We start from the raw sequence: 132,286 nt of genomic DNA, 5'->3' as shown, positions 1-132,286 counted from the left end.
CACGGTGGACGCACAGGTGAGTTTTTATATTATTCAGATGAGTTATTTTATGAGAATTGCATTGAAAGCTCATAACCTGCACCTTAGGTGTTAGTGCTTATATTATTATTCACCACACCGCACGCTTGTCTTGGATCCAAGTAGGTGGATGTCGTACAGACCATGTGAGGGTTCCGACATGCTAGTCGTATAGATCACTAGATGTGATTCCGACTAGTGGGTGACCTTAGTTATGCGCGCTGATGATTGATGAGAGAAGCACTAGAGCATATTTATACACCTTTCATCGTACAGACTACTATACGTAGTTCCGAGTGATGTGCAGTGTAGTGCCGTACAGGTCACAGTTGGTGACTCCGGCAGGGCCGTATAGGTCACTGTGGTGACTCCGGCTGAGTGGGATGTTGAGCTTTAGAATCAGCCGTACAGGACCATTGTAGGGTCTCCGGTTGATTTATTATTTCACCTGATTGATATTGATGCATTTCTGACTATATTTGCCATGGTGTGGCATATTATTTCTGAGATGTTATGTTGATGGATATGAGCTGAGTTTTGATGATATGTCTATATATATGTTTATATATTATTTTTCTGGGAAAGTATACAGGTTTTACGGTGAGGGGTTAGAAATGTTTTAAATGAAATGTTTTTGGAAAATCTTTGATTTTACTGACCCACTCATCTTTGTTTTGCTCCCCTCCAGGTTCTAGTTAGCGGTTGGTGGCTCTCGAGGTCTTTTTCGGCATTCTGACAGACGCGCTACATGTAGGACTCACCTACGGGTGATGTATTTTATTTTGGTCCTACTTGACTGCACTTAAACCTATGCTCTGAATTTATGTGTTTACCTTATAACTCATCCTTTTATTCTAGTAGGTGGTTCTACTAGAGATTGGTTTGAATTCCTTTATGTTTTGTTATATCTTGCTTCCGTGTCACACTTATGGTTACGTCACGCTCACGTGACGGCCAACACGCCTTGATCCTCTGGGTCGGGGTGTGTCAGTTTGGTATCAGAGCCTAGGTTGAAGTCCTGTATAATTGTTAATGCTTTAATGATCTGTTGATGTTTTCTGTCAGAATTATGCCGCCTCGTAGAGAGCGTAGGGAGTCCCGCCGTACTCCTGAACCTAATTTCCCATATATCACTCAGTTAGGGGAAGCAATGGCCCAGGCTTTTCAGAATGCAATCCGTCCTCCTCCCCCATCTCAGAGGACACCCCTGGAGACCATGTACAATTTGAAACTGGATCGTTTTATGGGTAATGAAGGTCACGAGGGGGCAGAGAAATGGCTAGATCATATTGAAAAGACATTTCAGGTAATGCAAAGTCAGGGGAACTTTCCGGCTGATAGGTGGGTTGAGACCACTACTTGGTTTTTGGGTCGAGAGCCGGCAGGTTGGTGGAGGAATCAGACGCAGTTTATGTCCCCAACTATGGCATCTGATTGGGAAGTATTTAAAGATAATTTCAAGAAAAGATTTGTCCCCCCAGAGTATATTGATCGCAAGAAACAGGAATTTACTCGATTGAAACAGAAGAATATGACAGCTCATGAGTACTACAGAAAGTTTAATAATTTGTCTCGTTTTGACCCTGATACAGCTGGTAATCAGGGAGAGATGCTTCGACGTTTCAAGTTGGGATCTAAGAAAAAGTGGCGGACTTTTGCCAGTGCACTTCCTTGCGCCGATTATCATGAGTTTTTCGAGATTTTGGTTAGGATGGAGGACTCTGATAATCTTCCCAGTGAGAGTGAGGATGACGAGGACAAGAATGACGGTCAGAAGAATGATGATAAAAGTAAGGGTATCTCTATTCCGGGACCTCGCAAGACGTAAAATTTTAAGAAGAGTGGAGCCAGTTCGAGTTCTTCTAGTGGAGGATATAGTATTACTGGCCCGATGAGAGGTGGTGGTAGATTTTCTGGTGGGCCTAGATTTCAGAGGCAGAGGGATTCTGGTGGTGCTAGTGGTTCTGGCGCTCTGTGGTGCCGCCGTTGTAATTTTCGTCATCATGATGAGTGTAGGAGAGGTAGTGGTGCTTGTTTTACTTGTGGGCAAATGGGACATCGGGCTTCTCAGTGTCCCCAGGGTCAGCTGAGACCGCAGCAGACCACTATACCACCTCCATCGCCGATTCAGCAGAGCTTTGGACCGGGCAGTTATGGCCAGTCGGGTCGTGGTGGTGCCTACCACTACCAGGGGGATGCTGCTCCGTATGCTTCCGGACCTTATCAGTATCCCCAGGAGCCTTATTCTCAGACAGGGTATTCAAAAGACTTTGGGGGTTATTCTTCTTATTCATCCATGCCAGTTGGTGGATCTCAGTGGCATCAGGGAGGTCAGCCCCGTCAGGGGGAAGTTGCTACTGGTGGTGCAGGATCATCTAGGCAGCCTAGTCAGTTAAGCCAGGGACGTACTCCCCAGGGGCGAGGTAATCAAGGCAGTAGAGGTCGTGGTGGACGACAGCAAGCTCAGGGGCGTATTAATCACATCTCACTGCAAGAGGCTCAGAACCATCCGGACTTGATCATGGGTACGTTAAATGTTCTTGGTCGTTTTGCTAAGGTTTTGATTGATTGTGGTGCTACGCACTCTGTGATTTCTCATACGTTCGCTCAAATGACTCAACCTCACCCTTCACCTCTAGGATTTGATTTAGAGTTTGCCATGCCTAGAGGAGATAAATGTTATGTTGATAGTGTGTATCTTGGGTGTCCAGTGATAGTAGAGGGCATAGTTATGCCAGCTGATCTTATTCCATTAGATATTGTGGATTTTGATGTGATTCTATGGGCTGATTGGTTGCATTATAATCGTGCCCATATTGATTGTTATGGGAAATCAGTTACTTTTTATCGCCCTGGACTACCCGAGGTTACTTTTGTGGGCGAAAGAAGTGGGGTGAGGCATGGCGTTATTTCTGCCATAAGAGCAAGGAAATTATTATCGAATGGTTGCCAAGGATATTTAGCACATGTGGTGTTAAATGATGTTGTTTCTCCTATTATAGAAGAAGTTGGTGTGGTCAGACATTATCCTGATGTATTTCCTGATGATTTGTTGGGGCTGCCGCCAGACAGAGAGGTGGAATTCTCTATTGATTTGCTTCCAGGTACTGACCCTATATCTCTAACTCCTTATAGAATGGCTCCTGCTGAGTTGAGAGAATTGAAAATTCAGTTGCAAGAATTACTTGATAAGGGTTTCATTCAGCCTAGTTCGTCACCTTGGGGAGCTCCAGTATTATTTGTGAGGAAGAAAGATGGAACTCTGAGATTATGCATTGACTATAGGCAATTGAATCGGGTAACGATTAAAAACCGTTATCCATTGCCTCGCATCGACGATTTGTTTGATCAGCTAAAAGGTGCGTGTGTATTTTCTAAGATTGATTTGAGATCCGGTTATTATCAGTTGAAGATTAAAGAGGAAGATGTACCTAAGATGGCTTTCCGAACCCGTTACGGACATTATGAATTTTTGGTTATGTCGTTTGGGTTGACTAATGCACCTGCATCTTTTATGAGGTTGATGAATGAGGTATATCCGACATTTGAACTTGGTATTAAAGAAATTGAGGGAGCATCAGTTGTATGCTAAGTTCAGTAAATGTCAATTTTGGTTGACTGAAGTGGCATTTTTGGGGCATGTTGTATCGGCTCAAGGAATCCAAGTTGATCCTCAAAAGATAGCAGCAGTGGAGAATTGGGAGCAACCTCGAACCGTCACTGAGGTACGAAGTTTTTTTGGTTTAGCAGGTTATTATCGACGGTTTGTTCAGGATTTCTCTATGATTGCTTTGCCGTTAACAAAGTTGACCAGGAAGGATGTTAAATTCGAGTGGGATGAGAATTGTGAGCGGAGTTTCCAGCAATTGAAATATTGCCTCACTCATGCTCCAGTATTGGTACTTCCTGACGATAGCGGTAATTTTGAGATTTATAGTGATGTTTCCTTGAATGGTTTGGGATGTGTTTTGATGCAACATAATAGAGTGATTGCTTATGCTTCTCGACAGTTGAAAAATCATGAAAGGAACTATCCCACTCACGATCTTGAGTTAGCAGCCATTGTCTTTGCTTTGAAGATTTGGAGGCATTATTTATATGGTGAGAAGTGTAAGATCTTCACTGATCACAAGAGTCTTCAGTATATGTTTACTCAGCATGATCTTAATCTTCGTCAGCGAAGGTGGATGGAATTGTTAAGTGATTATGACTGTACTATTGAGTATCATCCGGGTCGTGCTAATGTGGTAGCTGATGCACTGAGTAGGAAACCTCAAGGTAGACTCAATGCCTTATATGCTAGCCGTGTTCCTCTTCTTGCTGAACTGAGGGCAACTGGAGTAAAGTTGGAGTTGGAAGATCGAAGTGGAGCCTTTCTTGCTAGTTTTCAAGTCAGGCCAGTTTTGGTTGATCGTATACTCGAAGCTCAGATGGTGGATGAGGAAATTCAAGAAATGGTTCAGTTAAGAAGTGAAGGGAAAAAGAAAGACCTCAGGATTCGGGAATCAGATGGTATGCTTCTGCAGGAAAATAGAATGTATGTTCCGAATAATGAGGAATTAAATAAGGAAATATTGGATGAAGCGCATTGTTCAGCTTATGCGATGCACCCGGGAGGCACTAAGATGTATCATACCATTCGACCATTTTATTATTGGCCGGGTATGAAAATGGAAATTGCTAAGTATGTGAGTAGATGTATTATTTGCCAGCAAGTTAAAGCAGAAAGGAAGAAGCCTTTTGGACGAATGCAGCCACTTCCCGTTCCCCAGTGGAAATGGGAAAATATAACCATGGACTTCGTGTATAAACTTCCTCGTACACGAAACGGATTTGATGGTATTTGGGTGATTGTGGATCGACTTACCAAGTCAGCGCATTTCATTCCAGTGAGGGAGAAGTATCCTCTGAATAAATTGGCTAGGTTGTTCATTACGAAGATTATGAAGTATCATGGAGTTCCAGTGAATATTATTTCTGATCGAGACCCAAGATTTACTTCTAAATTTTGGGTAGCTTTTCAGGAAGCTCTTGGTACGCAATTGCTTTACAGCACTGCTTATCATCCTCAAACTGATGGGCAATCAGAGAGGACGATTCAGACGTTGGAGGATATGTTGAGATCTTCAGTGTTACAATTTGGTGATTCCTGGCATGATCGTCTGGACTTGATGGAATTTGCCTACAATAATAGTTTTCACTCGAGCATTGGTATGTCACCATTTGAGGCGCTTTATGGTACGGCGTGTCGTACACCATTGTGTTGGTCTGAGGTTGGTGAAAGAGTGTTAGAAGGCCCAGAGATTATGGATGAGACTACTCAAAATATTCAGGTGATTAAGTCTAACCTGAAAGCAGCCTAAGATCGACAGAAGAGTTTAGCAGATCGACATGCCACTGATCGAGTGTATAATGTGGGCGATTGGGTGTTTTTGAAATTGTCACCTTGGAGAGGTGTGGTACGATTTGGAAAAAAAGGGAAGCTAAGTCCGAGATACATTGGACCCTATGTGATCACTGAAAGAGTTGGTGAAGTTGCCTACCGGTAGGAGTTGCCCCCGGAGTTATCTAAGGTCCATAATGTGTTCCACGTCTCTATGCTTTGACATTATATTTTTTATCATTCTCATGTGATCCCTCCTCAACCGCTAGAGATTAATCCGAATTTGACATATGATGAGGAACCAGTCACTATTTTGGATTGGAAAGATAAGGTTCTAAGGAACAAGACGGTGAGTTTGGTGAAGGTGTTGTGGAGGAACCATTCCGTAGAAGAAGCTACATGGGAGACAGAAGATCAAATGAGAGAGATGTACCCAAGATTATTCTATGGGTATTAAGTGGTTTATTCAGTTATGGGAATTTTGTGGACGAAATTCTATAAGGAGGGGAGATTGTCACAGCCCGTCCTGAGATTTTCTTATTCAGGACGTGAAATGATGGAATTGCCCTTAACAGGCATTAAGGTACGTGGGTGTGTGACATTATTTGGTCTAATCTTAGAAATGTTTTGGAAGAAAATAAATAAGATAAGTTGGCTTATTAATTTGGTTCTTGTTAAATTGGTTAGGGATTTGGAAAAATGGATGGTGTGGATTGAATGTGGGCATCTAAACCTTCACACTCTCCCTTTCTCTATCCCGTAGCCCTCTCTCTCTCCTCCACCTCGACGCACCCTCTCTCTCACACCCATATTGTACGGCCTCAGCCAAAATCCCCCAAAACTCAGTGGATCGAGGTAACCAAGGTAAGAATCTTCATCCTTGAGATGTTTTGAGTTGATTGGTACTGGTTTTAGGACGTAGAACCTTCGATTTCACGTGAATCCGAAACCCCCATTTTTTGTCACTGTTCATGCACACGTGAAATGTTGTGTTCCAGGGAATTCTAAGCTTATAGTGAGCCTAGTGAGGTCCCAAGGAAGCTCGGAGTGCTTCGTTTGAAGGATTTGGACGTCGGGATCACAAGGGTTAAGTTTGGCCGGTTTTGTTTGAATTTTTCCGGTGACATTTAGTTGTTTTTGAAGCTTAAAAGTAGTGTATCGTGATTCTACATGTTTGGGGCTTCATTTTGGTATAAAATACGAAGAAAATGGTTGAGAAACGAAGGAGAACGAGACGTTCAAAGTTTGACCGGAAATCGGCCGCCGGAAAGTTCAGTCCGGCGAGCCCGAGGTTGAAGATGGTGCGCGTGGGGGCGCGTGTCCCCGTGCCTGTCCTGGCGCGTGGGGGCGCGTGCGGCCTCCAAAAATTTTTCTAAAAATTACTCGACGTCCGTGACGTCGAGTAGGTCGATGTGGTATATTCATATACCCAAATTGAGCATCGTATGAGAAGTTATTTCGAATTGTTGGTTATGTGTTTAAATTAACGTTTTTATAGTTGTTTCGCATATAGGTGACACTTATCCAGAGGACGAGCGCATCCAGGGACGTCACGGGGGTTACGACCCATCGACTTATCAGTGAGTGGGCAGTTTTGTTTTCGTATTACCTATATACAACTGTTTTTCCCAGAAAATGCGTTTATATGAAAATTATGATTTAAATTACCATGCATGCAAATGTTGAGATATTTAGTTTGATAATGGATGCATATATATGTTAATTGACACGGTGGACGCACAGGTGAGTTTTTATATTATTCAGATGAGTTATTTTATGAGAATTGCATTGAAAGCTCATAACCTGCACCTTAGGTGTTAGTGCTTATATTATTATTCACCACACCGCACGCTCGTCTTGGATCCAAGTAGGTGGATGTCGTACAGACCATGTGAGGGTTCCGACATGCTAGTCGTATAGATCACTAGATGTGATTCCGACTAGTGGGTGACCTTAGTTATGCGCGCTGATGATTGATGAGAGAAGCACTAGAGCGTATTTATACACCTTTCATCGTACAGACTACTATACGTACTTCCAAGTGTTGTGCAGTGTAGTGCCGTACAGGTCACAGTTGGTGACTACGGCAGGGCCGTATAGGTCACTGTGGTGACTCCGGCTGAGTGGGATGTTGAGCTTTAGAATCAGCCGTACAGGACCATTGTAGGGTCTCCGGTTGATTTATTATTTCACCTGATTGATATTGATGCATTTCTGACTATATTTGCCATGGTGTGGCATATTATTTTTGAGATGTTATGTTGATGGATATGAGCTGAGTTTTGATGATATGTCTATTTATATGTTTATATATTATTTTTCTAGGAAAGTATACAGGTTTTACGGTGAGGGGTTAGAAATATTTTAAATGAAATGTTTTTGGAAAATCTTTGATTTTACTGACCCACTCATCTTTGTTTTGCTCCCCTCCAGGTTCTAGTTAGCAGTTGGTGGCTCTTGAGGTCTTTTTCGGCATTCTGACAGACGCTCTACATGTAGGACTCACCTGCGGGTGATGTATTTTATTTTGGTCCTACTTGTCTGCACTTAAACCTATGCTCTGAATTTATGTGTTTACCTTATAACTCATCCTTTTATTCTAGTAGGTGGTTCTACTAGAGATTGGTTTGAATTCCTTTATGTTTTGTTATATCTTGCTTCTGTGTCGCACTTCTGGTTACGTCACGCTCACGTGACGGCCAGCACGCCTTGATCCTCTAGGTCGGGGTGTGTCACAATGGGGGTGGAGAAAATTTTCACCCTAAGCAACACGAGTGGTATTATATAATAAGTAGTGAGAAATTCTATTTTTTAATTTGTTAATTTTTTGAACATAAATATTTTATTATTTATTTAGTAACACGTCCTGAGAAGGGGTAGAGGTTGAGCTACCCACACTTTGTATCTACTGCCCTGAATAATCTAATAAAATATAAGGGAGATTTCTTGAGAAACGTAGTAGGTGTCTGCATTAAAAAATGTGGGTTGGGGTTCCATCTCTTTTCGCATGTCGTTTACGTTATCATGAAAAGGGTAGAGTAGTGGAAGGATTGGGACCATTGCAAGATTTTATTTTAATTAAAAACTATACAAGCTTGGCAATTTGGTCAAACTAAATATGCTGGAATATTTATATGTGAATAGACTATTTAAAGAGAAAAGCAAGATATGGAAATGATTATTATAATAATTGTAACTGTTTAATCAAATTTCAACGATCCGGATTCATTGATTAATGGGCTCAGTTTTGATAGATCCGGAGAGGATTCGATTCCTAATTCAATCATGCAATAAAGGTTAAAAATTAAAATGTTATTTTTCCACCTACTTTTATTCTTCGTTCCGCTCCAAGCTTGTCTCAAAAATTAATGCACCAGTGGAGAAATAATTTCAGAGCACTCAGTGCCAGGCTTTGCACTAGACCTGGCAATTTTTTACACGATCCGTTAACACGACACGTAAACAACACGAAAATAACGGATTTCGGGTCAACACGATAACTAATCGGGTCATTATTGGGTCACATCATAAGAACCTATTAATAACGGGTCCTTAACATGTTTACACGAATGTGACACACAGGTAATCCTTTTGACATGTTAAGAAAAAAGTTATGTGATGACCTTAATTTTTTAAACTACTATAAAATACAATAGTCATAGTGTATGTGTATATATTGTATATTAAATATGTATTATTCTATCATTCTATATAAATCTAAAAATTTAAGTTATTGTTGTGACATATGTTCTAATACATATTGTGATTGTGTAAATCTTAAGTAGAGATAGATTAGGAATCCTTTGGAATCTAGAAGATCTTTCCTAATAGACTTTGTATTACTTGGAGAGCAAGTTTCTCTCCTCCTTATTACTATAAAAATAAATAAAAAATAAAAGGCACAAGGACTGGGGAATTAACACACAATTCCTCAAGCCAATTCTCCACCCTCTTTCTCTCTATGACACACCCCTCAGTTAAATATAGACAACAACACGTTATCAACACACTCCTCCACTGCGTTAAGGAATCTAACGTGGTTATTCTTCAAACAGGGGAGTATTATGTTTCAATTATTCTTAATTGATTAAATTTTGGTTTTCTTGAATTCATATACTTTTATTGATTCAATTTATTTTTCTTATGTTGAACGTGATACAAGCTTTGGAGATGGAAAGCCGAAATTGAAGAAATAATTTTCTACATCAAACTAGTTCATCAATATAATCACATAATCAGGTTCTTCCAAAACAACGGTGACACACCCCGATCCTAGAATCTAGGCGTGCTGGCCGTCACCTGAGTGTGACATAACCAAAAGTGCGACGGGGAAGCAATAGGTAAGAGAATTACGAAGAAATAAAAACCAAATACTAGCAATAATATCCAACTAGCATGCTAGAGTGAATTTAAGTGTGAAACACACATATTCAGAGCATAAGTACTAGGTGCAGTCAAGTAGGACCATAACTAAATTACAACACCCGAATATAAGTCCTACATTTATGTAGTCTGTCAGTACGCCATGGAAATCCTCGTGGGCCACTAACGCTGCTAACTAGAACCTGGAGGGGCGCAAAACAAAATTGAGTGGGTCAATAAAACAAAGTTTTTCGAAAACGTTTCAAATAATAACATTTCTGACCCCTCGCTATAAAACCTGTATACTTTCCCAGAAAATAACATAATATGCATATAATCTTCATATATCTCAAATCACAATTCTTTATCAAAAATCAGAAGGTATGCCATGCAATAAATGTCAACAACAGAATAAGAATGCAACATTATAACAGGTGAAATAAGGAATCAATCGGAAACCCTGCAGTTGGTCCTGTACGGTTAATTCTAAAGCTCATTATCCAATCCAACCGGAGTCACCGCAGTGACTTGTATGACGCTACTCTGCACATAAATCAGAACTACCTAAAGTAGTCTGTACGATAAGAAAGGTGTAAGAATACGTTCTAGTGCTTCTCTCATCAACAGATGTATAATAATCTAAAATCACCTACAGTCGGAACCACTCTATGGTCTGTACGACATGTCGGAACCCTCTCATGGTCCAAGGTGAGCGTGTGGTGCAAGGTGAATAATATAAGCACTAACACCAGGGGTGCAGGTTATGAGCTCTCAATACAATTCACATCATCAATAAACCATATGAATAACATAAAACTCACCTGATACTCACATGTGCGTCCACAGCACCAATTCACATATATATGCATCAATTACTAATTCATATAATTCATAATATGCATGCATGGCATTTTAAAAACATACTTTCATTTAAATTCAATTTCTGGGAAATTCGGTAGTATATAGGTAATAACTGAAAATAACTGCCCACTCACTGGTAAGTCGAAGGGTCGTAACCCTCGTGACGTCCTTGAATGCGCTCGTCCTTGGGATAGGTATCACCTATATGCAAAACAACTATAAAAACGTTAATTAAAGCACATAACCGACAATTCGTAATAACTTCTCATACGATGCTCAATTTGGGTATATGAATATACCACAGTGACCTACTCGACGTCACGGACGTCGAGGTATTTTTAAAATAATTTTTGGACTTGCCACGCGCCAGGATAGGCACGGGTCCACGCGGCCCCCACGCGCATCATCCCCTACCTCCAGTTGCCGGAAAAACTCACCGGCGCTGGAAACTGGGCTCGTGAGTTCCTAAAAACAAAACCGTGAAGGCATGATCAGGGCCCAAAGCGGACAATATCGTGCTACGGTGGTGGAGCGGGCCCGGGAAGTGATCCCCCTCGGGCCGGGATGTGACAACGGTTTTTATCTCAATATTTATGCAGCCCTGATAACATGAACATTCACCATAATGCATGACCAAACTTTACGTTTTTCGAATTTTAGATTCTACATGCATTATATCCATAATTGTGGAATTATGTGAATTGATATTGCATGAAATTATATATAGATCAGTATTAAATTATATATGCATATAATTGAATCTGAAAAAAAAAATACACAAAAACAAAAAATAAACAAAAATTAGGGTTTTAAACCTAGACGAGCCACGGCTTTAAGCCGCTTAACCCTGAGCAACCAAGCCACTATCCTTCCAGGCTAGCAGCCTGAGCCCTGGACCTAAGCTAACCAGCGAGCCAAGCCACGGAGCCATAATGGCTACTGCACCCAGAACCCACCTTGGCACGTGACGTCAACAAATACCCGTATCTCTGACATACCCTGCCTCCGAGATATGTACAAAGCCTAATATCAATACTCAAATTACTTTACAATTTTTGTATACTTTATGGCTGCATCTAACCTCCTCGTTCGACTGCCTACGTACCCTCATTTGGGATCAAGCCATTCGTAGTTCGTCTCTCACAAAATCAGACATGTATCACACTAAGTTTAAGCAGAAAAACATAGCATTCCTTGAACATTTATTAGAACCTGACCAACATAAAATTTCTAGACTCAGGGCTACATAGCAAACCCCCATGAAGAATCACGATTTCTCTTCCATCCAACAAATAAATCATTATGTCTCAACATGATATAGCAATTCACAACATATATCATATTAAAGAACTGACGAAGCACAAACCGTTCTCTAGCTACATTAGTTAACTAATTTGATCAAAATACTAACAATCATTTCCATATCTTCTGAATTCATACTTTATTAAATCATAATCGAATCGTAGAAAATCCTGAACAAGTCACCCAGACGTCCAACATCTTTTCTGACTCAATTCACAAGATTCTTGAAACCATGGTCACAATATATATAAAATTAAGGCTAGAGTAATACAATTAGGCCACGCCTACTTCTCCAAATAATGAGATTTAGACCACTCCACGAAATCCCACAACCTTGGGTTCCTGACCACTCAACGGAACCAAACTAAATATGATCGCCTATCAAATGTACCAAGTACAACTAATCATCATCACCTCTAGAATGCATATGGTCCCCCATCGCGGATATGCCAAGTAGGACCATCCATGTACCACTACTACATGGTGTAATCTCATCATCACACATTATACATAATTATACAATACACGTTATCGATTCCACATATTAACCAGCATCTAGTCATATGAAGCACAACACAAGGAATTCCCTTAATTACTATTTCTACTAAAAATCTAATAGAGTACCTAACTCATCTCCTAACTTCCATCTCCATCTCATGCTAGGTAGTAATGCTAAGTTCAAATAGGTATTCAATTGGCAATCATATCCAAAATATTATCAAACAATTTTTAAATCCCATAATTGTCATAACATTCATCATAATTATCAATCACATTATTAAAAAGATAGTTAAACACATATATATCACAACCTTCATCAATGCACAAGCCAAATCCTATTTAATAAGCATAGGATGGCTAAATATATATAAATCACATTTCAATAGAAATCAAATTTATAAGACCAATTCATATTCACAATTGATACCAATATAAGAAATTAAGATAATAAACATATCTCATATATTCAAGTCACTATCTAACCAACATAGGTCCACTGGTCATGCGCCGTCGCATGAGCCGCCGCAGGTGGCGGTCGGCCGCCCCGACTCACCGGAAAAATTCAATTATTTTTAAAAATTATCAAAAATTACAGAAATGAAGATTTCAAGGATTAGAGCAAACTTTATACATGTGGCTAAATCCAATTTGGCCAGGAAGGCCCTCAAATTGGCTTGCACCTGTCGAAACCCTAAAGTGGGTGTTCTTAAATTCGGCTCCCTTGGTGTTCCAACTCCCCAACCACCAATTGGGTCTTGTTCCTGGGTCCAAGGGAAGTTGATTAAGGGTGATGGTTAATGGTGATACTCACCGGAATGACGAATCGCCGTCGAGAACCCCTAGTTCTCTGGTGGAGTTCTACCCGAATTAGACCTTAAAAACCCTTGATTTTTGGTGGAGATGGAAGGAGGAAGGTAGCTGAGTAGGTTGCAAGTGATGAATGGGTGCAAAACGCCTGGAAAATGAAGGATTTTGGCCTGAAATTGGCCGGGTCAAAACCGTTTTTTTTTTTTGTGGGTGCATGGGTTGACAAATGGGGGGGGGGGATCCTTTCCCTCCTTTTCTTTTCTTCTCTAGCCACTCCCGTGGCTTTTTTTTTTTTTTAAGCAACACAACTTCAAACGTCTGTAACTATACCACTATAATCCGGTCTCGCAAACGGCTTTCGCCTATGCGTTCGTGACTTCGAGACCTATTTGAAAACGTTACTTGTGACCTCGAAAGGTCAACGAGTAAATAATAATTTTCCAAACTTCGCTCTTCGTCACTAGTTTAATTGAAATCTAATTCCAAATAAATTAATATAAATTCTCGAAAAATAATATAATCTCAATAATACAAATACGTAGATTATAACAATGAAATCCAAGAATTGGATTTCACACCTTCCATGGTGTCACCACCACCAAACTAACTCAAGCATGGCCTGCAGTCATGCCCAGCCATCGTGGCTGCCTTCCTGACGACTTGAAGTCGTCCCCATCTTGGTTTTTGGCCGAGATTCACATGAACCCAAACTCGAAAAGTTGTCTATGTCCTCACACACAGCCGCCAACAACAATGGCACTGGGTTTTCTTCCCCAGCATGCGCTGGGGTGTTCTTAAATTGACCCAAATCCCTTATGGGCTTTGCTTGTTACCGCCCATAACAAAATAAATTTTTGTTTTTGTTTTTGGGCCTGCAACTCCGCCTGTGTAAGTTTATCTTACATTGCCGGTCCCAAGCCCGGGTAAAGGAGGAAGGGGAGGGCGTCAGGTAGTCGACAGCAGGCACTCCTTGGTTACGTCGAATCCTTATGAAAATGAATCCAGAACGAAATCACGCTAAAGCTAGGGCGTCACCCGTAAGTGGCGTGCTGTGTGGCCCGAGCACAGTGATAAGTGAGTAAGGGGGCCATAGAAACTTCTTTTCGAACGACTCCACTCAAAGTTGTTTGGGAGCATATGCTCCTATCAACTTTACACAGGACACACAAAAGAAGTACTTTGATCCTATTGGACGGGGGAGGGTGAAGAAGCTAGGACAGAAAGGTAGAGTTCAAGAGAGTAGAATGCGTTTAGGAATGTGGAATATAGGAACCTTAACGGGAAAATCTATGGAAGTAGTGGAAGTTATAGTGAGGAGAAGGATAAATATTATGTGCCTACAAGAAACTAAGTGGGTTGGTCTTAAGGCAAAGGATCTAGAAAACTCAGGGTTTAAACTTTGGTATTCAAGCACAAATAGAACGAGAAACGGTGTTGGCATCATCGTGGACAAGACCTTGACACAAGATGTTGTAGGTGTCAAAAGGGTAGGAGATAGAATCATGGCAATCAAGATTGTAATAGGACAAGAACTCATCAATGTGATTAGTGCGTACGCACCTCAAGTAGGGTTGGATACGAGTTCGAAGGAGAAATTTTAGGAAGACCTTGGAAACTTGGTGCAAGGAATTGCCCAGACGGAGAAGTTATTTATAGGAGGAGATTTAAATGGACACGTGGGTAGGGAGACAGGCAACTATGGAGGTTTTCATGGTGGCCATGGTTTTGGGGAGAGAAACGAGGATGGGGAAGCTATCTTGGATTTTGCAATGGCATATGATCTCTTCTTAGCCAACACCTTCTTTAAGAAGATTGAAGAACATGTGATCACCTACAAGAGTGGGTCGTCAAAAACACAAATAGATTTTCTTCTAATAAGGAAAGGGGATCATATAACTTGTAATGATTGCAAAATTATACCGGGAGAGAGCTTGGCTAATCAACATCGCTTGTTGGTGATGGATGTACATATCAAAAGAGTGAGAAAAAAGAACAAGACTTGGAAGTGCCCAAAGACTAGATGGTGGAATCTAAAAGGAGAAAAACAAGCCATTTTCAAAGAGAAAGTAATCACCCAATGTGTGTGGGATAGAGAGGGGGAAGTTAGCCAAAGGTGGGATTCCATGGCTAGACACGTCAAAGTATAACTAGACACTTCCTCTGGTCTAGGAAAGGTGACGATATCACATAAACCAGTTGCAAATGTGCTTGCAAAGATAAATGTACGAAAGACCTTCGTCCTCGAAAGCAGGAACGCCATTACTGTGGCCAACCCTCATACATTGGCGGCTAACCAATCAATCTGTCCTACACTAGAAGCATGGCAGATTACTCGATTCGAGGATTAACTTCCCTAAAATTCAAGAAACATGGCATGAACAAATCCGCCCCTCGATCGTTGTCTCAATCCTTTCCACCTCATGAGATTAAATCTGGATTACTCTCAAGACCTGAAGTTTTTGGTCTAGTATACTAGTTTGGATAAGATATGGAATAGGAATGAGATTATCATAGATGATGTTCATTTATATGGTAACTACTGACATAAATGAAATGCGACGATAATGAACCGCATTCTGTTGATTAGTGTTGACATAGAACTGATTGGTCAACTAAAAGAATCAATCTATTACAAATGAGATGAATGAAATATCGCGAATGATGCCTTGTGGCCCAAGGTTTCTCTCATACGCCATGTGATTGATTCAGCATTACAAACATGGTTGTAGTATCTCTGGATTCTGATACAAAACCTACATGGAGTTTCTAAATGACTTACATGTATTGATTCAAATAGTTCTAGACCATAAGAACAACTTCTTAGTTCTAATGAGTCATTCACTTTGTGGATGCAAAACTATCTGAGCGGATATGGTATACCCATCTAAGTGAATATTTGATCAGTTAGGGATATATACCCTTGCATGTACAAAATCTAAAATTGCTAGAGTTAAGAATATTGACTCACACCTAAAGTCGGACTTTAAGATGAATGATCTTAGGAAAACTCGACATTACCTCAATATGAAGTTTCGAGCTAGTTCTGATGGTATTCTGGTCCACCACTCGAACTAGACCCACAAGGTGTTACGTCTGAGTATACCTTGATCATCTGTACGCTAGATGCAAATGAGACCTTTACAGAGGATATGGAGCATAAGGTTCTATATTGAAATGTGAAGCAACCATATCTAAGTTCAATTGGCATTTGTTATACTTAGCTCAATACACTAGATCGGACATCATATGTACTGATAATCTTTTGGCATAAAACAGAACTGCTCCTACACACTACCACCAAATTGATGTTAAAGAGGTTTTTCCATTACTAGGGATTTGGGCTTATCTATCCTTATGCATCTCAGAATAGATCAAACCTCCTTGATCTTCAGAATGATGCCTACCTTATAGGATTCACTGAATCAAACTATCTATCTGACCGCACAAAGTACGTTCCAGAATGGGTTGTCTTTACCATTAAGAAACACCGCAATATCTTAGAGGTCAACCAGATAGACCTTTGTTGCGAAACCTTTAAATCGTTTCAAGACTCACTGTACCTCATCACATGAAAGATATAGTCGAGAACTCTAGTGAAGCATATTCAAGCTCTCTGCGAGTTTCATCCATCGTTAAGTCTTAATAACAATCCATGAAGACAACGCCGTATGTATCGACCAGATCATGATACATCTATCAAGTCAATGTCAAGCATATTGTGTCTACATTAGCATGAGCATCAGAAGATTGAAGTCAAGCAATCTAATCCCAAACAACCTTGTCGACCTCTACACGACGTCACTGCAGAAATCTACCTTCCAGAAGCTTGTCCGAGGAATTGGTATTTGTAACTTTCTCATTTGTGATGCTTATAGTTTTGTTTGGAAGTTCTGTCAAACTCAAGGGGAGTATCCAAAAGTATACTCACTTAACCTTAATGTACTCTTTTACCCTATGATTAGGAGAATTTTTCCCGTTGGGTTTTTGCTACCTAACTAGGTTTTGACGAGGCACCCATCCTGGGTTGGCCATACCCTTGTGTACGTCCTACTTGCATCCTGAAAACGTATAGTTTTGATTTAATGCAACTTCTCACTTTTCTCCTTTAGCTATGGGCTTTTGTCCCACCTTGGCTTTTGCCATAGCAAGGTTTTGTGAGTTTTACCACCCATGCATTCTTCCATTTATTTTGAGACTAGCATTTACTACTTGTGCCAACTAGACAAAACGACTTCATCAACTGCTTCTACATTTGCCTGAAGATCTAATGCACCATCTACTTGAGTATTTGCACACTCAAGGGGGAGTGTTGTGACATATGTTCTAATATATATTGTGATTGTGTAAATCCTAAGTAGAGATAGATTAGGAATCCTTCAGGATCTAGAAGATCTTTCCTAATAGACTTTGTATTACTTGAAGAGCAAGTTTCTCTCCTCCTTATTACTATAAATAAAGGCACAAGGACTGGGGAATTAACACATAATTCCGCAAGCCTATTCTCCACTCTCTTTCTCTCTATGTCACACCCCTTAGTTAAATATAGGCCACAATAGTTTTATTTATTTATTATTTTATAAGTATACTATAGGCAAAGAGTGGGATTAAAAAATTATAAAGCACATTAAAATAAAAATGTCAAGTAATTTAAAAATATCAAACACATAAAAATTATGATAATTAATTTACAAGTGCTAAAAATGTGAAAAAAATTATGCAAACGTTCGTGATTGCATCCTACGCATAGAGGATAAGTACATTGTCGTTTGAACTTTTAAAACCATACAAACCCTCAAGAATAGTGTTTTTAAGGGAGTTCAAAATAAGTAAAATTCATAATCATTGATGTACAAGTCTGAAAAAAATTTGAAAGCATATATAAACGCTCTTGATTGCATCCTCTATGCTTAGATGACGGTTACATGATCATTTAGACTTTTTAAACCCTCCAAATCTTGAGTGCAAACTTAATACAATTGATAATAATTATTGTAGGAGCATGAAAACTGTAAGAAAAATATACAATCACTCGTAATAACAAGCTTTATAACTTTCGTGACTGGGTCAACTCCGAAATTCGACACCATAATCCATAAACCTTAGATTGTTGATCCCGAAATTCAACACCATAATCAATAAACCTTAGATTTAAATTTAACCATCGATTGTCCAATACACTTTATTCTACTCAACGAATTTAATTTTTCAGATTTTCAATATTCATTGATTTAAAATATATTTTCTTTAATGGGTAACGAGTCGGGTCATATTACTAATAATATTAACGGGTCAATTTCGGGCCGGGTCGTATTACCCGTTTTGTAACATCCCACATCGACCAATGGAGAGGGGGTGATGTGCCTTATATGTACATGCCCATCTCCTATAGCATGAGACCTTTTGGAAACTCATTGGCTTCAGGTTCCATCGAAACTCCGAAGTTAAGCGAGTTCGGGCAAGAGCAATCCCAAGATAGGTGACCCCCTAGAAAGTTTTCGTGTGAGTTCCTATAAACAAAACCGTGAGGGCGTGGCCGAGGCCCAAAGCGGACAATATCGTGCTACAGCAGAGTTGAGACTAGGATGTGACAGAATAGTATCAGAGCCACTCTGCCATGGGGTGCGAGTGTGCCGACGAGGACGTCAGGCCCTTAAGGGGGGTGGATTGTAACATCCCACATCAACCAACAGAGAGGGGGTGATGTGCCTTATATGTACATGCCCATCTCCTATAGCATAAGGCCTTTTGAGAACTCATTGGATTCAGGTTCCATCGGAACTCCGAAGTTAAGCGAGTTCGAGCGAGAGCAATCCCATGATGGGTGACCTCCTGGGAAGTTTTCATGTAAGTTCCCAAAAACAAAATTGTGAGGGCGTGGCCGGGGCCCAAAGTGGACAATATCATGCTACAGCGGAGTCGAGACTTAGATGTGACACATTTACTTTAACAGGTGTTACACGACATGACCCGTTAAGATTTCAGATATGTCACAAAAATGACACGAACACGGAAAACATGACACGAATGCCATGTCTACTTTGCACCATTTTTTTCTACTGTTCAAACTCGATACCTTTTGTAGAAGATTACCCTTCCTCGATTCTTCTTCCACACTTGTGTATAGAAATATCAGCACCTATAGATGTGCAGCAAGTCCACATTACATATCAATTCATGCTGATATCCATAGTCGAAACATCCAACCAAAACAAAAACATTAAATTTGAACCGGAGAGTGACCAGAGAAAGCAGAGAAGAAGCAAACTCTAGTTGCTTGGTTTTTGGGTTCGTCTTCAAGATTTTTATGAGAATTAATTTACAGCAAATGTAGAAAATAGTGTGGAATCGGCAAGCTCAGTCGCACTGGGATTTTATCAGGTGAGTTAGGGTTTAAGGAAAGATAAATCGTTCGTGAACAGAGGGCTATCTTTTAAGGTCTTTATTGGTCATTTTACAAATGAGCAAACTTGTAATTAAAATTTTCATTAAAAAGTGAGTGGGGAGATAAGTCAATGGATGGGAATAACAACACTCTAAAGTAATTGTTAACGTTTTTTTTTCCATAAAAGTGTTTTTAGAGCCAATGCTTTAGTAAAAATACAAGTCACTCATGAAATAACACTTTTAAGTGCATTTTGAAAGAAACACCAGTTATGTATTTTGTAAAACCCCTCCCCAAAATTATTTTGTAATTTTACATTTCCCCTAAAATTTTATGTAATTTTTCATTTTGGTCCCATTATCTTATACCCAATCTGGATCCACTGTTAGGATTCTCTCAATTTTTCATCCTCTCACAGACTGCCACGTGGTAGTCTCTTAACTCCCTCTATCTTCTTCTCTCTTTCCCCTCCCCCAATTCAACACTTTTAGCTCTCTCTCTATCTCTCTTAGCTCAGTACTTTTTCTCCTTCACACTCTCTCCCCAATCGAACTTGCACACCAGACACCCCTACACCCAAGAAGGTCCACCAAAGACAACTCCACCACACACACCACCGTGGAAGCACTTTCTCTCTCTCTCCCTCCCTCTCTTCATCTCTGTGGAACCCTAGCGAATCCCGTGGTGTTCGAGCAAAAACCTGGCCACCATTCGACTTTTTCAAGGTATAAATTATCTTACTCTTTGTCGTACCTTCCTTTTTGTAGTTATATCGGAGGTTAATGGGTTATTTTGCCGTTGACCAAAGCACATAAGGCTCCGGCCTCCTTCCTCGGCGAGGAACAAAACCAGGCCTTTGGGCCTAAACCAAAAGCTCATCCTTAAGGCAGCCCAAATCCAAACCCTTATTAGATTAGGCATTTGGGTCGTATAGGACCTGGGCCTTAGGCCTGTTAACCCCTTAAAGCCTAAACCCAACAACCCTTTTTATTTGTATTTATTTATTTTAAAAACCCAAAGGCACTTGGGCCAGGCTTTCAAGCCCAAGCCCTTTGACCCTTACACCTTGGACCCTAGGCCCTTGGGCCAATCCACTTAGGCCTCCGGCCCAATAGCCTCAAGCCCAAAAATTGTTGACTAGCCCATACCTGACCCGTTGACTTTGACTTTGGCCCGTTAAGTTTGACTTTGATCGGTCAACAGTCAACGGTCAACGTTGACTTTTGTTGATTTTTTTAGGGTTTTGTCCAGGACCCCTCCTAAGCTAATTTCGACGTCCTTGACCCGTTTTTTGACGTCCGTTTTCCCAAATTCAGTTGTTTGAGTTTAGTTTTGTTAATTGTACCCTTTATGTGCTGAGGTGTAATTATTAACGGTGTTTCCGTCCCACCTATTTCGTACTGCTCTTCAACAACAGAGTATCTGTTAGTGGACCCCTTCTAAAATGCATGTTTTAATTGTAGAAATGCATACATAAAAAGCATGATTTAATGATTACGTTTTATGAGATATTATGCTTACTGTGAATATTTTGAAATATCATATTTTATCAAACTGATGTTCTTGGTAGTATATAAGATGGATGCCTATATACTGTTTACAAACATGCTTTTACACACTTCTTTGTTGTATATATGATGGATGACTATATGCTATGAAGATGTTTTGAAATATATGTACCTATGTTTGGAAAGACTATATTCAATCTTTTTTTGCGTATCTAGTGGTCACTGTTCTGCCTACGGGCGATGATACTTATATTGGCTTCGGCCGGGCGTAGGTTGGTGCCTGTTTGGCAAATGATACTTATATTGGCTTTGGCCGGGCGTAAGTTGGTGCCTGTTTGGTAAATGAAGTGTTCTGAAGGAAGTGTTCTAAATGAAGAGTTCTGTATGCCTTCGGACGATACTGATACCACTAGTTAGCACACTATATACGATATATGTTTTATGAAAGGTTTTATGGCATGCTAGGGTTTTTGGAAGAACCAATTACATATTATACTATTGATTTTCCATAAAACTTTGGGGGTTAGTATGTTATTGAATAATTGTTTCCATATTATATATATCATCTTGGTCCACTCATGTTTGTTTTGCGCCCCCTCAGGACATAGGGACGAGGATTACAACCTGCGCTACGAGGCTTTTCCCTACTAGTGATATCGTGCCATCATCTCTGTTTTGACATCATTGTAATATCACCTTCCGTTGTACTCTGAATTAGAATATGCTCTGAACATGTCATGCACTACCACTATTTTCACACAGAAATGAGTAGTCACATCTTATTATTTTGCTACCATTTGTATGCTTGTTTCCCATGTTCTCATCATTTGCATTCATAAATGGCTTGCGTCACCTTCAGGTGTCGGCCAGCACATGGCCATCCCGATGTCCCTCGAACATCGGGATTGGAACATGTCATATTTCTTGCAGAAAGTATTTCAAATACTTTTGGAATCCAAAAATGTTTTCATCAAAAACGTTTTCAGTTATTTGAAAAGTACTTCTAAATGAGAATTGATGTTGATTGAAGGGTTAAAAATTAGAGAGAGATATTTTATTGTTACCAATTTATCACGTGACAAATGTTTATAGGATGAATGACACCACTAAAATGTATTTTAGTTGTAAGAGAACATCAATCGATATTAGAGGCCAACCGTACATAACCTGAGAAAATAACCACACATAAAAAATGATCCCATATCACACGAAAACTCCGAAGATACTCCAACTTGGAGTTGCATAAATCTGTCAAAGTCTTTCCAAAAATAAAAAATAAAAAATCTGTCAAAGTTGAGTGAATGAGCCTCAAATCGTTCAACGTCCCTGATCATCAACAACTTGGAAAACTTATATTATGACACAAATCTTTCAAGGTCGAGTGAATGAGTCCCAAAACCTCCCAAGGCTAAAGGTCGCAATTAGAAAGGGAGAAAATTCAAACAAAGAAGGCCCCCAAAACGCACTATTAACGAAAGCCTAAGACAGCCTAAACGGAAACTTCGATTACAAGCAAAGGCTACGAGCGCTAGGCACCTTTCTTAAAATCAATGAAGCCCAAGCAAAGAAAGATCGAGTACAAAACCCGTCGGCCTCCTAAGGCTCTGATGCAGCCTGAGCAACCCTCACCGTCCCTCCCTCGTACACAATTTGTTTGGAACCATCACATTGCGAAAACTTACAACTCTCGCGAGTCTCTAAGCATCGAAGGTGTGCATCCAAGCATCTGATCAAAAGGATCAAAAGATGAGCCAAGTACACTCACTAAAATGTTGGCTAATAATGTCAAATGTCAACCATGGCTCTGTTTGGTGAGCTGGTTTGGATATGTTGTGACCAATTAAAATAGACTTGAGTTTAGTCTTTTGTTTGTTGTGTCAAAATGTGAGAAGATAGGATTGGACATAATGAGTTATGAATCCACAATAGAGTGAGTTATGTAACATATACTTATACATGGATTACAAGTCATGTCTTACATGTCTCTACCAAGTGCCAATCTAATTCTATCCTTAATGCCTGATCTTATCCAGCCCACCAAACAGGCCCTCAATCGTCAAAAACTTCAGTACTTATGCCGCATGGAAGAGAAGTGAAGGGAAAGAACCTCTGGACCTGTTAAGGCATTAATGTACATTTTGCTTTCGATATACTTACCTCTCCTAATTAGAAGCCTTTGCACTATCTACCTTTGAAGTGAGGATCTAACGTAGCCATCAGAGAATGTAGGCTAGCACCACACTAGCTAGTACCACTTTCAGGTCAACCAAACATTGCCCTTAATTGATTCGTTGAATTTCGAGAATTAACAATCTTGCACTTCCATGTTTTCATTGAAAAAAAATGAGTATTAAGCTTAAAGAACTGGTTAAATAGTTCTTCCACATTTTATACCGTCAACTTAAAGGCCTGTTTGTGATTCTAGTTTTTAGTATTCATTATGCTAGAGATAGTAGAAAGTATATATATATGTAAATGTGATCTTTATGGTATAAGATTGATTTTATCCGTGGCTAAATTTATAAAATTTAGAGCAAATGAGGTAACCATTCAAAACGGAGATGACAATAAACAGAGGCAGCGTTGGAGGCGTGCAAAAGGTGTACAGGCACATGGCCCAAATTGCTGAGGGGTCCCCAAGATTTCATCCTCCTATATATGTAAGCTACGATATGTATATTACATCTGTAAGAAAGTTAGAGAGTTTATATGAATAGTATTCTCCTTCCAACAAAAGAGCAAGAAAAGAGAAAAAATAAGGGAACGTAGGGTGGGCAAGGCCAACGAACAAGAGGGAAAGTAGATAAGGATGTGGTGAGGTCGGCGTCAATTAACCTAAACCAGACACGGTGTGAGCAGTTTTGAGAGGCTCCAAAACAACCCACTTTTATCGAACCCACAACATAAGTTTGCAACCCTAATCCCCATGACGTGTGAGCTCCTATATCTCCCCACTCCCATTTATACATACTGACCCTTATATACACATCCCATTATTAATTGTTTCTCCACGTATATATACACTTCAAACACATTGCAGTACGTACGAAAAAACTCATAATATTCTGAACTTCTTCTTCAACGTCATTTCTCTCTTCTTGTACTGGAAACCATGGAAGGCGAAAATATGAGAGCATTCGACATGGGCGCACTAAGAACAGGTCTCCCACAAAAGTAAGAACACAATCAGTTTTTTCTTTCTAGATTTTCCATTTTGATTTCGCATTTCAATTTTTTCGGTTTCTTGAGGGAACATTTTTATCGATTATATATAATCTGGTACGCGTGTGTACAGATCAATTATGTATTATTGTCGAATGCAATGCACCAAATGTACACTGACTTGGTTAATTGAATGCAATATGCACATGTGTGTTTCTCAGCAGGAGAGGGTTGTCAAGGTACTACTCAGGGAAATCAAGATCATTTACGTGCATGGCCGATGTACGAAGCGTAGAAGATCTGAAGAAACCGGAAAATCCCGATGCGAAAAAGAGGAAGAAACATTCGGAGAGGAAGAACTTTCCTGTTCCAGCCTACCCTCCTTATCCATGTCGAAGAGTTTCTAGCACCACCCAATGTACTGCACCCTGCGTTGGCGTGTGAATAATATAAATCAACTGGAGACGAACATGGAAAAGCACTTAACATTCTTTTCTGCAATAATTTGCTGCTTTCCAAAATCTTAAGAGGCGCCTTTTTCGAATCCCGGTCTAAGGATTCGTGTGGTTTTTGGAGGATCTAGCTACTGGAGAACCAGGAATGAAGAGCTAGCTTTCCCTTTCTCCCATATTGTGTATAACTTTAAACATATACATGTATTAGATCCTATATTTCTTACTCAATTTCGGTTTTTGTTTTTGATACAGAAAACAGACTTGTGTAATTGTATCTGTACTAAAATTTGGTTTCGCGTAATATACTTGTGATGAAATCAAATAATTTCAAAAAAACTAAAAGAAAAACTAATAAAAAGACTTCGAAACTTTAAATATTAACTAAAAGTATTTTAATAACTTCATTTAATGATAAGAACAGAAAATGCCCAAAATGTTATAAAGAAATGGGCTTTGAGTGGCATGCCAAAAAATTCACATTTGAATTTCTCTTTTTCCGCTTAAACGAATGAACAAAGGAGAATTCTAGCTACCTTCTCATCTTGCTTTCCTCTTTATCATACAACATGCCGGTTCTTCTATGATCTTACGGTTCATTCATTCATTTATTACGTGTGTGTATTACTAAAATATAAACTTGTCGTGTCTAACCGTGTTATAACGCATACATCAATATCATCACCTGACCAAGTTAGTTCCTTAAAACGCTCAAGTAGAAGATGTTGCTGCTTTAACAATGAGTTGTACAAGGCTGTAACACATAAACCTTGTATGCAACAAGAGTGAACGCTCTAAACCACTTTGAGCAACAAATCCTTGCCACTTGCGCATATAACTGTAGCAAATAAAGGCTCGTTTTGAAGTAATTGTAAGAGGTATTAGGAAAATATCATTTCATTTCTTAAGTGAAATACGATTACAGTTTGATTATATATAGACAAGTCATTTACACACTTGTAATGACAGCTCACCTTTTCTAACCAAAGCTTAACAGGCTCAGTAACAAACTTAAGAAACTCTTTAAGTATTATCCTTTCAGATACATTTACAATATTAGCCTTACTAAGAGCATAATCACTTCTGACGAAAAGCACATGAGAAGCACTTTTCCATAAACACACTTAGAAATTTACTTTTTAAGTGATTTTACGAAAAAATACCTTCCATTCCGTTTCCGTGTGCTTCACTTCAAGCGATTTTACCAAAAAACATACCTAACAACATGTTTTTCTCACCAGAAGCACTTCCACGCTACGATATAACATTTTTCCGCTTTCCGCAACTCAATCCTAAATATTTTCCAAATCCATGGTGGAAACTAAATTCATGATGGAATGAAAAGGAAGTTTGAAACTCACGGTCACTTGTTTAGTTATTTCAGGTACATTTTCGAGGTTATGGTTTTCTCTTCAAGTTACACTGCTAAAATTCTGTCTACTAAGTTAGGAAGACGACGACACATTACACCTTCAACCAAAAAAAAAAAAGAAAAAAAAAAGAGGGAAGCATAGACCGCTTAATTTGTACCGGCTCCACCTAACAAACAACAACTGAGCCAACCTCCCAAAAAAGAATGAGTGCTTCTCACTAATGGTACAAAATTAGAACTGAACTGAGGCCTCCACGTTATCCACGGAATAACTATTGCAACTTTATCTTCTTGTCCGTGACCGAATCCCAATTATCAAATATGACAAGGTCATCGTCGTCATCAACCAGTTCCAATTTCTCGGGATTTCTTGTACTACTGCCAGCAACACTCGACAATTCTGGATTCGCGGACTCAGAAACCTCAGACAGTTTTCTTTTCTTTCCAGGAGTAGTTTCAATGTCATCAGTCTTTTCAGGCTCCATAGATGATGATGCACTTGATGAACTTCCAGCATTTGCAGTAGACTTCTTGTCATCCTGTGCCACTGCAGGAGCTTGAGTCCACCCAGATAGAACCATTCCATCGGGTTCTTTCTCTTCATCAAATTCCTCTCTGCACAAAATTAAACTTGCTAAATTATCACGTAGATTTAGATTACATGGTATAAAAGAAAAAATAACATCACCCGACCCCTATAAAAAAGAATGGCAACTAGAATCAGAAAATGCTTCATGCAACCTCAATAGCTTACTCGGTTAGGTTTGGTAACATGGCTTCTGTTTGCTTACTATCTTACAAAAAAAATTCAACTTAAACAGCTAAGTGAAGCTTCATTTCTATAAACCATAACAAGAAAAGTAGCTATTCCAAATGCTCATGTCTTGAAGTCATCCATCATGTTGTAAAACATTAGATCTTAAGAAGCAATTTAATGATGCATAGGAAGCTTGCAGATCAACTGGATAAAGAACCTGTGTTTAATATTGATCTTGCACGACAGTTCTTGCAGAAAATCCTCAATTGTCAGCATGGTCCCACTGGTAACTGGTGTAGGAAGCTCAGACAGCACCTGCAATTTTATGTAAAATATTTTAAAAGAATCACACATACAAGACACATGTATCAGGTGAACTTACATTAGCAAGTCTTCCCGAAACACAGGAAAAGAATTCATACCTTATCAAGGTTTGCTGCATAATTTGCTACCATGTCTTCGTCCAAGTCATCACCAACTTCATAAAGAAGGGCTGAACCATGCATAATGAGTGGCAAGCCCATCCCGAGCGTGGCTCTAACAATCTTTTCAACTACATCCCGCAACTTTGTACGGTGAGTATTGATCTCAAGTGATAGTGGTGTCTGCTTACAATCATATTGCATTAGTGCACATCACAATTCTTATTTAACTGTCAGCTAAAAGATCCCACAAAGATGGAATTTTAGAAAGAGCAATCAGTGTACCTCTGAACAGACATAGCAAGACTTGTTAGGCTCAAATGGATCCACTGGCATGAGCAACATTTTTCTTGCTGGATGTTCTAGACAATATGTCATCCTACATAGGCATTCAGATCAGGGTAGAATCAGACCACACGAAAAAAGAAAAAATAAACAAAATAAACAAAAAACTAAAAACAAAAAAACTCAGTGTAGAACAAACCAGTGGCAAAAAGAGTAAAGCCAATTTTGTAATACAGACTTGCTGAATTACCATCATCACTGATATATTGTTCAGATTTCAATTTCCCTAATTGTTAAACTGGTATGACTTCAATCAAACAAAAGGAAATTGAAAATGACTTAAAAGTAGGACCCTTCTGATTACCCCTATGTGCAAGCCAACCAGTACAAAAATTCCTGTTTTCTTCCCATCAGAAACAGTCAAGAATCTCTTTTTTATATGATCCTGGCTCTAGCCTCCGATGCACATTAACTAATTAAAAGTGCATTTCTGAGTGTGAGTAATGTATGTGTACCGATGCATAGCACAAGTGTGTTTGTGTGCAGATACAATCAGTCGATAAAAGATAATAATAAAATCCAAAAGCAGAACATTTTCTCTTCATTTTGAAATACTAAAATTCAGAATAGCAAAATGGAACATTTTTTAGAAGTTAAAGGAAGAGAAACGGAGAACAAACGAAACACTTTTTTTTATTACAAAGTCAATTGCACAAACCTATAGTTCTTTGTATCATTTTGCAGCACCTTGATTGCCTCAATGACAATCAACCCAGCAATAATAGCATTCGTTGTCGCAACAGCATGTACAATATTACCAGCAATCCCTTTAGCTTCAAAAAGGCTATGCAACGGGATTCCAAAAGAAGCAGCCCGTATATTTGCAGCAGCAGTAACAAACTCCACAGCTAGCTGATCATCTTTATCAAAGGTGAGATTTCCAATTTCCTGCCACCAGTACCCCAACCCCACAAAGACAATAACGACAAATGAAAACTTAGAAAGAGTTCTCAGAACAAAATAAAGTTATGAGTTCAGTCCAGACATAAGGAAAATAAATGATCGTGCAATGACTTTCCTTAATACAAGAGTTCAAACTAACCTTCTGCCTTTTCATGAAAAATAGTTTCAAAGCCTCAAGAAAGACTCTGGAATTTTCCATAAGGCTCCATATATCCTGTGGATTCTTCATTCCTAGAGATGCCATGGCAGATACTGAATATACTTCATTGGCTGCACCATTCTTTTCCACACTTCCATTCTGTTGACCGAGCTCATTGAGCATGACATCCCTAATATACATAGGCTTTGGTCTATTGCGGTTCTTCCATGTCTCCTCATTAGACAAAGCTTGCTCAATATTATAACCAAATACATGATCATATATTCTCCTTCCATACTGCTCAATGTCTTCATCATCTCTATGTTCAAATACATCTTCAGCCTGTTTTGATGAGCTAGCACCATCACTAGAACGCACATTCAAATCATTTGCCTGATTCTTGTCCCCAAACAACTTTGCAAAAAGAAGTTCCTTTGCCCATACGATACAGTGAACAAACTGCAAATACAGATTATACGGTCAAAGCCTAGACCCAAGGAGCGGGTGGTTATCTTGAACAATGATGTTTTTATCCTTTTAATGAGTTGGAGGAAAATGATCATCGTCCAATCCAACTAATAGTTTGTTCCAAGCAAACTATCAAACCATATAATCTTAGTTATCTCTTGTTTAACCGTCAATAACATTTTTATGGCAGAAACGTCATCCACAAACCAGAAAGCTTATACCAAATTCATGTAAATAGAATTGTAGCAGCAGTGGTACTAGTAATATGGAAAAAAGAAAACTAATCTATTAACTATTAACGGTTTCCACAGTTTCTTGGTTCCCCATGGATTCCTTTGTGTTCTATTACTTGTGTTGTTTTCCCTTCCAAATTATTCAATTCTCCATGGTAGAATTAGAGAGCTTTAATTTATGGGATATAAGTAAACAACTATCAATAAAAAATTCTGAATTACTAATACAAGTGACATAGAGGTCGCACTTGGTGCGATGGCAAGTGCCTTCGCCCATGAGCGGTAGGTCTCGGGTTCGAGACTTGGGAGCAGCCTCTCCATAAATGGGGGTAAGGCTAGCCGACATTCACCTCTCCCAGACCCTGCGTAAAGCGGGAGCCTTGTGCACTGGGTACGACCTTTACTAATACAAGTGACACACAGTTATTCTGAGCCGACAAAACAAAAAACAAAAACAAAAAAAAACAAAAAAAAAAACAAAACAAAAAAGAAAAAAAAACAAAACTATCCATCAACAATACCTTTGATGGAGTACTGGTAATGGTACAGACAGGATAAGTTTTAGGAGCAGGTTTTGGTTGACACTCATAGCACTCTGTTCTTCCCTTCACATGTACAGTCACCTGATTTCAAAAAATTCAACAAATAAGTAAAAAGGGAAGGAAAGAATCTTCACACAGAACCATCTGCAATGAAGCATTTTGTAAAACAAATAAAAGAACAATTGAAATAATCAAAATGATGCAGAAGTTTGAATATGTTGGTCATATGAGCTGGGTTATTTCCACCAAAGAAACTATAAAGTGAAAGTACATGGTACAAGAAACATCTCTCCAAATCTACATCTAACCACAATAAAAAAAAGGATACTTGAAACTATTTAACATTATGCAGGAATCACATAATGGAAGACGAAAATTCATATAGCTGACCTCGTATGATTGGAACAAAGGTAATGACGATAAGATGATAAGATGATGATGATTAATGTAGCATTTCTATAACACAAACTATCATAGACAAACACATAATGTAGAATATTATAGGATCCTTAGCTCATCTAGTTATCCAATAAAGCACGGAAAAGCTTAGACAAAGATAAGATAGTTCACTGCATGAACTCAGCTAAAGACATTCCATTTGGAAATCCTTTCTGCAACTGCTATAGGGCATTATCCAGATCAAAAACCACTACAAAAGAAGCAAAGAAATTATATTTCCAGACCTAAACATCTTTGACATATGAAATTGGCATTGCAATTCATCAAACCAGTTACAATTCTACAATGCTCAAGTGATCTCAGATCAAATATATTCACACACACAACATACAAGGAACCAGAAGCATAATGGGCAGGCAAAATTTTACTAGATACAACAAATTGACAGACCAAGTTCAATTAAAAAATTTTGTTTCTTGTCAGACAATTCTAAAGCAATAGGTCACCTGTCCAAGGAACCCAGTCGTCCCACTTTCAATCAAGGGAACATCAGCTCCCAAGCATAGGCGATTCACATGTCGCCTTGCATCTAAGTTGTCAAGTCCATTCAAAACCACATTAAATTGCTTAAAGAAGTCCACATTGAAGTCAGAATCCTTAACATTTGCATGGTATGAAGTTATGCTTATCTCAGGCCTAAATTTTAAGACAGCTTCCCGAGCAACCTGTTAAAATATCGATGAAAATACCATACACAGCACACCAATTCAAATTAGAAAGTATATGATATAGTAAATATACTTACTTTGGCTTTGGATTGGCCAACATGTGATTGTCGGAAGAGGAATTGTCTGTTGAGGTTACTCACTTCTATAGTGTCCATGTCGATCTGCAATTTAAGATAACCAACTGCAAAATGAATAATTACCCAAAGAAACAAAGTAAACTGGCTCATTCTTGTATATACACGGAACCTGGAAAAAATAATGTTTATTTATATCAATCTGGAGACCATGAATTGAAAATTAATATAGGGATCTATTCAAAGTAGTGGTAAATATATAGTTCATCTGTTTTCTAAATTAGATATCATATACCACATCAATATTGCTAAAATATATAGTATTGCTATCTTTCTGCTTATTAAACTTTTACACAAATGATAGTAGTTCCACCGCATAGCATATGAAGCAATAAGAAATGGACAGCAATGAAGGTACAAACTAAAGAATTAACCAGGTAACACTGAAGAAAAATTAATACTTATGTGTGGGTTGAAGCACTTCAGTATTCACCCTGACTAACACTAGTCAGCTACAATACCTTACCATAAGTTCAAAATATTTCACTTATTGCTAAAACGAGCAATCCAAGACACACCCTAAGGTCCAAGCCTTAAGTAACAAGTCGCCACCAATTTGACTCCTGAAAACCTTAGAATAATTCTCTGCCAATTTGATTAGGCAGAACCTAGATTCTTCTAAGAACATCTTAATCTTATATTCCTGCGTCAATAATCACAAGCATCAAACAGCAACGACTATGATCATGAAAGAAGTACCAATACTGATTCATCATTTCATCGCTTTTCACTCTAAATTGACACATGATTACCTGTACAGAGAAGTCAAATTTTTTTAAGAAAAATGAACTAAATTTGGTAATAAAAGAACTCTTTTCCCTAAATAAAACCCTAAAACCAACACATAAACTTCAATCAACAAGCGTAAGATGGGGAACACATAATGAAAACCCTAGAACACAAAACCCTAGTAAACCACCATAAAATAAGAAAGTAGCAGAAACCCATCCCTTAAAATTAACAACAAAAGAGAGAGAGAGAGAGAGAGAGAGAGAGAGAGAGGCGCACAATATGAATATCTTGGAAGCCAGAGAGAGCGAGAGTCTTGAGAAGCTCGCAGCCGATACCACCTGCCCCAACCATGAGCACTTTCGCGCCCTGCAAAAAAAAAATTCAGAAATATTTTTCAAAATTAAACCCAAAAAAACCCCAAAACCCACTCAGAATTCGAGCAGGGAGAGACTTTCACAGTTGGGGTTAAAGATTTTCAACGGAAATTTTGACAGTTGGGTGTTGCAGCAGTACCTTAACAGCGGCCAAGTGTTTCCGGGAAGCCATGAGAGTTGCAGAAGAAGAAGAAGCTAGGGGTAGAAAGGGGAGGACCGCAACAGTGGATTGGACTTAATAGCAGAGCAAGCAAGCAATTTGTGAAATACCAGAGAGGGAGAGATAGGTGGGTAGGCTTAAGAGTTTAGACGGGTTTGTGGAGAATCGAACAGGGGACGTGGGGGGATCTTGGACTGTTGGGTTGCGGTCGTGAAAGGACGGCTGCTGAGGGTTGAGGGCGCCAAAAAAACAGCTAAAAAGTGGAAATTTCACAGCCAAAAAAACCTCCCTTTTTTACTGTTCCGTCGTTTGTGCGAGAGGCCTCTCTCTCTTCCTTTCCTCCTTAATATTGGGGTTTTGAGGGTTTTGACTCTTTTTGGCCTACTTTGCTATGTCTTGGGGTAAATGGATAAGCATTTTCCTTATGCTACAAATATGAGAATGCAAATCAGTCGATCCGGGAAGACGTTGCTTTGCTTGAGTGTTGTGTGTGCGTTACTCATGACTTGATCACGAGAAATGAGATAATAGTGCAATAAATGTGGAATAAGATTCGTGCACAATTTGTCGAGCAGTTTCAAAGCACATTCTAGACTAAGCAATCTTTATCAAATAGGTACAAACATTTACATAAAGAGTTAAAATCTTAGCAAGAAGCCCGTACAAAGCGGAAGCAAATTTATCAAAGTGGCAATTATCTTGCCTACGAGGTAATAACATTTTATTATTAATAATTTAATTAACATGTTACTATTATAATTTATTATGTTATTTCGCAATTATTTTTTTAGTAACTACAACCACAAATGTGATACAATCTTTGTGGATGCAAATTTCTTCCTCCTCGATCTTGGACGATTTTGCACCTACAAAACAATTAACACCTTAGGTTAAGGCCAAGAGCCTCACGCGCCCACGATGAATGGGGGGGGCTTTGGCCGAAGAACCTCCGATGCCAAAGTTAGAATTTAGAGAGAAAGAGTGTTTAGAGAATTTTGAGATTTTTGCCAAAGTGTTGGAATTAGCTTTTTGGTGAGAATGGGAGTATATTTATAGGGATAGGAGGTGGCTAGGGTTTTTAGGTTTAATTTAGGTTTAATTAGCCAATTTATTTGGCTATTAAACATAAGATGAATGTTTTGGTGGTTTTTGAATTTATTGGGTAATAAAAAGGAAGAAATGGTGAAAAAGGTAGAAAAAAGTGATGGATTAGGTTTTGAAATGGGGATAGCCGGCCATGTGGTGTTTTAGGGTTGAATTGGATGTATTTTGTAGTTATTTGGATATAATGGATGGTTTAATTGACAATTAATGGGTTAATTAGGCAATAAACCCATTAATTAGCCAATTAACATAATTTAAAAGGAATGTGTTTGGGAATTACCTTGTAGAAAGGATTTGATAAGATGGACTTTGAATTGTTACCTATTTTGGGCACTTCTGTCTTGGTTGAAAGAGGGTTGCCCGCTACTTGCGCGTAGGAACCTCGTTGTACTGCAAGGGTATTTTTGTCATTTTTGTCCAAAAATCCACGTGTCGCCCTGTGAATATTTTTGGCTCCACAAATGCCCCCACACCTGTTGGGCTGCTCGCAGAAAAGGGCAGCAGGTGTAGAGATCTTTTTGCTTTAGGAAACTTAGGACTGCTTCCTATTTTGATGTAGATTCTCTCTTTAATAGGAAATTAGATCCTTCTAGGAAAGGGAAATAAATTTCTCTCAAAGCCTATTTAAATCCACCTTAAGTGGGTTATTAAATCAACTTTGGAGAGCGATTTATTCTACCCTACAAGAGAGAGATAGCTTAGAGGATATTTGTTCCCCCTCATCTAGCAATCTTCTACATCTTGCCCGTGCAAAGGACCGTCTTTCGTTGATTTCTTCGTCTTCTTCGTGGATAGTGCTACCGCGGGGCAGCCGTCGGGGTGGTGCGGCACGTCGGCTGGCATGGGCCAAGAGTCGACTCGGCATGGGCCGATGAGGTATTGTGGCAGGGACCACTGCTTTAAGCTGCTCGACTTGGCTAGAACCAAGGGCAACTTGTGTGGCTGGGACCTCGGATTGTGGCACTGGGGCGCAGTGTTAGGCAAGTCACATGGCTCATGTCTTTTTAGGCTTTTGGACATGACTCGAGCTAGGCTGGTGATTGAGAGAAATGAAGAGGTTGCGAACCTCATGAACTGCTGGAATGTTGGGTTGAACTTCCCTGCTAGGTACCACGAATGATGTTGGCTACTTTAACTCTTTTCGTCAGGAGAAACGTGGGCTGTTCCCAAAAGATGAGGGGAATAGGATCAAAGCGGATGCACTGGCTCGTCCAATCACTGTTGTGGATCCTGCTGCAAGTGAAGGTGGGAAAATGGATCTTCTCTGCTTGCTCAAGAGATGCCGGCTGAGAAAAAACCAAAGACTTCTTTCGCTGCTCATGAGGGTCCGCTTGCTACCAAGAGGTATGTGATTGACATGACTTATTCCAATGGGAAGAAATGTAAGGCTGCTAGATCTGAGCATGTGGCGTCTTCCATGTTGAGAATGGCTAATACAATTGTGGATAAGATTACTCAGCGTAAAGGTTTTATCATGCCCCCAGTGCCGAAGTCTGTACCAGGACGTTCTTTGGGAGCCAAGTCTGGTTCACCTTTGTAGAGACTTGCTATTATGAAGAGTGGTAAGGTGGACTCTGCTGCTAAAGTGGCGTCAAAGCCTGCTCCCTTTGCTGCTGAGATTGATTCGCCTCAGATTCAAGATCTTAAGCTTGCAATTTCTGAGCTTCGTTTCGCTACTTATGCTAAGAAGAGAGTGGATGAGCTGCAGCGCGTCCGTGTTAGTCTGCTTAAGAAGAATGAGCAACTGAAAGGTGAGAAGGATGGGCTTGAGGTTTTAAGACCTTCTCTATTTCTCCGGAAGACTTGCTTGCTTTTACTTTTAAGGCTTCCATTGGTAAAGTAGTTGGAGAAGTTAGTGCCCAGACTGGGGCAGCCAGGGGTGAAGCGTCGGATGATGCCGCTGCTAAGAGCGTTACGGCTGTTGAAGGTGTGGCGACCGAGTAGTCGTGGGATGTCCAAACTGCTGTAGTGTAGTATTTTAGGTAGCCTTTAGGATTTTCTTTGTTTTTCCTTGTAGCTTTTGTTTTGCTTGAACTCCTTCGGCCTTTGCTAGTTGTTTATAAACATGTTTTCCTTCGTTTTTCTTCAACTTCACTTCTTTTGTTCATGCCCTAACCTTTAGACTTGATAGACCAATGGCAGGCATGCTACTTTTTTATAAGCAGACAAACTCGCGTAGCCTATGCAGCCGTAGGTGTTGGTGTAGAACTTTGCAAAGTTGTTAGCCATAGGGTTGGCAGCCGGATGCCTTACTTACAGAAGCAGACAAGTCCGCGTAACCACTAGGCTGTTAACCTTGACTTTCTTCAATTCCGTAGGTTGCGTAGCAAGTATCACAGCACTTTAGGACTTGGTGTAGGTTGTTCCGCGCTTGGCAGAGGTGAAGCTTATCGACTACGTAGCATGTCGGCAGTGGATAAAACTTCGTATATGCGCGCTAGCTTGTTTAACCTTTCACAAGAATGTGCGGTTGTATAAGTCTAGTGCGGCTTCACTGCTCGAAGGGCAAGCCGTAGGCAGTCTTCCGGAATCCGTAGGCTACCTTAGTGCACTCGGTAGCAGCTTTAGGATTCCAGGGCAGCCGTCCATCGGATGTACTGCGTAATGTGCCCTCTCCGTCTCTAGGGCCCGGTTCCCCAAGGATTAGGCCAAGAGACCCAAAATCCTTCAGTTAGCTAAGCCTTGAAAAAGACCATTGCGGCTACTTCTAGAAATCCCGGCGCAAGCCATCGTGCATCTAGTTATACTATGGCAGCCAGGCTCATCCACATCTGGATATTCGGAGTGTAAAGTTTATCCTCCTGTCTTGGAGAGCTAACCCATATGGGTGTCGGAGAATTGGTTTACCCTCTCGCACTGGAGAGCATGGTTGGTCCCTCGGGAGGCGCAATTCCTGCGATGAGTCCCTAAGAAAGGCGCAGTCTTCTTTTGAAGTGCATGAGTGATTAGTTGTTGTAAGCATGCAGCCAAGCCAAGTTGTGATTACTTCTAAATTCCTCATTGAAAAACGAGTGAAACGAACGAGAACTTTAGCTGTAAGGTAGGAACTGCATAACAACTGGATAGTCCTCAGCTTGTGAGGTGGTGCCCGTCGAGCTTATTGAGTCTTCGGGTTTTGATGTAGCGGGAGGTCACACATGGTACTTCTTCATATTGTAGGCCATCCATTTCTTTTCAATCTTTTTGCCGCTTCATAGTGGTGAGGGTGTAATTACTCTTGCCCCTACTCTGCTGATCTTGTACGGACCTTCCCAGATGGGATCCATCTTTTTGGAGCCTTCTCTGCCGGCAGTGATGAAGGCTTTTCTGCGTCGTCAACATGCAAATGCCAGAAGTCTCCATCGGGTGGAGTAGGCGCAGCTAGAGTGTGCTCGGCTACTTCTGAGGCATCGTTGGGCCGCTCTGTTGCGTCACCTAGGCTCGGCGTGAAGACGCAGTAGGGAGCTGTGGAGATGGGGCCATGTCATACGCAACAGGAGATGCTCAACTGCCGGTATTGGGCCACTCTAGAGTTGAATCATTGAGCAAGGGTCGGCTAGGGCCGTGTGATGCGCAGCAAGAAATGGTACTCAACTGCCGGTACATGTTGCTCCTATGTAGAATCTTTTAGGGTGACTAGGACAAAACTTGCTTTCGAGTGTGTCCTTCCAGTGTTACGTTCGTTAGAAAACTTTACATCCGCCAGGGTCTACGCCTTTATCGTCGCGCGTCTGGATTGGGCAGAATAGTACGTCATTAGGATGATTGCATGCGTTTGAAAGTAAAACTTGTGCTTCTGGGTTGCAACAACTATCGCCAAAGTTAGCTTTTGAATTTTTAATAACATCGAGGAGAGCTTTTGAACTGTAGAATACAGGTAACTGTGGAATACAGGTAGTCGGGCCCCCATCTCTTCTCGCATGATGGTAGAGCTTATTGCTACTTTAGATACCGTCAAACATGTGAATAAGTCCTCCGCTGCTTCTAGAGAGGTGATGTCGGGTACTTCTTCAAGTCCTTGAATGTGCATTGGCGAGCCTCATCCCAAAGTGCATACTTCTCTGCCAAAGCAAAAGAGTCTGCCAGAGTTAGATCTTCTTTCATGATCAATTTTCCAAATAGCAGGTGGTCTGCTGAAAGTCCTTTTTGGAAGGCTGCTCTAGCTATCGAGTCGTTGCATCCGACTATTTTTGCCTTCTCTACTTTGAACCTCCTCACATAGTCGCGAAGTGACTCCTTTGGGTTCTTCTTGACGTTGAACAAATGATCAGATTTCTTTTTGATCGAGCGATAGGATGAATATTCTTTGGTGAAAACCAAAGAAAGTTCGTAGAAATTCCGGATGGATTGTGGCGGCAGGGTGTAGAACCAATCTTGCGCCTCGCCTTGTAGAGTGGTGGCGAATATCTTGCACATAAGCTCATCGTTGTTTCGATAAAGGATCATTGCGCTTCGGTAGCGCTTTAAGTGTCTCTCCGGGTCTTCATCCCCTTTGAAAGATGTGAAATGTGGCATGCTGAACTCTCGTGGAGGCTCTGCCTGCTCGATCTCGTCCGTGAATGGTGACCTGTTTATGTTGGTCATGTTCCGTCGTAGTGCCTCGTCGGTGACCTCGTTGCGTTGGAAATCATGCAATCGCTTAGTCAAGAGTCTCTCTACTTCTTCCTGAATTTGCCTTTGTTGGGGTAGCGGAGCTCTCGGCTGCCCCCAGCCATGACTTGCTGGTCTAGGCTGCTCTTCCATGTGTTTGGCTCGTCTACGCCGCAGATGCAGTGCATGTGGTGCGTTCCTAGCAGGCGAGCGAGTTCTTCTCTCCGTCCGTCGTGCTGCCTACTCTGATGTGAGGTGGATGATGCTCCTTGTGGGCTTAGCCGCAAATGAACACTTTGTCCGGAAGGTTGCTCATGTTGACTATCGGAGTGTGACCCCAACCGTGAATGTATGCTCATCCGTGGGCCTAGTCGAGAGTACACGCTCCTCCGCGCGCTAAGACGGGAGTATACGCTATCTCGGGGGCCCAATCGGGAATGTACACTGCCTGATCGTTCGGCTCGTGGCTGGTCGAATGGCTGCTTGCTGGGACGCTGCTGGAAAGGTTCGTCTGCCCTTATCCTACTTCGGGATACCTCGTCCGGGGCACGTTGGATCCCGATGCCTTGCAAAAGTTGATTCACCAAAGTTGTCTGTTGTGCAAGGGCGCTCGTCAACTCTATGACTTGTCGAGACAAGTGTTGTTCGCCATTTGGATTGGAAGAGCTTGGAAGGAATGCGCCTCCTTGGGCAGTGGAAATGTGGTAGACTCCGGGCGCGAGATTTGAATTGGGAAATGTCAAATCCGCGAAAAAATATGGTGAGAATGCCCCCGACTCGATGGTAGGTCCGGATGGTTGAGATAGTCTTGGGTCGACTTGGGCTGCTTGGAAAGCCACTGGAGCATGATGGGCCGTGAGAGTGAGCTGCTCGTCGGGAGCAGGCTGGGTCACGAGAGCAGGCTGCTCGGCAGAAGCAGGTTGGGCCGTGAGAGTGGGCTGCTCGACGGAAGCAGGCTGGACCACGGGAATGAGATGCTCGTCGGGAGCAGGCTGGGTCACGAGAGCAGGCTGCTTGGCAGGAGCATGCTGGGCCACAGGAGTGGGCTGCTCGACGGAAGCAGGCTGGGCCACGGGAGTGGGCTGCTCGTCGGGAGCAGGCTGGGTCACGAGAGCAGGCTGCTTGGCAGGAGCAGGCTGGGCCACGGGAGTGGGCTGCTTGACGGAAGCAGGCTGGGTCACGAGAGCAGGCTGCTTGGCAGGAGCAGGCTGGGCTACGGGAGTGGGCTGCTCGACGGAAGCAGGCTACTCAACGCGCGGTGCATGTGAATGCGAGGCTTGGGCTTGGGTCCATGTAAACTTGGATGGCACGGCTTGGGTCGTGGTCTTGGTACCGTGAGCCTTGGATGGCTCGGCTCGGGCCGTGGTGAAAGCTCCATGGACCTCGCCACGAATGGCTATCGAAGTAGCCACCGCGGTAGTTCCCATGGTGGCCGTGGTGAAGGCACCATGGACCTCGCCGTGGGTGGCTACCGAGGTAGCCACCGCGGTGGTTCCCATGGTGGAAACTCGTGGTGGTGATGCTGCTCCCCTTATTGTCGCATTTTACCTCACGGATCTTCGCACTCCCATTTCTTGAACACTAGAATTTTCACTTATGGAATTTTCTAAATTTCTAGCCATTATATTTTGCTTATACGTTTTATCAAAGAACCTTTGCAAATAAAAAATTCTAATAATAAGAACGTATGAAAAATATTCAAGTGGACTAGAAAATAAAGAAAAAACCTTTTTTGTGCGAGAGTCTTCTACGAGTATGGATTTCAACTCTCAATGAAAGCACCAATTTGTGGATGCAAATTTCTTCCTCCTCGATCTTGGATGATTTTGCACCTACAAAACAATTAACACCTTAGGTTAAGGCCAAGAGCCTCACGCGCCCACGATGAATGGGGGGGGCTTTGGCCGAAGAACCTCCGATGCCAAAGTTAGAATTTAGAGAGAAAGAGTGTTTAGAGAATTTTGGGATTTTTGCCAAAGTGTTGGAATTAGCTTTTTGGTGAGAATGGGAGTATATTTATAGGGATAGGAGGTGGCTAGGGTTTTTAGGTTTAATTTAGGTTTAATTAGCCAATTTATTTGGCTATTAAACATAAGATGAATGTTTTGGTGGTTTTTGAATTTATTGGGTAATAAAAAGGAAGAAATGGTGAAAAAGGTAGAAAAAAGTGATGGATTAGGTTTTGAAATGGGGATAGCCGGCCATGTGGTGTTTTAGGGTTGAATTGGATGTATTTTGTAGTTATTTGGATATAATGGATGGTTTAATTGACAATTAATGGGTTAATTAGGCAATAAACCCATTAATTAGCCAATTAACATAATTTAAAAGGAATGTGTTTGGGAATTACCTTGTAGAAAGGATTTGATGAGATGGACTTTGAATTGTTACCTATTTTGGGCACTTCTGTCTTGGTTGAAAGAGGGTTGCTCGCTACTTGCGCGTAGGAACCTCGTTGTACTGCAAGGGTATTTTTGTCATTTTTGTCCAAAAATCCACGTGTCGCCCTGTGAATATTTTTGGCTCCACAATCTTTATAACAACAACAAACCATTCACACAACACGAATGTTAGAACATTGTAAAGCGTACTCCAAAATACAAAATTATGTCATATGTTGGATGCCTAGCACTATGCATCGGATACCCTAGGTTGTAGGCTACTGAGAATAATATTGTTTTAATATCGTTTTAGGTTGTAATGCTATGTTTTGTTTTGTATTTGAAATTAAATATGAACTTTGTAAGTATTTTCAAAGAACAAACTTATAAAATTCATATTTAATTGTTCGAGTTAAAAATGGAATTAAATTATTGGAGTTAAACTTAAACATGGAATTTTAGTTTTAAAAATTAAAAATATATATTTCTAAAAATAAAAATTCAAAATCCATACAACATGATAGGACTAAGCATGTGGAGGTTGACTGGTTCTTCATTAAGGAAAAGTTGGTAGGGAAAGTAATTGAAGTTCCCCCAATCGGGACCAAGGACCAAGTGGCAGACATATTCACTAAGGCCAGCTCTAGTGAAAAATTATCTAGACAAGTTGGGCATGTGTGACATATATGTACCAACATAAGGGGGAGTGTTGACTTCGTATAGATTTCCTTTTATTCCGGGATTCCTATAATCTTGGGTTTCCTAATTTAGGAGATATTGTTTGTAATTATTATTTCCCTATTAGGGTTGTACATGATTATATATACCTCAGAATGAGAAAAATACACACAACATTCAAAACATTATCTTCTCTTACTAGATTTGGAAGGTAAAACGTTTGGGCGTTTAATGGGACTTTCCCCAATCACCAACTCAGTTTTGTGAATAATTGCTGATGACTCAAACAATTCCAAAATAATTTTGTGATATTTTTCTCAAGTTCTGGTTATGATCTTTTGCTAGGATTTAAAGCCGTTTTAGTCTCTTTTTTTTTTTTCCCCCAATACTTTGACATAAACTCGCAAATAAAAATGACTAGCACTCAAAGAAACTTTGCAATGAACAACAAAGTGAAATCTTTCATGAATCATTCACATGTATTTGTGACCATATAAATTATCCGATTGCATCATTTCTTTCAACTATTTTCCTATTTCAATTCTATAACTTCGTGGATAAAAGTCTAAAGATTGGCGTCAAATATTTAAAGCGTAAATAAACACACAGTGCAAAATACGTCTAAAAATATTTTAGTTGTTTATGTCCCAGAATTCAAGAAATTGAATTAACTCAATTTCATTTTCTAAAATAAACATTTAACTCTTAGATTTAGATTTTTATATTTTTAACAAAATCTAGCAGTTAAAAAATAACATTACATTTGGATGAAGAAAATAAACTTGAAATTTTGACAAAAGCCAGAACTTATAAATTGATTCATACCAATTCTCTTGTTTGGATTCATAAACATAGAAATTTAGAAAGAAAACTTGGAATTTGGGACCTTTAATTCCCAAGTTTAAATTCTATGTAAGTATGTGTCATTTCTAAATTTCTACGAATGAGAATTAAAAAATAACAAATTTCGTATTAAAATTCCATTGTTTTTATAGGTTAGCCAAATAAAAAAATTCATAAATTATAAAAAATAAATTTCATCATTTCAATTTCTCTTATTTTACAATTCTCTAGTAATTTTAAATTTATTCGTCCAAACATAGCTTAATCAGGATATTTCGAGCAACCAAGAACGTCTAGGAGAGGAGAGTAATAAGAGTAGAGCCTATGTACCTTGGTGTGTACTGTACGGTACCTATTCCCATTCCCATTTGCTCACTTTCCTTAACACAAAGTCGGATTTTGATTACAACCCATTCCTACATACATTCAATGCATGCTAGATTTTGATCACAGCAACCATCTGCTCTGCTTTTCTTTCCCAGAAGAAGTCTCAGAGGTAAAGTTTCAGCTCTTTTACTTTCCTTTTCTTTCAGTGTTTTCCTTTTAGCATTTTGCATTTAGTGCTTGCTCTTTTTCCTTAAAAATAGAAAACAATTGTGACCCAGCTACTGTTTTTAAGCGTGTTTCTACCACCAAGGTCATTTTTTTTCGTTGGGTTTTCATTTCAAAGAGACATCTTCCTTTAGTAATGGATTAATTTTGATATATTTTTATTTATTTTATATTTGTCTGAAATTTGTAACATTTAGAGCAAGTTGAAGATGCATGGTAGCTTTCTGCAAGTTCCAGATTCTGGGTTGTACCAAAATTGGCTCCAAATTGATGGGTTTTTGAAATTTGAATTTGTCTCTTTTGTTAATATTCTGTGTTTGCCCATAAAAATTGCATTTGTAGAATGTTGGTTTTATCACATTGTATGTGTAATTTTATTTGGGTGTCTATCAATTTTATTTGGGCAAATTTTTCTGTAGTTTATCAAATTGTATGTGTTTGGTACCATCCAGCTGCTTTTACATGTTTGAATAACACTGGAAGTTATGTTAGTAGTATATGATCGAGTCGATTGTGTGTTATTTAATATTAAGTGCTGGAGGAGTGGTGATATCACAAGGTTGTTTTGCAGCCTCTATGGATCATCATCAAATTTTCATTGATATAGAGGATGACATTCCAAAAAATAGTACAGTAGTAGCACTGCCTGTTATTGCCCTTAGTTCGGATGATGAAGATGAGGGAAATAGGAAAAAGCCACTTCATTTGTATCAGAAGGATGTGCTGGAGCTGGAGCCTCCTCCCCACGGTCATCAACAGGTCGTGGATATGGATGATGAAAATCGTAACAATGCTACAGAAACAGTGCCACCTGTTGTTGTCCTGGGTTCTGATGATGAAGATGATGGAAGTAAGAGGCTAGTTCTACATCAGAAGGTTGTACTGGAGCCTGTTGGAAGATTTCTGAAGAAGAACTTGCCAGTATGTTCTTCCCCTGCATTTGAAATACTATAGTAGCTTGCCTAAAATTATAACGATTGACTGGTATGAGTAGCACAATTGGTTTCATTACCGTTGGTCTGATGAGGGCCAATTTAGAATGTGACACATTGTTGGATTATCACTAAAGTGAAAAGAATTTAGTAGCATAAGTCAAAACCTACCAACTCAAGAGACACCAAGTTTGGCTTGCATTTGAACTACATACTATATCAAATTAGAAAGACATCTAACTTGCCAAAGTATTTGGAACAAGTGACTATCTTACTCAATAATTGAAACTTAATTTTGTCCATGTACTATTTGTTTTCATTTGAAGTTTTACGTTCTCCACTCATTGTTCAAAAATGTGTTTCGTGTTATCCTATATGTGTGTATTGATTGGCATGGCCATCATATTCCTTTTCAGGAGTATGTAACGGGCAAAGATCAGAGTAATGAGTTCGAAACTCTGCTTGGAGGATTCGACATTTGGATAGATAAAGATGTAGATGTTGGTGCAGCAGACGATATGGTGATTGGTGTTTAGAACTCATTATTCAAATTGTTTTCTTTTTTAAGTGCATATTGGTTTTCATGGCCATCATCTTCTGTTTCAGGATTGTTTAGTGAGCACAGACCAGAGTGAAGAGTTGGAAACTCAACTTGGAAAGAACTGTCTGGGGATGGATAAAGATGCAAATGTTGGTACAGCAAACAATGCGGTATTGGTCTAGAACCCATTATTCAGATTGTTTTCCCTGTTATCCATTTTGGTTCTAATGGTCATCATATTCTTTTTCAGGATTGTTTAGAGAGAGAAGAGTTGAAAACTCCACCTGGAAAAGTTGATATTTGGACAGATAAAGATGTATATATTGGTTTAGAAGACAATATGGTGATTGACCAATTCATTTTTCAAATCATTTTCATTGTTATCGTGTATCCATATTGACTGGCATGATCATCATATTCTGTTTCAGGATTGTTCAGAGAGTAGAGATGAGAGAGAAAAGGTGAGAACTCCACCTGGAAAAGTGGATGTTTGGATAGATAAAGATGTATACATTGGGTCAGAAGACAATATGGTGATTGACCTGTAACTCATTTTTCAAATCATTTTCACTGTTATCGTGTGTATGCTTATGACTGGCAATGGCATGATGAATATATTTTACTGGCTCAGGATTGTGAAGTGAGCATAGGTCAGACAGAAGATTTGGGAACTTTGCCTGGACAAATCAAGATTGGAATAACCGAAGATGTAGTAGAAGATATGGTGATTGGTCTACAACTTATTGTACCATTTCCTAGTTATCCTAATATGCATATGGATTGGCTTGTTCATCATATTTTAATTTTACTCGTTTCAGGAGTATGTGTTGAGCACTCGGACAGAAAAGTTGGAAACTCTGCCCGGCGAAATTGATACTGGGATAGACAAAGATATAAATGCTGGTGTAGCATTCCATATGGTGATTGGAAACGGGAATCAAAGAGCATGTGAGAAAGAGGAGTGGAATGGTCAAATTAATTACAGAGAGACTAGAGAAAATATGGAGTGGATAGCTGCAAGAACAGAGGTAGGAGTTCTGGCTGATAACATGGATTCTGGGACAGACAAATGTGAGCATGTTAATGAAGAACATGATTGTGATAAGGTGGTTGGGGAAGGTAATCATGACACTTTCCAGTTTAAAGAACAATATCAGAAAAACGATATAGAGGAAGGTGATCTAGCAGACATATGGAAGGAAATGACAGTGGCAATAGAATGTTCCAAGGTATCTGCATTCGATAGCTTTGAGCATACAAAAAAAATGATCATTGATTTTGCACCAAACTTTCCATCTTTGTAGTCTCTGGTTTTTTCCAAATTATATTAAATATGTGTTGCCTGCTTCTCCTAGGATTTTGCTGTTGATCCTTTAGCTGATGAAACATCAGGTGAATGTGGGGAAGAATGTGATCACATTTGCATCCTGAAGGATGATCTTGGGTTAGTTTGCCGTATCTGTGGAGTTGTCCAACAAGGAATTGAAACCATGTTTGAGTTCCAATATAGCAAGGTACTCGTTCTTTTTTCTTGTTTTCTGCAAGTTATTCCATTAGATAAGGTTTAATATGATGGGGTGGTGCTATTGACACCCATTTTTACCTCTCACACTCCCCTCTCAATTTCCAGCCATTGAATCAAATCATTTAAAGAAGATCAATGATAAAACTTAACAAGGGTGTGTGCGAGGTAAAAAGTGGTGTTTGAATAGCACTACCATATGTCTTCTCAAAAAATAAAAAAATATCACTACCGTATGAATGAACTTGTGAATTAGTCATGGGAGGTCATTATAATAGTTCCTGAAATTAGATGCTGGATATATTTGGAAAACTCCGAAGTCTTGAGTAGGGAGAAATAAGCCATTCTACCTGTTAGTGTGAAGGTATATGTACTCTGTACTGGACTATTTTATGCAGCTATTTGTTTAAACATGAGTTTAATCATTAAAATATCCTTCATCCTTGTTTCTCTATTAACAGGCTAAAAGGACCAGACGAACTTACATGTGTGAGTCACGGAATGCTAACTATACCGAGTCAGCTCAGAATTTCTCAGTTGGACTGAAATCTACTAGGGACAATCTAATGGCAACAGAAATTTCTGCTCATCCAAGGCACCGAAATAAAATGAAACCACATCAAGTGGAGGGCTTTAACTTTCTCGCTAGCAACTTGCTGGGTGATAATCCAGGGGGTTGCATTTTGGCCCATGCCCCTGGTTCTGGAAAGACGTTGTTGATTATAAGTTTTGTTCAGAGTTTCCTGGTTAGATTTCCCTATGCTAGACCATTGATCGTTCTACCTAAAGGTATTTTGGCTACATGGAAGCAAGAGTTCCAGAAATGGCAAGTGGAGGACATTCCGTTGCATGATCTATACACTTCAAAAGCAGAGAACCGGTCCCGGCAGCTGGTTATTTTAAAGAAGTGGGTAGAGCTGAAGAGCATCCTTTTTCTTGGTTATCAACAGTTCTCCACCATAATGTGTGACAATGGGACCAGTAAAGCATCAGTTGATTGTCGAGAAATGCTGTTGAAGGTCCCTAGCATTCTGATTTTAGATGAAGGCCACACTCCAAGGAATGACAATACCAATTTGCTACAGTCCCTTGCAAGAGTCCAAACACCTCTAAAAGTAGTCCTCTCAGGAACCCTTTATCAGAATCATGTGAAAGAAGTTTTCAACATTTTAAATCTTGTTCGTCCAAAGTTTCTGAAATTGGATACTTCCCGGGATGTGGCTAAGCGTATCATGAGTAGAGTACAAATATCAGGTGCGAGGAGACAATTAAAAACTGGTACAAATTCAGCTCTATTTGACTTGATAGAATACACTCTCCAGAAAGATGAAGATTATAAAAGGAAAGAGGCTGTCATACAAGATCTTCGAGAGATGACCAGGAAGGTCCTGCATTACTACAAAGGAGATTCTCTGGACAAACTCCCCGGTCTTGTTGATTATACCGTACTACTCAACCTTAGTTCAAGACAGGAGCTTGAAGTGAAAAAAATGAAGAAACTGGATTACTTCAAGAAAGCTTCTGTGGGTAGCCTTGTTTATATGCATCCAGAGTTGAAATCTCTTACAGAGAAATGTTCATTGACTGGCGAAAAAGGCTGTGAAATTGGTAATGACAAGATGGATACAATTGTAGAAAAAATAAATGTGAAAGATGGAGTTAAAGCTAATTTCTTTCTTAGTTTACTACGCCTGTGTGAATCAACTCGTGAGAAGCTGCTGGTGTTCAGCCAGTATATCCTGCCGCTGAAATTTATGGAGAGATTAGCAGTGAAGCTAAAGGGTTGGAGTCTAAACAAGGAAATTTTTGTGGTTACCGGCGATTCAAATTCAACGCTTAGGGAACAGTCTGTAGAAAGCTTTAACAATTCAGCTGATGCGAAAGTCTTCTTTGGCTCCATTAGAGCCTGTGGAGAAGGAATCTCTCTAGTGGGGGCTTCTCGCATCCTAATTGTTGATGTTCCTTTGAACCCTTCAGTAACTCGCCAGGCAATAGGCCGGACATTTCGACCAGGACAAAAGAAGAAAGTATACGTCTATAGATTGGTTGCTGCTGATTCGCCTGAAGAGGAAAGTCGCTTAATCTGCTGCAGGAAGGAATTGATTTTGAAGAGGTGGTTCGAGTGGAACGAGAGCTGTGGACATCAAGACTTTGATTTGAAGACTGTTGACTTGCATGACTGTGGTGATATGTTCTTGGAAAGTCGATTGTTGCAGGAAGATGTAAAGGTTCTACAGAAAAGGTAATGTGCAGCTCTTCTGAATTTCGAATAGTCTTCAAGATCCTCTGTTCCGATGATCTGATAAATCGCTTAATGAACACTCATGCTTTTTAAATTTAGTTTTCAGGAAGCTATAAATTTTACTTTTAACTTTTCTTCTCAGGTAAACCATCCAGAGAGGCTAAGCCTTTGGGGGAATGTAGATAACCTAACACAATATGTCGTAACTATGAAGGCTTCATACTCATCGTTTAAGGCTTTGGTCAGGGATACCGTAGGCTCTGTAGGCAAGTCCCTTTTGAAAAATGCAGATGGTAGGTAAGAAACTGCTGTGCTCGGCTTCTCTTTCTTCTGTATATGAATCTGCAGACTGCAAATTTGTAACAACTGCAAGTTGACTTGGATACTTTTAGGCTTTTAGCTGATTCAGATGCTCGTTAGCGTTAGATCTTCTTAGTGAAAGTGTCGCCAAATGTTCACCCAAAAGCAGGAAAATTTGTCAAGAATTTAATAGTCTTATGAAAGGTTTTGAAAGTTCTGTTGTCAAGTGTTTTCAAGAATCAAGTCCTGAAAACAGGAGGCCGGATTCTTGCATATCAACGGAGGTATATTCTCGTGTGAGTACACTCATTCACACGGCGACATATCCCCGGTGACACCCAAGTCTATTTTGTTCAATACCATTAACAGAGTTTGGCACTGATTGTACCTTTTCAACATACTAAACAAAAGAATATGTATCTGATTTTTACAAATATGTAGACCTTCAATCAATTTCTTCATATATTACAACTGTACTAGTAGTATGTTTCCAGTGTCCGGAGGAGAGCGACGTTCCTTTTCGCCATTTGCAACGCAAAGTCGAATGTTCCTGAACAAGCGGTCGAAAGCCTCTCACTGTCTGTTGTTTCCTTCTCCCCCAAGCCAAAAATAGTTTGGAAGTAACCAATGTGGATATGCAATGAAGCATCTTTCACACTACGAAATCACGTAATAGATGGGAGGAACTAAATCTGTGTTGCTGCTGGTTCCCGGAATCAAGGCATTCAAAATCTGCTGTCTCAGATCCTACAGAAGAAGCTGCAGGGTTGTATAAATCGTCCCCTCTCACGGCAACAAAACCGTGATGAGTCCCACTAGAGATGGGTAGGCTACCGCCACCGTCACAATGCTGCAATCCCAATGTCAGAGACACCCCGCTTCCACTTCCAAATCTCCCCAGCTCCGGCATCTGGTACACAGCAGCTGCTGCCATATACCTCTCATTGTTCCTATCAGTCTGAACATTTGCATCAGAAATGAGACCAGATCCATCCATACCAGGCCTTTGCCCCTCTCTAAGCTTCACGAGCCCGTACTCAGCTTCAGCTTCGTGACAAGTCACATTCTGGAAACTGGCAACCCCAGCGGATCCAGCCATTTCCACGTCATGGAAATGGTTGGATTTGGAGTCCATAAATTGTCCAGTGCTGCATCTCTCAGTGCCTGTCGAACTTGCACTAGGTTGCATATCTTGTACTCCGGCTTCCATGGGCCTCGTGTTGTCACCTTCTTTTGTTTGAGGTGCATTCTCAGATGAAGAGTTGGAATCCATCTCGGCATCACCAGCCTCTTCTTTGTACATCTCCTCAACCATGGGCTTCCAGAGACGCACTCGTGCATTTATAAACCAGTTTGAGACCTGTGCCGCAGCAAAAAAGTACACGAACTTTCAGATATCGAGTTATTTCAAATTAAACTGTAAGCATGGTACTCAATGATCGATTTTCGTTATAAATGTGACTTGTTTGTTTATGCAGCATTCTTGTTGCTGCAAGAACCTGCAGAATGAAACAATTATCCATATCCTAATTCAATAGAATTTAGCGAGGATCAAGATGGTATACGTATTAGAGTCGAAAGATAATAGATCTTACTCTCTGTTATGTATGTATGTATGTATGTATGTAGGTGGTACCTAAGGAAAAATGCTATGTAAAACACGATTACTTTGTCATTACCTGACTTCTAGTCAAGCCTGTCTGCCTTGCTAGCAGGATCTTATCAGAATCCTTCGGATAGCTGGAAAATATCAATATTAACATTAAATTACGTCAGGAACTCTGATATATTTCGATCAATTAAGCTTTCTGGAAAATAAATTGAGAAAAGGGTTCAAGTCAGGATTTACGGATGAAGGAAATGCTCAAATAGCCATGCTCGCAGAATTGAGACAGAGCTTTCCGGCAAACCTCTTTGTGGTCTCCATGCATGTTGTTGCATCATGCCAAGCTGCTGAAGGGCCCTCTGCTGCCTGAGATGCTGGTCCACATAACGGAGGCGAGATATTCCAACTCCTTTCATGCTTCCTGAGGCACCTTGCTCCCCAAGGCTTTTACGGGTTGCTTGTATCTGGCCTGTGATTGCATCACGTAAGCACCGAAAGTGGCGTGAAATAGTCTGCAAGGCTACTGCTGTGTACGGTTTAGCTGACCCACCTCCCGCTATCACATCAAATGATGATACAACAATCTGCATCTGATGATAATACTGCTTGTACCGTCTGTCAACCTGTGATTGTGATATAAACACCATTACACCTCATGGGACAAATAGGAGCTCCAATCTATCAGACAAAGGCTTACAACGAGAAACAACCAACCACAACCACAAACTTCCTAAAACATCGGTCGTACCCAGTGCACAAGGCTCCCGCTTTACGCAGGGTCTGGGAGAGGTGAATGTCGGCTAGCCTTACCCCCATTTATGGAGAGGCTGCTCCCAAGTCTCGAACCCGAGACCTACCGCTCATGGGCGAAGGCACTTGCCATCGCACCAAGTGCGACCTCTTAAAACATCCTCAAAGAAAAAATGATCGTATAAATATTTTACGTAACCATTAGCTGCTGCTGATGTAAATCACATAAATTAACAGACACGAACACTAGAAATATTATCATGAGCAACTCAGGGACCATGGAAATTTTGGCCCCAAATAATGGCGTTGTCCTTCTCCTCCTGCATCAACAGTTAACAATGGTAACTTCGGTCAATTCTGCATCTTATACTGTTTTTGATTCTTTGCAGAACAGGGTACTTCCGTCAACTGTCAACATAGAAGGATTACCTTGATGTTCCATCAGGGTCCATAAACATACGGGGGAATCAATAGACATGTTGACAAGCAAATCAGGGGATGAATTACCCCAATATTTTCACATAAGGGTGTTATGCTTCATTCCATTGCATCCCGTTCAATTTAGACACATAAGAAACCTTACGAATAGTCGGAGATAATTCCGTTGGGAGAAAGATTAAAAGTCCCAACTTTTTCACATGTCAGTCAAACAAAATGCAAGGCTACAGATGCTTCAACTGGAAAGATGAAGGATCAATTAATTACCAGTGAAAACATCACTTAGACATGAAAGGTTATACTCAGAACTCTTTGAAATTTTTGAAACTTCATCTTCATTTAAGTATGTCTGAATCAAAGAAGAAAACTGAAATGGAATCGTTACCAGATGTTGGTTTATCTATCAATGCATCACTGTAAGACTACATCATTAATCAGTTATTTTCAGTTGGAACAATCAGATATTGGCAGAAGCTCAACAACAAAATCATTAGCATTTTGTTTCGTTTTGCTTGAGTAGACTGCTACTGCATATCTTGTTCCTTTCGTATTTTGTATTTTTCAAAATTAAAGAAACATATCATTGATCCTTTCAGTCATTATCGTGAAACCAGTAACTATGAGCCTAAGAGAACAGAACAATATCATGAACATAAAAGCATACCGATCACTGGTAATAAACATGCTACATAATATCACCTGCCTAATCATGCACACTCATCACACACATGAGAAGTGATAAAGGCAGGTGTCGTAGTCATCTAAACTCCAAACAAAGCAATCATCACAGCATAGAAAGAACGAAGACGAAAGGATACTGCCAATCAAATTTGCAACTAAAATTGATTTTAAGCTCTTAACATTATGACCAACTGACGAGACAAGCAAGATTGATCATATAATTAACTCATAAAGAGACATAAAACTATATGCATTGCTCATACCTCATCTAGCATTGACAGAAGTTTCGTCAACTTGCTTTGCAACTCTTGTTTCTCGGCATGTGAAAGCTCACATGGTGAGTTACTGGCCGACTCTTGAGGGTTTGAAGATACTCCACTCTCCAAATCATTCTTTGATCCATCATCTCCCTCCTTGAAACTCTTATGATGATCGTGTGTGCTTTGGTTCTTCTCTCTATCATGTTGCTTAAGTGCTTTCTGGACATTGACGACTTCATCAAGCAGTTGTTGTGCTGCTTTGAGGTATTTGTTATGGGGAATGGTTCTTGCAATACTTGACATCCCATATGGAGACAAATCCCCTTTACTTGAATCTGGATTGCCTCCCGGAAAACCAGATGGCAAATATTCAACATTTCTTGGCTGCTCATCTCTAAAAGAGCCATTCCTGCCGTCACCCTCACTTGAAACGGATGGGTTAGGACTTAAGAATGAAGCAAAACCCATATTGGGATTGCGGTATGAGATAGAAGGCATTTGCATTCCTGATGGGATTTGTGTACTCAGGCTGAGGGACAACCCCTGACCTTGCAAGTTCTGTCCACCATGAAGAATACCTGAAGAACTACCCATGGGGTGCGTAACTAGCATCTCATTTCTACCCTCCCTCCATGGACTGAATCCCAGCTCTCCAATACGCGTTCCACCAAGATGCGATAGGACATCGTGCTGCTGCTGGTTGGAATCTGAACCCTCCACTGAGGAGATTACTTCAATGCAGTTGTTTTGCTGCTGAGAACTCCCAGCCACTGCATCCGAGTATGACCCAGAGTTCATATACATCATCATGTTACCAGTAAGAAGAGGTGCTTCTGGATAAGAACTAGGCAAAGGTGGTTCCCTTAAATAGAGCATTGGCGTAGCATCTTTTTGATTATTCGAACCAGCATAGTAAGTTGACATAGCTCTCTCAACCCCTGAACCAGTTATATGAGCCCAACTACATACTCATCCCGAAGACTGAAAAAGGAGTAGAACTTCCATCATTGGCAAAACCGTACCATATTCGAAAAACTAACTAGTAAGTTTGCAGGAATTCAGGAATTTAATAGTGAGTATATTATTACTCACTCACACCAGTATAAGCCAATGCATTAAAGCAAACTACTAAGAACAAGTAGAGAAAAAATTTCTACTTGGAATTCCAGGCAATCCTCACAGAAGAAAATCAAACCAAAACAAAATTTACTACCAACATACAGAAGCTCATTATTAATGCCCAGCAAACAGCGGAATTAAGCATCCAAACAGCAATCTTTGTATGCAAGAACTGAACTTAACATACGTGATGCCGACATATGAACTTTTTAGGTTCCTGGCAATCAAAGGATTTATACAACTTTTTTCAGTTTGAAAGCTTCCAATTGATGATTGTAAATTACATAGAACCTCTTAAAAAGAATGAACATATCTCTCTCTCTCTCTCTCTCTCTCTCTATATATATATATATATATATATATATGCAAACAGAATCAGAATTCAGAAATCAATCCAACAGAAGGAAAAATTAAACATATAAGAACAATATTTTTAGATAAATTGATGATAAGAACAATAAAAATAAATCTACTAACTCTGTACTTCCAAAAAAGAAATTAATGGATCATCATTTTAACAAACAAAAAGAAAGAGAGAGAACAACGGAACCGAAGAAAAGGAGAAATTCATGAGTGAGACAGACAGAGAGCAGCTAAAAGATAATTAAAGTAAAAAAAGAAAAGAAATGGAAGATAGAAAAATACCTGGAAACCCTTAAGAGCTGTGGGTTGTGTGGGGAACAGAAAAGTCTTTAGAGAACATCACCCGATCGTCTCAGAACCAAACTTTCCGATCCCAACAACAACAAGTATATTTATTTAACAACACAAAAAAGACAGAAAAAAAAAAGAACTTTAGTGTGTTGGAAAATAATTGAGAGATATGAATTTCACTTTCTTTTTTTTTTTTTTTGCTTTTTTGCAATCATAGATATTCTCCTTCCATCACTGAATCAAATTCAAACCCCACGTCAGACTCACACTCACAGAGAGAAACAAGTTTTTTCAGTTTCTACTGCTACTCAAGAAAAATGATGACTTTCCTTTCTACTTCCAGAAATGGGGTGTGGGGGGGGTTGTTTAAGGCTTTGGTGGGCAACTCTGCTTTTCTAATAAGTGCTTTTGCTTGAAACCCAGTTGGGAAAAGTCATTGGCTTTACTACTTGCTTCTTCTTCAATTCAACAATTGAATTCAAGGGCTAATGGCCTTTGCTTAATTGGTTTGGATGGTGAAGATCAAGTGTTTGGTTAAGGAGCTCAATCTCTAACCACCAGTTGGTGAACCTAAAAACCTCTCTTAAACCCTCCCCGTATCCTCCTCTCCCACCATCTAATCTCTCTCTCTCTCTCTCTCTCTCTCTCTAAAAAGAACTCTATCTAACTTGAACCTCTATGGCTGTCTCTCTCATCCCTCTGAGCATGGAAGGTCTGGGTTTGCCGCAATATCCACAATATAATCATATTCTATTCTTTTCCTCTTTATTTTTTGTATTTCTATATTTTGTCCTAACCTTCTATTCTATATTTTTGCTATTTTTATTTTATTTTTCCTTCTTAAATGTATGACGTGCACCAGTAAGCATTAGGTGCCCATATCACTGTATTTGTCGTTTTCTGCCAACTAATGTATGATTTTTGCACTGGTGGTCCTGCCATCTTTATGTATTTATAGTTGTTTCCCACATTGTTGTAGTATTGCACATTTGTCACAATCCTTATATTCTCTTTTTGCATAATTTTAGCTATTATTTTGTTCAAGTGGTGGGGTTGAAATTTTTATTTCTTTTCAAAGATTTCCAGACCAGTACATATGTATATAAATATCAAAGGATAATTTTTTTTTTTTTGTGATTTTGAAGAATGTAACAATGTTTTGATACAATAATTTTTTTGGTTAATTTTGATGAATGTACCAATGTTTACACACACACACAATAGTATATTTTTAATTTAATATTTTTAATCCCACAAATTATGGTTTTTTATTTAAAATCTCATTTATATAAACAACTAAAATTTCTAATTTTTAATTTTAAAAAAAATAGTAACGTACGTAGAAATAAATTATCACATTAATTTCAGGGACCTCGATCAAAAATAAAAAACTAACAAGGTTTCAATCAAAGAATATTCATAGCTAAGGACTGCATCCAAAGTCTCTCATTCGTTATTCACAAAATTAGTATGGAATTCGATTATTGGGTGGGAAGGATTTTAACTCAAATACTCTCACATTCACGGTATGAGTAAGATTAATGTCTTTCCTTCTAATTCAATAAGAAAATAAATCTAATTATGTGAACAAAAAGGACCACAACTTTACTCTAGCCGCTAGAGAGAAAAATAGGGTCGGGCCTTAGAGTCGGTGGCAATTCTAGCTTCCCCCTCTCTTCCCTTTCCAATTTGTCATATCTTCTAATATCTTCATATCTTGGTTGTGGTTACCCTTTCGTTCTTGCGACAAGAGTCTTTGTGGTTTGGTTGCTCTCTAGCTTTGTGGAGGAGAGACTTTATATCGGCTATGACTTACAGCTCAAACTTGAATCTTTGGTCGGTGGGTGGTGATTTTGCACACGTATCAAAAGACTATAAGGAGGAAGCTCGGCTTTTTTTTTTTTAGTTTACTCATAGTAGTGCTTCTTTGTTGACGATTGCAATATCATCCGAGAGTGATGCATTCTTTCCTTGTGGTGCATTTGTTGTAGGTCTACAATTTGCAAAGTTTAATCCTCGTTGGTGTTATCTTTCATGTTGGTTGGATGTGTATCTTCCGTGGCTGGGATTGATTTGTATTCCTAATGAGTTTGTACTAGTATCTTGAAACCTCTTTGCCTTCAAGGGCAGGAGTGGAAACGTCTGAGAGAGCGCTTCGCAAAAGAATCGTGTGGCGCGGTGAAAAGTTTCCCGTTGGGGTTTCTAGCCCCCATGGTCTTCACCTAATTGTAGAAGAGGGGAGGTGAGTTGCATATGACCTATTTGTTGCATATGACATATTTGTCCCTATGTATGTATTTGTTTAAAAAAAATTAGAATAAAAATAAAGGCTAAATTTCTTGAATGTCAAGATAATAACTAAATACTCGTTTGGATGTACTTTTAAAATAACTGAAAGCGCTTTTGGTAAAAATATATTTAGAACCAATCATTAGTAAAAATGTAAGTAAATTTTAGAAAAACACTTAAAGTGCTCTTGGAAAAAACACATAACTGGTGCTTCTTGCAGAAAGCACTTAAATTACTTTTGAAACCCAAAAACATTTTTTTTCAAAAGCGCTTTCAGTCATTTTAAAAGTACATTTAAATAAGTCATGAAAGTAATTTGCATGTTGTAAAAAAAAGCATCTGCATAATTGCCACCCAAAAAATAAAAAATTTAGGGCACAAACATTTGATATAATAATGATGGGGATATGATGCATTGGAGCTTGTATTGTACATATGTAAGATGGCACCTGCCTAACCCACTAACAAATGTGACACTACTTATCTGTATTCCCCCACCTTTTGCTTTCTTTTTTTCGATGTTTTAGATGGTAACAATGAAAAAGGCATCTCTTTTCTCTTTTATTAGGAGGAGTGAGTCAAGCGACTGGACTTTTGAGATCATTGGAATTATAAGTACAAACTTTTGAAAACTAAGTGGAACTATTTACTTGATGTCATGTCACCAAACAAAATAAAGGTGGAAAACAAAATTAACGTGGATAAATAAGATGTACTTTTTTATTTTTTTGGGTTTGCCAATAATTACTTATGTTTCATATTATGTTTGTACTATTTGAGAAAAAAAAAATATTCTAGTGCTCAAAGTAATTGAAGTGTTTCTTTTGATGATACTTCATACTTTTACAGTCAGGTAGAAAACGAGTTTGGTTGGAATCAAATTCGTGCACCACCGTGAGGGTTGGAGATGCACAAACTTAATTATCTGTAAAACAGTAAACAATCTTAACCAATTTTAGGACCAGTGGGGTGTTGGTCAAAGACTATCCAACAGTTAAGTTAGTAAGCAATATTTGAGACTTGAGTAGTAAGTAAGAGAATAAGTATGCAATAATTGTGTTACAGAGATGAACCCTAAAAAATGTATTTATACATCACCTGATATGCTTTCGACAAAATTCTGTCACTAGGTATTGTTTTTTAAGCTAAAATATGTGGCAAAACGATTCTTACTAAAACTTCTCCACAGGCTTGAAAACAGCCAATCCTTCGTTTCAAATTTTGTTGTGAATCTACAAATTTTTTTGTATGTGGTTGGCAATGGACCAGTAATGGGGTTTATAAAGTTATCCAATTTAACTTGATCAGCTTTCTAATGGACCTCTTCTGTTTTATAATAGATTTTGGTGAACCTTATCGTTACAAAATAGGAAAATTGCTTAGTTGAATTGACTTTCAAGGGACCTAAATTTATAAGCAAAATATTCAGGATTAAACCTAATAATTAACTACGAAATTGGTATTAAATATAATTAACCATTTTTAATTATTTGTCACTCATACGCACATTAAGCATGAAATAATGGTTTGGGTGGGTTAGTTTGCCCATTTTCTTGGCTGGCAATGGATTACAACAATGTCATCCGAAACTATTGGGTTGGCCAATAAATTGAAGTTTAACCCAACCAACCCACCCGATGCCCACCCTAGTCTCAAGAGGTTCTTTTTATTTCATTGTTTTTGTTGAGGAAACAGGCATTATAAATATATACGATGCCCTACGCAGCACAAGAGTTCAATCACCAGAGGCTTTGGTTCTCAATGAAAAGCCTTTGGAAATGGTTCCATTATTTACTCTGCATGCCTATCATGGTTTAGGGTATAATCATAAACTTAAGGCTCATTTGCCTACAGACATGTTACAAACACCACATTAGCTTGTGTTTTTAATCAAAGGAAGGTGGAGTCAAATATGACTTATGAGAAAGCATTATAGAATACTAGGAACAGTCGTTCACATGTGTATGAATGACTGTCAACCGTTGATGCATGTAAATTTCACAGTACATTAACAGTTGACAACTTGACAATCAACAGACACGTGCATGAGTAATTGTCCTTAGCATAGGATTAGATATTATGGCAAATTATGAGTATGGCCTATGCAAAATCAGCCATTAGCTAGATTGTTAGTGTAGAAAATCCTGTATTACGTATCACATTCTAATACAAGTCCCAATTTAATTTGGCTTGTAAAGCATGTTTACTATACAATCATAAACTTAAGGCTCATTTGCCTATAGACATGTTGTGAACACCACATTAGCTTGTGTTTTTAATCAAAGGAGGGTGGACTATAATACGGGTAATGAGAAAGTGTTATAGAATGCTATGAACAGTCGTTCACTGTGTATAAGTGACTGTCAGTCGTTGATGCATGTTAGTCTTACAATACATTAATACTTGACAATCACTCATACACGTGCATGATTAATTGTCCTTAGCATAACAATTAGACATTTTGGCAAATTATGAATATAACCTATGCAAAATCAGCATTAGATTGTTAGTGTAGAAACTCCTGTATCACTTACCTCATTCTAATACAAGTCCCAATTTAGTTTGGCTTATATAGTACCAGTTTGGCACAACTGAAATTATAAAAAAAAAAAAAGGTATGAAAAAAGTTGGGGTCTTTTTAATGTTTGGTAAACACACTAAAATCATCTTTTTTTCACCGTTGAGGGTGAAAAAAAGCCAAAATCCTGAAGCAGCAAATCATAGCTAAGAAAAAACAGTTTTTTTTTCAAAACATGCGGAGCTACAGTGCAATGTTAATGAAACTTTCTCAATTCCAATAACACATTCGTTAGTTTTACAAAATGACAATCCTTGTCCCTAAAACAACCAGAATGATCTCTTTCCTATTCCCTCGTTCTCCCCCCGCATCAGATCCTTAGGACCGTCGTCGTCCCTCCCACTCTTGCTCGACACCGACCACCACTACACCAACGATTATCCCTCTCCTCCTTTCAGATCCTACACACGATCAAATGTGATGATTACATAGTAAAATACACTTAAAAATAACCCATAAATTAATTTAATTGACGGAAATGCTTAGGGTGATAAAAGGACCGATGATTTCTCTGATAGCAAGAATGATGATTCTCATCCGCAAGGAATTCACCAAATTAAAACCCAATAAATTAATAAGATGCCAACCAATCTAATTTGCACGACACAAAGAAATTCATCAAATTCAATAACAAAACCCTAATTTAAAACCCAATAAACAAACCATTTATTTATTTAATTTTATACCTCAACAAATTTGTCCGTCCTCGAAGGTGTGGTTGGAGACGTTGACGCTCGAAGATCCGGTGAAGTTGAGATGAGGGAGGATGAGCAGTGGAGAAAATGAGGGAGAGGAGAGAGAGTGAATGTAGGAGAGATTATAAATAAAAAAATTATAAAAGAAAAAAAATAAATTATTATAACATTTAATATTTATACAATTTTTAGTCATTTAACATCTACACATCAGTTTTATATAAAAGTTACCAAACACTTGAATACTGCTTTTTTTGTTAAAGCACTTTTTTAAAAAATGTTTACCAAATACTTAACTGCTTTATTTTATAGCTATTTATTCTCAGTTTTTTTAAAAAGCACAACAATACCAAACTAGTCCATAATCCCTTCAACATTTACCTGATAAAATAGCATAGTTTTCCAAAGAAACCCTAGTAAGGCAAAATTACAAATTAGACCCCATATACGGTTTCACCCCATTTCAATTTCCTCTACAAGAAATTATACTGCCCAGACGTCAAGAACCCACTTGCTAATTTTGGTATATAATAATCCCATATTTCTTCGTAATGAATTTTTAATTTGTTAAATTAAACAAGGCGAGTAGTAACCCACATTGTTTGGCTTACAAGATAAAGAAAAGGAAAACTAATGAAAAGGGCTTGAAAACTTTGAGTTTTAATAATAAAGACAAAATAAAGGGTAAAGTGAATAGTACCAGGATTGACTTTTTAGTGTAAAAATGTGGTTTTTCGTTAAAGTGAACAATACCAGGAGTTTTTCGTTAAAGTTCCCATAAATAAATCCAACGAAATTCAATAATTCTAACTTAACTTGCATAGTTCATCCGACAACCTCATCTAGCAAGTTCTTCTACCATGCACCGGAGTATGATATCCACAAAGACTCTTGGTATATATATCATACACTTGAAGCATGATAAAATTTAAGAAAAATTAATGAAAATGGTTTGAAAACTTTGAGTTTTAACGATAAGGACCAAATAAAGGGTAAAATGAATAGTATCATGTTTGACTTTTTAATGTAAAAATGTGGTTTTTCGTTAAAGTGAACAGTAATGCGGACTTTTCGTTAAAACTCCTAAAATTTATGTTACCTCAATTTAAAAATAAAATGAATTTTAAAATTGCCTTCCGTTGGTTTTGTGTCACTTGGTACTACCGATTTAGTGTATTTTTTCTTCACTTGTTAATGAAAGATTTTAGATTTGATTCTCGTTAAAGACAAATTTGAATCATATTATTATTAGTTTATTACCTCAATCCCTCACTTCATTAATATAAGTAATATCTTTTGTTTATAAAATAAATAAATAAATAGTTAGTTTGGCAATTACGAAAAGTTTCTGAGCTTAGGCCAAACAATGGCAGGCAGGCATGCAGCGCAGGACATGGCACTGGGCAGCCTTGGGATTGGGAAACTGGGCAGTATCTATGGCTCAATAAACGACGGACGTGATTGGATGAGAGGAATTAAGAAAAAGCCCAGAATCTGTGTCGTTTAGGGTAGAGTCATACGTACGTAGGGTCGTATTATATGATTTAATGCTTTTTTGAGTAATTTTTCTGACAACAGAAAAGGAAAAACCAAATGCGTAATCATTGTACTTGTAGTTGTAGGTCTTGTCCTAAACCTTTCCAGATTTCTGTTTTGACCCTATTTTGTTTTTCAATTTTTATGTCATGTCCCAAAAGTAAAAATTAAATTTACAAAGTTGCAACATAAATTGTGCATTTATGTCTTCGTAACAACTGCAATTTTTTCTTTACTATTTGCGGTATTAAGTTTACTATTTGCTTTTCGTCAAGAAAAGGTTAATGGTGAAGAAAATTTCTTGATCAAAGCCAGCTTTTCTGGCCCTAGAAGGGTGGATTGTAGTGTCGAAGTCACCAGCTTATCCTTTTTTTTTTAAAGGTTTAATATTAATTTTTAAGAAATTAAGATTAATATTGACTAAATTCCAAATTTTAAGTCCCATCTTAACTATTGCATTTTTAGGTATTAATGTACTTTTTTATGCTAGATTTTAAGGCGAGTTTATGGAAAAAAAGAAGTGGAAGAAGAGTGTGAAACAAAAACTTGAAAGTAGAACAACTAAAATGAGCTTTCAGCATCTTTCCTCTACTTTTCTTTGTTTTTCCTTTCTCATGTGCATTTTATCTTTAATTTTAGAAAGAAAAAAAATTTAAAGCTGAAAATGGTATGATTATTAATCTAAAAACGCATATGTTTAATACTTATAGGAAGGTAAAGAAACATCTCATAAACTAGTTGAACATGAAATTAGACGAAGTTTTCAATTTATTTTGATAAATTACAACAATCTCCACAATCTAAAATGTGAGAAAAATAAATAAAATTTTGGAAAGAGTCCTAAATAAATGTGTCACGATCACATTATTCTTAGTCATCTATCTCTTTGACATGCATGCATGTAACTCAAGTAAAGAAATCTATCATATGCATTAATATTCTAAAAAGTGGCATTATCATGGGCCACCCTTGCCCTCATCAACCATAGTTCGGCATCCTTCGTCCCTTCCTTCACAGTCTCAATCAAATGTGTCAGTCATTCGATCAGATGGACTTCACCTAGAAAAAGCTTTTATATAAGTTCATTTACTTTAGATGCTTTAGTGTTTTGTCAAGTTATGTGACTTCTTGTTTTAAGGAAATAATAAAATGTAGATTTTTGTTCTCCTATTATCTTGTTTAATTACCGTTGTCAAAGATAAAGAGTTTAGTGGTATACTTTTTTATTTGTAAGTGAGATATTTTAGGTTCGATTCTTAGTAAAGATGAATTTCAACTACATTATTGCTAGCTCATTGTGAGACTCAACTCACTCTCCCACCCCCCTTAATGTAAATAATATCGTTTGTTAAAAAAAATAAAAAGAGATGCATGAAAAACTAAAAATTATGTGTGAAAATTAACTCTCCATGATAAAAACTTATCATTTTGTTCTCTTACATACCATTGTTTAATTACTTTTGTTGTTTTTGTGTGATTTATTCAATTCATTGCCATGAATAAATAAGATTGTGTTAAAAACTTAAAATTGTGTGTGAAATCAGCTCCTTATGTTTTATTGTTTGTAGTGCTTAGGGTGCTCTCCTTTCTGATGAGTTATATAACAGTTTAATATAAAAAATAGAAACTATTACTAGCATTCTAAAAATTTAATTTGTACTCTTCATAAGACTATTTTTTGTTCTGTATATGAAAAGTTTGGAGTGCGAAATTAAATTTTTTGAGTGCGAATAACAATGTTAAAAGATGTTGTACATTGTTATTATTGTCGCACATTCTTGCCACGCAATGTTGTTGTACTTGTACATTACGTTTCACATGAGAATGATGTTTATATAGTAGTAATGTCTGAAAGTACTTATAAAAAAAGGAGCATTAAGATAATGCATGAAAATAATTTCATACATGCATATGACTTGTAGAGATTCATCATACATTCTAATTCATAAACTTACAGTACTCACTTATGACGCTCTCATTGAAGAAAAAAAAGAAAATTGTTATCGACACTAAAAAAAATTCATTACGCACTTCCAATTCACCACAACTACAATGACTCAAACTTCGTCCTAGATCGATTTCTTATACTTGTATAGAACTCGATCTCGAGTACATTTTGAATCGAAGTTGATCTTGAACAAAGGCTAAAAAGACATAAACCTTATCTTGTGGGTTATTGGCCAGAGCTTTACCATACTTAGACTTGATCATGAATCCAATGTCTGAGATGAGTTTAGCATCCTGATGCCTTCACTTTGCTTCGGTACAATGGTTTACCTTTCAAATTTGCTTGTATGAGAGATGAATATGCTTCGGTATAATTGTTGCCCTTCAAACTTGCTTCGCTACTTTATTCCCACTTTGGTTGATTTGGGACGTATCGAAATTGACTTTGCCACCTGGCCGGTCCATGTTATCAGTAGAATTATGTGATTCGACCAGAATTAGAGATCATGTCGCTCACAAGTAGTTCATCCACGAACGCATGCATCTTTGCTTCATGATCTTGCAATCTATGTTAGTTGAGGGTAGTGATGTTAACACGCTCTTTGTTGTTAGCCATCAAACAAGGTGATCCCACCTCGGATACCAACAAACCCGGAAATCAACAAGTAGGGATTATTCAATAATAAAACCTCAGAACAAGAATACGAAGAAACCTCAAAGTTCATTTGATCGTATGAATAAGATGAGATTATGACTACAAATCTTAAAGTTATTTGAATAGAAAAATAAGCCCTAATTCTAGGACACCATTGAATATTTTTTTTCCGATAAGAAAAGGGAAGACGCCTGGAATTTACCAAACATAATAACAAAATTATAAACCTAATAGGATGGTGGATTATTCACTGGTGGTTAGAGCCTTTATAGTCAACCCACTGTGTCTCGGATTCAAGCCCTACCTTTACCTTTTAGTGTAAATTAGTGTAGAGTATAATTTATACTAAAAAAATAATAACATATAAAAAATAATATCCTAATAAATACTCATTATGAAATTAAAAGTAAAATACGAAATTAAAAAGAAAAATTACACATATAGTATACTTTTAATACTTAATTTTATATTGATATTACATTTTTAAACATTTCAAGAAGAAACAAAATTTAATAAATGTGAAAGATGGCATCATTAACTTTTTTTGCTTTGAAGTGTGAGTTACGAAAACACCCTTTATACAATAAATCAACCGTTGAGATTTAATTCTAGCAAAACAATTGCAAGCCCCATTCCGCCAACCAAAAAGCTCCATCGCTTCCCTCTCCCATCTTCTCCACTCACCCTTGATATTTCGCATGGTTGCTTTTGCATCAACCCAAATGCTTTGTCCTCTCCCATCAGTGGCGAAGCTACATAGGGGCGAGGAGTGGCGTCCGCTCCTCCCCTCACCGGAAATCAAGCCCAAGAGCGGTGGTTCCGCCCCTCCGGTCCCGTCAGAAGCGATGAAGTTCGTCTGTGTTTTCTGGGTTCATTGCTACTGTTCAGCTTTGCTGCAGCAAGTTTTCTTTTTTTTTGTATGAAAACCAAACCAAAACGACGTCGTTTTGGTACTGGTTAAAAAATTTAAAAACTCTTCAGTTGGACGACATCGTTTGGGTTATTGAGTTAAAAAAAAATTAAATAATTAAAGGAGTCCCCAGTGCCTTCATTATCCCAGACCCCAAGCGGAGAGTAGCAACTCCCCAAATCCCAGCCGCAACATCCTGTTAGCCTTCCTTGCTTCCAAAGTTCAAGCCATCTCCCTGCTGCCAGCTTCTAGGCGCCATCCTTTGGTTTGGTTGGCCAATTCTCTCCAAATTTTTTGATGAAATCTGTAATTTCTAAATTTATATTATCCCTAACCCTAATTCATTATTTAATACAAAATGTTGTTTAATTTATATAGAATCATAGAGTAATTGATCAACATGGTTAATGACTATTAATTATGGATTATTGATAAGAAATTCTATAAGTATTGATGAATGAAATTGTTATTTAGGGTAAACTTGAATTTTTTATTATTGATATTGATTAATTGAATTTTTGTTTATTGAATAATTTATATGATTATTGGTATTGATTGGTTTAATTAGTTATTAGTCATATAGTATATTCTACTTTAAGATTAAGAATCTAAGATTTTTTTTTTCTTCACATCATACCGTTAATTAATATAAAGATACTATATTGAGCCTATTATGTGAAGTTTTCAAGGTATAGAACGTCATCGGCAACTATTGTAATGTGTTTGTATTGATAAACCATGGAAGACATTACTATAAAGGGATTTGATTGTTATGATTTTTTTTAATCTTGCACTCTTTAAGTTCGCCCCTCCTCCCCACAAATCCTGGCTTCGCCACTGTCTCCCATCATCCATGCGGGTCGTCGCCATGGCTATAAGAATTTAATGGTTGTGGTGGTTTTAATTAATTAAGAAAAACATGGAGACTTAATGACAAAATCAGTCGCAAATCTTCTTTTTCTATTAATTATTGAATATTATCATTATTTCTCAATGCTATACATAATACCATTCAACTGTATAAAGTGTTATGGAGGGGGAATAAAGCTAAAAGTCTAATGATACAGTATAGTGGTGGTAGCAATATTTTGGCTTGGAATAGAAATCAAATTTTCGTCATCGGTCAGCAGGATTTAAGGATCTCTCTTTGTTTACAATTTACCAAATTATCGCAGATGTGTTAACTCAATAATTTTTACTAGGGTCAAGTTATTTGAAACTAATTCTGAAAAAATGGTTGAGGATGAGTTAACTGATTCGGTAAAAATGCTCGAAGATGGGTTGAACTGATTTTGCAAAAATGGTCGATGACAGGTTTAACTGATTCTGAAAAAATGGTCGAGGACAGGTTGAACTGATTTTGCAAAAATAATCGAGGACAAGTTGAACTTCTACGAAAATTTTCGAAAATGGGTTGAACTGATTCTTAAAAAATGGTCGAGGACGGGTTGAACTCATTATGCAAAAATAGTCGAGGACGAGTTGAACTGATCCTGCAAAAATAATCAAGAATGGATTGAACTTTTGCAAAAATGTTCAAAGACGAGTTGAACTGGTTTTGCAAAAATGATCGAGGACGGGTTAAACTGATTATGAAAAATGGTCAAGAACTGATTGAACTGATTCTGCAAAAATGGTCGAAGACGGGTTGAACTGATTCTGCAAAAATGGTTGAGGACATGTTAAACTGATTCTGCAAAAATTGTCAAGGATGGATTGAACTAATTATGAGGATACAAACTGATCTGCATAAATAGTCGAGAATCAGTTGAGCTTAGACACATATTAATTTGTTACAGTTGTGATGGTTGGGTTCTATAACAACCCTAAAGTCTTAGGGGTATGTCTGGTATTTTAAAACATTGTTTCTATGTTTTTGGCTGAGCTTTTAGTTGTTTTTATGTTTTTATCTCTCCTTGACATGTTTAAAAATTAGTGGAGTTCTTTAAAATATAAAAAAAAAATTTATCTCTATATATAAAGCTCCCAAATTAAAATAGGAAATAATCACCATAATACTCATTATGAAACCTAGGCAGAACTCCAAGTACCTAAGTTTGGTCAATAATTATTTTTCTTTTCTTTTTGCTCCTGGCATGGTGATGGTGTCCAAATATCAATCAATAATCTTATTTATGACAAAAAAAACTATAATCTTATTAATTATTATATTTCCTTATAAAGTTTGATAAAGATTTCGTGTGGATGTTATTCATGCAATTTTGCATGTATGTTGGTTGAGTCATTACATCAAACTCTAATTATTAAATTTCATGATACAACTCTGGCCGGCACGTTGGTCTCGAGCACAAATAAACCAAATGAAATCCACAAAATTAAACTGGCTTTGTATGTGTAATTATTGATTGTTTAACTTGTGATTAGTCACCTTATCCTTTATTATACAACAGATTAATTAAAAATTAGGAAATATAATAATAGAAAGGTGCCAGTTGTGATCTAGTTTGTATTGGCTCAGTTGCTAATTGTTGAATAACTTAGTCTAGAAAAAAAAATATATAATAATCGAAAGCCAAGGAAATTTGGTTGGCCAATTGACAAAAATTGTTTGGATATTTCTAAACTAGGTGACACGTTGCATTAGGAATTAGGATGGATGACCATAAAGAAGATTTGTGTTTTTCTTTTGGGTATAATTAAGGGTGGGTTCGGTTCCAATCGATTCGGTTTTTTGTCAAAATCAAAACCAAACCGAATTTTCGGTTCAATTTTTTTTGGCTCTGGTTTTGGTTTTATTCTTTGAATACCGTCAAAAGGATGGAGATGTCAACTTCTTACAAAGGAATAATATGATTTCGAAGAAATAATATTCCGAATTTTACAATGCGTTGTTCAAGTATGGATCAAATTAAAAGGTTTTAATTTGATATGGAAAATCATGCTTAAGCTTAAATGTTTTAGAATCTGAACAAATCTTTGAAGATTTCTAACTAATTTTGGTGGATAAATTTTTGGCTAACAGGAATAACTATCAAAGAAGGATAAAGTGAGGAGGGTCCTCCTCAAAGGAACATAAATATTCATCATCAATTGAAGGTGGCTACACCAAAAGAAAAGGCAAAAGAAAATGGCCAAGGAGGAATTTGTGTCAAGTTAGTTTCCCTGGTTGACGGCTTGGTTTAGCATGTTCATTCATTTTCATAATAAATATATATTAAATCATTAATAAATATATATATCGGTTTGGTTTGATTCGGTTCAATTTGGTTTGGTTTTTTTTATTCGGTTTTTTTCGATTTTCGGTTTTTTGAACCCACCCCTAGGTATAATGCTATAGATGCAAATCTAGTAGTATTAGTATGGATTTGGAAATAAGAAGTAGATCATTTAAATGTCTTTTTAGTCAAAATAGTTATTGAAATTAGCATAACTCTTCACTTTGGTCTCTAATAAAGAAAATCGATAGAAGTGGTTTCTGAGTTTGTCTACCGTAAATCATTTTGGTCACTCTGTCAATATTCTCGTTAAGTGGAGGAGTTGGTTTGACAAAAATAACCCCTTAAAATGGTGGTCACGTGGTCGTTCACGTGACAATTTAACAATGATGTTGATATATTTTTCACGAAATTACCAAAATGTTTTCGTTTGTAATAAAAAAAAATGTTAGAATCAAATTCGCGTGCCACCGACTACGTGCAAGAAAGCAAACAACCAAAGTCAAACCTTAGGTATTAGTGGGTACTAGCCAAAGGCTTTCCGACGGTTAAGTTAGTAAGCAATATTAAAACTCGAGCAGTGTGCAAGAGAATAGACAAGGAGTTTGCACGAGTGAGTTGTATTACCAAAGTGCTACCAGAGATTTGCTCCAGATAACGGTATTTATACTAGTCGGGAAAGACACTTTTAGGATATGAAATTTGCATTAAACCGAGAGAATCCAAGAGGATATCTATGACTAGATATTGTTTTTTTTTTTTTTTGGAGTGAATCCCTAAATTGTAGGAATCTCCAAAAATATAGGAAACTAAAATTGGTACCAAGTGGAATAACCTTCAATTTAAAATCTATATACGTGCTTGTTTGACTAGTCAACAATACTCATCAACTAAGCTCGGATCAGTGTTCTAAAAATCGCTCTAGGCGGCCGCCTAGGCGCTGGGCAGTGGAGGCTCGATGCGATTTGGGGCAAATCGTTTACAGAAATCGGGAGGGAGCTAGGCGCTCCCTAGGTGGTCTAGACGTTCTAAGCGGTGCTAGGCGACATGTCTAGGCCAATTGAATCTCGTTTTCAGCCGCTGGTTCTGCAACTTTTGTTTCAAACTCTCTTCTTCAGCTTTATGCACAGTTCTTATCATCGTCTTCTGCATTGCTCTAAATCATGCTATCTGGTTTAAGCAGACTTGCATATGCAACTCAAGCTCTCGCAAAGCCTAGACTTGAAGAATAACGAAATTTACAGAGGAAAGGGGAGGAAAACGAAACAGAAAAATAACCAAATAGGAGAGAATATGTGAGAGAGGAGGAAGAGGAAACGAAATCAAAATAAAGGGCTTTTCGTTTTTCAAATGTCAAAAGGTGTTGTAATGTGCACCACTTTTCTGTATTTGCTGTCATTGCCCCACCACTAACCTTATCATTAAATATTATAATTGCTTTTTTTTATATTATTTTTGGCACTATTAAATCTTTGACATGGGATTGAGACCTTGGGTAATGTGAGAGAGGTAGAGTAAATCTTTCGATTTGGGTTCCATCGATTGGATTGATGTGGGAGAGGTGGAGGGCTCGTGGGTTTTATTTTTCTTTCTTTTTTTATTTTTATTTTTTATGTTGTATTATTTTTTTAAACACCAAACCATATTATATACTAAAAATCTTAAGTTACAAAATGATATATATGACACACCCCGACCGAGATCAAGGCATGTTGGCCGTCACGTAAGGGTGACGTAGCTATGTGCAAAGTGCGGAAGCAATAAGGATAATAAATATATGAATAATTAAAAACCGAAACTACTAGAGTGCACTAGAAAACAGGAAGTGTTAGAAGTGAGATACAAAAGTAAATACTCCTAATCAGAGCATAACAAGTCTATATGCAGTCCAGTAGGACAAGTACTAGTTATATAGTACCATAAGATGTCCTACAATTATATTATTATGCCAGAACCGTCGAAGTCCTCAAGGCCACCAACAGCAAGCTTACCTAAAACCTGGAGGGGCGCAAAACAGAAAACGTGAGTGGGCAAAAACAAATGTTTTGCAAAACCAATTCATTTATCAACATTTCTAACCCCTCGCTGTAAAACATGTATAATTTTTCCTAGAATTAGAATATAAGCATATGCATAATTATTTATGTAAATATATCAATTCAAATCATGCTTCACATATTCATATTCATATGTATGCCATGCCAAGATATAACAGAGTAAGTCAGGTGAGAATAACTTCATAGAAATATAACATATTAGCCGGAACCCCTGTGGTAGTATGTACGACTGAATTCATGGCTCAAAAGTCAATCTAGCCAGAGTCACTACTATGACTTATACGACATTATACTGCACAATGGTCGGAACCAAATGAAAAGGTTTGTACGACAATACTGGGTGTAATATAATTATGCTCAATACTACTCTCACATAATATCTGGGAGATAAATTGCTAGTCACATACGAGTCGGAACCATAGTAAAGGTCTATACGACAAGACAATGCACCTAAATTGGATCCAATATGAGCATATGGTGCGGGAGGTAGCATTATAAACAGGCATGTGCCATATCTCTGGCTAAATCATAATTACCCTAGGTGCAGTTTTATGAGCTCAACGTTATTCAATCACATATCACATCATCGATAATTCACATAACCAAACATAACTCACCTGAGCTTACCTGAGCGTCCACAACACCACAATTGTATATATAATGCATCATATACCAATTCATATACGAATTATAAATTTATATGCATGGCGTTCAAGGCATAATCTCATTTAAACATATTTTCTGGGAAAATATTAAGTATATAAATATATACTGAAAACCAAAAGCTCACTCACTGGTATGTCGAAGGATCGTAGCCCCCGAGTCACCCTTGAACGCGCTCGTCCTCGGGATAAGTTTCACCTATATGCGAATTAACTATGAAAACGTTATTTAAAGCACATAGACAAAACTAGCTAATAACTTCTCATACAATGCTCAAATGGGGTGTTTGAATATACCAATGTGATCTACACAACTCCACGAACATCCCCATATTTTTAGAAAAATTTTCCGACCATCCACGCGCGGGCACGTGCTTGGCACACCCACGGCAACAGTGACGCTGTTAGGAATATTCCGTCAAATAGTAACGGAATCCGTTAAAGTTAACTAACGCCGTTGGAATATTTCGTCAAACTTGACGGAATATTCCGTCATCCCTAACCTTGGACCTCCGGCGACCGTCGTCGGCGCCGGAAATTGGGGAATTTTCTAAACCTTATATCTCCGTCAATTTTCATCCAAAATTCATGAAATTTAAACCATTTTGAAGATCTTATCAAGACGAACAAAGCCATACCTTTTTCGAGTCCCAAAACTCACGGGATTCGCCGGAAAACTCCACGATATTCTTGCCAAACCTACAACTCACCGTTCTTGTTATTCCGACATCCAAATTCTTCCAATGAACCACTCCTAGCCTCGTGAGGACCTCCTTAAGCTACCTATAAGCTCCAAATTCCTTAAAACCTTCAAAATTACGTGTGCATGAACAGTGCACAAAGTCGGGGTTAAGGTTTCTCAGGTTTTTGAAGGTTTCCATTCTAAAAAATGGTAGCAATGAACTCAAAAGCTTACAAGGAACAATAATCTTACCTCTTTGACGTCGATCCATGAAGTTTGAAAGGGTTTTGGTGTCGTCCGTACATGAGGGAAGAAGAGAGAGTGGGTCCGAAGGTGAGAGAGTACGGGAAAGAAGAGAGAGAGGGAGAGTGTGTGTGTATGTTCTACGTGGGTCACCAATCAACCAAAAAATAACATCTAAGTCCCCAAAGTATGTCACACACACACTACAAAGTTCAACATCCAAGGTTAAAACCGTCATTTTACATCACCGATAATAGTAATTCGAAACGGGCTGTGACAATATATATATATATATATATATATATATATATATATATATATTATTCTTTTTAAAAAATTAACAAGAAATTTACCTATATATATTATTCTTTTGTGTAAGTATTAATATGCACTTATTTACAAGATATAAAAGAAATTTACCTAAATCTGCCTAGACCGCCTAGGCGCTAGGCGCCAACCCGCGGCCCAACTAGGGCCTAACATTTTTTAGAACCTTGGCTCAGATATGCCAGTTTACTCACAACGGAAAAAGTCAAATTAAAGTTCAGTTTACTAAAAAGTTCCTAGTTAACTAAGATCCAGTTTAGTGCACATTTTAATAGTGACAAACTTACTTGCAAGGACTTATCTATTTGTGGATAGTGATGAGCATATATCACAGACAAAAGGAAGATAAGTAAACTAGTAAAGCGATAAATTGCACGAGATGTTTTTGGCTGGTCAAACCCATCTTTGGGTTAAAAAACTGGGAACTCACAATTGAGTCCAATCCACTAGTGAAATCAAGATTCTTACAAAGTATCCACACAAGCTCAACTTATAGATCCTAATCTACGGAGCAGCTGGTACCTTTGTGTAACCTTACCTTTCACGAGATGGATTTCTTCAGTCTTCACGAAGTGGCAGCTCTTCCTGAGCTTTTTACCTTGTGGCACCAAAATCCAATCAACATATGCAAATGATGTCATGATGAAGTTGATGCAAATTTGGATTCGATATCTAGTCAGTTTCACCAGTCAAATGCTTGAAAAATGAAAATGAAGCGAATCTAAAAAGAGGTCAGCTCAAAGATTTGAAACTAGAGATGCTTGACCTAAAACAAAGATCAAAATCACAAAAGCAATGCTATCCTAATATGCAATGATGTGGGTGTTTAGTGCATGAATGTGAGAAATAAAACTTTCCTAGCCAAATGAAAAAGAAACACTAGATTGTGCTTTTATAGTAGGGCTTTGTTTCAGACAAAAAGAGGGAATGGAAAGGTCACGTGTCATGTGCAAAAGCAATCAGAAAGGATCTAAGGTTGAAAACACTCTCTGGAAAAACTGTTAGAAAGCCCATGTGGGGTTTTTAAAGTGTGTGCCCAGCTCACGTGATAGCAACAAGAAAATTTGACTAGATAGAATGAACTAGAAACAATGGCAGGAAATGTATATGAATGAACAAATCCTTGATGTAGAGAGATTAAGCTATTGAGATGAATATTTCCAACAACATGATCCCAAAAAAGTATTTTAACCCTAAAACCAACTAGAGCATGTGTGGTACAATTTATAACATTTGACAGGGGAAGCTAAAAATAAAACTAGACTTCACAGAAACTCATATGATCCCAAGTTGGATCAAGTTTTGGTATCTTGCGAAACAAGAATGGTCAATCTTAGTGAAGTTTGGGAAAATTCGCCTACCTTTCCGAAGTACAGTAAGATGTGGTGGCATCGTTGGTCCATTTGAGCAGCTCAATCCGATCGGAGTTGTTGAGTATAGGACCAACTTCTGAGGTACGCGTATTCCGATCTGCCTTATTTCAACCCTAAAAAATCATAGTTCCACAATATCAATAAAACTTTAATCGTATTAAATGTGGGATGCATCTTAGCTTTTGAAATCAACTTACTCTTCTAAAAAACTAACAATTGATCCGATATGATTCTCTTTTCAATATAAAGGAGTTCTCAAGTTTAAATTCTAGCATCTCTATGGATAAGAAAAAACCTAAAAAAATTATTATTTAGGAAAAATATGTAATTAACACTATGAAAAAATTATTCTGTGCTCTAAATGTACTAAAATATAAAACAAAATAACAATTTTAGAGAGAGAACTTTTTTTTAGAGTGTCAACAATGACACCTTATTAAAAATTGTTTCAATATTCTAAAGGGTGTTTTTTGAACAAACAAATCGGTGTGCATTTGACACTTTACGCAATGGAGACCAATCATACATATGCGCTTTAGTGTGGGTTCGATCATCACAAATTTTTCTCTATCTAAAATCATCTCCAACCCTTGGTTAAAACCTAAAATTTTTAACTCAGAAATAATTTTTTTGCTTCAACCCTTATTGGTTAAATTTTTAGTCCGAGATTACTCAAGAATGAATTTTGGATAAATTTTTCTTGAAGTAACTTTCTTAAAAATATAATTTATGTAATTATTCTAATTTAATTTTATGAACATTTTAACCTAAAAATATTTAGATTCCGATAAATATTGAAAAACCGCTAAATGGACACCATAAAACTTGTTGAACACTATGAAAGAATATGAAACACATGAATTTTTTTTTATAATTATTTTAGCTGTTGGATTTAATTTGTACGGTTAAATATTTTTTACTGTTGGATTTGATCGTATAAGATCTTAACTGTTAGATTCAATGAATTTATAAATATAAAACTAAAAAAATTCACATATAAGGTGAGTCATCCCACTAACTTAGAGGAAAATTATGGCCTAAATTTGCCCCACAAATGAATTTTGGGTTAAGACTCATATTTGGCTAAGGGTTGGAGCAAGTGAAGTGGGTTTAGAATCTAAAATTTGAGTTTTACTTCAAAAGTTGAAGTAGTTATAAGAATTAAGAGTTTAACTTACTTACCAATAATTTGTGAAAATAGAACAAAAATGGTGCTTGTGTTGTGTGGCTCACCAAGAAAGGAAATAATAGGAACAAGTGTTGTGTATGTAAGAGCAGTTCCAGCCTTGTAAATAGGCCAGGGGACAGGGGAGAAGAAAGGGCCCGAGGGCCTGTCAATGTGCTCCAGCCATGAAGAGCCCGAGCCCGTGGAGAAGGCCCGAGCAGGGGGCCTGTCAATTTGTGACAGCCCCGGAGCCCGAGCTCCAAGCCCATTTTTTATTTTTTTCTGTCAGGCGCGTGCACCCCACTCGCGCGTGGGGGCGCGTCACCCGATAGCTTTTCAGAAAAGCAGTCCGCTTTTCAGAATGTCACAGTTACTGTTGGGAAGCCACGTGGCTTCCCACGGTCCGTTCGATCTCAACGGCTCCTTCATTTGGACCGTTGGATCTCAACAGTAAAAAAAAAAAATCTTATTTAATATCAACCGTTCGATCTGAGATCAATGGTCGATATTAATATGCTTTATAAATAAAGAAAAAATAGTTTTAAAATTAAGAAAAGTTACCGTTGTGACACGTGGTACAATCTGGAGTGTTGGAATTCAAAAATTTTTAAATCCAACGGTAGAGATTAATTATTTGAATAAAATTTAAAAAAAATGGAAAAAATCCGAAAAAATTGTAAAAAATCTGAAAAAAATTTGTAAAAAATTGTTTTTACTTTTCTATAAATACCACTTCTCAAAAGATTAATTATCTTTTCGGATAATGACACGTGGGGGAATTTTGAACGAGTTAAAATCTGATCAAAATCTATCATCAAAGATTCTCAAAAGATAACGACACGTGGCACGATGACATTGGATAAAAATCTTATCGAAATCCATCGCTAAATAATTGTTTTTATTTTATAAAATGACACGTGGCGCAACGAGAACGATTTAAAAACTCTTATCCGAAATTACAAATAATTTTATTTTGTATTATTTAAACAAACAAAAAAAACTAATATTTTATTGCCTATTGCCAGGAGGGAGAGCTCTAAGGGTGGAGATGCAAATGAAAATTACTGTTCATTAATGGAAGTTACTATTCATTAAAGGTAGTTACTGTTTAAAAGGGTGGATTCAATAGTGGATTGCCAGGGGGAAAGGCTCCATGGGTGGAGTTGCTCTAAAGGGGAGGATCGGCTTCACAGTTCACACTGTATGTGTGTGACGTAAGCTATGACATGGATAAGACCCACCAAACAATGGTTTGTGGGTCCCATATTGGACGCAAAGTCTAGGAGGCTTTTATTTTGTCTCAGGTTTCCTCTTTTGCACATTTTCCGTTTGGACATTTGCAAAGTTCCGTTTTCGTTTCAACACCTACCCAATCTTCGGTTTAGACCATCCTTTTATTTATTAATTTTCTAACTTCCTACGTTTTGCTTTTCACTCTACAAAAATATCAAAGCTTTTTTTTTTTAGGAAAACTAATGAAAAAGGTTTGAAAACTTTGAGTTTTAAAAATAAGGACAAAATAAAGGGTAAAGTAAATAGTACCAGGATTGACTTTTTAGTGTAAAAATGTGGTTTTTCGTTAAAGTGAACAGTACCGGTTGTTTTTCGTTAAAGTTCCCTTTTTTTTTCCCTATAATTAAAGATGGCTGAACTGGCACACATTAAAAAAAAAAAAATCCGTGTAAACGACTTGCAGATAGAGTGAATAAGAGCATTCATTTATTAAGTTGAGAGGTGACAATATGATTGATCATATAAATAAGTTACAATATGATGTTTTCAATCACAAATAAGTTTTATCAAACATCTTGGTCTAATCAATTATTGATTTCAGCTAGTTTTTAACACTCATTTTTTAGTCTTCTATACTTCACCTATGAGGAAAAAAACAAAGGAAAATATTAAGTTAGTCGGATGTAAACTTAGCATTATGTTATATACAAGTTCTTTTGACCATCATTTTAATTGATTGCTCTCCCATGTTAGGGTTAGGGTAGGTCCCACTTTATAAAAATGCAAGAGAAAATTTGTATAGTGATGAGTGGGATTTGACATTTTGGAGTGACAATACGAACGCCAAAGACATTTTTATTAGCACCTTGAAAAAGTCATTGTATACTCCTTCTAAGTGTATTTTTCAAGGTTCTAGAAAACGCTAAGTGTTGGTTGGGTGGCGAGTAGGGGTTTAGTGCCTAGTCGTCTGAGTGGGAGCCTAGGTGAGCAGGGTTTAGCACCTAGTTGTCTAGGCGGGAGCCTAGGCGAATTTTTAATTTTAATTAAATATATTATATACCACATAAATAAATGTCTAGTTATACCTAAAAAAATACATAATTGTATTAGGACTTATAAATTGCAAAGTAGAATGACATACAAATTATAAAGTATTAGAACATATTCAAAACATGGGGAACGAGCATATAATGATTGTTCACCTAAGTATCTTAACAAATCTCTTACAATTTATTGAAAAAATAAAATGCAAAATTGAAGTTATCTATTTTCTGTCTTAGTGAGAGTCGTGACCTAGGCAGGTGCCTAGGCAAATCTAAGCTCCCTTTTCCTATTTTGTTAAATGCTTAGGGATTAATCGTGACAGTAATCAGCTGTCTAATGTTTAGGCGGGACCTAAGCCGTGCTAGGTGTGACAACCCGTTCCAAAAATTTTGTTTTCTATTTATTTTAATCGAGAGAATTGATGAAAATACCCTAGAAACGAGGTCATTGACTTTAGTTTACCATATTTTAGTAACTCGTACGTGTTATTATTTGTTGTACTCTCGAAGTACTCGACGATACGAACGCGTAGGCATAAGCAGAAGCGAAAGCAGAATTATGGATAAAATTTTATGAGACTTTGAGTACTGAAGTCAAATAGATAAATTTCATAATTGGGAAATATTTTTGTGACTTGGTTTTTGGGAGCCACGTGAGTGGCTGTAAAGGAAAAAGAGAGAGGAAAAAGGGTTGTTGCCTAATCGAAAAAAGGGATGGGAGGAATGAAAGCTAGGAGTGTGGATGGACCAACCAGGAGAAGAGGGAGGAGAGTCTGACCAATCAGGAAGAGAAGAAAGAAGGAGAAAGGAGAGAAGGGAGAAACGGAGAATCACAACCCACAAATTGGTAACCTGACCCGGTCGGTGTTCTTGCCATTTCCGAAGGGTTTTGGCCCATTTTTCTGACGAATTGCATCAAACCAACCTTTGTAAAACCCTCCATGACCTTCCCTCTTCCTATTACACCCCTAAAATCAAGGGTTTTGGCTTTGAAATTGGGAGAAACCGCACAGAGGGGTGTGGCGGGTTTGGGTTCAATTGACCTAAATATGAAACTAATCACACCCATCTCAACCACCATTAGACTTCCCTTGAGGTATGGAACAAAACCCAATCAGTTGTAGGGGCGGCGGATCATCGAGGAGGAAGAATCTAAGCACACCCACATTTAGGGTTCTGACGAATTTTAGCTAAATTGGAGCTTTTCCAGGCCAAATTAAACTTAACTGCAGGTATAAAGTTTACTCTAATCATTGAGATCTTCATTCCTATAAACTTTGGTAATTTTTGGAAATAGTTGGATTTTCCGGTGAGTCGGGGCGGTCGACTGCCACCCGCGGCGGCACGTGTGGCGGCACGCGGCCAGTGGGCCGCCAATGCTATTTTTAAGTTATGTTAAATATCTTGATTTTAGTTTTGATATTTGAATGATGTAGGTTGGTCGTTGGAATCCAAATTCTCTACGATACATTAATAGGTCATTGTATGAATCGATGATCCGACCGTTAGATTGTCACCAAACTTTAATATGTTTTAGTAAATAATATTTGAGGACCATAGGAACTTACAGATCGGGAGTCCGATATATGGATCTTCCCGAATTGAATTTGTAAGTTCATGAAATAAAAGGTTAACCGCCACTTAGTTTTGGCAATTGGCGGAGATCCGACCGTTAGATCATAATGAAACCTTAGGATGTTGTTCTAGAAGTATAATTTGAATATTTGGAAGTAAAATATTGGAAATCCGTGATGCAGATCTTCCGAATTGAATTACGTTTGATGTAAATTATGTATTTTATCGATCAGAACTCTGAGATGTGATTTGATAATTGGTCATAGGCGACGATGGTTCGTGATGTCTCTACATGCGTGCTAGAGAGTCATGGCACGGACCTGGTCTTTTCCATTTTATCGCGTATTATATATGTATAAATATGATTGACAATTCCATAAATGTTTATAAATTGATTATTGCTTATGATTACTGTGAATGCTTTGAAGTACTATGTGAACTACGAATGACTTGATCCATATTTAGGGTACGTAGGCAGTCTAACAAGACGTTAGATGCAGCCATACAATATTTGAAACAAAAACCTTGTTTGGGAATTGAGCAATGTGAAGGAAATTGGTGAAAATATGAGATTTAACCTTATGTTTTTAGTGATTGGATGTTGGTCATAAATCAATGTGGAAGGAATCAAGAAACTAAAATAAGGAAACGTAAGTAATGATTGTTAATTAAACTAGTGTTTAGTTGGACTTATCCCCGATAATCATTTCCGAAAATAAATAATTCGGGAGTAGGGCGTTATGGATTGTGCATTTTGCGCCACATTATATATATTGGAAAAATACTATGATATGGTTGAGTTTTAGATTGCATTATGGCATATCCACGTGTATACTACCTGCACAAAATTATTATGAATGCTTTGAAGTGCGAAGATGAACGTGGAACCCACAGGTAAGTTTAGGTGAGTTATGGTATTAGTTGAAATGATTGAGTTATGGCATGATCACATTATGTTTTAGGCAACTCCAACATTGTCGTACAAGTTGCCTATGAGTTGTATATGTCACATGAGATGCATTTAGAGCTCATAAACCTGCACCCCGGTGTTAGTGCTCCCGCATATGGCCAAGACACAGTCCTTCACGTGATGTTCACCTTTCGCACCTTACGCTCATCTTGGATCCAAGGTAGGTGCACATGCCTGTCGTATAGACCACTAGGTGGTTCTGACTCGTAGGTGACCCGCGATTATTCGCACAGTCTTCATGTGATTATAGCACTTGAGCGTATTTGTTTACACCCAGTCCTGTCGTACATACCACCTTAAGTGGTTTCGACTCGTGTGCAGGTATACTGATGAGATATGGATAAGTTGTACATGTCACTATAGGTGACTCTCGACTTATGAGCTAGCATATGTGATAAGATATGGATAAGTCGTATATGTCATTATAGGTGACTCCCGACTTATGAGCTAGCATACTGATGAGATATAGATAAGTCGTACAGGTCACTATAGTTGACTCCCGACTTATGAGCTAGCATATGTGATGAGATATGGATAAGTTGTATAGGTCACTATAGGTGACTCCCGACTTATGAGCTAGCATATGTGATGAGATATGGATAAGTAGTACGGGTCACCATAGGTGACTCCGACTTGCGTGCTAGTATGGGTTATTAATCACATGATTATTGATTTTGCTGATGAGATGCTGTGTTGTGGTATATTTATGGTTTACTATTGATATACTTTGGATTTCACATTGATACGTGATATGATTTTCTGGAAACTATACATGTGTTGCAGCGAGGGGTTAGAATGTTGTAGATGGTTTCTATTAAAATTTCATTTCTAGGGCCACTCACCCTTGTTTTGGTTTTCACCCTCCAGTTTTTATTAGCTGAGCTTTCTTATCGTTGAAGATTCGTGGCGATTCTTAGTATTGGAGATTCTTTTGAGGGTACGATTCTTAATCCACTTTACTTTACTTATGCTTTAACGTCACGTGTGAAATGAATTTATTCTCGCTCACCAGCGCCTTCTGGTATTTAGGCACTCTTAGGTTTAAATTTATTCACATTTTTCCACATCCTCACACTTTATGATTTCGTCACCTTCCAGGTGTCGGCCAACGCAGCTCGATTCGAAGTCCTAGTGGACATTCCGGGTCTGGGTGTGTCACTAGGCATGAACATTTAGAACATTGATATTTTGAATTATAATTATATATATTTAGAAGAAAACATGATTTATTTTAACGTATCAATAACAATAAAAAATAATCATCGATATTATCCTCAAACAATAGAATTACATGAAAATATATTGGACCTATGATCATTTAATCGTGAGTCACCATGTACCTGAAAATAGGTAGACAAAAGGGAAGGACTAACCATCACAATGTTTTCCCATGTAAGCTGAAATTTTTGTAGACGACAATGTTTTGCGTTATTTACTTATTTGTACCACGTGTTTCAAAGTGTCTATTTAGGGTACAGCACGTGATACCATCTAATTTAATCCTCATACTTGAAAAGGGAAGAATTGCATTCTATATGGATAAAATGGTGTCCATCAATCACAAGTACTTCAAAGATCATCATTCGACTACAAAAATCATGGTCATCAACTGCTTGACTCTAATTCAATAGTTAATTGGTTTTAACATATTTGTACCGAGCCAAATTAATTAAAACAATGTGCTCTTCTTTTTACATCTAAGTTCGAATTCCTATTTTCAAATACAGATAACTTTAGTGTGCTCTTCCTTTTACATCCAAGTTCAAATCCCCATACTCGGTTTTTATATTTGTCAATGTGGTCACTCTTGTTTAAGACTCGTTTAGAGTGGTAAATAACTTATTATGAGAGCGACATGATCACTTGCAAGAAGAAGCACCTTTTTGTATGCTTCTTCATAAAATCACTTAAACATCACTCCTGCAAGTGATTTTAGTAGTGCCAAAGTCATTCACAAACGTACTCTTAAGAGTGTCATCTTAATGAGTATTACAAAACAAAAGAATATGGAATACTGGTTTTTGTTATGAAAAACAAGTGGAGTAATTGTGTTAATTCAACATGTATAACACCACCCGTTTTAAAAAGGACCATGTGGCACCTTTCTTGGAAGCAAGAACTCTTATGTTCCTGCCAACCACAATCTGACATGTATGCATAAATAACTCCCTTGTTTTAGGCCCACTTCAATATCTTCCCAGTCCAACACCATATTTGTAATGGGCCAGGCCCAAAATCAACCCTCAACCCTCATAAACCCTCCTCTGTTTCCCTCCTGAGGTTTAAGGTCAGTGATCCATATAGCTGCTTCCTCCATTCGTGCACTCTCTCCAACCAAAACAAAACAGAGATGGGGAAGAAGAAAAGCAAAGATGGCGATGGCGGCCGACCGAGAACCGAAAGCGAGCACTCCCCCTCCACTATCTTCGTCTCCAACCTCCCCTTTTCTTTCACCAAATCTCAGGTGCTCTCTCTTTTCCCCCCACACCCCTATTTTGCGTCTTTATTTCTTCCCTTACTGAAATTGTAATATTCTGTGCTGTTTTCGTAATGCAAAGTCCGTTTAATTTGTTTGTTTTTCTTTTGAATTTCAGCTGGAAGAGACGTTCAGCGACATTGGACCGATTAGGAGGTGCTTTTTGGTTATGAAGAAGGGTAATCCCAAAATGTTGCAAAAATTGGAACTTTACTATTTGATTTGTAGTTCTAACAACTTGTGTTTTTCGGAGAACCTTTACTTGTTTCCTGTGGTCTTGTTAATATTTAATTTTTCTAAGGAGGGGGTAATATTTAATTTTTCTAAGGAGGGGGCCAGAGGCCTATAAGAAACCAAATTAACTAACAGCATATGTACGGGGTGGTTCCAATGTTTTTGGATAAGTTTTCTGCATCCCATGATTAGTTTTGTGTGGCTTTGTTGGGATGGTACTTATCTGCCTGTGTTGTATCAAAGCCACATCGCCTGCAGAATATACTTCAATGCAATCAATAAGGCTCAGAGCTCAAGTTTGATTACTTGGCCAACCCCCAATGTAGTAGCACACCCCAAAATCCGATTAGAATTTGCTGTGTTGGATCATCACAACACCATCTTCAGAAAGCAATCCTCCCTTGCTAAAACAAGGTTTTAGAACTGACAACATGTCCACCCTATATAACCCCATGTAGTATTTGTTAGCACTTAAAAGGAAAAGAAACCCAAAAATAGAAAGGAGATTCTCTAGCTCAGGTTAGGCTTAGGGGTGGTTTGGGAGTGAGGTTCTTAAAAAAAAAGCACCCATGAAAAAAAGCTGTGAGGGTTTTAGGTGTTTGGTAAACTGAAAAAAAAGGGCTTATTTTGGAAGCTGCTATGAGAATAAGCTGAAATCAAAGGAAAAAGCTGAAGCTACTATTTGCAGCTTTGGAAAACTGGCTTTTTTTCAAAGCACACAGAGCTCCAGTGCTCCTTTAATGAAAAGATCCACTATCAACTGCTTTTTTTTCCAAAAGCACTTTTACAAAAAAGTTTACCAAACACTCTGCTGATTTATTTCACAGCCGCTTATTCTCACAGCACAGCTGCTTATTCTTACAGCAGCTTTTTTTCAAAGCACAGCAATACCAAACCAGCCCTTAACCATCTCTCATCGTACTCATTGGAGGCGTCACTCTCATTATATTCATAGTGGTCCCCATCTCCTTGCTAAGTAAGGTGTAAATTGATCCTAGTCTTCTTCAAGTTGGAGACGGAGATTAGAGGGTCTGCCATCTATTAACATCTCTTCACATACACCCTTTGTGTAGGTGTTTTTTGTCCTAGAATTACTATCCTTTCTTGATTGGTCCCTTGATCGTTATGTATCTTACAAAGATTTGCCTACTTAAACCTCAAGTAGAATCTTTTCTTGTATTTGAAATGCTATAGAACTTGCCCGTCCATGGATTCCTTCAGGTCACCTTGATTCTCATTCTTTTAGTGAAAGCTTCAGTAGTTAGGGCCACTAGCTTTCTCAACTCCAATCGCAGCCAGAACTTTTTTCCAGCTTGAGCCTTGAGGTGATATTTGAGTGTTAACTTTATAGGTATGCCCTAGTGCTAGAACTATACTTGCTTTAAGAAGGGCTTTATATTCAAATGCTTTTTAGGAACAGAAGAGACTGAGCTGATCAGTTGTATGGGGAGTTTCCTCCAAATCTGCTTTGACCCCATGCCTTTACTTAAGGATCACCAGTGAGTGGCCAACAGTAATATAGGAACCCTACATGAGCACAAAGAGCAATTCCTTCCCTCATATTGAATTAAACAACAGAACAGTAAATTACCAAGATCAAAAAATTGGAAATCTCTCCCCAAACACCATTATCAGGTGAAGTAAAATCACTCTGGGTATGAGGTACAAGCATGCTTTAAACAAAACAACATGAAACATGTCTGTCTTATAAATTATTTGCTATGCGGGATTGTGGAAATGATTGAACACACCAAGAAGAAGCTTGATCAATAACGTTTTTCAAAATGAGATTCCATGTGTCATATGATTTTCATTTTCTTATCTTGGTTATCAGTTACTTTTTTATTTTTTATTATTTATTTCATGGATTTAACTTGGTTTTTAGCAGTTAAGTCAAAACTTTTCTAATCTTTCTCGTTATATTGTTTACAGGGTCAACTGAGCACCATGGTTTTGGTTTTGTTCAATTGTAAGTCAAGTTCATTGTTTTTCCCTTATTATGTATCATTTTTTTTATTGTTATGTTCCCCAAGTTAGGCTAGTTCTTTTACTTTTTATGGTAAATCATGATGGCCACTAGTATTAGGGTCTAGTAGTATTCCTCTTCACCTATAGATGGGAGGTCTTAGGTTTGACTCCCGTAGATGGTAAGTTCAATACCACATTATTTTTTTCTGTTGTCAAGAATACCGCGTTATTATGACGGGCGCATTTTATGTCCTAGCACAAATCCCCCTAGCCCTTAGTATAAAATGTTGTTGCTTGAAAAAAATAATGAAGAATAAGATAAAAAAATTGTTTTGAAATTTATTGACATGTTTTTGAGGATTGAAGGGTTTCTTCAGGAGTTTTAGCTTAGGAATATGGCAGCAATATGAGCCTATGAAATTGGGTTTGTGGTTACAAACTTTTGAACACTTTTTATTTTTTTGTATTTTGCATCTATTTGTAGTGCTGTAACAGAAGATGCTAATCGTGCTGTTGAGCTGAAGAATGGTTTGTCCATTGGAGGTCGAAAAATAGCAGCTAAACATGCCATGCATCGTGCTCCGCTTGAACAACGAAGGCCAAAGACTAATCAAGGTTAGTATTACTCATCTTACTTTTGATTTGAAATGAAAATACCCTATGGTTTGCTTGGTAATGTTTTTGTTTGTAATTAAAAATACAGAAGGAAAAGGTAGAAGAAAGTGATAAAAAAGATGATAGAGTTGACGAAGAGAGGACTAAAATACATAGACTACTTTAGTAAATAAAAACTGAAAACACTTTTAAATTAATTTACTTATGCATTCTCCTCCCTCTCTTCTTCATCCCTCACGTCATGCCTTCACTTCTCATCTATTTTGCATCTTTCCTCTGTTTCCAGAAGGTTCTTAATAGTCTCAATTACTTCTTCTGCAAATTTGTTTTGTTTTCTTACTACCTTTTGGTTTTAGGAACTGACGTGGAAGAGACTGTGAAGACAGAAAATGACAAAGACGGTGACAATTCCCAAGGGGAAAAGGATGCTTCAAAATTGCAGGAAAGAGGTCAATAATCTTAACATTTGAATCCTGCTATTGTAATCACCACAACAACAACAACAACAACAACAAAGCCTTTTCCCACTAAGTGGGGTCGGCTATATGAATCCTAGAACGCCATTGTGCTCGGTTTTGTGTCATGTCCTCCGTTAGATCCAAGTACTCTAAGTCTTTTCTTAGAGTCTCTTCCAAAGTTTTCCTAGGTCTTCCTCTACCCCTTCGGCCCTGAACCTCTGTCCCGTAGTCACATCTTCGAACCGGAGCGTCATTCGGCCTTCTTTGCACATGTCCAAATCACCGGAGCCGATTTTCTCTCATCTTTCCTACAATTTCGGCTACTCCTACTTTACCTCGGATATCCTCATTCCCAATCTTATCCTTTCTCGTGTGCCCACACATCCCACGAAGCATCCTCATCTCCGCTACACCCATTTTGTGTACGTGTTGATGCTTCACCGCCCAACATTCTGTGCCATACAACATCGCTGGCCTTATTGCCGTCCTATAAAATTTTCCCTTGAGCTTCAGTGGCCTACGACGGTCACACAACACGCCGGATGCATTCTTACACTTCATCCATCCAGCTCGTATTCTATGGTTGAGATCTCCATCTAATTCTCCGTTCTCTTGCAAGATAGATCCTAGGTAGCTAAAACGGTCGCTTTTTGTGATTTTCGCTAGATTGCTCCGGTCATTAGTGTGGATAAATATATAAATGGATAGAGATAGGAAAGCAAACACAAGATGTGCGTGGTTCACCCATATTGGCTACGTCCACGGAATAGAAGAGTTCTCATTAATTGTGAAGGGTTTACACAAGTACATAGGTTCAAGCTCTCCTTTAGTGAGTACAAGTGAATGATTTAGTACAAATGACATTAGGAAATATTGTGGGAGAATGATCTCGTAATCACGAAACTTCTAAGTATCGGAGTGTGGAGTCGTCTTGACTTGCCTTATCTGTCTCATAGGTAGATGTGGCATCTTCTCTGGAAGTACTCTTCCTCCATCCAGGGGTGGTATCTTTAACTGGTGGAGATGCACAAGGTAATGTATCAATTTCACTTGAAGCTTACTTGTAGTTTCAGGCTTGGTCAAGCGCGATACAAACCATGTAGTAGGAGTCCCCCAAGTCGCCGAGCTAGGGGGTCTGCTGAAAGAGGTGACAGACAAGGTAAGCAATCAGAGCTCCGACTGATTGTTCACCTTCTCCCCATCTTGCAGCAGCATGAAGGATAAAGAGAAGAAAAATGAGAAGAGATGATATGAGATACTTTTGCTTTTGAAGAAGTAACTTTCCACAGGCTTATTCTTGAACTGAGCTGGAGGGTTTTCTGGTTTCCTCCAGAGTATAAGGCCGACTGAAGAATTTGAGGGTCAAAACAAGTCCATCAAATCTAGAGTACGTTCCACCCTGCTGATATGGGATACTTTTGCTTTTGACAGAGTAATGGATGTATCGGCACGTGTGCTGTTACGCTTGTCTCCACATGCTTCCTTGTATCCTTCGCACTTGCCCTATCTGTTCCTCAAGCAAATGCGGAATCTTCCCTGGAAACATAAGATGTTGAAGATGAGTACTCGAGAGCAATGCCAGGTAAGTAATCAGGTAAGGGGTTCCAGGCAGTCAGATCCTGGCTGGAAGCTTGATTCCAAGTGCTGACTGATTGCTCTCTTTCTCCTTGTCTTGCAGGTAAAAACAAGGCCAAAGGAAAAGACAGGGAAAAAGCATGATATGAGATACTCTTGCTTTTAACCCTGATGATATGAGATATTCTTGCTCTAGTATAGCTTGTTTGCAGAGGTATTATCGGGGGGAAAGAAAGCTGAATATTTCGAAAGGCTTCGTTGGGAGTGCCCTCTCAGATATGATGAAGGGTTGAGCATTTTTGCAGGTCTGCCTGTCCGTTGGGGATGGGGGTCGACATATATAGGAGTCTCCCTAACAAGTAGTAATGCTATTCCTTTACCCTGCTTGGTCATAGCACGGTAGTGGGAGCTGCCAGTTTCACATGTTTTAACTCTGTCAGAGCACTTTGAAAAAGTGGTCTGTGGTATCTGGCTCTCGAGATTCGGAGAACGATGCCTCTTCGATTTTTGAGAAAGCAATCATGCTGGGGTCTGGCTCTCGAGATTCGGAGAGCAGTGTCTCTTCGATTTTTGAGGAAGTAATCATGTTGGGAGTCTGGCTCTCGAGATTCGGAGGGCAGTGCCTCTTCGATTTTGGAGCAAGCAATCTTGTTGGGAGTGTTGTCTCGAATGTGAGTAAAGGTTGGGCATGTTTGCTAGTCTACCTTGCCACGAAGCACAAAGGTTGACACACAGGGACTTTCCAATTATCCAGCAATGGTACTGTTCCTTTACCCTCTCTTCGATTTTGAGAAAGTAGTCATGTTGGGAGTCTGGCTCTCGAGATTCGGAGGACGGTGCCTCTTCGATTTTGGAGCAAGCAATCTTGTTGGGAGTGTTTTCTCGAATGTGAGTAAAGGTTGGGCATGTTTGCTAGTCTACCTTGCCACGAAGCACAGAGGTTGACACACAGGGACTTTCCAATTATCCAGCAGTGGTACTGTTCCTTTACCCTTGTGGGTAATAATATGGTAGCTAGACCTTCAAAATTTATGTGTCTAAACTTTGTTGGTGCTGTTTCTTTCCTATTCTTTCACCTTTCTTGGTCAGAGCAATGTAGTGGGAGCTGCAAGCTTCACGTGCTCAACTTTGGCAGAGAACTTTGGCAAAGTTATCTGTGGTACCCATGAGCTATTGTTGCGTGTGGGAAGTGGGTGATTGAACAGTAAGATTCATGTGCTTTCTACTTCACCAGAAGTCTTCGACAGAATGCCCATAATTTCTGCAAAGCTGAGTGTTCGTGTGACAGGTGCTGACAAGGCTAGAAAAGTAGGTGCCTCTTCGATTTCTGAGATCGGCCCTCGTGGTCTCTGAGCAGCCCAGCTTTTGAGAAAGCGAGCGCCTCTTCGATTGATTCGGAGAACGATGCCTCATCGATTTTTGAGAAAGCAATCATGCTGGGGGTCTGGCTCTCGAAGATTCGGGGAGCAGTGTCTCTTCGATTTTTGAGAAAGTAATCATGTTGGGAGTCTGGCTCTCGAGATTCGGAGGGCGGTGCCTCTTCGATTTTGGAGCAAGCAATCTTGTTGGGAGTGTTTTCTCGAATGTGAGTAAAGGTTGGGCATGTTTGCTAGTCTACCTTGCCACGAAGCACAGAGGTTGACACACAGGGACTTTCCAATTATCCAGCAATGGTACTGTTCCTTTACCCTCTCTTCGATTTTTAAGAAAGTAGTCATGTTGGGAGTCTGGCTCTCGAGATTCAGAGGACGGTGCCTCTTCGATTTTGGAGCAAGCAATCTTATTGGGAGTGTTTTCTCGAATATGAGTAAAGGTTGGGCATGTTTGCTAGTCTACCTTGCCACGAAGCACAGAGGTTGACACACAGGGACTTTCCAATTATCCAGCAGTGGTACTGTTCCTTTACCCTTGTGGGTAATAATATGGTAGCTAGACCTTCAAAATTTATGGGTCTAAACTTTGTTAGTGTTGTTTCTTTGCTATTCTTTTACCCTTCTTGGTCAGAGCGATGTAGTGGGAGCTGCAAGCTTCACGTGCTCAACTTTGGCAAAGAACTTTGGCAAAGTTTTCTGTGGTACCCATGAGCTATTGTTGCGTGTGGGAAGTGGGTGATTGAACAGTAAGATTCATGTGTTTTCTACTTCCCCAGAAGTCTTTGACAGAATGCCCATAATTTCCGCAAAGCTGAGTGTGCGTGTGACAGGTGCTGACAAGGCTGGAAAAGTAGGTGCCTCTTCGATTTCTGCGATCGGCCCTCGTGGTCTCTGGGGAGCCCAGCTTTTGAGAAAGCGAGCGCCTCTTCGATTTCTGAGATCAGCCTTTGTGGTCTTTGAGCAGCCCAACTTTTGAGAAAGCAAACGCCTCTTCGATTTCTGAGATCAACCCTCGTGATCTCTAAGCAGCCCAGCTTTTGAGAAAGCAAACGCCTCTTCGATTTCTGAGCAGGCGCCTCTTCGATTTCTGAAGCTCCGTCGAGTGCAGATTTTTATAAGGGCTGGCATTAAGTTCCAAAGCACACTTGAATCTCCACCAGTAGAAGCTTCATTCTTGCACTTCTAAGATCTTGATTTGTCCGACCTCTTCTCTCTTCAACACCTTTGAAAATGTCTGGCCCCTCCGACCGTCGTTTTGACTTGAACCTTGTTGAAGAGGCAGCCCCGCCTTCTCCAGACAACATATGGCGCCCATCCTTCGTCTCCCCTACTGGTCCTCTTACCGTTGGGGATTCCGTGATGAAGAATGATATGACCGCTGCGGTGGTGGCCAGGAACCTTCTCACTCCCAAAGATAACAGACTACTTTCCAAACGGTCTGATGAGTTAGCTGTTAAGGATTCGCTGGCTCTCAGTGTTCAGTGTGCAGGTTCTGTGTCTAATATGGCCCAACGCCTATTTGCTCGAACCCGCCAAGTTGAATCATTGGCGGCTGAAGTGATGAGTCTCAAACAGGAGATCAGAGGGCTCAAGCATGAGAATAAACAGTTGCACCGGCTCGCACATGACTATGCTACAAACATGAAGAGGAAGCTTGACCAGATGAAGGAAACTGATGGTCAGGTTTTACTTGATCATCAGAGATTTGTGGGTTTGTTCCAAAGGCATTTATTGCCTTCGTCTTCTGGGGCTATACCGCGTAATGAAGCTCCAAATGATCAACCTCTGATGCCTCCTCCTTCTAGGGTTCTGTCCAGTACTGAGGCTCCAAATGATCCCCCTCCGGTGCCTTCTCTTTCTGGGGCTCTACCGACTGCTGAGACTTCTCCTAAGCAACCTTTGTGAAGGCTCCCTCTTGTGTGTTTATTTTGACTCATGTATATGTACATATTTGTAGCTTATCGGGGATATCAATAAATAAGCTTTCCTTCATTTCAACGTATTGTGTTAAATACACCAAAGCCTTCTTCGCTAAGTTCTTTGAATTTTCTTTTGTTGAAGCTTGTATGTTGAAGCTTTCTGAGTGGAGCATGTAGGTTGGGGTAGTGTTCCCTTAATTTTCCGAGTGAGGAAAACTTCTCGGTTGGAGACTTGGAAAATCCAAGTCACTGAGTGGGATCGGCTATATGAATCTTAGAACGCCATTGTGCTCGATCCTGTGTCATGTCCTTCGTTAGATCCAAGTACTCCAAGTCTTTTCTTAGAGTCTCTTCCAAAGTTTTCCTAGGTCTTCCTCTACCCCTTCGGCCCTGAACCTCTGTCCCATAGTCGCATCTTCTAATCGGAGCGTCAGTAGGCCTTCTTTGCACATGTCCAAACCACCGTAACCGATTTTCTCTCATCTTTCCTTCAATTTCGGCTACTCCTACTTTACCCCGGATATCCTCATTCCTAATCTTATCCTTTCTCGTGTGCCCACACATCCAACGAAGCATCCTCATCTCCGCTACACCCATTTTGTGTACGTGTTGATGTTTCACCGCCCAACATTCTGTGCCATACAGCATCGCCGGCCTTATTGCCGTCCTATAAAATTTTCCCTTGAGCTTTAGTGGCATACGGCGGTCACATAACACGCCGGATGCACTCTTCCACTTCATCCATCCAGCTTGTATTCTATGGTTGAGATCTCCATCTAATTCTCCGTTCTTTTGCAAGATAGATCCTAGGTAACGAAAACGGTCGCTCTTTGGTATTTCTTGATCTCCGATCCTCACCCCTAACTCGTTTTGGCCTCCATTTGCACTGAACTTGCTATTGTAATCACCAAAAAAGAATAAAAATTAGCTATTGTAAATTTCATTCATTTTGCTTAGCTATTTGCAGTTGTTACTTTGGAAAAAAATACAAAGAAACCTGTGAAGACTAGAAAAGCAGCAGCACTAAGTAATGTTCAAGTGGCAAAAGTGGGTGGTTCAGAAAAGCAGAGGTAGGTAATTTTGAGATAGAAAGTTGATTAATAGCATCCGTTTCCAGAAATGTGGCCTGATGTACTTAATCACTTGTTGTTACGTAGGGTTGCCAGAACTGTTATATTCGGTGGTCTTCTTAATGCTGGTATGGCAGAAGATGTTCATCGCAAAGCTAGGGAGATTGGGGACGTATGTTCCATCACTTATCCTCTTCCCAAAGAAGAGCTTGAACAACATGGTAATGGAATTTTTCTTTCGTTTTTGTTTCTTCCCCGGCAACTACCACCTGCATGTTTCTTTTACTTTTCAAAGTAAATGGGGTTAGTTGGTTTGATATTTTGAGTTGAAACTTGAAATTTCTTTTCCTTTGTTAGTTTTTTCTTTAGCCATTGTCGCTGGAAATTGTTGTTATGGAGAATAATACTAGCCATTCCCGTAATTTTTTACCTCATATATTGTGCTGTTCCCAGTTTATTGGCATTGCAGTCATGTAAACAATTGCTTGTAGTTGTACAACAGCACGTACATCACACACAAACCTGTAAGACAAGATTCTTTTTACTGGCACTCTTTTAATTCATTGGAATGCATGAAGCATGGACACGCACATGGAAAATATTAATATGTATGCTGTACAATTACTGATACATGTATGTAATTTGTGTGACATACTCAATGTAATTCTTCATAACCAGATGGATAAAAACTAGGATTTCCCAGTTAACGTAGAACACAAGAAATATAGAAAAACTCTTGCAGACTAAAGAATAAAATGTCCGTTAGTGTGCTGATGTGGCATTTGCATGGTGCCCACAAAACAACTTAAGACAGATTAAACCAAAATATTTTTTTTTTTAATTTTTATAAAAAGAAAATAAAATGTTGTGCTTCTGAGAGTAAGAACCTGATGGACATCCGTCCCTCATTCATCACAATGCCATGGTCTATTGATTTGTCCTTTTGTTGATAAAAGACTGCATATGTTTTGGATCTTTTGGATCTTTTGTAAATTAACACCAGGTCATACTAGCAATCTAGCAATCTATAGTTTTCTGGTAATTAATTTGGTGTAGGGGTGGGTTTGGTTTCAATCGGTTTGGTTTTTTGCCAAAACCAAAACCAAACCGAAAAGTTCGGTTTGGTTCAGTTCAATTTTTTTTTTTGGTTTTTGTTCGGTTTGGTTTAATTTCGGTTCCATTTTTTTGGGTCCGGTTTCGGTTCGGTTTTGTTTTTTTTGTTTTTAAACAATAGACACTGGACACACCGATCCATTAAATCTTATGTCCATAGGTTCATGTAAAAAACCTGCATATATAGGTCTAAAAATTTTCTTTCACAGCAATCACATTGTCCCTTTGTTTTACAACAATAATGAGCAATCTTAGAAGCATTTCCCTGAATTATCCAATTTCAGACCGACAATTCTTGTCCTCTTCGATTTCTTGGACCTGAATGATAACATTTGGGGGCCAAAATAATCAGCACCACTTCATTGTAAGAACCTTGTTTGCTTTCAATTCTGGTTAAGGCATCTTCCACTTTGTGTGCGTGTTGTTTTATTTTCTTTCCTTTGCTTTCGATTCTGGTGGCATCTTCCACTTTGTGGTTATGCCATCCCGTGGCTCATTGCCTGAAAGAGAACATAGGACAGACTGCAAGTCTGACCTCCAATTGAGTTCAAACTTTGAGTTCACGTTGGCTTGAAGATGATATATATTAAATAATTAATAATATATATATATATATCGGTTCAATTCGGTTTTAAGACCACCAAAACCGAAAACCGAACCAACCAATTTTCGGTTCAGTTTGGTTTTCTTAGTTTGGTTCGGTTTTTTTCGGCTTAGGTTCGGTAATTCGGTTCAGTTTTTATTCGATTTTTTAAACCCACCCCTAGTTTGGTGTCCATGATTTTGCATTTGCTGGAGAAACGGTTGTCCATATGTGATATGTATATGTATACACATAAATCATATAGCTTTGTTTGGTTTTTTCTGTATTAAAGAAAAAAAAAAGAAAGGAAGCCACCTCACTCTCTCTATCTCTCTGCAAGCCACCTACCACACCATTCCTAACCCAGATTTCGCTTCATACCCTTGCCCAACCAATGTACCCCATGTATTGAGAAAGCCTTCATTATTAGATTATTAGAGTCGGCCAGATTGACCCGACCCTCTCTCTCGCTCTCCCTCCCTGTCCCTCTCCGGCTTTTCTGACGTCGCCCCCTTCCTCAGCCACCCAGATTTCCCTGTTCCCCAACCCATCCATTTCTCTTCATTTAAATCTTTTTTGGTTTTCAAAATTTTAAGGTATTTTTTCAATTCTATACTATTTTTAAAAATTGATTCTTGCTATATTTAATAAATGTGGCATCACATGATTGGTTGTGTGGTCTCACACAAAATGCCACATCAGCACACTAACGAACTTTTTAGCGGAAGTAGAAGGCAGGGACAATTTTGATGACCAAGGCAATTGATAAAGGACCAAACAGAGGAAGGACCATTTATCAAACTCATCAGTTCTCTTGATAAAGAAATTTTAATGACCAGATTGACGAAGGACCAAATTGAGGCGGCTACTCTCATGCCTCTGAGGCTGGGCATGAGAGTTGCCGCCTCATTTTGCTGGAGTGGCGGTGGTGTTGCCGGAGCGCGTTTGGGCGGCTGAGGCACGCCTCAGGGCATGCGGGGCGTTCACCTGGGCCTTTTTTTCTTCAAAATCTAGGTTTTCTAAAATGTTTTTCTGCCGTTCTAGATTCAACGAAGAACAAGGAGAGACTTTCTCTCTCCAAATCCCATAAATTTCCATAATAATTGCTCCATTCAGCCTTTATTTCATTTTAAGTTCCCTATAATTGCTCCACTCAACCCTTTATTTTCCTTTAAATTCCCATAATAGTTGCTCCACTCAGCCTTTATTTCATTTTAAATACCCTATAACTACTCCACTAAGCCTTTATTTCCTTTTGAATTACTTATAATTGCAACATTCAACCTTTATTTCGCTTGAAATTTCCTGTAAGTGCAACCATTCATCCTTATTTTCCTTGAAGTTCTCTATAATTGCTTACAGTAAAATAAATAACTGCAACATCTTAAGACTATATGATATAGTTTCCAAGTACAACTAGACTTAGTAATAAAGAAGATGATAATATCTTTGATTTAGTTATGATTATATTTGTTTTTACAAAGTATTATATGTTATAAATATACTTATATGTTAAGTAGAATTTACATTTCGGAAGACTTGATTTAAATTTACATAATCAATACTCACATGACAGTTGCAACAAATTACCATAGGGAAACACTTGATACTTTTAGTTTGGCCATTGTAGTTGATTACATGCTTTCCTAATTGAAATTTGAAGCTTAAATGTTATTAGACGGACAAAAGTTATTGTGTGCACTCATAAAGTAATTTTGTCTTCACTTTATGTGGTCTCCTTTCAGGTCTTGTGCAAGATGGATGCAAAATGGATGCTTCATCTGTACTTTATAACAGTGTCAGATCAGCTCATGCTTCTGTTTCTATGTTACATCAAAAAGAAATAAAAGGCGGTATTGTTTGGGCACGTCAGCTGGGTGGGGAGGTAAATTATACGTGTACAACTTACTGCAAGTTCAAGCTGAATTGCTCTAGCTTATACATTCCTTTTGTGAATATGAACCAATTCATGGAGTTCCATTGCTTCATTTTTTTCAATGCAATTTTGGCTTTGGATTGTTCCCAGTTCTTTTGAGCTTGGCTATGGTTCAGTGGATAACAAAAAAGATGATGCAAGGATGTAATATGTTTTATCACTGTCTGTTAGGGAACTGCAGGGATCAGAAATAACAAGAAGTATACATTATGGTAATGTTGATAGGCTCTTTGCATGCCATGCAAGGCCAAACCAGCATTTTGATTTATAAGAGATAAAGTCTGGATTATTTTTTTTGTTATTCAAATTAGTCATTTACTTAGCATTATGGGTTGTTATTGGTGTTATATTTGTTATTCATGTTATTGGTGCTGGTGCTATTATATTGCTTCTAAACAGCTTGATTCTTATTGTTTGTTCAGGGTTCCAAGACTCAGAAGTGGAAGCTCATTGTTAGAAATCTTCCTTTCAAGGTTTTTTGCTCACTGTATTTTCATATGACATTTTGTTCGTAGGAAGAACTTAAACTGATAGTTTTCTTACACAAATGCAGGCCAAAGAGAATGAAATAAATAACATGTTTTCACCGGCTGGGTTTGTCTGGGATGTTTTTATTCCACATAATCCTGAGACAGGGTATATTATCATTGTGTCAAGTATTGTTTCTCTCTCACTGAAATATCATGTTATCTATTTCTTCATCCCTGTTTTATTTTCCTTGTTTGCAGGTTATCTAAAGGTTTTGCATTTGTCAAATTCACACGCAAACAGGATGCGGAAAATGTACATTGTGATTTATGCTTAAATTTTGGAGTACTTATTAACCTGTGTGTTCTTGTGCTGAGTTACGTGAGCTGACATGTTTCCTTTGCTTTCTCAGGCAATAAAAAAGCTAAATGGACAAATGCTTCATAAAAGATCCATAGCTGTTGACTGGGCTGTTTCAAAGAAGATATATGATAGTGGCATTAATGCCCTTGCTTCAGAGGATGGTACTTGTTATATTACTGTAACTCCTTTCACATTTAGCACATTTTTGTCTTTCTGTTTTATGTGGAACCTTGGATTAATAATCAATTGCATCTGAGTAATCAACTGATGTTTTGTGCTTTGTTCTTTGTGAAAGAGAATGATGATGATAAGATGATTCACAAAGTGCCTGATTAAAAAAATGCATTTAATTGTTCATAATTTCTAAAAGATGCCTTTACACTCCCCATTTTGAGTTACTTTGTGATATTCGAAATTGATTTTATCTTGAACGATTTTATCAATAAATGTTTACCTCATTTTTAGTACTTGTTTCTTCATTTTTATGATGCAAAAGCTCTGATTTTACAGGACAAGAGGATGAAAGAGATGGGGAAAGTGATAGTAGCAGTGATGATTTTGAGGATGATGCTGGGGATGTCTGTATAAAGTCCCAGCACAATGATGGAACAGACAATGCTCTAAATGACTCTAACACCATAGAGAAAACAGACATCCCTACTGAAATTAATTTTGAAGAGGAAGCAGACATTGCAAGGAAAGTTCTAAAAAACTTCATCACACCCTCTGGTATAGCAACTCCGGATGATGATTCCACACTGCCGAAAAGGAACAAGGAGACATCTATTGATATATCCGTTGACGAGCCTGAGAAATTATCTTCTGAGATTACAAAAGCATCAGAGGTTGATAAGCCTGGAAAGAAAAGCAAGACCATGGCATCAAATCTTATTGATGAATCTTTTGATGAGCCTAATTACTCATCTCTTGAGACTGCAAAAGCATCAGACGTTACTGAGCCTGGAAAGTTAAGTAAAAGCGTGGCATCAAATCTTGAACAGGCAGACGAAGGAGAAGATTTGCATAGAACAATTTTCATAAGCAATCTTCCTTTTGAGATCACTAATGAAGATGTCAAACAAAGGTTTTCCACCTTTGGGAAAGTTGACTCTTTTGTCCCAGTCCTTCATCCAGTCACCAAGTATGTTTTATTTGTAGTTTGATATGATTACTGCATTCTTTTATGTTCGAAACTACGTCTGATATCATGTTGTGGCAGGCGACCCAAAGGATCTGGCTTTCTCAGGTTTAAAACAAAAGATGGAGCTAGTTCTGCCGTTTCAGCTGGGAATGCGGAATCTGGCTCGGGAATTACTCTGAAAGGTAGACAATTAACAGTGTTGCAGGCTTTGGATAAAAAATCGGCTCATGATAAGGAATTAAATGTGGCCAAGAAAGAGGACCTAGACCACCGCAATCTCTATCTAGCAAAGGTTATTTCTTCAACAAGCCTCCTCCCCCTTCTTTATTTTGATTTTACAGTTTTTTGTGTGTGGTGGTTATTTTAATCGTCTTGAATGGCTGGCATTTTCTTTCCTCAAATATTAACAGGAAGGTCTTATTCTTGAGGGAACTCCAGCTGCAAAAGGGGTTTCAGCTAGTGATATGTTGAAACGCCAAATGTAAGTTTTGCTTATATCTTTGTCCATGGAATGCTTGGAGCACGGTTCAATTGGGTCTCACCTGATTTTCTCCAGACATACAATCTTTTGTAAAATCATTTTCCAGCATGTATTTACATTTTAGTTACTATATATATATATATATATATAACTCCGCCTGTGTAAGTTTATCTTACATTGCCGGTCCCAAGCTCGGATAAAGGAGGAGGGGGAGGGCGTCAGGTAGTCGACAGCCGGCACTCCTAGGTTACGTCGAATCCTTATAAAAATATATATATATATATATATATTATTTTCTTATAAACATTTGGATGGGATTTCTCCTGTTTTATAGTTCTCAGCCCGTAATCGTATTAACTATATTACATGAATTATAAACCTCGTAAAACCTCTACAAGCTTTAAAAAATCTGGTAATTTGTCAAGAAGAAATACCAGACTCCATAGTTTATAACAGCAAATGCTGATTATCCTGCTACTACTTCATGGTGTTTCACATTCCTTTGCGACAGGTTCTAATGATTTTCTGAAACCATGCAGGGCAGAAAGAAGCAAGATGTCGAAACTTCAATCCCCAAATTTCCATGTTTCCAAGACGAGAATAGTTATAAAAAATTTGCTGAAGTCCATGAATGAAAAGGAACTAAAAAGACTTTGTATTGATGCAGTCACCTCACGAGCTACAAAACAAAAACCTGTTATTCGACAGGTTAATTAGTAGTTAACTTTTGTCTTTGTTATGGTTTTTTCGTTTATTATATTTTAAGAACTTTCCCCTATTATTTTTTGGCATTGAGCATGCAGATAAAGTTCTTGGAGGATGTGAAGAAAGGAAAGCTTAACACAAAGAATCACTCTCGTGGAGCTGCTTTCGTTGAGTTTACAGAGCATCAGCATGCGCTTGTGGCCCTCAGAGTTCTGAACAACAATCCCGGTAAGTTATTTCTTCAACGAAATTGATAATCCATGTTGACATAGGACACTGATAACAGTAATTTTTGGAAATATATATCGAATGCATTGAATCCGTTGTGTTGTAATTTAATGTGACGCAACTTGTAGAAACTTTTGGTCCCGAGCATCGCCCAATTGTGGAGTTCGCACTGGATAATGTCCAGAAGTTGAAACTACGAAATGCTAAGATTCAAGGGCAGCAGAATGCAGCTCGTCGTAATCCAGGTGTACAGCAAAAGGATGGCTCAAATAGACCAGATGCCGATCCAAGCCAGAAGTTCAACAAACGGAAACAAAGTGGTGACAAGCAAAATCTGGATGAATCAGTACCAAATAAAGAAGATGAAGTGGAAAACGGGGTTGGTGATGGAACTGCCACTGACCGAGAGAGAGCTTCTAAGAGGCATAAGAAGGGTCCATTCGGAAAGGAAAAGAAGATCTCATCAACAAAAGTACCAGGAGGCGCAACAGACAATCATCAAGATGGCGTGAAGCCTGGTCGTGGGGGATCATTCGAACGTGAATCCATGGCCAATGGTGCACAAACATCAAAATCTATGGGAAAGGCAAATGTAGGAGCTCAAAAGAGGAAGCTGCAAGCGCAGAAAGAGGTGGAGGGGGGAGAGACTGAAACGAGGAGAAAAAGGCCAAAGAAAAATAAAGACCCATTAGGGCGGGACGTTGTGGATAAACTGGACATGCTGATCGAACAATATAGATCCAAGTACTCACAACGTAGCTCCGCCCAAACCGATGGCGAAAAGCAAGGTTCCAAGAAGCTTAGAAAATGGTTCCAATCATAACTTTTCGTTTGATCTTGTGAAATTCCATGGTGATAAATCTCTCAAGAGAGAAACTGTAAAAGCAGCGGCTATATATTTTGCGATTGTTTAAATTGGTATTGAATTCGTCATCCACGAAATTTGTCTCTCACTTGCAAATGAAGAGACCGAGTGGCAAAATCTAATAGTTAAAAATTTCACTTCACGCTAAAAAAGTCAAGGAACAAACGCTAGTCAAAAGGTAGAAGAAAAAGTCGTCCATAATAAAGGAGCTATTGTCCTCTGTAGATGCGTCCATCCTATGATTCTACAATCCAACCCCTCAACCAAGTATCCCACTTTTCTTCTTCCAAATTCCGAATTCTGCGTCTCTGGTTTGGGCGATGAGCTTGTAGAATCTCCGCCATGGCCAAACCCAAAGCTCCGAGGCGAACGATCGACTCCTACACCGTCAAACCCATCAACAAAACCGTCAGAGGTACAACACTACCACTACTCTCTACTCACAATTCAACTCCCCAATTCCAAATATTCTAAATTCCCTTCGAATTCTCTGTAAATTTGATTTCTCTCTTTGTGGAGCAGCCGGGGACTGCGTCCTGATGCGCCCGTCGGAGCCGGGGAAGCCGTCCTACGTGGCCAAGATCGAGCGGATCGAGGCCGACAGCCGCGGCTCCAACGTCAAGGTCCACGTCCAGTGGTACTATCGGCCCGAGGAGTCGCTCGGTGGCCGGAGGCAGTTTCACGGCTCCAAAGAGGTCTTCCTCTCCGATCACCACGATGTTCAGAGCGCCGACACCATCGAGGCCAAGTGTACGGTCCACACCTTCAAGAGCTACACCAAGCTCGACGCTGTTGGAAACGACGATTTCTTCTGTCGTTTTGATTATAATTCCTCCACTGGGGCTTTCAATCCCGACCGCGTTGCCGTGTATGTTTGTCTTCTTTTGCTTCAAATTGGTTGAATTGGGATGGAGATTGAGTTGTCCAATCTTTAACTTTTCTTGTTATTTGGTGTTTAGTATTGATTTCGTGCTTCAATTGAGATGATTTGGTTGGTTTCTATTGTTTTTGGAGTGCTTTGAATATAAAAGCAATGAACTTTTGCTCACTCTTCATTGTTATTTCCATCATACATTGTAGTAGGTGGAAACTTTGAGAGAATGCGTAAAACTAAGGGCCCGTTTGATAACCATTTTAACTAAAAACTGTAACTTGTTTGATTGTGGAAACTTAAAACTGAAAACTGCTCGATCAAGGGCCATAGAAATGCGCTCTTAAATTGCATTAATCAGGCTGTGAAGTGAAGTTCACAGGGGCTATGAGACCCGATTAAGTGTAGGAATCAGTGTTGGAAGCCCTAGTAGTAAGCATAAACTTTAAAGTATCCCCAAGCTCGTTCATAAGCTCAAGATAGCCAAGATGGGATGGTATGGTAGTCGAAATTTTGAATACTCAAAAAAGTAGCTTTCAGTTTTCATATTTTTTTTTAGAACTGAAACAGTTACCATACAAGTTTTCTGTAGGAAAAACAAAAAGTGAAAAGTGAAAACGAAATGGTTATCAAACGGCCTCTAAAACTAAAAGCTCAAAACTTTTCTTCATTGATTTTAGTTTTATGCATCTTCATTTTGTCCTTCACCTTTAATTCTCAGTTTCCTATCCTTCTGGTAATCAAAGGAGCTTGACGATCAGATTTCATTTGCACTCTTTATCTTATATAGGTATTATATGGGATATTTGAGTTGATGAAATCATAAACGAAACATATTTGAGCCTTGAGCTAAGTTTCCATTATTTTATTAGCTGTATAGGTTTCCCACAATTTTTGTTTTTTGCTCATGGCCGTTAAGTTGTCAGCCTCTCTATTTGATCTTTTGTGAACAAGCTCCAGTATTTGCAACATTGGGTATTGGAATGACAGACTGATATTGAAATGCCTCTTTTTGGGTTTCTGATGTTATGTGGCAGGTATTGCAAGTGTGAGATGCCTTACAACCCTGATGACCTCATGGTTCAATGTGAAGGTTGTAGTGATTGGTAAGTTAAATGTTTAAGTTATTCAACTGTTTGTGACCTACCCATACTTTTGCCTCACGGAGGGTGGATTAGATTCTTGTCATAAAGTTGAAAAGTTGGTCCTTCTGAATATTTCTTGTATCTCTAGGTAGATTATTATTTATCATGTTTTAATTTACACATGTATTCAGTTGTTAACCAGGTGCACACTGACACTTGACTGTTCCCTTTTACTAGATCTTTAAGATTATGACAGACCATTCTGGAGTGAAAAGATTTTGAATATCTTCACCTGGTTGCTTTTATTATTTTACAACATTGTTTTTCTGGGGTGTAAGTAGCTGATAAATGCTGGGAAGTTTGTGAAATTGAAGGGGATGGATGATTATAAATCTAATCTTAAGGTAACTTTTATTCATACCTCGAGGGGAAATTAGGGGAAGTAGTTGTTAGTTCATGGAAATAGTGTTCGTACGCTACTCCAGGTTAGCATTCAATTTCAAACATACATGGTCAAGGTGCCATACTGTCATGCAAATAATTACAAGGAACTGTTTGAATGTGAATCAGCTAGGCATTTTGTCTATTTTGAACCTGATGAAGTCTCAAAGTGTTGCTGCTTCTAAAGAAGTTTACCATTTAGAGGAACATTTTTTAAATTGAATGTATCGCTTTTTCCTATTTTCTGTATGCATATATCTCTGATGTATGTCCCAAATTCCCAAATACTTAATGGAATGAGCATAAAGCATATTGACAAGTGTATATCCTTATTCCTTATGCTGGTCTGCCTTGAGTATACAGTATGTTGCTGAGCTGCTTTCAGCAGCATTTTAGGTTGACACTTGAGGGGCTGTTGCTTGAGAAAAGTGTATACAAGGCTTCGAAACATGGATGCCTATGTCTTTTTTTAATTGATATGTTTTTTTTGTCTATTTTCACATGTACTTCCTTCCTCTTGTCAATCCTTTTATAATGCGAATGCAATATTCAATTTACTGCACTTGATCCAGGTTTCATCCTGCTTGTATAAACATGAATATACAGGAAGCCAAAAGACTAGATCACTTCTTCTGTGAAGGCTGCTCTTCCGAGAGTCAAAAGAAATTGCAGAATTCCCATACTGCTTCCAGACACCCGGATACAAAGGTACATTTCTTTCGTAAGTGTTGGATAAATTTGAAGTTAGGTTTACCATTATTATTCTTGGTTGCTTGTGGACTCAATTTGAATTGCATGTCCTCTGGAAATTGACAGGTTATTGAATGTGTTTCAAATTTCTTTATCTACCAATTTTAATGATTAATTTGTCTTCTTGTTTTTTTTTCGCTTCTCATTCCATCTATTATTAAATGACCCAAATACACATAGGGGCTTGTGATGCTTTTAGACCAGATTTTTAAGTTGAATAGAAAGAATGGAAAAGGGTGTTAAAAGAAACTATACATTGAACAGGAAGAAACTTATCACAAATTTCCAGGACTATTGGTTGGAGGCATATCAGGCTTAATGAATATCATACAGGAGGTTACGAGGCAATGGCATAATAAAGCAAATATTCTTATATGCTCATTAAGTTGTGCGACTTTATATGAATTTTAAAGCATATAATTTGTTATGATTTGGAAATGTAGGTAACTTAATGGGTTTGATTTGAAACTTGATTTTGTCAAAGGAAAAAAAACCAGGGCAGTGTTTATCATTGATAGTTGTTGGTCACAAAGTATTTTGAACTTCCTTCATGTTGTCTTTCAGGTGGATACAAAGCGGCGTCGGAGGTGATATTGCATCACAAGTTGTGATACGAAAACTAGCTTGAAAACCTTTTTATGCAATTAAGTAGATCCTCTATCTATTGAAGGTCGAGGATGTGTTTGTATGTATGTAGTTATGTAATGTAGAATTGTGAATATTCTGAACGTATTTTCCGCTTACCACTGTAGCAATGTACATATAATCATGTCTTACAGAGTTTGTTCATCCTTCAAGATAAGAAAGATTTGAGAAATGATTCAAAAGCTTCGGAGGAGCTCATTTCCGATGATATTGTTTCCCTTCAAACTTTTCAAGCAAACCCAAATCCATTAAGCCTAAGGGCCAACTTAGCTAATAACTTAGATACTAAAGTACAATCATCAGCCATGGATGACCCACATCCTAACATCCAACCAACATGAAAGATAATCCTCACAAATAAAACTAGACTTTGTCAATCGGATTACTACTGTAAAGGTACCACAAGGAAAATACCACATCACTCTTATCATGATCTTGCAATCACCGGCAAAGAAGCATTATTATAAGTTACCTACAAGTCTATGGAAAAGGATCCTCGCCAGATCCTTTTGCTGGAGATCCTAAGGATCCAGTGATTCTGACCGTTAATCGTACATCATGCGATCAGTTTTCGTTAGGTATTATTTATATTTAATTTTAAATTTTAAATTTTGAAATGATTTCTAACTGCACGATGTACGATGAACGGTCACGATCATAAGATCCCTAGGATCCCCAGGAAAAGGATCCGGCGAGGATCCTTTTCCCAAGTCTACAACACACGTTGAGCTTCTTTCTCTGTCTTTTTTTTTTTTTTTTTTTAAGTACCCAAACCACAAGAAGCACAAAATACCACCATCTCAAAATCTAAACTACAGTTCACTTCCAAGTTCCGAGTATGAGCAGTAGGTCATCTCCACTGCAAAAGGCTTTCGCCAATAGAGCTGGTGAGAGACTGTAGTCACGAAAGTTTTCTTTGACACAGTGAAAGAGCGACCATGACCCATAAATGGAAATGGTTAGAAGATAGGAGAAGTGAGGTAAGAAACCAAAAGAGATTGCCACCAACCCCTCTTGGCTAAGGATAAGAGTTGATGGCGGACAATTTGTATGTTTTTTTTTCTATTTTTCTCCCTAGCTTTTTAGGATTTTTTTAAAAAATATACTAAGACCATCTCCAAATTCTTGGGGTTAAAACCTGTTGAGGTCTAAAAATGTCACATACCAACCCAACTAAAATGCATCATTTTCAACTGTTTTTTATTGTTTTTTAATGCTTAGGAGAAGGAAGTTCCATCATCTTTATCTTTAAATTTGTTACCCGTTACATACCAAAGGCAAAGGGTATCATTTTCATCTTTAAGGGCCCATGGATGTACAATTTGACCTACCTCAAATTCCTCATAGGGTATCACACCCTTTCCTTCAAGTGAGGGTCCCATGACAAGTGCTGTTTGATCAACCAATTTCTACACCATGTTTTGTGATTAGTGGTAGCGGCGGCGTGAAACAACCGTAAACTATATTGGGTTGAGAAAACGTCATCTCACCAAGCTAAAGTTTGTCGAGGACCATCAATATCCGTTTCTATTTTTTTCGAGCACATGCCGAGGAAATTCAACCATCTTTCAAGGTTTGATTTGATTTTTTAATTTTTGGATCGTCCAAGATTGTTGAGTTACGAGAGTGGATGAGGATCAAGGGTTTGCAAGATTGTTGAGTTACGAGAGTGGATGAGGATCAAGGGTTTGCAATAGTTCCCCCCCCCCCCCACAACATATGAATTCTTTAACAAGAGGGATCTCCATTTAAATATATATATATATATATATATATATATATATATATATATATATATATATATAGCACCCTCTTGACCGTTGGATCTACTTTAATGAAATTGTGTGGTTGTGATTAAATAACAGGCCACACAATTTCATTAAGGCCAATCTAACGGTCAAAAAGGGATTTCTATTTTTTTTTGAAAAATGGGAATCCCTCTTGTTAAATGATTCTTATATTGGATTTGACTTTAATGAAATTGTGTGACCTGTGATTTAATCTCAACCACACAATTTCATTAAAATCGATCCAACGGTCAAGAGGATGTCCCCAATTTTTTATTTTTATTTTTAAAAGGGATCCCTCTTGTTAAAGGGCTTGATATATGAAACTTGGTTTCTAAGCTAGTTTTGATTTTGGAACAGGAAATTAGTACACTTACTCAATTTCAAGTTTCAAAGATTACCTTATTTACACGAGATTGTTTGATTTATTTATTTTTTTTCAAGGAGAGAGTAGGAAAGTTTATTAAAATAAAATGATAATATAGCAGCACTAAGAAAATTTCAGATGAATTAAATAGTGAGATTGTTTGAAAGAGAACATTTGTATACTTTTTCAATTTTTTTTTTGTCGAAGGGTAGAAATTTTATTGAATTAAATATGAATAGTTACATTTGCATCTTCCGCTAAAATATTAAAAAGAAATTATGGACCTAACTCGTCCCAGCTAAATCTCCCGCCATGCTTAACAACGTGCGCCGCCACTGAGTGAGCTACACCATTGCATTGCCGAGGGGTAAAGCAGAACCTCACCAGTTAGAACAAGCTCGCCATCCTCCAAATATCTTAGAGATAGACATCAAGAGTCACATCAGCCGTGACCTCCTTGTTGAGCATCTGAATCAGTCATTTTGAGTTTGATTCCACCACCAATCGAACTCCAGGGTCCATCACCACACTACTTAGGACCATCTCCATTCCCTGCTTAATTGACTCCACTTCCGCCATGATTGCAGCCGCAAACCTCCCTCCCCCCACCCCTCCAGCAAGCTTAGGAATCCCCGCAAAGTCACGTAACACCTATCCCACCCCACCCATCTTTGAATCTTTCTGCCAGGTAGCATTGCAATTCAATTTCAATATGCCAAATGGAGGTTTCGCCCAATGAAGCCCCCCCTCACTCCCCTCCTCACCATAACCACCCACCCTTAACTCCCTATCCCATTGTTTCCCCCATACCACCACTGCAGCCTCTCTAAACTCTTCCACTTGCTTTCTCCACAACTCCACCGCAGTATGTGGTAGAATTCGGGTCCTATTAAATATAGCCTCATTCCTACACTTCCAAATTCGCCAAAAGCCAAACACCACATGCTGCAATAATGAATCATCATCCTCCTCCTTCCCTAGTCGCTTTACTTATCTCTGCCAACCCCCAGAAAATCCACCACCCCCATGGCTGCCAAATTTATTTGCATTGACGTCCCAAACCAAAAAGCACGACTAAACTCACACCCAAAGAATAGGTGGGCCTCAGTCTCATTTGGCACCCCACAAAGTTCACAATTGTTCACCACTCGAATCTGTCTTCGCTCCAGATTATGTCTCACAGCTAACGCCTTCTGATATGCCTTCCAAATAAAGAACCAGATTTTATTTGGAACCAATAGGGACCATGTTTTCTTCCACATTCCTCCCAATCCTCCAGCCGAACTCGGCATTCCCCCCCTTTTACGCCCAAATTCACCATTTTTCATCATCTCCATCGCCACATAATTTCCCGAATGTACCGCATACATCCCATTCTTCATATAATGCCAAATTCGTTTATCCCTACAACCCCGCCTATTAATTAGAATAGTCTGAATCAATTCCATGTCTTCCCGTTCCACGAATGCCCCAACCACCTCCATTTTCCACCCTTGCATGTCTGGAGAAATTAAGTCACACACCTTCTCATTAGGGGCCCCCTGTCGCATCATTGGTTTAAAAGAATGAGGCTTCGGAATCCACGGATCACTCGCCACCTGAATTGATTCACCATCACCCACTCGCCAATGAAGCCCTTAGTTCAAAACTTGCTGCCCCAATAGGATTCCTTTCCATCTCCAAGACGATTTAGATTGTTTATTTGCCTCAAGGAAAGAAGAGTTGGGAAAATATTTATCTCGAAGCACCATCCCAAGCATCGAATCCGACTTTTCAAAATCCTTCAGCTGATTTTGGCGAGCATAGCCAAATTAAAACCAATAAGATCACGAACACTCAAGCCTCTAACCCTCTTACTCATTGTCATTTTATCCCATGCCACCTAATGACACCCCATAGTCTTCAACTGCCTTCTCCACCAGAATTGAGTTATAACTCGCTCTATTTCCTTACAAGTGTTGAACCCATCTTTGGCTTGGATGTTCATTCTTGTAACAATTTGGTTGTTTTTTCTTCTTTGGACAACCCTTCCTAAAAAAGATAGAGCTTTTCTCCAAATTAATAATTTGTCCGGAGACCTTCCCATAATCCTCCAGTATCTTAACTACCTGTCATGCCTCCGTCTCAACTGATTTACGGAATATCACCGAATCATCCGTAAAAAACAAGTGACTGATAGGCGTTGCATTCGCTGCCACTCGCACCCCACCAATCCATCCCTTCGCTTCATGCTTTCGAATATATGCCGAAAAGGCTTCCACACATAGGAGAAACAAAAATGGCGACATTGGGTCTCCTTGTCGAAGCCCTCTCTCTGGTTGGAAATACCCTGATGGGACCCTGTTCACCATGACAATATATGACACCGTAGAAATGTATTCTCGAATCCAATCACAAAATTTGAGATGAAACCCCAACTTCCCCATAACGTCAATAAAAAAACCCATTCCACCCGATCATACACTTTCGCCATATCCAATTTAATCGCCATTCGACCATCCACCCCTTGCTTTAAAGAATGCAATATTTCATGAACCACCAGAATATTATCATGAATTTGCCGTCCCGGTACAAATGCCGACTGATTAAAACTAATAACCCGGTCCATCACTTTTTTTAATCTCCTTGTCAACACCTTGGTAATAATCTTATAGACAGCATTACATAAAGAAATCGGCCTCAATTCCGTCATCCGCCACGGAACCTTCACCTTCGAGATTAATACAATATGTGTATGATTAATCTTCTGAAGCAACTGTCCCGAATGATAAAAGGCATGCACCATTTGTATAATATCCCTACTCACCACCTCCCAATGGTCCTGAAAAAATCCAATCGTAAACCCATCCGAACTAGGTGACTTGGTTGCCGGAATTTGAAACACAGCTTCCTGAATTTCCTCCTCCAAGAAAGGCTTGATAAGCTCCTCATTATCCCGGTTATTCACCTTAGCCTCCACACATGCCACAACCTCCCCTCCTTGTCGTGAGCTCCTTGACTGAAACAAGGCCGTGAAATAATTAACCGCAATGTCTTGCATACATGCCTAATCTTTCCGCCATTCTCCCGCAGAATCTTCCAACCCCTGTAGCCTATTGCTCCTCATTTTGTACCATTTGAGCATGAAAAAATTTAGTAATTTGTCACCTTCACAGAGCCATGTATTTTGTGATTTGACCTTCCAATAGTATTCTTCAATGTAAGCTCTTTTTCATTCTCCTTAATATCCTCTTGCCGCACATATGGGTCAACAATCCCCCTCTTTATCTCACCTTTAAGTTCCTCTATTCTCCGTTTCGAATTCGGCTTCATAGCCTTTTTCCAAGCAACTAGTTGGTGCCGAGTACCCTTCAATTTCTCGCTCACTTTAAATGCCAAAGAGCCTTATACCAGTTCCTTCCACGCCTCCATAATAATATCTCGACATTTCGAACTCTTCTCCTATCTTGAATCATAGATAAACCAAGTGGGCCCTTTCATAATAGTTCCATCCGAGGAAAGAATTAACATAGAATGGTTCGAGCCCTCCAACACCACATGGTTAATTTTCACCCTAGGAAACAAATCCATCCAACCTGACGTCGCCACACCTCTATCAAGTCGTTGTTGAATCAACCCATCATCACGTTTATTCCTCTATGTAAAAGGATAGCCTTCAAAACCCAAATCCAGAAGTTCATTTATCGCCAGGAAATCACGAAAGTCCCTCGTGCTAGTCATAGAGCGATAATTATCGCCTTCCTTCTTTTCGTTATCCACTATATCATTAAAATCACCGATCACGGTACATTTTCCCTGTGAGTTACTAATCCGCGTACTAAGTTCCCACCATTGAGTTTTTCTACGCTTGTCATTCGTACTGGCATATACTGCTAACATCCTCTAATCCGAATGAATCGAATCACCACCAAAACCCAATTCTATAAAAAAAAAACTCTTCCAAACGATGTTAGATATACCCACCTCGTCTCTCCAAAAAACACATAAACACCCTCCAATACCCATTCGTTTAGCCGGTTGCATAAAGTCCATCCATAACACTTTAAGTAAATATTTATATCGATCACTTTTATTTTTTGTCTCAAGTAGAATCACTAACCCGGGGTTGTGAAGTTGTACCTACTCCACTAGAGCATCAACTGTCAAGGACCCCTCAATTCTTTGACAGTTCAAACATAATGTTTTCATGGCGCCCGTAGAGACCCCTCACGGCTGGTTTCCTCCGCCTTAGTGGAAATAAACGCTCGTTTATTCTGAATACTGCCATCCACCCCTTCCCACTCTGTTACTTCCTCTTCCATTTCATTTCTGTCTCGTATTCTCCCTACTCACTGCAGCAATAATAGACCCCAATTCAAACGGATCCGAATCCTGGGTACCCCCCCATAACTGTCCTTATGGTCTCAGTATCATTCACCTCAATATTCTGATTCTCACTGACATCCACCCCTTTTTCGCACCTCTACCATGCCTCCATCATTTTCCATATGAATTGGATCATTGAGATCCACCTGCAAACCCATATTCCTCCTTTCCACATCCCTATCCAGTCGCCCTACTGGTTCTGTAAAATCAAATAACACCACATTCTCGGTCCTAGGCTGAATAACCTTTCCCCTTCAAATAAGCCTCGCATCAAAAGCTCTCTCCCGTGCCTTTTGAGCTAATTCTTCAGCTACTTGATGTTGAACTATATCATCATTCCTAGTCTCATTGTCCTCTTCATCCCTTCTAGCATATGTATTTTGTTTCACCATGGATGAAGCAGTGTTCTCCAAATCCCCCATCCCCTTCCCGATGTACTTCCTCCATTCCTTGTCACCTTCTTACCCTTTCCCTCCGTGCTACGTAGACCCATCTCCCCATGCATTCTCTCCAGACTCCACTTCCCCTTTTCTCGTGACTTTATAGTTCGCCAGTTATCCTTTCCCTTATTTTGACTTTTCGACCTACGGAATGGTGAACGAATCGCGTTACCTCGCAAATCCCTGCTTGTGAGAACCTGTATTTTAAAAAATAATCATATATAATTATGTGTTGTGTATACTTATTAATTTCAAAAAAAAAAAAATTTGTATTACTTCTTATTTAATTGTTAATTCCTTTATTTCATTTTTCCATACTCTAATTTACTGTTATTTTGAACCAAATAAGTTCAGTACACCATTACGGTAGTATTTGAACTATATATTCATATTATTCATCTTCTTTCCTTTTACATTATTTTATTAAGCTGTTTGTTCTATTCTAATTGGACCAAAACCATAGCCAATTAAAGGGCTTTTACATCATTCCTATCGATAGCTTTGAGGCGGTGTAAGTTTGCTTGGTCTGATCTCACCTTCCTCTGTGCCGACTTCCTTCTCCTATAAATAGAATGTTATTGCTTCGGTTTTCTTCGCTGGCGAGATGAAACGTTTTCTATCGGGGTCTACTCTCTCTCAGGTTTAAAGAGTTTTCCTTTCTAGGTTTTCCTCTTAGTTATTTGTCTCATATCACTGTATGTTATTAATAAATTATAAATGTTTGTATCTAAACCAAAAAGGGGTTGCTGGGCATCGTTATGCGTATGTATTTGAATTCGTTCATACTGCTGATTTAGTTTTATAGAAAAGTCTTTCTATTCATATTGTTCTTTAGTGATAGCCTTTTATGTTCTGTATTTCGCATGTGACATAACAATACCATATTCATTCCTATTCTTGGAAAGGCACTTAACTTTAGGAGACTTGGATGCTGCTCTATTGCAAAGAGAAGAGTCGAAGCATGTACTGCATATATATGTATATGTATGGATGCATGTCTGTTGTTAAATGAATAAGCATGTTGGTAAATGGTTTTATGTAGTTTAATTTATACATATTACTTGAATGGTTTAGAAGGCAAAAGACTTTTGAATAAGCACTATACATGTTTGCTATATAAGAAACTATTTTGTACAGCATTATAATCAACCAAATGACTTTTGAATTGAGTACCGTGGAACTGATGAGTTTTAAGTGTGTTGATTAGTATTAAAGTTCACATAAGGCATTTGGTAATTTTCTTATACTTGTGAATAGGAGCTTATCACAGTTGTGGTTTCTTGTGTTAATATATCGGAGCAATGCTTTGGAATCCAGGTAGGGGAAATACGGCAGACCTTTACAGATATTGATTCTATTAAATTTCGTGAAGTACTATATTTGTGCTGGTTGATTAATGTGGTTGGACATTGTTTGGATGATTGCTTCAGTTGGTTGTTTACTTGTTAGTACTACTGGAATGTTATTCATTGAGATATATATTGTGACATGGAGATATATTGTGACATGTGAAAGATGTAATAACGTTGCTTGTGCATCACTCATGTGTCAGAAGTGGTTGGAACTTTGTAGGTGAGAAAGGAATTTGGAAAGAGGGTAATGGAAATGATCTTTTGTGTAGTTGAGTCAAACTCTTAGCAGGTACCAGGTCTCAGGTGAGCCCACAGTGCACAGATTCTTTAAGGGTAATTCGGGACTGGCGACGAAGAGTTTGAGCAAGATGACTAACAAAAGGGGAAATTGGGATGATTGAGTTACAGGGGGTTAATTTGTATATTAAAACATTCGAACCACCACTGCAGAGGTAAAATGCACGGTATGGGACGTGCAGGTCCGCGTGTTTTATTACATGAATTAACGGGTAGAGATGAAGAGTATTGTATCGCACTCATGCATTGTTGATGATAATAATTTGGTACTTGATTACATGATTTTATGACACTTAATTTAATATTGTCAATTTACTGTGATAAGGTTATGTCCCTACTGAGCTGTTGAAGCTCACCCCTCTATTGTTATGCAGGTTTACGAACTAAACAATCTAAGAGGGTAGACGGGATGAGATCGGATTAAGTGTGAGGATAGAATTTTGTATTTCTTTATTTTAGCCTTGTAAAGAATTATTGAGTTATTTTAAATAAGAAGAATTTTATTTTTCACTCCGTTATTTCAGTTTTATTTTAATTAGTTAGCTTTTATCTCACGTTTCGGATTCGGAGTTATTTTTCCTATTGACCCCGGGTTCGGGGCGTGACAGAATGGTATCAGAGCATAGGGATTAGACACCCTTGGGAAAGTTGTGTTACCAATTAAATAGTCAGTTGAACTAAAAGAGCTAGAGCATTTCTGTTTTGTGGTATTAGTTTTGTCAAGTCTTTTGTTTGGACTTGAATTCATTTGACTGAGAGACTAGTAGGTCTAGTTAGGGGGTAGTAATATGGGTTGTTAGGTCTTAACGTAGTTGGAAGTAAAGTGTCATTGTTTGCTTTACTGCTGTGATATGTTGAAATTTTATTTGGCTTATGTGGTACATATTACTTGTGTTGTGACTACTCAGTAGAAGTGGAAGATCCGTATTAAAAAAAAAAAAAATATTCTTTAATTGGTTAGTGTTTTCTTCACCAGTGTGTCCAACTATACTATAGCTTTCCTAACTGCCGAGTGATAGACGTTTAGAATGGAATTGAAATGTTGAGATGATTGTAAAAGCAAAAGCTGGCAATCTGCGTGATATTTTACCTACTTAAGTAGTTGACCCCTGCTGCATTCAAATGAGTCAGTAAGCTATCTGTTAGCTTGAGTTCGTGCTAATCAAGTTGGAAGCTAGAATGGGTTTGCCGCAAGGTGGAATAGGTGTCACACCACTAAACCCAAAGCGATTTGGCTTTACACGTTGCTCATCTTATTCGGTTCTGGTAAGTCTATCCATTTCACTCTCGCATTTCCCCTAGTATAAATAAAGACCAGGGTTTCAACTGCATACTAAACTCAGAAACAAAGAGAGAGGTTTCATCGAAATCTATGGCATCTAAATCATGAAACAATCATGAATACATATGTCGTAAGCCTGTAGCTCACAAAGCTTTGGTAATTATTTTCATATTCCCTGTATTTTGTTAGTGGCTATACTATGACTTTCTTAATATGTTGTTAATGTTATGCAGTATTGTGATTGACAACTTAATTTGTACAAATGTTTCTTTCCACATCTTAATCCATTTGGTTTTATGCACTGCATATTTGTGTTGACAGTTTTCATACGAAAGCTAAAAGGGTTGTGTGATATCAATTGATCTATCAACTGATTCATTTTAAAAAGAAAATCTATTTTGACATAATACCCTTGATAAGTTTATGACATATCCCCAGTTTTCCCTTACATTTTCTATAGCTATTTTCATGTCTATCCATCATGTTGTTTTTAATTTTATATAATAGTTTATCTGTCATGGATTTGTGAGCTTCCATGTTAGTTATCAAGCTACATACCTTTCTGCTATATATGGTTTCAATTATATATGAAGTAAAGCATGTATTTAGTGCTGGAAATGATTATATATGTTGGATATACATACATACATACTTAATATATACGTTAGAGTGAGAGCTTAGAAAGAAAAGAAAAGGGGAAAGCTAGTTTGAGGTGTGCGGAGATGTTAGTTGGGTTGTCTTGCCAAAGCTTGGATTATCGAGGTGAGTGGTTTATGTAATGTGTTTCAAAGTATTCTTATTTTCTGATAAATGAAAACCACGAACTATTGTGGGTTTTATCTATTTATAAATCTCTATCTATTTTAAGTCAAGCATGTTGGATTTGTTGAAATGCTTTTGGAATTATTAATATGGTGATATGTGGATTATTTGGACATGTTCATGGAGCATGAGAACTTTAGTGTTGCATTAATTCGAGGGATAAATGTAAACTGCACACAGGGACATTAGAGCAGATGGCCATTAGGAGTAACGTGGTGAGTTACAATTTATGAAGGATATAATGGACACGTAAAGGGATGATGTGATATGGAATTATGTGGCTAAAGCTTTGATATTATTATCCTATTTTATAGTGTGATTAAAATGGCAAGCTTGACTGGCATATTATATAATATTCTACTCACTGAGTGACAGTGGTTGTTGCTCACCCCTCATCTATTATTTTACAGAAGAGTTATTTGGCAAGGCAGGTGTTATTTGGCAAGACAGGTGATAGACGAGCTGAGGTTGTGATTGAGGAGAAGTTTAAGGATTTTAATTTATTACTGTTGTACACCCTTGTTTTCGTCATGTTAGTTCGTTGGGATTCAACCAATTAGCTGGAGTACGAGATTACATCATTGTCTTTAGGTAGTGCATGGTGTTCAATGATCTCATGAATCCTATGGTGGTGGTTACCAACTAAACCATATCTTGAGATAAAGTGTATGAATACTCGTACTAATCTGTTTGCTTGGTTCGCAAACATCACCTCTCTTATGAGATGGACTATCTTGAAGTTTTTGGTTGAAGATTGTCTTAGAATTAAGAGTTAAAGGTTGTTTGAGATACAAGTGACTCTCTTAAACGTAGGTTCAAAGTCAGAGTTTGGACTACTGGAAGTAGTCATTTATTCGATAAAGTTTCAGTGAAGAAACAAATTTACATGTGATCCCTGTTATTCATTCAATTTTCATGGATTAATTCTATGGTGGTGATTGGAGCACAAGTTTCTGTTAGGGTCCATTAGATGACTGAGGAGTAATTCTATGTTTGCATAGTTTTGCAAACACCACATCTCTTTCAGAAAAGAATTAGTCCTAAATTTATAAGATGGGGGATGTCTTAGAACTTTGATGCAAGAGACTTTCTTAGACAGGAGTTTAAAATTAAGGTTTGGATTTATTGAAATATTTATTAGTTCGATTATGTTACGGAGAGGAAGCCAACTCACATGTGACTCACTCCTACTCAGAAAGGTAATAGTTAAGTGACATTCTCATTCCTACACGAGTTGGTATTATATACATGGTGATTCATTCCTATACAACTGGGGTTGTATGATGAACTACTTAAATGTCATTCCTACACAATTTTGGATTGTGTGATGAGTATATTATATTTCATTCCTACACAACTTCTGGTTGTGTGATGAATCTATTGAACTTTATTCCTACACAATTATTGGTTGTGTGATAAGTTTGATTAATCTCATTCCTACATAGCTTTGGGCTATGTGATGAATTTGACAAAGAACTTCATTCCTACATGACTTACGGTTGTGTGATGAGACCACTAATTCTCATTCCTATATAGCTTTAGGCTATATGATGAGTAAAACGAAGTCACGAATGTCGTGTGGTGAGAATAAAAGAATTAAATAATGGAGCTGAGTGATGGGTCACATTTCTGAATGTTGTTATACTAGGAAGCCATTAGGAATACTACTTGAAGTACTATTTCGTTTGGAAACTACATTTAGATCAAGGAAATCGATCCACTCAAATCCAATTAGTGGTGTTGGGGTTTGGTTAGACCGCTTGTTACGTACCAGGGTTTTTCCTGAGATTGAGGCAACTAGTGTTGGGATTGTGAGTTGAGCTTTGGGATTGAGCTTTTGGTTTCGTGTTAATTGTGTGAGTAATTGGTTTTTGAAAATAATTTTGTTAGTACAGAAGAAAATGATTTCGCTCCAAATATGGCCCTTACGTTTTTAATTGAAGGGTTATGTTCAATTTTATTGTTGCTTGAAAAGAAAACTTATGTTTTGGCATATATCCGTTTTACTATTCAGTGGACTTTACAATGTTAAAACTATATGTAAAGGGAATAATTTCTAGAGTTGGAAGGCAAAATACATAGAGAATTGCAATCCACTTGAAACGGAAGGGTAATCTCTATGCAACCACTCTGGTTGGATATTCTCTTAGTTTTCTTCAACTACTATTATATATTGAGTAAGGTCTTACAAATTTCGAGGACGAAATTTCTTTTAAGGAGGGTAGATTGTGAGGACCTGTATTTTAAAAAATAATCATATATAATTATGTGTTGTGTATACTTATTAATTTCAAAAAAAAAAAAATTTGTATTACTTCTTATTTACTGTTAATTCCTTTATTTCATTTTTCCATACTCTAATTTACTGTTATTTTGAACCAAATAAGTTCAGTACACCATTACGGTAGTATTTGAACTATATATTCATATTATTCATCTTCTTTCCTTTTACATTATTTTATTAAGCTGTTTGTTCTATTCTAATTGGACCAAAACCATAGCCAATTAAAGGGCTTTTACATCATTCCTATCGATAGCTTTGAGGCGGTGTAAGTTTGCTTGGTCTGATCTCACCTTCCTCTGTGCCGACTTCCTTCTCCTATAAATAGAATGTTATTGCTTCGGTTTTCTTCGCTGGCGAGATGAAACGTTTTCTATCGGGGTCTACTCTTTCTCAGGTTTAAAGAGTTTTCCTTTCTAGGTTTTCCTCTTAGTTATTTGTCTCATATCACTGTATGTTATTAATAAATTATAAATGTTTGTATCTAAACCAAAAAGGGGCTGCTGGGCATCGTTATGCGTATGTATTTGAATTCGTTCATACTGCTGATTTAGTTTTATAGAAAAGTCTTTCTATTCATATTGTTCTTTAGTGATAGCCTTTTATGTTCTGTATTTCGCATGTGACATAACAATACCATATTCATTCCTATTCTTGGAAAGGCACTTAACTTTAGGAGACTTGGATGCTGCTCTATTGCAAAGAGAAGAGTCGAAGCATGTACTGCATATATATGTATATGTATGGATGCATGTCTGTTGTTAAATGAATAAGCATGTTGGTAAATGGTTTTATGTAGTTTAATTTATACATATTACTTGAATGGTTTAGAAGGCAAAAGACTTTTGAATAAGCACTATACATGTTTGCTATATAAGAAACTATTTTGTACAGCATTATAATCAACCAAATGACTTTTGAATTGAGTACCGTGGAACTGATGAGTTTTAAGTGTGTTGATTAGTATTAAAGTTCACATAAGGCATTTGGTAATTTTCTTATACTTGTGAATAGGAGCTTATCACAGTTGTGGTTTCTTGTGTTAATATATCGGAGCAATGCTTTGGAATCCAGGTAGGGGAAATACGGCAGACCTTTACAGATATTGATTCTATTAAATTTCATGAAGTACTATATTTGTGCTGGTTGATTAATGTGGTTGGACATTGTTTGGATGATTGCTTCAGTTGGTTGTTTACTTGTTAGTACTACTGGAATGTTATTCGTTGAGATATATATTGTGACATGGAGATATATTGTGACATGTGAAAAATGTAATAACGTTGCTTGTGCATCACTCATGTGTCAGAAGTGGTTGGAACTTTGTAGGTGAGAAAGGAATTTGGAAAGAGGGTAATGGAAATGATCTTTTGTGTAGTTGAGTCAAACTCTTAGCAGGTACCAGGTCTCAGGTGAGCCCACAGTGCACAGATTCTTTAAGGGTAATTCGGGACTGGCGACGAAGAGTTTGAGCAAGATGACTAACAAAAGGGGAAATTGGGATGATTGAGTTACAGGGGGTTAATTTGTATATTAAAACATTCGAACCACCACTGCAGAGGTAAAATGCACGGTATGGGACGTGCAGGTTCGCGTGTTTTATTACATGAATTAACGGGTAGAGATGAAGAGTATTGTATCGCACTCATGCATTGTTGATGATAATAATTTGGTACTTGATTACATGATTTTATGACACTTAATTTAATATTGTCAATTTACTGTGATAAGGTTATGTCCCTACTGAGCTGTTGAAGCTCACCCCTCTATTGTTATGCAGGTTTACGAACTAAACAATCTAAGAGGGTAGACGGGATGAGATCGGATTAAGTGTGAGGATAGAATTTTGTATTTCTTTATTTTAGCCTTGTAAAGAATTATTGAGTTATTTTAAATAAGAAGAATTTTATTTTTCACTCCGTTATTTCAGTTTTATTTTAATTAGTTAGCTTTTATCTCACGTTTCGGATTCGGAGTTATTTTTCCTATTGACCCCGGGTTCGGGGCGTGACACTGCTAGCCTTCAGATCTTCATACAACAAATTACTCCCTGATGGCTGTGATTCTCCTTCCTCCCCTATGCCTTGCATCCCACACAACCTATGTGTTTTACACGCTCGACTCACATGTCCAAGCATCCCACAGTAGAAACAATAATTTGGCAATCCTTCGTATTGAAATTGGACCCATAATCGCCCTTCATCCGGGAACATGACCATCATCCCTCAGATCAATGGTTCCCGTAAATTAAGACGAATATGTACCCAAACTTGCCAATGAACTCCTTACTTGCCGAGTTATCCACCATAATCACCGTACCATTCTTTCCTCCAATTACCGTAACAACCACAACCGTCATACTCAGCGGCGACACCATATGTATCTGAAGCCACAAGTCTCCCAATGAAAAAGCGCCCCATCGTGCCTCCCTCCTATTTGTACAATCACCCACCAGCACAAAATCATCTTGGAACGTCCAAGGAAAATCCGACTCAAGCACCCGTTGCATATCGCGTTGAGCTACAAATCTCACCAGAAACTGATGATCCTCGATGTCCCTAATGGAGACACCCTCCTTCCCCCTCCACAATGAAGTAAAACGATCCACGAAGGCTTCCCCATGGACTACCCTATCAGTTAGAACCTCTGATAGTAACATATAATGGAAGCCAGTTAGAGCCTCTTCTACATCCTTCCTCTCGATCACCACTCCAGCTTTCTCCTTGTTTGTCAACTGAAGTTTATCTTCCAAGGATTGCCCTAACTCTTCCAACATTCCGCCAGTATTCAGATCCTCCATCAAGGCCTCGCCCCACAACGACCCTGCCTTCTTTCTCTCTCGCTACCAGGACCAGTCGTCGCCGTCTCTAGAACCTGCCGCTGTCACCCTTCTAGGGTTGCATGCACATAAACCCTACCTTAGTTCCGACTTTCTCGGACCAAACCCTTCTTCAAAGTTTACTTGATTACACGAAGTTATGTAAAATTGCCTAATTTTTTTAAAACAAAGATGGAAAATTACCGAGGGTAGGGATAGTCGTCCAAGTCTTATTATGAAAAATTTGATATTATCCAAAAAAAAAGAAAAGAATGGGAACACCCGAGGCCTATCAAACAAACAGATATTATTAAAAAGCTAAAAAAGGATATTCCGTTGCCGGGACTTGAACCCGGGTCTCACAAACAGATATTATTAAAAAGCTAAAAAAGGATATTCCGTTGCCGGGACTTGAACCCGGGTCTCTCGGGTGAGAGCCGAGTATCCTGACCAACTAGACTACAACGGATGTTGGAAATAAGTGCAGCTTTATTTTATATACAGATTCTAGTTGCTAGACGCAACATACTGACAAAAATACATACCCTAAATAAAAATTAAAAAAAAAAATTAAAATGAATCTAGGATTAAGTACCTATTACTCTCAAAATTTTCAAACATTCCAAAACATGGCCACAATTTGTATAGTATGCGAATTTGAATGTTTCATAACAACATCAAGACCGAAACCCTCGCGCTTTCTTGTGCTAATTTCTTTCTTTTTTGTTTCTTTTAATTTGGACTTTTTATTAATCAGTTCTTATCACGAAATTCATGAATTTGTATGATATGAAGCCATACAAGATTTGGGAGCACTCTGATATTTAAAAGAAGTATATATACAAGACTAATCCATATATGATTTGGTTTGTACGACAAGATTTACAAGGAATACAAATTAGTAAATGACTATGAGTATAACAAATGCTTCTCCCGATAAAACTGGGATTAAGAAACAATAGGCGTAGCAGCTTTCCCTTGTCACTCTTGGACTGTGCAGTAGACAGTCATTGGACTCCTCCCTTCGACACGCAATCTCCTAGCTATGTCACCATGATTGTTGATTTCTTAAGTCTTAGCCTCCATTGAGACCAATTTAATGGGTGGAAATCCACGTTGGTTTAGAAATTATGATACCAAGAATCTATCTAACTTCGCAATTAAATTGTATCACTCTTTCGCAGACTAGGCAAATTCACTGCTTTTATGCTCTATTTTTTGCTCTTAATTTCGAATCATTCTCCTCGTAATTTAGTTTAGAGGAATTTGACGGTATTATAGTATTGTAAAACTTGTCCAGAATTTTGTCCAAATAATTGGACAATCTTCTGTAATTTTTATCACAAACTCATTATTGTTGCAACTCTAATTTAATTAGAAGTGTCATTGTGTAAATATCAGTAGATTATGTTTCGAATTATGTTCTAGATCTTTCCTATTGGACCTTAATAAGATAAGGAAGTCCGCTATGTTTACTATAAATAATGAGACAAAGGATCCGAACCCACTGAAATTCACTATAGTTGTTGTATAGTATATATTGTATTTGCTTGCAGATACCCAATGAATCGAAAATTCATTAAAGTTGAAATCAAATCGAAGAAGTGTCATTGAAACCTGTAGTTTTCATAAAATAAAACTCTCATGAAAACCTGATAAAGCTTTTCCCTTCGTTACAACAATGTGTAGAATCTTAAGAACTCAACCTTATTGCTATGCAAGTCTCTAGCAGAAACTAACTCAAATGGGTCCAAGATGTGAAGCTTCATCTTACGGCAAAGGAGACAATACAAAGCATGTTGCAACGAAGTTTTCCTTTTCACATCAGCAACAAGAGCATCAAAAGATTGAAGTCAAGCAGATCTGCTCTTAAGACAACCTTGATAAGCTCTTCATGAAGTCACTGCCAAAGTCTATCTTTCAGAAGCTTGTTCAAGGAATTAGTATGTGTACATTGTATGAGTTACAACGTTTGTAGTTCTCTAGGGGAGTTTTGTCAAACTCAAGGAGAGTATCCTGAATTATACTCATTTGACCTTAATGTACTCTTTTCCGTATGATCAGGATCATTTTGTCCTCTTGAATTTTTGTTGCCTAACGAGGTTTTGACGAGGCATCTATTATGGGCTGGTCATACCCTAGTGTACGTCCTACTTGCATCCTGAAGGCATTTAAGTTTGACATATTATGTTAACTCACTTTTCTCCCTGGACTGTGTGTTTTGTCACCCCTTGGATTTTACCATAGCCAGGTTTTGCGAGAGTTATTTCCTATATGCATTCCCTATTTGAGACTTGCGTTTACTCATTCTGCCGACTAGACGAGACTACTTCATCAACCACTTCTACATCATCCATGGAGACCTAATGCTCCATCTAATTGAGTATTTACATACTCAAAGGGAAGTGTTGCAGTTCTAATTTAGTTAGTATATTGTGTTTAGGGTTATGTTTAAGATCTTTCTTATTGAATCTTGTATTACTTGTATGGTAAGGAAGCCGGCTATATGTACTATTAAGTGCCTCTTGATCTTTTCTCTCTTTTTTCCATGTGTCACACCTTCTTCATTTCCCCTAACTAAAATAGGCCTACAATAATTATATTGTTTATTGCAAGTCACAGAGGCTGTATTCTAATATTTGGAATGTTTAAAGGAAAAATGTTATTGTGTGCAAACATGTTTTTCCTTTTACAATAGAAATTAAACCCCATATACTTCACAAATTTTGGATCACTGTCACAAATTAAGGGACTTCATCTTAGGACTAATGGAAACTGTGGAGGCCAAAACTTGGATAAAAAAAGCAGCATTTAAGGATCGGCCTCCGTGAGGACTCAAGTCCAGAAAGGGCTATTGCAAGAACCACACTGGACATTCATAAGCTTATCATAAGAAAAATGATTTTCGGACATCGATATTTATACATGTCTCTTAATTCTCCTTTCATTTATTCAATCTAGAGCCAAAAAATAAATAAGAGTTTGTTTGGTGAAAAGAGCGTGCGGAAATCACTTTCTTATCAGAACTTAAGATCTTGTTTATAAGAAGAAAACTAAGCTTTATTCTCTCAACTACAAACGTACATGTCATTTGCATAGGTCTCTTGATTCAAAACAATTTGGTGGCATCATGTTAATTTGGCAAAAAGGATACAAACACCTGTACAAGTATGCCACTCTATCCCTTATCTGTTGGATACAGTTAATGATACATTATACGAGATTTCATAACGTTTAAACCATTTTTGGGGGAAAATGGAAGAATTATAAAGTCCGGAATCGCGCGTGTGACGTTGAAACTTGAATCTCTCTGTATATGTTTGTTTTAACCTGTCTTTGATCTCTTCCATACAATAACCGTTCCGTAGAAATCAGATGATGCTAACAAGTTCTCTCCATGGTTCCAAGCAACACCAATAACCGGAAATCGATGACCCTGCAGTCGGATATATTTTGGTCTTTAGGGTCCAATTTCATACCATAGGAAAGAGTAAAGTCTTGTGTAAAAATAAAGATGAACCTGTAGCTTGTTTACACAAGTATGCTTTGGCCGAGTTAAATCATAGAAGTAGACATTTGAATCCTCACTTCCGGAAACTAGGCATTGTAACAGTATGACTGTCAGCAAACACATTGAGAAAAGTAGTAATGAAGTATGTGGTAACATTGATATTGGCATGCAAACCTATATATTCTCCTTTTTCAAGGGAAAGCAGAGGACAGAAGGAAGCCCGGATGCTGTATATTCGTGGATTTAGTTTCAGTGAGCAACGGAGAGTCAAATAACCCTGTATGTCCAGAGCAACACTACAACATACCAACCTCACTATCAGTGGTTTAAATATACAACAAAAGTACAAGGCAGGTTCAGTGGCCAAACCTGAAGAAAGATAAACTTCCATCTTGAGTACACGTAAGCAAGACAGGGCCTCGAGCCAACAGAGAAAAACTTCGGTACTGCACAGTTGTGACTGGAGATTTTCGCCTTGTGCTACTTCGGTGACGATGAGAGCGAGACAACATTCCTGTGTGAGAATTCATACTTACAGAATATATACACCCCTGTAACAAATTATCCCATGGAGTATTTGAGTAAAAGGATATGCAGCTCATTGGAAGAGAACTGTAAATGAATATATGCAATAACACACCGCCGCATCACCACAGAAAATGAGCTGTCCAGTGTGAGCATAATCCATGGAGGTAACCTCACTGTCAAAGAATATTTTATGAATGACCCTTCCAGTGCTGAAATTGAAAACCTGAAATATAGATGTAGATGTTCCACCAATTAAATACAATCAATTAAATTGATGATATCTTTGCAACCCTATAACATTACTGGAATACAAAGAATTGGCTCCCTCATGTTTTGGAAAAAGATAAACACAAATCAAAGTTGCAATAAAAACTTTTTGTGTGGGGATGTCCAATGAGATGTTCCATTATGATTGTAATGCAATGCATACGATAAATGGTGCAGTGTTCATCTTCTCAAGAGCAGTAAGATCTTTAGTTATAAAGTATGAATCCATATTCATATTAATTTGAGATCCAAGGTATTTTTTAAGCTAAAAGAAAGACAATTTATATATATGGCTGCAGGACCATTGAACCACAAGACCACATGCTGTTACAAAACACAAATTTTAATGTATATCATAATCATCCTAGCTCAGATGAATCCACACACTGCCTACCAATCTAAATAAATAGCAGAAAAAGAAAATTCCACAAGTTCTATCCTAATTCCCAAAATCTGACTTGCTCCAGAAGCACTTCCACACCAACCCCCTTATATTTCGAATATCCTCTCATTTTTCTCCAACCAAATAACCCAAATAACTGCTATCACCATAACATATAAGAATACTATACAACTCGTGACACTTTAGCTTTCTTCCTGTACGGCTGTCCCCAATACTTTATCCTTCACAAAGTAGGGAAGAATAATCACTTGGAATAATCCATCTCACCCCAACCTCTGAGAATAAACTGTCACAAATTTCAAGCAACGGGACAAATAAGGAACACATGGTCGGCACCTTCCCCAGCAACCATTTCTTACACAAGATACACCAGCAAGAAAATAGGCACGCAGTTGGGCCTTCTTTTCTGATTACTTGCGTTCAGATGAACTGATGATTAACAGAACAAGTATCATGTGATGGTGCCAAAATTCAGTCTAAATGAATAGATAATATATGACAATATGACTCAAATACCTGTACCTCATGCACTTTACATCAATGTGAGTTATAGAATGTGTTTCAGGATTTCAACAGTGAATAAAAATAATGAACATCAGGTATGCAGTCATTACCGTGACTTCTTTGTCTGCATTGCCAACTGAAAGAAAGTTGTTATTTACCTGCACAGAGAAGATAACAGAAAAAAAAAAAACAAAACAAAAAACCCTTAAACGGCAGTATATTATCATGTACAAAAAAAAGGGTAAATAATTTTCACTATGCACTGTAGTCATCCACAGATCTTTTTTATAGGGAATAATGTTTTATTAAGAGCTCAAAATGCAGTCAAAGACTCATTTAATGATGCCTTTTCCTCTATGTGTGATGACCATTTGACAGTTTTAGTCATCCACATATAGGTAAAGGGAAAGGCAATATTAAATTAATCTATGAAGGTTTAAAAGGGAACGTTATTGCAAATGAGGGTCAAGGCTAGTGAAAATAATCTTCTTTGAGAATCTGGTAGAAGCGCAACCAAAAAGCCTGACAGGTATCCTATGCTGAAACTAGTACTTCTTTGAATCAATGACTTGCACTGATGAGACAAAAAACACTTTAAACATGCATTTATAGTAAGATAACCAATATAGGAAAAAGATGTCGACAATTTCGAGGGGCCGAACTTTCTTAATCTCTGTGCACACTTACAGGGTGGAAACGAATACATAGTTGTGGAGACACTCCATATATTACTCGAATGCAAAGGCCTTTTGAAATCTCCCACACTCGTACAGTTTTATCCATTGATGAGGATGCAATGTATTGATTGTTTGATGAAAAATCGAAGTCTGAAAAATGAACCAGAATTTCAGAAACATGATAATTCCAGAGAGAAAAGTGCTTCATAGAAAGAGAAGCTAAAGAGATTTGCATCTGGTATAAATTATGGATTTGATGTTCACATCTGTTGCATATCATGTTTCTTTTACATTTTAATCATTAGAACCACTAAGAATATAACCTACTAATTTACTACCGGAAGCTGATTGACTAAACAAAAAAGGAATTTTGGTGGTACCAATGTGTTTACTTGGAGCAAATTGCAACCTAGCTCTTCAGTTTTCTAAATGTCATGGAACAATAAAATCGAAATCTTTGACTGTGAGAGTTTACTTATTATTTAGGCAACGTGGCTATAAATATATCATTGCAAAAACAGAAGAAAAGACAACAGTAACAATACCAGTCAATCGAACCTGTAACATCTTTGGAGTGACCATGCAGCTGCTTGAGGATTGAAGGTGGATCAGAAACAGTGCATACTGTCAAGGTTCCATCTGATGCTCCATATGCAAGCAGATCAGAACTCATGTGTCCAAACTTCAAAACCGTGACTGTACATAAAAACCAATTAGGTTTCAACTTTCAACCTTTTTAAAAGTCGCATTGGCTCTCAGCTTAATAACACATTAAGGGGGTCCATCTAGTCTAGTTCTCAAAGGAAAACAAGTTACCAGAGGCTTTGCACTGATCAAAGATGCACTGCATTCCTACGAATGAGTATGCAGGTTCTGCCCGTTGAGGACGTGGGCGGTCACTATCACTTATACTGGAGCCAAAACTTCTGCGAGGTGAAGGTTGACTGCCACTCTGGACGTCCTAAAATAAAATGAATAATATAAAAGTATGAGCCTATAACAAAAAAACAAAAAGGAAAAATCCAGGAAAGAACGTACAAATGACAAATTTTCGCTTTGTGTTCAAGGGTAATCGGCTTTACAGCTTAAAAGCTAAAAAATTACATGTCCACGTTCAATTAACGGAAATCAATTAGAGTGAGCAACAAATGCATACTATATAGTATTAACAAAAACCCATAACGAAATGGAAATTGGATTGAAATGCATTGCATACTCTGCCAGGACTCCAGCCTTCGACATCATACAAAAGGGACCGCGGACTTGGAGGTGGAATCCATCGCCCACTGATGCATGAAGCAGTAAATTACCCTGATGTCAGCATACATTACGAATTTAAGAAAACATACTAAACACTCACTAATCAGAAAATTAACTTTCAATTTCATAACATTTCGAGAGATTAGCAAAAGCTTTGATATGAATTGATCGCCGACCTGTTCCCGGGAGTGGTCTGGAGGCTCGGAGTCTGCGTACTCTCCCAATTCCTTGGCCGACGGATGTAATTTCGAAACGCGACGTACCCTTTTCCATTGCATCTCCAATCCTTCAACAATCAGAAGCAATAACAGTGTGATTGAATGAATGAAATGAACAATTGAATTATGCAAATTGTTGAGTAGAGAAGATGGAGGAGGAGGAGAATACTAGGCGGCGATGAAATGGGGACTGGGGCTTGCGAGAGAGGAGAAGGCGACGGATGCCGATGTAGTCAGGATCGGAGTCGGCGGGAGCAGGTTGAAGCAAGCAGATCAGCAGTTCTGGATCTCCATTCTTCTCTTTCTCTGGTGGAACACCACCATCAGCATGATTATTCTTCTTCTTCTCCTCCTCTGCTGGAGCACCGTCACCCCCACCGCTGCCGTCGCCGTCGCCGCTTTTTTCCGCCATCTGGGTTTAGTGTTTGGATTCAGAACTTGGGTAACTGAGGAAGGAGGGACCGTTTGACTTTTGAGAGATTTTTAGCTTACCGCGTTTATGCTGCTGGATCAAAAACAAAAGAAACAGCGACCAAATTGAGTTCTTTTTTATTCGTTAATCACAGTTAACATTTAATTCGTAGAGTTTTAAATTGTTAGCAATGTGTTTGTGTTTTGTGAATTGTTGATATGAATAATATTCTTTAACTTTGTAAAGTTTTGGTGCCATTGAATCTTTAAACTTCTATTGTAGTTCATCATTCTTTATGATTGGTCATGCATGTTCCTCGTTGTGTGATTCAATTACTAACTTTTACTAAAAAAATTCTTTACCTTTTTTATGTGCTCTAAATACATGTTTTGCAAGATTCAAATGATTTATTATTCGGAACCATGAACTGACATGAACCTAACAAGAGTCGTTGAACCGAACCATACAATTTCAAAAATAAATTTAAATAGAATTGCACCGAATTGAACGGTTAATATTGCCCGATTCCGGTCCCCGTTCCCATTTTTAAGATAGTAAACATGTCTTTCTGCCACACTAAGATGAGTCGATATATTAAATTTGTTTGATCGAGAATTGAATTCTCGGTAGTGAGTTTTAATATGGCTAGAGGTCGTATTTAACTTCAAATGAGGGGGAATTAGGGTCCACATGACAAGTACTCTATTAATTTGAATGAAATTTGGATGCATGCTGAGTAATCTAATATTAGAAAAGTAATTCATCCCATTTTCTTAGTGTAAATAATATCGTTTGTTAAAAAAAAAAATATATATATATATATATATATACACACACACGTAGAGAAAGTAATTGATTATTTATAAAGTTTAGGGTAACTGGAGGAAATAAAGGTTCACATTAGAAATTGAAAAGGCAGCATGGACAAGTTACAAACACAAACCATCTTAAACATCACTTGCTGTTATTGTGGGAGGAGGTGTTTTAACTTGAGGAGAGAAACTTAGATGCGGTCGGTTGTATACTTTTATATGCTATTTAGTCACATGAAAAGTGATAAGCTCAAGAGGATATAATTTCGGTTGCACTACAAATTTTGTCCAAATTGAGACTTGGAATCACAATCCTAAATTGCAAATTATAATTCAAATGGTTAAGAGCGTTTATTTGTATAAAAAGCTAAATACTTTATATTTGTAATTACAAACAAAATCCAACATTAAAAGTTTGCTTTACATTTTTTAACCACGGACCTTAAGCACACAAATAAATGCCTTTAAACAAATTTGACAATACTTTATATCGGGTTATCTTTCTCAATGTTTACGGATCACTGGGGTTAAGTTGATCATCAATTCTAAACCTGATTTGAACAGAGGAAATTCGAGATGGCAGAGAAATATTTAAGTAAACAACTCACCAAGATATTGAATGGCAGTTTACTTTAAACATTTTCATAGATTATTTTCTTATATAGGATCTTATATTATATTTATCACCCAATTGCAGTCAAATGTTTTGCGTACTGTCATCCCAGGATCAATTTCTAGGCACGTGCAAAATTCGGGCTAAAATTCAAGCTTGAGTTTGTGTTGGATCTAGGCGGACAAGACGTCAACCCAACAAAGTAAGATGATATTGATAATCATTAACAAGGTCCGGTTGGAGTTTATGGGATATTTACCTAATACCTAACTGCTTGATCAGATTAAAATTCGGATTAAGTTGAAATGGGTTCGAGAAAGTAAAGATGAAAGAACAGGAAGCTAACAACTTATATATAAAATTATAAGTATTTTGTTTAGAACAACAGTTTAGTGATATTACACTTAATTTGTAAGTGAGAAGTTTTAAGTTCGAATATTATAGATGGCTAGCTCGATCCCAATTCCCCCCCCCCCTCCTCCTCTTAATGTAAATATACTTTTGTACAATTTTTTTTTTTTAGAATATCCCCCTAATCCAAAAAATTGCTCCCTAATCAATTTTCCATTTTAAGGTTAAATTAGATTTATGGGTAACAGAGTAATATATTATTAACGATTCAGGTATATTCCTTTTTTGGTTTTGGGAAAGGAAAACCTAGCCGATGAAAACACTAGTATAAACATAGGCCTTAATATTGATCTCAACAAAACCACCTTAAATTTCCTTGGCTACGTACTTTGTCTTGGACGCCTTCGAGTGCATTTGTTTTTCGTATAGTAGTATACACTAGGATTTGTACCCGCGCGTTGCTGCGGGATTGAAAACTATATGAAAGATTATGTGATTTCAATCTTCATACACATTTATTGTCTAACATGATACTTATGGTATGGTTAAAGGTTTTATATGTTTCAACTGTAATTAAGTCTGCTCCTAATGCATCCACTTGAGAAAAATTAGCATTTAATGTCTCCAAAGGGAACCTTTCAAGAAAGTGGTTGAGACAAAGTTGTTACAAAAACTTAATGTGAATGAATGCAGATTGGAAGCCAAAAGTAAAATCAAAACAATTAGAGAATGAAAATAAAATGTTGGAGTTAACATTAAACAATTTAAAGATTAAACCGGTTGGATATACATTGGGTAATCAAATATATGCAATGAAAGATTAGAAACTGAGGATTATGGGTTGTATAAAAGTCAAATAGAAATGGATGGAAAATGAAAAAAATAGGAAGAAAAAGGTAGGCAGTAAGAAAACTAACAGAATATAGATATTGCAAAATGGTTAATATATTAAAAACTAAATGTTTCAATAGATTATATACCTTGAACAAAAGAGGAAATTGGAATGCTGGAAGTTGCTAAAAGCGAAGAAGAATGAGGTGAGACGGTGACATGTAGCATCTGATTGTGGAGACAAAATCTGCAGTCAAAAAAGAAAATTTAAACATAAAGTTTATCTATAAATCAAACATTGAAATAAGAAGAAGAATAAATAAAGAAATGGGCCACACGGAGATAAAAAGGCTTACCAGAAGTTCGGTTGTATGCCAATCGAAAAAGATTGTAGGTCTCAACTCAAAGTATAGTTGGCAGCATGACCAGAAGATGTAAAAATAACATCACAAAATATAAACACCATTGAAAACACACAGGTTCCAATAGGCTTACAAACGAAATCTTTATTTTGTACAATGTAGATAAAAAAAGGTTACCAGTTGGTTGTTTACATACACAAAAAATATTCCTGGCATATGTTGGATCTTAGTACCTGGAACTACTTTTCAACCATAACCAGCATTGGGATACAAAAAATGGGGAAATGCTGGTTTATGTACAGGCCAAAAATGTTATGAAGTTTATATCAGAAACATATTTACATAACATGGATATAACATAGATATTGTTTCAAACATGTCAACAAAAAACTATCATCATTTTTTAGCGGTGGAGGTCAACTTCTGTTGCTGTATTGTTCCCTTTCAAGAAACCAACCTAGGGAGAAAAAAATGATATTAAGAGTTAGATGGCAGTTAAATCCGTGTTGTAAATTTTTTTTAGCAAAATAATAAAAAACGAAGGTTAAAATATAATGACCTAGGTTTTTTTTGAAGGGGTACCATCCGGTTTTCCAGCAGTTGGGGATGCCTTCTTAATTGATTAACAGGAGTTGGGCGCACGCTTTCCATTTAGCCTATCAAAAAGGAATTTCAACGACAGATCATAAACTCCCACAAAACTACGAAAAGAAAAAAATGACAAAAACTATAAACGATCCACAATTTATTCACCCATGGTCTGAAAGGAAGACATGGAGACTTTACCATCAAGAAACGTACAACTCGGCCACCATCACTAATAGCAATAGCTACAACAATGAAATCACGAAGCTAACGACCACAAAAAAGAAATGGCAACAACAAAATTGCAGACACTAAGACTGCACATAAGCCAAACTCTGTCTTATTCAATCCGTCACAAAAACCCATAACAGCAGGAAAAGTAAAAATTTGAAAAAACTCACACCGTTTTATATCTTTGAGGAAGCTAAATTTTCAGAACAACTTGAGGCGACGGCGGCCAGCGACAAAACATAGATTCCTCAACAACGAAAGCAGAAAACGGAGAGTGAAAGAAAAAAAAGTTTGCGAGGTACAGAGAAGACCAAAGGGAAAGCAGAAAACGGAAAGTGAAAGAAAAAAAGGTTTGAGAGAGACAGAGAAAGACCAAACGGGAATTAAAAGACGAAAAGAAAAGATAAACAGAGAAGCCAAAAGAACCAATCGACCAGTGGCGAAGCCAGAAATTGTCAGGCAGAGGGGCGAAAACGCTATCTCCACTGAATCAGTTGTAACTGGTAACACTAAATCCAATGTAAGAAGCTTATACACTAATTTATAGTCTTAGCACCTCTCAGTTTTCATATTATTTTTCTCTAATATATGGGAAATAATATTCACAGTGTCATTTTTTACCTTTCAATCCTTCGTTTTTTTTGGAACTTTAACAAAAATCTCTCGGTATTTGTTCATTTTAACGAAAAACCACATTTTTATACTAAAAGGTCAATCCTGGTACTATTCACCTTACCCTTTATTTTATCTTTATCGTTAAAACTCAAAGTTTTCAAACTCTTTTTATTAGTTTTCTTTTATTTTTTTCTAGCATTTGCATTCAATGAAGTAATAAAAATTAAGTAATATAAACAAGAGAATGAAGACAAAAAGAAAAAACAAAGGTTGTAAAAATTGTTGATGATGTTATCTTTTATGTGTGACTATACTACTAGTTAATATATCAAATCTTTGATCGGGATCATTTTTCATGATTGAGCATTAGGGTGTAGTACCTACTGGGCCGGGTATCAGGTCCAGCGGCAGTTTTGATATATCACAACAAATACAGTACCAATTTTGGCTAAAAAGTCAAAAGCAAAAGACGATCGTGTTTCCCTTGCAATATTAACACCCTCATCTTCTGGTTTTCCTCCTAATCGGAGAAGATAGGCAACCAAATCTCCTCTGTAAGTCGTCATTTTCAGGGCTTTAAATTCCTACTCCTCAGAATTTGTGGTTTTCTGATTATTTCCTGGTGCTCTTCAAGCACAAAAGCAGCGATTGCAAAGGGGCGGATTCTTGTTCTCAGTGTTGAATTCCGACGACCGGAGGGGCGGCCGCCCCTCCTTGCTCTGCCGTAGCTTCGCCAGTGCAATCGACGATCATCAACACGTGGATGGGACAATCTCATCCTTCCACTGTACCGAGAATCAGAGAATAACGAAAAACAAAAGGAAAACAAAGAAGACACAAAGGGGCATTTAAGCCATTACACCGCTGGTGTACAGGTTCGAGAACAGAGACGATGAAAGCGTGGGAAAGGAGGGTAAAACCGGCTTTTTACTATTCAATCAAGGCAAAACACAACTGGAAACAAACCAAACGGAGGGCATTTTCGCCACTCCACTGTCCGTGAATAGTAAACGGGCGTTTGAGTTTTAGTATCGAAAAACAATATAAAAGCAGAAATGGGTATGGGAAACGGAACGAAAAGCAGGGTGGGTATAGGGTGAGAAGCAAATCTCGCGATGACCAACACGTGGTATGAGAGAGGCCCGTTAAATTCACTGTGCATCACATTTTTTAATATTTTTTTATGTCTTCCCACCTGCTACCCCTGGGTTGAAAAAATAAAGAAAGCATAAATTTTTATTGTTAGTTGTGCCACAAACTGGCCCTGTTTTAATCATAATTTTTTAATATTTTTTTTTGTTTTCCCAACAACTATTAATGGGTTTAAAAAATTAAGAAGATATAAATTTTTATTGTTAGTTGTGCCACAAACGACGTGGCCCTGTTTTAATCACATTTTTTGATTATTTTTTTTGTTTTCCCAACAGCTATACATGGGTACACAGGAAGAGCAACAGTCAAACAAAATAAGGAAACAAACAGAAAATTCAGAAGACAAAAAATTCAGAAGACAACCCAAATAGAGGGTGACTGGATGATAGACGCGTGGAGTGAATGGGTACAACAGTCATTCGACTGCACAAATGTAGAAACAGCAAGAGAAACAAAGCAAAAATCGAGGGGCATTTCCGCCCTTTTACTATTTCTGAACAGTGTCATCATCAACTGAGTTTTAGTAAATATAATGATATATATATATATATATATATATATATATATATATATATATATAACAAACCTCACGATGACCAACATGTGGTATAAGAGAGGCCCCGTTAAATTTATTGTGCATCATATTTTTTATTATTTTTGCAGTCCATCCACCAGCTATACATGAATTTAAAAAATTAAGAAGGTATAAATTTTTATTGTTGGTTGTGCCACAACCCACGTGGCCCTGTTTTAATCACATTTAAAAAAATTTTTTTTTTGCTTTTCCCAACAGCTATACATGGGTATGCTAAAAGAAGAAAATATTTAAAAACAAAAATCAAACCCACCAAAACCAGCTTTTCACATTTTTAATCAATTTTTTTACTCTCTAACAAATTTTTTATAATTTTTTATTCTTTTTTGTGCTACAAATCATCTGCTTGGGCTTAACTCCTGACATTTTTTAATCTTATTTTTTTGTCCAACAACCCATTACTTTATCATTTTTATCTGTTTTTGTGCCATAAATCTTGCGTGCAACGTTA

The 132,286-nt window shown here is 38.1% G+C and overlaps 6 protein-coding genes, 4 long non-coding RNA genes and 1 other non-coding gene across 17 annotated transcripts; 5 read left to right on the top strand and 6 right to left on the bottom strand.

Annotated features, from left to right (window-relative positions):
* Nucleotides 1-23,871: 23,871 nt before the first annotated feature.
* Nucleotides 23,872-25,042, top strand: LOC126623778 (uncharacterized). The gene is made up of 2 exons (XR_007623876.1): nucleotides 23,872-24,298; nucleotides 24,508-25,042. It is a non-coding gene; the product is annotated as an uncharacterized LOC126623778 (long non-coding RNA).
* A 1,045-nt stretch (nucleotides 25,043-26,087) lies between these two features.
* On the bottom strand, nucleotides 26,088-32,854 carry LOC126623775 (SUMO-activating enzyme subunit 2-like). 2 transcript variants are annotated; one of them, XM_050292760.1, is made up of 11 exons: nucleotides 32,426-32,852; nucleotides 32,189-32,278; nucleotides 31,124-31,207; nucleotides 30,825-31,043; nucleotides 29,899-30,000; nucleotides 28,677-29,135; nucleotides 28,293-28,522; nucleotides 27,575-27,668; nucleotides 27,290-27,472; nucleotides 27,085-27,182; nucleotides 26,088-26,725 (listed from the first exon to the last, which is right to left on the bottom strand). In XM_050292760.1, the coding sequence occupies exons 1-11, from the start codon at nucleotides 32,456-32,458 to the stop codon at nucleotides 26,383-26,385; spliced, it is 1,935 nt and encodes a 644-aa protein (XP_050148717.1). In that variant the 5' UTR covers nucleotides 32,459-32,852; the 3' UTR covers nucleotides 26,088-26,382. The 2 variants fall into 2 exon arrangements, with proteins under 2 accessions (XP_050148717.1, XP_050148718.1); XM_050292761.1 differs by lacking the exon at nucleotides 30,825-31,043 and having other exon boundaries at nucleotides 32,426-32,854.
* Nucleotides 32,855-42,313: 9,459 nt separating this feature from the next.
* On the top strand, nucleotides 42,314-48,323 carry LOC126623771 (protein CHROMATIN REMODELING 35-like). 4 transcript variants are annotated; one of them, XM_050292757.1, is made up of 11 exons: nucleotides 42,314-42,517; nucleotides 43,145-43,494; nucleotides 43,922-44,026; nucleotides 44,112-44,216; nucleotides 44,297-44,389; nucleotides 44,475-44,579; nucleotides 44,678-44,770; nucleotides 44,865-45,275; nucleotides 45,402-45,560; nucleotides 46,030-47,810; nucleotides 47,953-48,323. In XM_050292757.1, exons 2-11 carry the CDS (start codon nucleotides 43,150-43,152, stop codon nucleotides 47,954-47,956), a joined length of 3,201 nt encoding a protein of 1,066 aa, XP_050148714.1. In that variant the 5' UTR covers nucleotides 42,314-42,517; nucleotides 43,145-43,149; the 3' UTR covers nucleotides 47,957-48,323. The 4 variants fall into 4 exon arrangements, with proteins under 4 accessions (XP_050148714.1, XP_050148713.1, XP_050148711.1 ...); XM_050292756.1 differs by lacking the exon at nucleotides 42,314-42,517 and having other exon boundaries at nucleotides 42,534-43,494; nucleotides 44,475-44,507; XM_050292754.1 differs by lacking the exon at nucleotides 42,314-42,517 and having other exon boundaries at nucleotides 42,534-43,494.
* Nucleotides 48,324-48,472: 149 nt separating this feature from the next.
* On the bottom strand, nucleotides 48,473-54,497 carry LOC126623774 (BEL1-like homeodomain protein 7). The gene is made up of 5 exons (XM_050292759.1): nucleotides 53,610-54,497; nucleotides 51,849-52,826; nucleotides 49,960-50,339; nucleotides 49,790-49,850; nucleotides 48,473-49,470 (listed from the first exon to the last, which is right to left on the bottom strand). The coding sequence occupies exons 2-5, from the start codon at nucleotides 52,767-52,769 to the stop codon at nucleotides 48,763-48,765; spliced, it is 2,070 nt and encodes a 689-aa protein (XP_050148716.1). The 5' UTR covers nucleotides 52,770-52,826; nucleotides 53,610-54,497; the 3' UTR covers nucleotides 48,473-48,762.
* A 4,113-nt stretch (nucleotides 54,498-58,610) lies between these two features.
* On the bottom strand, nucleotides 58,611-59,285 carry LOC126623780 (uncharacterized). Its single transcript, XR_007623879.1, has 2 exons — nucleotides 59,172-59,285; nucleotides 58,611-58,886 (listed from the first exon to the last, which is right to left on the bottom strand). It is a non-coding gene; the product is annotated as an uncharacterized LOC126623780 (long non-coding RNA).
* Nucleotides 59,286-81,024: 21,739 nt separating this feature from the next.
* On the top strand, nucleotides 81,025-98,382 carry LOC126623772 (uncharacterized). Its single transcript, XM_050292758.1, has 18 exons — nucleotides 81,025-81,198; nucleotides 81,329-81,389; nucleotides 83,377-83,413; nucleotides 83,897-84,027; nucleotides 84,384-84,476; nucleotides 90,320-90,422; nucleotides 90,510-90,643; nucleotides 93,864-94,003; nucleotides 94,477-94,527; nucleotides 94,608-94,690; nucleotides 94,783-94,837; nucleotides 94,935-95,046; nucleotides 95,396-96,026; nucleotides 96,105-96,318; nucleotides 96,437-96,507; nucleotides 97,047-97,215; nucleotides 97,311-97,440; nucleotides 97,569-98,382. Exons 1-18 carry the CDS (start codon nucleotides 81,085-81,087, stop codon nucleotides 98,261-98,263), a joined length of 3,024 nt encoding a protein of 1,007 aa, XP_050148715.1. The 5' UTR covers nucleotides 81,025-81,084; the 3' UTR covers nucleotides 98,264-98,382.
* LOC126623781 (uncharacterized) lies at nucleotides 84,524-88,104 on the bottom strand. The gene is made up of 2 exons (XR_007623880.1): nucleotides 87,996-88,104; nucleotides 84,524-87,080 (listed from the first exon to the last, which is right to left on the bottom strand). It is a non-coding gene; the product is annotated as an uncharacterized LOC126623781 (long non-coding RNA).
* A 124-nt stretch (nucleotides 98,383-98,506) lies between the features above and the next one.
* LOC126623777 (chromatin remodeling protein SHL-like) lies at nucleotides 98,507-102,305 on the top strand. Of its 2 annotated transcripts, none has more exons than XR_007623875.1 (5): nucleotides 98,507-98,720; nucleotides 98,828-99,173; nucleotides 100,214-100,282; nucleotides 101,309-101,410; nucleotides 102,017-102,305. XR_007623875.1 is itself a non-coding variant. In XM_050292764.1 (5 exons), the coding sequence occupies exons 1-5, from the start codon at nucleotides 98,648-98,650 to the stop codon at nucleotides 102,041-102,043; spliced, it is 651 nt and encodes a 216-aa protein (XP_050148721.1). In that variant the 5' UTR covers nucleotides 98,507-98,647; the 3' UTR covers nucleotides 102,044-102,305. The 2 variants fall into 2 exon arrangements, 1 of the variants encoding a protein (XP_050148721.1); XM_050292764.1 differs by having other exon boundaries at nucleotides 101,275-101,410.
* Nucleotides 102,306-109,357: 7,052 nt separating this feature from the next.
* On the top strand, nucleotides 109,358-117,006 carry LOC126623779 (uncharacterized). 2 transcript variants are annotated; one of them, XR_007623878.1, is made up of 3 exons: nucleotides 109,358-109,696; nucleotides 110,314-111,971; nucleotides 116,105-117,006. It is a non-coding gene; the product is annotated as an uncharacterized LOC126623779 (long non-coding RNA). The 2 variants fall into 2 exon arrangements; XR_007623877.1 differs by lacking the exon at nucleotides 109,358-109,696 and having other exon boundaries at nucleotides 109,727-111,971.
* Nucleotides 117,007-118,304: 1,298 nt separating this feature from the next.
* On the bottom strand, nucleotides 118,305-118,377 carry TRNAE-CUC (transfer RNA glutamic acid (anticodon CUC)). Its single transcript has one exon. It is a non-coding gene; the product is annotated as a tRNA-Glu (tRNA).
* Nucleotides 118,378-120,943: 2,566 nt separating this feature from the next.
* On the bottom strand, nucleotides 120,944-125,910 carry LOC126623776 (uncharacterized). The gene is made up of 12 exons (XM_050292762.1): nucleotides 125,446-125,910; nucleotides 125,235-125,344; nucleotides 125,015-125,084; nucleotides 124,615-124,759; nucleotides 124,357-124,494; nucleotides 123,809-123,948; nucleotides 123,232-123,279; nucleotides 122,060-122,170; nucleotides 121,789-121,970; nucleotides 121,594-121,715; nucleotides 121,429-121,505; nucleotides 120,944-121,344 (listed from the first exon to the last, which is right to left on the bottom strand). Exons 1-12 carry the CDS (start codon nucleotides 125,686-125,688, stop codon nucleotides 121,234-121,236), a joined length of 1,497 nt encoding a protein of 498 aa, XP_050148719.1. The 5' UTR covers nucleotides 125,689-125,910; the 3' UTR covers nucleotides 120,944-121,233.
* Nucleotides 125,911-132,286: the final 6,376 nt, after the last annotated feature.

Source organism: Malus sylvestris, chromosome 5 (genome assembly GCF_916048215.2).
Source record: "Malus sylvestris chromosome 5, drMalSylv7.2, whole genome shotgun sequence".
NCBI classification, from domain to species: Eukaryota; Viridiplantae; Streptophyta; class Magnoliopsida; order Rosales; family Rosaceae; genus Malus; species Malus sylvestris.
The sequence above is the reverse complement of the archived record's forward strand: the minus strand, read 5'-3'. Positions and strand labels throughout refer to the sequence as shown.

What these genes read in the sequence shown, in the direction of transcription:
- LOC126623775 (XM_050292760.1), bottom strand. Translation starts at nt 32,458, where the DNA reads ATGGCTTCCCGGAAACACTTGGCCGCTGTTAAG. An exon ending in CGACTGGGTTCCTTGGACAG is followed by an intron (nt 30,001 to 30,824) that starts GTGACCTATTGC and finishes TTTTGAAATCAG; the next exon opens with GTGACTGTACATGTGAAGGG. An exon ending in AAGATCAATATTAAACACAG is followed by an intron (nt 26,726 to 27,084) that starts GTTCTTTATCCA and finishes AATTTTGTGCAG; the next exon opens with AGAGGAATTTGATGAAGAGA.
- LOC126623771 (XM_050292754.1), top strand. Translation starts at nt 43,072, where the DNA reads ATGATCGAGTCGATTGTGTGTTATTTAATATTAAGTGCTGGAGGAGTG. An exon ending in TTCTGAAGAAGAACTTGCCA is followed by an intron (nt 43,495 to 43,921) that starts GTATGTTCTTCC and finishes ATTCCTTTTCAG; the next exon opens with GAGTATGTAACGGGCAAAGA. An exon ending in TTGGTGCAGCAGACGATATG is followed by an intron (nt 44,027 to 44,111) that starts GTGATTGGTGTT and finishes CTTCTGTTTCAG; the next exon opens with GATTGTTTAGTGAGCACAGA.
- LOC126623774 (XM_050292759.1), bottom strand. Translation starts at nt 52,769, where the DNA reads ATGTCAACTTACTATGCTGGTTCGAATAATCAAAAAGATGCTACGCCA. An exon ending in TTCTGTCAATGCTAGATGAG is followed by an intron (nt 50,340 to 51,848) that starts GTATGAGCAATG and finishes TCACAATCACAG; the next exon opens with GTTGACAGACGGTACAAGCA. An exon ending in CAGGCTTGACTAGAAGTCAG is followed by an intron (nt 49,471 to 49,789) that starts GTAATGACAAAG and finishes GCTGCGGCACAG; the next exon opens with GTCTCAAACTGGTTTATAAA.
- LOC126623772 (XM_050292758.1), top strand. Translation starts at nt 81,085, where the DNA reads ATGGGGAAGAAGAAAAGCAAAGATGGCGATGGCGGCCGACCGAGAACC. An exon ending in CTTTTTGGTTATGAAGAAGG is followed by an intron (nt 81,390 to 83,376) that starts GTAATCCCAAAA and finishes TATTGTTTACAG; the next exon opens with GGTCAACTGAGCACCATGGT. An exon ending in TGCCCTTGCTTCAGAGGATG is followed by an intron (nt 95,047 to 95,395) that starts GTACTTGTTATA and finishes CTGATTTTACAG; the next exon opens with GACAAGAGGATGAAAGAGAT.
- LOC126623777 (XM_050292764.1), top strand. Translation starts at nt 98,648, where the DNA reads ATGGCCAAACCCAAAGCTCCGAGGCGAACGATCGACTCCTACACCGTC. An exon ending in AATCCCGACCGCGTTGCCGT is followed by an intron (nt 99,174 to 100,213) that starts GTATGTTTGTCT and finishes GTTATGTGGCAG; the next exon opens with GTATTGCAAGTGTGAGATGC. An exon ending in TGTGAAGGTTGTAGTGATTG is followed by an intron (nt 100,283 to 101,274) that starts GTAAGTTAAATG and finishes CACTTGATCCAG; the next exon opens with GTTTCATCCTGCTTGTATAA.
- LOC126623776 (XM_050292762.1), bottom strand. Translation starts at nt 125,688, where the DNA reads ATGGCGGAAAAAAGCGGCGACGGCGACGGCAGCGGTGGGGGTGACGGT. An exon ending in CAGACCACTCCCGGGAACAG is followed by an intron (nt 125,085 to 125,234) that starts GTCGGCGATCAA and finishes TTCATGCATCAG; the next exon opens with TGGGCGATGGATTCCACCTC. An exon ending in TCACTCCAAAGATGTTACAG is followed by an intron (nt 123,949 to 124,356) that starts GTTCGATTGACT and finishes TTCATTTTTCAG; the next exon opens with ACTTCGATTTTTCATCAAAC.